Source organism: Perca flavescens, chromosome 2 (assembly GCF_004354835.1).
Source record: "Perca flavescens isolate YP-PL-M2 chromosome 2, PFLA_1.0, whole genome shotgun sequence".
In the NCBI taxonomy this organism is placed as follows: Eukaryota; Metazoa; Chordata; class Actinopteri; order Perciformes; family Percidae; genus Perca; species Perca flavescens.
The window spans coordinates 23,051,788-23,195,155 of NC_041332.1; the positions used below are offsets into that span (position 1 = coordinate 23,051,788).

A 143,368-nucleotide genomic window follows, 5' to 3' on the forward strand; every position below is an offset into this window, starting at 1 on the left:
TGTTTTTGGACTGGAGGCAGTGGGAGGCATTTTGATGTTAATTATTCATTATGGCCTTATAACTCTGTTTCCCGTCAGAAAGAGGGACAGAGGAGGGCGTGGTTGGTGATCAATGGACTTCTCAGAAGCTAAGCTCAAACACCTTGATGTAAATATGCTCTGTCTTGTCAGCTCCTTCTTAAGCTTCCTCATCTCCTTCTCTCCCGACTGCCTCCCACTATGTTTGAGTTGAGTAAGTGAAGGTTTTCTCGCAGGATAACACATCAAAGCTTTTCATTGACTTGATGAGAATAGCATGGCTCAGAGTACTGCACACAGACAGAGACACACACACACACACACACACACACACACACACACACACACACACACACACACACACACAAAGCACACAAAATGAAATGTTTATACTTCAACTCACTTCTGTTTTATTTAGTCTGAATCATTCTCTCTCTCTCTCTCTCTCTCTCTCTCTCTCTCTCTCTCTCTCTCTCTCTCTCTCTCTCTGTCTGACAGCATCACTCAGCATTCCCAATATGAAATCTGTTTCTGTCTCAATGCCCTTTGTCATCTTACGTGGGATGAGATCAGGTGTCAGATGGAAATACATTCTGCCAACATTTTAGCAATGCTAGCACATGAACAGTGGGTGCAAATGAGGGCTGTGGTTCTCTGTGATGGGGTCTGGAGATGAAGAATAGTCAGATTTTAAGATAAGTTATACACAAATGGACAATTGCTTTTGTTCACAGTATCTGATTTTTTGGCCATTCAATTTTGTCTCATAGCCAGAGTCAATGTGCTAAGTCAATTTGGTGTCTTTTGGCAAGAAATCTATAGTTTTATTTTATCTGCTCCTGTGATCCAATACATTACAGGCTTCTTTGCACACTTCATACAATCTGGAGTCCTTAACACCTAGATACCAGGATATTGATATTACATAGTATTGATAGCATCTCCAGTGGGATGGCCTGTAAAGGCCTCTCTCTCATCTGATTAAAAGCAAACTGACGTCATGTGTTCCCAAGGGACTTGGGCAGCACTTCAAAGAGGAAAAAATGGAAAGCCGTAAATTAGTATGACGGCCATTTCCAAGGCAGTGGGTATCACACTAACCCTCCTGTTTTACAGAGAAGCACTGGATATTGGTTATAGTTGCAGGCATTGCATTTCACTGACACAGCTTTTAGCTATAACACCTCATAAACCTGCCGTCAGTTGCGGGAAGGGAATAATGGATTTCCGGGCGTGATCAGTTGCTTATTCTGCATTTCTAGATTCTTCTAGAGTCCTCATAGTCTTCTTTGAAAAAAAAGATGTTGAAGGCTGTGGTCTAATGTAGCAAAACACAATCAGTTAATGTGGCACTACTGTCTGCCTGTATGGCTGCTGCCTGTCTGTCTGTCTGTGGAAGTGGGGAGGGAGGGTTGTTAGTATAGTAGAAACACTGAAAGCTGATTGGAGCAAGTCATGTTACTGGTAAATCAGCAAAGTCACAAATCAGATGTTTCCATTTGTGTGTTTGTTGGTGTGTAGATGTGGTACTGCTTCAGTTACAACAGGGTGTGGTCATCTTGACTTACTCCCTCCTGTCGTCTTACTCTCTGGGCGTATTATGTACGCCCCCCCACACACACACACACACACACACACACACACACACACACACACACACATGTCTCAGTCAGTCTCCTGTTTTTACTCACTATATTTGGGTGTGGTCTGATCTGGATTCTTAACCACCTGCTTTGTCCACTTGATATTAGATTTGACTCTGTGTAATGTGATTTTGTTTTGTGAAAAACGTAGAGAGAGAGAGAGAGAGAGAAAGAGTGCATGCGTGTTGTGTACTTTCTGCCTCTGATCTTTAGCAGTAAAAGAGACAAAATTACTTGACATTTAAATCATATCTGTAAGCCGATCCGTTACACTCTGCTCTGTATTTTGTTCACTCTTTACAAACAAGGCAGACTATAGACTACCAATTTAGACATTACCAAATTTCACACTTGCCTACCTAGACATTAGCACTGTCAAACGTTTGAGTGCAAAATCAGTTGTTGTTTTTTAAGAAGCAAATGAAAGCATTTATTCTTCTTGATACCGTTTTTGAAATCAGGCATGTAGTAAAACTGCAGTGCTGATTTTCTCATGTTACAGTCATGTGATGCAGGGTCAGCTGCAGTTTAGAATCAATATCCCAAAGGGAAAGGATGTGTGTGTGTGTGTGTGTGTGTGTGTGTGTGTGTGTGTGTGTGTGTGTGTGTGTGTGTGTGTGTGTGTGTGTGTGATAAGTTGGTATTGTTTCTTGTGTCTTCGGTGCAGGAGGTTTCTTGGCCAGCATCTAGTGGCTCTTAGATGAACTCATTCAGTGATGCACTTGTTTTGATAGTAATGGAAAATGTATTAAAGTGTGGAAAATAGCTGGGTCTCTCCAGTCCACTGTATCTGCCTCTAGTCCAGTGGTTGTCGATTTAGCCCTTCGGTTGTATTACTTCCAAGAAGACCTTTCAGTCACTCACTTACCAGGTTAACATAAGCCTATATGCATCACTTCAACCAAACAGATGTAAGCACTAATACAAACTAGCATTGCTCAGTGAGGAGCAGTAAAGAGGGGGTTGAAAATTGTGGTCATGAAAAATGTATGGGCTTCTAGAAGTCTAAATGAGTCATCTGTACAGAAAGATCCTCCCTGCATGAAATCTCAGATGCATTATATGCTGCCATACACTCATCACTGGCAGAACTCCACTAGTCAGCACTATAACTCTATTAGCAGGCAGACAAATCATAAGCAACAACAACATCCAAAACAACCATAGAAATAACAGCAAAAACAAATAACATAGTGGCTCCCAGGAGCACAGAGATAAGTTAAATAAACACATCAGTGTTTTTGTATGTTTTTGCTAATTTACTACTATACATTACAGCTAATTGTGTTCCAAAGCATATCATAGAATAGATGCATTTCTCCCACTTCCCAGGCAGCTACTGGTTCATTTTAGTTCATGATGAGTATGATATGAAAATAAACCTGCAGAGACAAGCAAGTTGTGAATTGGCAATCCATCACAGTGAACATTTCTTTTGCTTGATAAATGAGTTGAGAGCAAGCACTGAATACAGAAGTATTGCATTCTCAATATTTGCTGTTGGAAAACCCAAAAGACAAAGAATATACATGAACATTTTGAAACACATTACTTTGATCATATGTCACATTTAAAAAAGCTACAAGCAACTTTTTGCATATTCATACATGTAAATGTGTGTGTGTGTGTGTCTGTGCACATGATAAAGTACATGGTAACGTACACCCCAAACCTGAATACACATTGACTCACAATTGGAAGCACATGAACAGGGATGGGCAGGGATATGTGTTCTGGTTTCTGCGTCTCCCATATCTGTTTATCATAGAGCTCTAATGGGCCATATAAAAGCCTTTGGATCTATAAAATGAAAAGCAGACAATTAACCCATGCCCCCCCCCCCCCTCTCCCCCCATGTACGAGAAGATCCACTAAAACAATAGAAACAAGAGCTCACATCAGCTCTCTTTGGAGCACCCTCTCAGTGTAATCTGACTCCTAAATGGACACACACACGCACACACACACTTTAGTTTATAATGTATTCTCCTAATCCTCATTATCTTGCACGAGGGATGGAAGAGATCAATAGAGGTCATTGATCAGCCTTTGCTGATGCATATACACTGAAAAGTTAGTAGAACAGTATTTATAAAGACATCCTGTGCGCACACACACACACACACGCACACACACACAAAACTGTAACAAAATTACTGTTGTAGTACTGTCTAAGTACAATGTTTCAGGCTCAACTAACATGCTGATCAATAAGCTTATAGATTTTGTCTGTTAAAGCTGAAACTCAGTACAGCACAGTAGATGTCACTTTTTTAAGAATAGACAATGCAGAGTGTATGTTATGGGGAAGGTTTTCTATGTGTTACTTTTGATTTTCAGGACTTTTAAAAGATTAAATGAGTTATATACAAACATAGTTTATCATTTGTAGATAAAACTCAAAAGACCCCATCATCATCAAGTTATGTCAAGTACTAAATTACTGGGACATACGACTCATGGAAATAGAAAAAACTAAGTCATTTCAAGATTCTGTTGTCATTTTTTTAGCAGAGTCACACTTTGGCTTACTTTTTAAAGAGCTTTTGGAAAACAGTGCTGTTTTGCTTGGTAACAATGTGAGTTGGCCCTAATTCTATAAAACAATAGTTAGATTAATTATATGTGGAATAATATAGCCTACATACATTATGAGCACTTTTTTAAACCTTTGACAGCAAGTTAATATTGATTAAATTGATTAACAATACTGGAAAAGTAGATCTGGAGATTGTTTTTATGTTGTTTTGAATGTTAGTTTCATAGAATAATGATGCAAAGAAACGCAAAGTAGAAAGTAATTCCTTCTTCCATTTTTACAGTTATTATATCTCTTCTGGTATTTCTTCTATTTATTGTGTTAAAATCAAAGATCTGTAGCCTTATTCTCTGTTTCACCAGCAGAGAGTGCTAGAGGAGCAGAGCACATCCACAGACATGTTCAAACAGCATCATAATGGAACTGAATGAAGCTCTCGGGGTGTCTGCATCATGGTAGTGCATTTTAGACAGCATTACAGTGTGGAGTGATTCAGCAGATCTAGCAGACCAGTAGAAAGTGATGCTGCTGCTGCTGTTGTTATTGTTGTTGACTGAGCCCGTGAAAACATATCAGACAAAATGTGTGAACAGAAATAGAGGTGTGAGATTGTCCCTGGTGCTGAAATTACAAACTCCTGACATTAGCTGTATTGACAGAGGGAGACCTTGACACTTGTCTGTTGCTGGTGGACACACACACACACACACACACACACACACACACACACACACACACACACACACACACACACACACACACACACACACACACACACACACACACACACACAAAGCTGTCAAATCATATTCCATCAGACACCATTAGCCTACCGACGGTGCAGTGCAGTTGAGATTCAGACTGACCCACTTTTTCCCCATGCAGGGGGAAGTCTGTAACTTGCAAGTGACTGGGAGCTACTGTTCTATGCTCACTGCTCTCTGATCCCCCTCTGGGCCGAGTGGTGTATCTGGTCTTATCTGCTTGCTCACAGAAGGACAGCCTGTACCCAAGTTCACCCTGTCTCTTGTCTTCCCCACTCTTCTTTCTCTTCTTTACAGATGCTCTTCATTATTGTTTTAATTTATTTAATCTATCTATTTTAAGTCTTTTTTATGTCCTTCCGATGTCCCCTCATACATGTACCTCACTTTGCCCTGTGCTGTCTTCTTCTTTCTGTATAGTAGATTTAGTTGTTGTTGAAAAAACTGCTGTTGAACACAACACTATCAAATATCTTCATATATTCACCAATTCAAGGTCTGTCCTATAAACAACACTCATCACCAGATATGAGGGTTAACTAGAACCACAAGAAGACCATCAGTGTCTTTGTAGTCCCCACTTCTGTGATCATTGGTGCACAAATCCTCTAACATCTATAAAAAGATTAGCCTTTAACTTTTCCAGAGAAATGAACAGAAGAAGATAGAAAGCAATGTAAAAAAGGGAATATGTTGTATTCATGTTTATCCAAAATGGCACACATGAAAACCCTATAGTTGGGTTTAATTAATTGATTAATAATGATGGTGCTTCAATTTCAGTTGGTTGAACCTTTGTAAATGCACAACAATTTGATTTAATTTCTGCCATTCTGTCAGTCAAAGAAAAATGTTTTTAGTCCAGTTTTCTCTGTCCCTCAGATCCATGGGGGGGGGTACCTTTTCAGTTACTACCACTAGGAGGCACCAACAAATTCTACACAAAATAGCTTTAATATTCCCCTTATTTCCCCTGTTTTCTCCCACTCTCTTCCGCGCTTATCTATGACACCCTTCTCCTCATGTGTCCCCCTCTCCCTCAGGATAGAGTGCATTTTTACAGCAGTGAAAGTGGCAAGGTAGAGTAGCTGCGGCTGTCAGCTGGCTGTTGGCATGAAGCCTCACTAAACCTCTGACACAATAAATACTTTCCTGTTACGGTAGCTCACATACACACATTAACATGCATGCACATGCACACACACATACACACACACAAACATGCTTTGTAGCCACATCTGTTCACATGGAGCAGGATTTTCATGTGTGTGTGTGTGTGTGTGGGGGGTGGAAGCGGATGGGTCTCACTCACATCATTCAGCAACTCTTTACAATCATCATCTTCCTCTCATGTTTGTGCACATGACTGTGAATGGTTGATTTTCAATTGGCATATATGGGTGTTTGGACCTCTGAATATTTTGTGTGACATTGTGGAAATCCAGTAGCTGTTTCCTGGCTTGATGTGGAGGGACAAAGGCTGATTCTCCTCCTGATCTTTCAACTAAGAAGAGAAAGAAGACTGAACAGGATCCTTTTTGGAGCCAATTCATTGATTTTTCTTTTTCTGCATTTTCAGTTCAGGAGTTCAGATGAACACTAATTTGAATGTGGATTTCTTTGGAATACAGATATCAGACAGCAAAAAAACCTAATGCTTATTTCTTTTTATAAATTCATACAGTAACTCACTGTTTTTTGGCATCTGCAAAGGTTAAGAGTAGAGTAGAGTGTGGTACAATTTTGTTGAGACAGAGAGAGGTAGAAAGGTGAAGTCATGGCCCATGCTGCAGCCCACCTGAAGAAAGCACGCGAGTTTGAGGCAAATCCAGAGTACAGTGCTCTACAGAAAGCCAGGGAGAGGAGGAGACGGCATCGTGAGAAAGCCGAGCGAAAGCGGCAGGTAAAACGCACACAATCCTCTGACAAAATCATATTCACAAGTTTGTGTCATGTTTTGTGCTTCTTACCATTTTGATTTCAACAACACATGCTTTTGTGGGCTTTAGAGTAAGCGTTGGTGATAGCCGGACATGAGAGTGGGTTGTGGGGGTTGCACAGATGTGGATGTGGTTGACCGTACAGGGTTCTGTTTTTGCTGTCCCGCTATCCTCTCAGATGATTTATCTATAGTGTAAGGGAGATTGATGATGACAGATGTGAGAAAGGCTCAAGCTCAGAGGTAGGTCACATGCTGGTTGTATGGAGAGACCTTTTGGTAATATTTGAGATAAAAAAAAAAAGTTGGTTAATGGAGAATGGAAAAAAAGAAAGTAATGGACATAGTGGAGTCAAATAATTGATTTTGCTTTAAATAATCATCATTTTTTAAATCTGACTTGTCAGTTAACCCATGCATTGGTTACAGCATATCTACAAAGGAAGCATTCCAGTCGTCCTCACACGGGTCTGATGGAACAGATACACTTAAAACCATTTTTACCCTTTTTTTTACCCCCAAGTTGTACTTTCTTCCATTTTACGCACCTAACTACAGTGATTGTGTGTTGGGCTCTGAGCACTGCTAAAACGGAGGTGACCTACACTCAATACTGTGAACCTTAAGCACTCACTTAGATTGATGTTTAACTGTGTAACTGAATGGAATGAAGTTTTAGGTGTTCTGACAATTTTAACTGATGTCGGCCAGCCAAGTGTCATACTGTATATAACTAATAGCTATGATAAGAATGTCTAATCTATTCAAAATGTTTGTCAGTTAGTATTTAGATATTAAAATGACTGAAATAATCTAGATCAAGTGGCTTAGTTTATATACACACTCTTTATTTAATTTGTCCTCATTAAATTAATATTGTGTGTGTACTTGGGGTAATCATACAGGCCATGACAGTGGTAAATGAATACCATTAGTGGCCTGATGTACACATAAATGCAGTTGCTAATGAGATATTTATGATACTGTTTTGTTTTTCCTCCAATGTAAGCACAGAAATGGACACTGTCGAGTGTATAATCCAGTATCCGTCATGACATGACTGACTGCAGGTCAGAGATTACAGCTGGTTCTCAATCAATCCCATCTTTTGTGTGTGTGTGTGTGTGTGTGTGTGTGTGTGTGTGTGTGTGTGTGTGTGTGTGTGTGTGTGTGTGTCTGTCTGTCTGTCTGTATGTGATTATGTGCATTTGTGATTATAATCTGAAGCGGCATATAAACGTGTTATCCAAAGTATGAAGTAGTATCTGGTATATTCTGCAATCATGGCTGTAAAATCATGTGCTCATTGATGCACATGGGTAAAAACATGGTTTCAAGTTCTCTGAACCACGTCTAAACATCAGACATTTTCTACATTTCTACACACAAACAAAGGTGTGTGTAAGGTGATCTGAGTACTGCGTTCAGGCTCAACTTCTGTCACTCTATCACAACCTTTGGTGTTCCTGGAGAGCACCTTAGACCATGCGGTCCCCAGCCCGGCTCAAACCCAGCTGTCATGCACCCCACCCTGGGTACAAACAGCAAGGGGTTGTGGTCTTCATTGGGGAGAGGGTCTGGAAAGGTAAAAATAGCCAAGGCGGGAGAGACAGTGAGGGTTAAGGCAAAGCTAGAAGAATAGTAGGCAGGACTGGGTCTTGCTAGACTCAGTTCACAAATTAAGGCAGAGGTATCCAAGACTGAAGAGATTTTGCTGGGCGAGGGATTAAAGGGCATAGAGAGGGGAAAGAGTGATGTGATAGTGAAGGAAGTGGGAATTAAGAGGAGACATGGACGGATTTAATGGATTGTAAGATTGATTGATGCAGCCAAACATCACGGAAGTGCTTTTACATAAGGACCATAGCGCAAAGTGAGAAACTGCAAGGAATGGAGAATATAATACCATATAGTTAGTGAAGAAAGGCAACAGTTTTAAGGTATAGCTGGTAAGTTATTAACTCATTTGGATGGTAACCATGGGCCACGCAGCATCATGCAAGGCCTGTGGATCGGATACAACTTTAAAGACCACTGGGAGTGAGAACGATTTAAACCATCACACTGACTACTACGGAGCCGTTGACTCTGGATCTGAAGTTGATGATTCACTGGTAAGAGGTGGAAAGAGAAACATGGCTCATCAGCATTTACGTTTTCTGTTACATTGAGGAAGTGTTCAAGAAAGCGTTTTGTATTAATCGCTTTGCTGCTACTGTTTATGTGTGTGTAGAAGTTTGACCCTTGATCCTACAAGGGTGTGACCTCATCCCAGACATGCGATGAGGAGTTTGATTGTGCTGACCTTACAAGTTAACACCCAGTTATGTTTGATTGACAAGTTACTGTCTAAACCCACTAAAAAAATTGTTCAAATCTCGTCAACACTCTCTCAAATCAATACAGCCAGTAGTCATTTCTTTGCAAAATTAATGACATTTGAGTAGCAGAATAATAGATTCATACATTTTGTAAGTAATATCTTTGTAAATGTTCCTAATTAATTAATACTGATTAATCAACAGAAAATGAATCATTAAACATTCCCTACCTTCTTTTGTTTTACTGTATGCGATAGTGAACTGAAGTCTTTTAAGTTTTGACTGTTGTTTGGACAAAACAAACAATTTGGTGACTCAGGCTAAGGACATTTTTAGGGGCTTTTTTTTATTTATTTTTATTTTTACAATTTTATAGACAAATAATTAATTTATTGAAAAAAAGAGTCCCAACATTAACTGATAATCAAAATAATTGTTATTTGTAGCCCATTGTAATATACCAGCAGGTTTACATAATTATTGATTGATATTGAATTATTTTAATTTTATCACTATGCATATTTTTTAGCACTTTTTCTTATTTTAACTTTAATTTAAATTTGTCGTTTTGTCTTTTCTTTCTTATTTTTCAGAAGGATTTATGTGTGTGTGTGTGTGTGTGTGTGTGTGTGTGTGTGTGTGTGTGTGTGTGTGTGTGTGTGTGTGTGTGTGTGTGTGTGTGTGTTTGTGTGTGAGTGTGTGTGTGTGTGTGTGTTGCAGCTGCTTGTGCAGCCTAGATGTCTGGTGGTTAAATTTGGAATAGCCTACTCAGACAAACTATTGATACAAGCAAGAAGTTTTACTTCAATATAACCATGAAACACTTTCTGAACCCTCTATAAAATACAAGCTACTTCCATCTTTCTACAATTACTTTACAAAAACATGGGGTGAAAAAAATCACTTGTAAATAATGAAATTAAAGACTAGTCTGTATAAAAATTGGAAAACTCTAGTCTGTCAAATGTTTGAAGTTGCTATATACGGACATTAGCAGCAAACAACTATTTTCTAAATAAAGATAGTGGCGTAATGGTGTCCTGAGCAGAAAATCAAGTCACAATCCCTCTGTGTGTTGTAATCTGAGCTTGTTCTTTGTTTTGGTAGCCGGGCTGTACATGTTGAGCATGTGAATCCCTCTCTTTGAAACTGTTGGTTGTATGTAGCACCTTCAGGTCTTTTTTTGTTTTTTTGTATGTGCTGGGTAAAAGAAATATTGTTTATATACACAATTTCTTTGTGTAATAAATACAGTCTGACCTGTGTTCTGAACTAACCCTTACTGTGACCTTCAAACATATTTCACCTCTACAAGAAATACCAAAAGTAGACCTGAAACTTCATGAGCCAAAACATTGAAACATGCTTGTATTCCTGTTCCTAATATCAGCCTCCCTTCTGTCTTCATCTCTCCAGTCTGACAGTAACACCAGTTTCCTGCGGGCTGCCAGAGCGGGGAACATTGACAAAGTCCTTGACTTCCTGAAAAATGGAGTAGACATAGGCACCAGTAACCAGGTAAGGAAACATTGAAGATCTTTCTGTTTCTGCTGTCGCTTACGCTGTAGGATGTCCATTGTGCAACAGGACAATGTAAGGACACAAAGTCATGGAACGATTTAGTCTTAAGTCTTAAGCACCTTGACTTAAAGGTCCCATGACATGGTGCTCTTTGGATACTTTTATATAGGCCTTAGTGGTCCCCTAATACTGTATCTGAAGTCTCTTTCTTTGGTGCAGAATTACAGCCACTAGAGCCAGTCCCACAATGAGCTTTCCTTAGGATGTGCCATTTCTGTATCTGTAGCTGTTGAGGGAGAGAGAGGGGGGGGCAAGGTGGAGGTTGGGGGTGTGGCCTTGACCAACAGCCACTTTGTTTGTTTGAAAGCCATGATGTCTCTCTCTCTGGGTGGGCCAAATTCTCTGGGCGGGCACAGCTGAGAAAGGGGAGGTAACCTTCCAGATTGGCCCATCTGAGTTTTCATTTTCTCAAAGGCATAGCAGGATAACCAGGGCTCAGTTTATACCTATCGCCATTTCTAGCCACTGGGGGACCATAGGAAGCCTGGGGGAATCCATATTAATGTTAAAAAACCTCATAAAGTCAAATTTTCATGCCATGGGACCTTTAAGGACAAACAGTGTCAGTTGTGATTGTATTTTATTCATTGTGTTGTTGTCAGTTAAAATTCTTGTCAGCAAGGTCAGGTCAGGTGAGCAGTGCTGGGCAACGATCCTGCTGTACGTATGCCTATCATTATGCACAAAAATGCAGTCCTCCACCTCTGGTCTTGCCGGAGTTCTTGTCTCGATCCTGCCGGTAGCTAGCTCGGCGTGCTAGCTCGGCGTGCTAGCTGCCGACAACTATCCACGGAGCGCCCTGTCTGGCCATCTCCTCCGGGATGTTATAAGCCGCCTGGAAGGCTCTCGTAATGGCTGTGTTGTATCGTAGTCCTATATTGATTAGTTCAGAGTGGCTTTACTTGTTTAAATATACACCGACAGAAGAGTTAGTAGCCGCTGCACAATAGCGTGCCGCCATCTTTGTTAGTGAATGTGTATGTGTAATTTAAATACTCGATAATGTCAATTTGCACATCGTTAACACATTGACGATATTATCGTATACCATATATATCGCCTACCCCTACTTTGATGTTCAAAAAACATATTATGTTTCTCATAGTGCCCATTGCTGCTGTGCCTTCACCTGAAACACTCTTGTTTGAGCTCCTGGCCCGCCTTCCTAATTGTGATTGGGCAGCTGGCCCACTCTGTTGTGATTGGTCAACCAAATTCAAACAAGCCACTGGGCGGGCTGTGCTTGCTTAGGCAACACCTGTGGGCAGCACATGTGAAAAACTGGGCCTACTTTCTCAATCAATGACATCATTAATTGAGGAACACAAACTTGGGCAAGCCGTTTTCAGGCAGTTAAGAAAAAGATGTGGGAGAGAAAGCTCCATTTGGAGTGAAATGTGTTTTTTGTACTTTATATTTCTTGTACATACACACAAAAAAAACACACTAAAAGACGGTAAAAAAAAGCATAATAGGGGCTCTTTAATGGTTCGTTGAGCGCAGATGCTACTCACATACAGCACATGCCACTGTCACAGATGTAGGTCACAGCTATTTAATCTACCTTCTCTTGGCTGTGTCACTGGTGGCATCACATAAGTGAGCTAGGTCAGTGCATTCTTTAACCTGTTAGTCCGCCTTCACAAGATCAGAACCACCCTCACAGCTACATTACTCCCCTCCTCTTCCCTCCACCACACACATTCTTTCCTCCAATCTCAACTGTATTTGACGGGCCTACATCCCTCTGACAGCTGCTCCTACCCCATACCCACCCCCAACCACATTCCACTGAGGGGGAGGTATTTGGGAGGGTGCACAATACTTCCCCCTAGATCTCTATACACCACCTCCAACCGCCCTTTCTATGTCAGTGTGATTTACAATGATCACAAGGTAGCTTAATTTTGTACTGTCTCATTGCAATTGGCCTTTTGTATTTCTTCAGCCATTCAATAGCAACTATTTATACACTGGGCTGTAATTAGTTGGCAGACAAGAAGTGGCAACTGCCCACCCATAGCTCTACTATTTGGGCACCAATGACAACAAACACACACACACACACACACACACACACACTCCCTCCCTGCAACAGGAGAGACCTGCCCTTCATAGTATCTATCAGATGATCACATTTGAGCCCTTGTCAAGTGCCCCAAAAATGCAAGTGACATTTTCATATATATCCCAGTGATGCTTTGCTCTCATCTCAGTGTGTGTGTGTGTGCGCGCGTGTGCCTGTGTGTGTGTGTGTGTGTGTGTGTGTGCGTGTGTGTGTGCGTGTGTTTGTGTGTGTGGCCATGTAAATGTATTAGGTAGATAAATACCACTCAGCTCATGACCTTACCCTTAAGCAGGTAACTGTAGCTAATATTACTCGAATATGATGATCATACACACAAACACACACACATATGTACATTGATAAACTTAATTGAAGCATACACACTCATACATAAACACATTCTTACAAACATGCCTGCAGGAGGAATACAAGTACTGCAGTACTTGTATTCCTCCTGCAGGCATGTTTGACAGTTTGTTCGATGCATTTCTTGTGTTGATGACAGCCGAGGATTGGTTTGGCAAGTCAAACAAACCACACATTTTTATGATCATTGTGACAGTGACATTTGCCCCAGATTTGATGCCATTTTAACCTTAAATAATATTTCAAGGAGATACAAATTTCTACAACCTGTACAGTGAGGCATAGATGATGATTCAAAAGTATTATGTTACAGTACCTGTGTGATTAGCAGCGGAATTGCTCTCAAGGAAATGAGCGGATCAGAATCATGTCAATGGAAAAGCACTCCACGCAATTACAGAACCATTATCTATAATAGTACTGTCAGCATTGCAGTCAATTGAGTCAGAGCTCTGTTGATGAGAGCCAGATTAAATTATATAAATCTAAAATGTAACATTTCATTAATCTACAATGACTACAATGTTACTCAGTTGGCTATTTACAAATTTCAGCACAGTGTTATCACTTATAACCCCATTTGTTAGTAGCAGCACAGGTCATGGGGGAATATCATCCTATTGTTACAGTGTTATTTTCTGTATTGATATCAGCTAGATTCAGGACATGTGTCCTAAAATTAATAATAATAGATAGTATAGATAGTCTGAAAGACAGCAGGACAAGCTGGAACTTCACACAGGAATTTTGAGTGTTGCCCTTGGCGATGTGTTCATTGCTAACTGAAGAGTCAGATCCTAGAAAGCAGCAACAGGGTGGCGAGGTGCAGGGTCTGGCGCCATGGGCAGAGGGCTGTCCAAGTTAGTTATAGGGAGGGAGAGAAAGAGATACTGCCTGTCTGCCAAATCCACAGTCAAACTATTGCAGTGAGTAAGTGAGATAAAGAAAACACGTTCTTGACAGATAACTGTAGCTCCCAATTTTTAGGCAGCATGACTTTGCGAGCGCCCAAGCATGTATTTGTATAATACCTGTTCATTTTGGACTCATCTGTCTTTGTATGTGTGTGAGATTTTGGTCCATTTGAGTGTGTCATTTTTGTGTATGTGAGCTGTTGCATTTCCATGTCCTCACAATTAAAGGCCCCTCTAATCTACCCAAATGTTAATCCTTGGTGAGTGATATTACTCTTTAATCTGCACGCATTTACATTATTTCCTCTTTTTTCTCTTATATTTATCCCTTCTGAAACTTTGGCCTATAAAACAGCGCCAAATAATTGTGACCATTTATTTCCACGTGTGATTATAACAAAGGTTAACGGTCATAAGGCCGTGAATATTAATCTGCATTGGACGGAGCTCAACAGTGTCCCTCCTGCCAGGAAGCACTACAAACTGCCAGGGATCACTGTGTTGGGCTGAACAACCATTAGCTAAATGAAGCTTTCACTTACAGCTCAGAGGAAGAGGAGATTTAAATCAGTTTGTGTGACAGAGAGTGTGTATTTGTGAGCCCGTTGGGGCTTTTGCTTGTTTCTCTTGGAATACATAATGGTAGAAATGTGATTGAAACTCTATTATAAGATTGCATTATTCTTGCTGTATCAGTAAGTCCACCAGTTCACTTTCTGCATGTTCAAACCACTGATAGCAGAGTTGCTTCTCTCTGTTCTATTCTCGTAAATTACAATAATTGAGTTCTGAGAAATTCTCACTTTTTTCAAAGAAGGAAAATACAAGTGATATTTTTATTCCTTAGGAACTTTTTGCATAAAGACATAGATGCCTTTAGTATTTTATTCTTACACATGATGGTGGCTCTCATGTTTGCTTTTTAAAGTCATATATATGTGACTTGACCTGACATTCACTTACATACTTTGGCTTCTGAGGAATGCCCATTTTTAATTTTTGAAAGGTTGACATTTCCATGTATGTGTGTGTGTGTGTGTGTGTGTGTGTGTGTGTGTGTGTGTGTGTGTGTGTGTGTGTGTGTGTGTGTGTGTGTGTGTGTTGTTTCCTATATGCCTTCTATGACTGTGCAGAAACATGACACCCCTTTGGCTGTTTGGCATTTGGCAAATCAGAGAGAGAGAGAGTGTGTGTGTGTGTGTGTGTGTGTGTGTGTGTGTGCCTGCGTGTGTGTGTGTGTGTGTGTGTGCGCGCGTGTGTGTGCGTCTGCGTGTTTTGCGCTTGCACTAGGGAAGGAAGGAGGCAGTAGTAGAGGTGTAAACATCACAGCTACTCTTTTACATCAGTGCCAGGAGAGCCTTCAGAGCCAGGAGGCACAGTCTCTGATAGAGCCTGCAGGGGGGAGAAGAAGACAGGCGGACCCAGTTTGGATCTAACCCAGAGGAGTAGTGGAAGGAGGCAGGGGACTGTTGCTGATGGTCAGAGCTCCATCACTTCTAAATCCAGCTTAAAGCTCCATTTTAGAAGGCGAGAGGTAGAAAAGACATTTGGTTTGATAAAAGAAGCCGCAAACCCGAAGGATAAAAACGAGGTCCCGGTTTAAGATGTTCTTTTAGTTTCAGAGAGAAAGCGCAGAATGGAAGAAGAGGATGAGGTGAATCATTATTCCGTGCGTTTATACATGTCTGTCTCAGGGGAAATTTGCTTCTGCATGCGGTGTTGTATAAAAAAATGAGTTGTGCTGCGATTTCCAGTGTGTGAAACTTTTTACCATTTACACTCTACTCCCCTACTCTTGGGCTGCTCGTAACCTGTACCTCTGGTTGATGGAGCAGAGACCTTTGGTGTACTGTAATGCTCATACCAAACCTGCCTGAGGGAAAAATCAGCAATATTTTCTCTGACTGATACAGTACATCTCATGTTTGAGTCGCTTGGTGTCGATCTCCTAAAACATTTCTAGACATAAGCTTTTCTTTTTCTTTCTTTTTTTGTTGTTGACATTTTTGTAGATTACCACACTGTAAGAATCAAAATGTAATATGTATTTGAATGTTTTTTTAAGTGCATATTTTACACACAATAAAAAAATTTTTTAAATCTGTTGTTGAACAAAATGTTCCCACTGCATTTAACATTGCTCTAATGTGATATTGACATTGACACTATCATCTGTGCAATACAGAATGCATCAAGACTTCAGCAACATTACATTATACTACTCTTCATTATAGTAGTATGCATACTTGTAATGTAATTCCATGAGCACCACTCAGTTATGCAATAGTCACTTTGCCATAATTGTTTTCTTATGTCTTATGTTAATGTTTTATTTCCAGAATGGTCTGAACGCTCTACATCTGGCAGCGAAGGAGGGACACAAGGATTTAGTGGAGGAACTGTTGGAGAGAGGAGCACCTGTTGACTCTTCCACCAAGGTACATTCACATATTAATATTATTAGTTAGTTAGTTAGTTAGTTAGTTAGTTGTTAGGGTAACACTTTATATTAACCATCATTAATAAATGGTAAATTGATAGTTAATAAACTTTAGTTAATAGTTATTCTACTGTTAACAAACTTTAATTTTATTTATAATGGTTACTTATTATTAGTAATGCTATAATGTTAATTATTGTCATATGATATTAATTACCATTTCACTGTTAAAAGTAAAATAACTATTAACTAAAGTTTTGTTACCTATAATTAATTAGCGATGGTTATTGTAAAGTGTTACTTTTGTGAGTTATTATCAACTTTCCAGATACGAATATATCACAGTTTAATCTAAAGCCCTAAATGGGGGAGGATGTGGAATAAAAAGAAGGGAGGGAGGACAGTGACAGCTGGGTGACAGAAAGAGAAAGTAAGCAGTGCACATCAATGTAAGTAATAGTGGTATTACTTTTAAAGTACTACATAAATCACTGCTACTCCCCTCTTCTTTTTTGCTTCTCTCTTGAACTATGAAACTTGATTCGCAAGAGTAGCGACGGACCAGAGGGTGATTTAAGGGTGACAAAGTCTTATGAAAAGAGTTTAATTTTGTAACTATATATTCACAATAACAAGGTGTTCTCCATAAAGTCCAACATGAATGTCTCGTGCGTTTCTGGATTCTTTCTTTTGGATGGCTTTTAACATACTGTACATTGAGATTATAACAACATTTTAAATTAGTTTTGTCAAGTCTTAAGCTTTGAAAAAGATCGCAGTGCATCATGATCAGATATTCTACCTTTACTGGAAAGGACAGAGGGTTGAGAGTGAGGGTAAGATACTTGGCAAGGGGTTTGTTTTTTGACTCTGATATCTTAAGTGTCAGGTATAACAGCTAGCAACAGTAAACAGCCGGCAAATAATCTGTCACCCTGCTGCCATGTCCTTGGATTGACATAAATGTGGCCTTTGATATTACTCAATCAGTAAGTCCTGAAAATAAAAACGGATGAAGATCATAACATTATCAAATTGCATAATTTGTTTTTAAGGAGCAGATATTACTGTAATAGAGGTTTCTATGTCCATCACACCTTTTACACTTGCATCCTTTTCAAGCAGCAATAATCTTTAAGGTGTTTATACCCACACAGGATGCACACTTGGCTGGTGGCCTTAAACCTGTTTTTGTTTTGCAGAAAGGAAACACTGCCCTCCATATTGCCTCACTGGCTGGACAAAATGAAGTAGTCAGACTACTGGTGAAGAGAGGAGCAGATGTCAACTCTCAGTCACAGGTGAGAAGCTTCTCAATGATCACAAGCTACTATTGTAGATAATGTATAAAACGGTGTGTAACACCAACACCTAGAGCTGTAACAGTTCCAAATGTTACTGTACAATTAATTGTCTCAGCAATAATCGCAATTACCAATACAATTGTCTCTTTCAGTCAAATAAAAAAAAAAATTATCATGTATCTACTACTTTTTCAAAGAAATTAAAGTTTTGAATCAATCCCAGAATACATCTTTTGGTTATATATCATTGTTATTTAACCCAGATAATGTAGTAACACAGGTACACAGAAGGTACTATGAAGTAAACCACGCTTCTTTATTATCATAAAACATTGTATTTTTTGCTTAAATTAACATAAATCTCACAATTACCATAAACAATTCTTAGCTAATGTTAGCAATTAATTGCAGTTAAAAACAGAAATGGTGATTGGGTAAAAAAATTGCGATTAGACAATTATGTAATAATTGTTACAGGCCTACCAATACCAAGACTATTATTGATTGAATATAATGCATTATGCATGTGTGCATATATGGACTATATGCATTTGCCTCCACAGAATGGCTTCACTCCACTCTACATGGCAGCCCAAGAGAATCATTTGGAGGTGGTGCGATACATGTTGGAAAATGAAGGGAACCAAAGCATTGCAACAGAGGTATACAAATATCCCTGTTTTCCTCTTCATTTCTCTAAATTGATTTAATTAATTTTACTTGTTTATTGTTCTCTGCTTCTCTAGGATGGCTTCACGCCACTGGCCATCGCTCTCCAGCAGGGCCACAACGCAGTGGTCTCCCTGCTATTGGAACACGACACGAAGGGTAAGGTCCGCCTTCCAGCCCTGCACATCGCAGCCCGCAAAGACGACACAAAGTCTGCTGCACTGCTGCTCCAGAATGACCACAACGCTGACGTCCAGTCTAAGGTGAGGAAAGGCTACGGAGGAAGAAATTCAGGGAGGAGAGAGGCATAGATGGGAGTGGGGAGAATGTAATTACAAAATGGGATAGGGAAGAATGAATTGAGGGAAGCAGTAAGTGTGTGATAATGCATCTACGATACGATACAACTTTATTGTCAGCCAAGGCTGAAATTCTTTGTGCTTTCTTTCTGTTGACAGGTTTATTTATTTTATCGATTTACTGGCCCACCATTTTGGAATATGATCATATTAATAGACAGAGCCTCTCTCAGAATGCTTTGTTTGCTTCCCCGTCTTTGCTTTTTGTTTTCTATTTGTGTGACCTTGTAAACTTACCCTGTGTTATATGTCAATGTTGTGGTAAGCCCCTTTCCCTAACAACCCTACATCCTATTCCCCCTTTCTCTCTCTATGCATCCTAACCAGATGATGGTCAATAGAACTACGGAGGTATACAGACTCTACCACCTCTTCATTTAATTCCTTTTTGTCACTTTTTAACCATCTCTTTCAGCTTTTTTGTCCTGATGACTTTAAGGACAGGAATTCCTGCATGTCAGAATTATGTACCATTAGTATGAACGCATGCAGGTGACTATGCTGTGCTACACACTCCTGCATGGCTGACAGCAACAGACATTGTGTTGTATTCATAGAACCCAGAGAATTTTAGTTTATGGCATTTTAATTCAAGATTGTTTTTCATTTCTTTAAATTCTCTTTAAAATGAATTAGCGTTACAGATTTTGATACTTGACTGAAAAAATGATACCATTCCAATCAAACTTCGATTTTTTTTATTTACTGCCTTTTCTCTGCATAACCTACAGCATGTATACTTCATAGCATGTTGATAGCATTGTTTTACCTCTCTGAAACACGTTGTTGATCTTTAAGTTAACTCTGTTTCTTAATTAAATTGCACCATGTCTATCAGAATGGGAAGGTAAGGAGTAAACCCACCTACAGCTGTGTACTGTAGATATTATGGCTTATATATAAATGTCCATTTGTCCGTCCAAGCAGATACACAGTGTGTGGTTGCTTTGTTTATTTCAGTTTTGAGTTTCAGTTTATTTGATTTTTTTTCACCATTTATTTTTAGCAAGCATGGCAGAATTACAGGGGTTTTGCATGCATTATGTATTGCCTGTGCTATTTTGGGGTATGCTCATTTTTTTATGCTTCTTACACCGATGTGTCTAGTTTCTTTTTTCAGCATGCTGCCTCATCGTTGCACAGCTTCAGTAGAGTCAGGTTTCTTTCCTGTATCTGCCACGGCAAAATCTGATCTTTCTTTCTGTCATTCTTTTTTCTTTTATTCTTTCTTTAGTCTCATTTCATCTTACTTTGCTCTTCTCTTGCAACTGTTTTCCTTTTTCCTCACCTGTTGTTTCAACCAATCTTCTCTTTCTTCATTTTTTGTGTCTTCTAACCTATCTTTCCTTTCCCTCTCACTCTCTCCTTCCCTCTTTCCTTGTCTGTCTCAAACAGAGTGGGTTTACCCCTCTGCACATCGCGGCTCACTATGGTAACGTGAATGTCTCCACCCTGTTGCTGAACAGAGGAGCCGCTGTGGACTTCACAGCCAGGGTATCGCCCCATTTTCACTTAACAAATTAAGAATTTCTATTAAAACATTTGTGTTTTTAGAGTGTGTTTACTTTTTACCATATACCATAGAACTTTCCATTTTAATCTTAGTCTTTAATAACTGCATTTTCCCTTAGCCTGTTGCAAGGTTGCATTTGTTTTTGCATGTTTTCAGCTGCATTGCTTTCTTGAGATTGGTCCACGAAGTTTCAGTTTCATTAAATGCAGTTGGGTAGTTAGTGATTTAACTGTATATTATTGCCCTCAACTCAGAAGGATTTTAACCATACAAACTAAATTATTATTAAAACAGATTGTAGGACTTTCTATGTGATGTTGCATTGGAATTATGTTTTAATGTCAGCTGTGTAAATTGATTAGTGAGTATGAGTATTTGTGGTAAAGTTAACTTTCTTTTGTTTTTTTGCCTGCCTTGTCAGAATGGGATAACGCCTCTCCATGTGGCCTCCAAGAGAGGCAACACCAACATGGTGGCCCTGCTGTTGGACCGAGGGGCTCAGATAGATGCTAAAACCAGGGTGAGACTCTTATATATATATATATATATATATATATATATATATATATATATATATATATATATATATATATATATATATATATATATATATATGATTGTCACAATTCTGCAGTAATCCCCTAGCGACTGCCTAATGGTCTACCAACCAATTTTGGATTGCCTCTATTGTCGAAACAGACTGGATTAATGTCTACACTTTGTGTATATTTATGCGTTTTGTGCCTTCGTCTATGCATGTGTGATTGTCCCGCAGGATGGGCTGACCCCCCTGCACTGTGCAGCCAGGAGTGGTCATGACCCAGCACTTGAAATCCTGCTGGAGAGAGGAGCTCCCATCTTAGCCAGAACCAAGGTATTGTATGGCTGTGCCATTACCGGATCAGCATACCCCAGAGTTTTTCCTACCACTAAATTAATGTGTATTTTTGCTCCAGGACATAGTTGTGATACAATAAAAAAACATCAGGCTTTCAGTAGTATTTCAATTGAAAAGCACACAGTATACTGTACCTGTGTTTCCTCATTCTTTAGCTTCTCATTTCTGCCATCTCTTCAATGTAAATACTTTTTCTGACTTTTTGCACCTACCCATGCACCATCAGAACGGACTGTCCCCACTGCATATGTCAGCCCAGGGAGACCACATAGAGTGTGTTAAACTCCTGCTGCAGCACAAGGCGCCTGTTGATGATGTCACACTGGACTACCTCACAGCGCTGCACGTCGCAGCTCACTGCGGCCACTACAGAGTCACCAAGCTTCTGCTGGACAAGAAGGCCAATCCCAATGTCAGAGCATTGGTAGGGATTCACAGGAAATAACATCTGTACAAGCACAAAGTAGCTATCAACACATACTCACAAATACAGTATATACACATGCAGGTATACATAACCATGTTCAGACAATACAGAGTGCTTTTGAATCCTATAATGCCTGTCAAATTGAACATAGTAAAACAGCATCATTCTCTTCAGTAAGATGTGAGACCATTAATCAAGAGTGTAAAAGAAGACATATAGTCATACTTTAAATTAAGTGATAATTTACCAATATACAATTCTTTACTGCCTCATTACGTCTGTCTATTTCTGTTTTTCTCTCTCTACCAGAATGGTTTCACTCCTCTCCATATCGCTTGTAAGAAGAACAGGGTGAAGGTGATGGAACTGTTGGTCAAATATGGCGCCTCCATCCAGGCCATTACTGAGGTAAGACACTTTCTCAGAACAGCACCTGTAAATACGGAACACTTTTCTGTAAGGAACTTTGCATTTTATGCTCATATTCCTGCCTCTTTCTCTCTCTCTCTCTCTCTCTCTCTCTCTCTCTCTTTCTCTCTCTCTCTCGCTGTTTCTAGTCTGGTCTGACTCCCATCCATGTAGCTGCCTTCATGGGCCACCTCAACATCGTTTTACTTCTGCTGCAGAATGGAGCATCTCCTGACGTCCGTAACATTGTGAGTACTGACAAATAGTTTATTCAGCTCTCTATAGTCAGTAGTCAGAAATACATAAGGCAATAAAGTAAACAGTAGTTTTAGTATTTTTTCCACCATCAGTTTTTCTAATGCAACAACCTACAGAAGCAGGTATTTTTAGAAATCGTGAGTGTTTCATTCAGCACAGCATCATAACCCTCATAAATGTTCTGTCTTTGCATATCAGCGTGGTGAGACAGCTCTCCACATGGCAGCACGAGCAGGTCAGATGGAAGTGGTTCGCTGTTTGCTGAGGAATGGAGCATTGGTTGATGCTATAGCCAGGGTGAGTCATCTGTCGCATCAACAGAGTTAATCACTGTTTCCTCTGTTTATCATAAATAAGCAATATTTCATCCACACATACTCATGGGTCATGTCGCCTGCCTCAGCTCTGGCTACTGTGTGTGGATCTTTTCTAATACAATTGTTTCAAACGGTCTCTCTGCCTTTTCATCCCTCAACCACAGGAGGACCAGACTCCCCTCCACATTTCGTCCCGTTTGGGGAAAACTGATATTGTCCAGTTGCTGCTGCAGCACATGGCTCATCCAGATGCTGCCACCACCAATGGCTACACTCCCCTCCATATTTCGGCCCGGGAGGGCCAGGTAGAGACTGCTGCCGTGCTGCTGGAGGCCGGAGCCTCACACTCACTGGCCACGAAGGTGAGCAGAGGATAGAACATGATGCACACCAACACATACCTGATCAAACAAACAGATTTTTATTTAGGCTCACAAATATCCAGTTAAACAGTTTGAATATGCAGGTTTGAAACAAACTTTTCCCTTTTTTCCTCCACAGAAAGGATTCACTCCGTTACATGTAGCAGCTAAGTATGGAAGCCTCGATGTAGCAAAACTTCTCCTTCAACGTAAAGCTCTCCCTGATGATGCTGGCAAGGTGACTCGAAAATCGGGATTATTTATACACTCAAATACTATGGAACATAATAGAGAAAAGGTGTGAGGTTATTCCAGGACAATTGTGTCTCTGAAATAGCCTCATTATAGGGTAGAAAATAATTGTTGTACACAGGAAGAGAAAAACAACAAAATCATAAACGTACATTGTTCCATAACAGAAATACTAATTATTAATTAAAATGCTTCCTCTTACAGAATGGCCTGACTCCGCTACATGTGGCTGCTCATTATGACAACCAAGAAGTAGCTCTGCTGCTGCTGGATAAAGGGGCATCGCCTTATGCTACTGCAAAGGTTAGACAAAGGATTTTAAAGAAGAACAGTACTTCAGACACTTGCACAATATGTGATGCATTCTGCTTTAGCAGCTATTTTGTGATCAAGCACTGCATTTTACTTTTTAGGTGAACCGTTTTCTTCAGCTTACTGCAAGATCTTATTAATTATAGTAGTGACACCAAGAGCTGGAGAGTGATGCTAAGAAGTCCTTTGATTTTTAGGAGCTGATACCAAAACCTGAGATATTCTTGATATTTTAGATTTTTTTAACCATATGGAGTGATGTTGTTGATAGTATCAATAATATATATCATCAATATGCAACAATATGCAATATAGCATCTAACTGTTCACCTTCCTCCCTTTCCAGAATGGCTACACTCCTCTCCACATTGCAGCCAAAAAGAACCAGACGAACATCGCATTAGCACTGCTGCAGTATGGAGCAGAGACCAACGTTCTGACCAAGCAGGGAGTCAGCCCTCTACACCTGGCAGTCCAGGAAGGGCATGCTGAGATGGCCAGCCTGCTGCTGGGCAAAGGAGCTCACGTCAACACAGCCACCAAGGTCACACACAAACACAGACGCATTTTAATACTTTGGTTGACTTTGGTAATTAGACACTGCATCTATTACTAAGGATGCAGGTGGCACCATTAGATCTTATATTTTCATAGGACATAAGAATTGAATCGTATGTCCTTAATCTTGCAACCATTCAGAATATGCAAAAGGGATTGAATTACAGTTTTTTTCTGTAGTGCCCCACATACCAATAACATGTATAGTTTACAAATCATGTGTTTCACCTAAGTAGTTACACACACAGATAGACACACAACACTAAGACAACTCTGTGCTCTGTATGTTACAGACCGGACTGACGCCTCTGCATCTCGCAGCCCAAGAAGACAGACTCAATGCAGCAGAAGTAGTGGCCAAGCATGATGCCAACTTGGATCAGCAAACTAAGGTACACACTCGTGAATGTACACACAAACACACTAAAAGGCATACACAGACACAAACTAGTCACCAATGATGTGAATTTATGGAAGTGAAGACAAAGATTTGTTTTTAATTTCTATGTAGAAGTCCTACTGTAGAACATCTTGGAATTACACCCGCTGGCTAATTAATGGGAATCCCCTGGTGTATTATGTATCTTATTTTATGTGCATTCACCGCAAGAGATTGTGTTTTACTGGCTGCTTTTTAAATGTGAGGAATCTCACTACTCATGACAATCTCACTAAATCACAAATCGTAACACATACTGTACATACAAATTCAGCATATCTGCCACCTGCTGTCTTTATACAAGCATGGCAGTGTCTACATCATACATCTACATCATTCAGAGGGCTTTGATCTATGTTGCTATACACAGCTTCTTCAAAAACAAAGCAGACACAATTGGAAAAAAAATTCTCTCTGTATCACCTCCTCATTCTCTCTATGCTCCAGCTCGGATACACCCCTCTCATAGTGGCATGTCACTATGGCAATGCCAAGATGGTGAACTTCTTGTTACAGCAAGGTGCCAGCGTCAACGCCAAAACCAAGGTAGACTTCAAATTTTAAACTTAATGTGTAGAAACGCTGATCAATTTAAACTGTAAAATAAAGCACAAGCCATAATACAGTTTAAGTCTCTTTTAATTTAGATATATAAAATATGTTGTTCTACAGAATGGATACACACCCCTTCACCAGGCAGCACAACAAGGGAATACACATATTATCAATATGTTGCTACAACATGGTGCCAATCCCAATGCTACTACAGTGGTAAGAAGAAAAGAAATGATTTACTCTCTTCACATTAATAAGCAATGTTTTTTTTAAAAGAAAAGAAAGAAAGTACGTTTTTTTGTCACATTAACACTATCTCTGTCTTCCTGTTAGAATGGAAACACTGCTCTGTCTATTGCCAGACGTCTGGGTTACATCTCTGTAGTGGACACACTGAAAGTCGTCACTGAGGAGGTCATCACTACCACAACGGTAAGTTTGTGGTACCTCAAGAATCAGGATGTTTTGTCCTAAATTTTCCAGAAAACCTAATGAACTTTTCTCTAATTTGGTTGTTTGTCCATGACTGTGAATGGGGGTCACATCAGACGGTCACAGAGAAACACAAGCTCAATGTTCCTGAGACCATGACTGAGATCCTTGATGTGTCTGATGAAGAAGGTGAGTTAACAGAGAAAGCAAACAACAAAGAACTTACTGTGTACTGTACTGTCAGCGTTTTTTAGGCTACAGATACTATAACTCAAAACTGACCTTCAACAACACATGCTAGCTCTCTTTTCCGTTGTTCAGTAATATAAAGAGCTGTGTATTGTGGGTGATGTAGCTGTGGGCCTTAAAGCTGTATCTTTCATAGCTTTGAGGTTGGAAGACGAGCCATTATCTGAGATGTCTGTGGAGCTGGAAGGTACTGCAAAATGTATGCCCTGCTCTGCCAGCTTGTTGTGGACTTTATTTGTGTTCTTGTGACCAATCGGTGTGACATATTGGTAGTGTTCAGTAATGCATTTACTTTTTGCTAAAACAATGAATTTTGTCTCTAGTCTTTTACTCCAAAATCCGATCCCCAGAGAGCCTGCCTCTAGAGAGTCTTTATATGGCTGATATTTGTTGTTGTGTGGTTTATATACCAGATTTTAGATAAGAAGACCTTTCCATGATCTAACATCTCGTTGTTTATTGGTTGTAATCAGAATTGACTGGTTTTAATGCAATGGTGGAAACTAACTGTATGAAATGTGTGGGGCTGTTGATATGACCATGACAGTTATGATAATTATAGATAATTGAGGAATGAACTGACTAAGTTATGATGACATACAAAAATCTATTTTCACCAAGGTTGTCAAGTGAACCGTTTCACAAAAGCAATTTGCGAGCACTGCTCAGACGTAGATCGCAAATAGTGGCGTCGTGTTTGAGAAAAGATTGTACCTCGCAAATTGCAGATGCATTTTGTGAGTCCTACTACAGGGCTCTCATGCATGATGTAAAGTAATACGGTGTGTTCTGATGAGTGAAAACTGCAAATCCAACCAAGGAGAAAATTATCTCGCGTTCAAATCACAGCTGGTATGTTGCAAGTCCTCCCCCTCCGCCAAGACTGGAAGTTTTAAAATGGTTCAATGAGCTGAGATGGAAAATACAAGCAGCAGAACTGTGGACATGTTTGAATAAATACAGTACAGTCATAAAAGATGCAAAACGTCCTGGCCAGGTGGACAATTTTTGTTTCTCATTTCTTAGTTTCTTTCTTTCTATGCAATATATCAAATGGCAAATCTTTGTTTCTTAGGTGAGGACACTATGACAGGTGATGGAGGAGAGTATCTGAGAGCGGAGGATCTCAGAGAGCTGGGAGATGACTCTCTGCCAGGACACTACTTGGACGGCTTCAGCTACATGAGCCACAACCTGGACAGGTCACGAACAATACATACAGTACATACTCACACTTAACAAAAACGTAACAAATGACAGCACAGGTGTAAAGCAGGTGATGACACATTGCCCGTACTGTCATCCACTGCCGTTGACCGGCCTGCCATGATGCAAACACACAACCAGGCTGTAACATATAAAGACACTCCAACCTGAAATCCAACCTCCTTTTTCACAACAGGCCGCAACACATTCACCAAAGTTTCCATCAGAGAGAGGGAGTTCTCATCGAAGACATGCTTACAAGCCACCAGGTGAGGACAAAGCATACAAATAGTGTATGGTTGTCATTTTGTTGGTTTAGGCTTTTGTGACTCCAACTGGCCTGTTTGTTGGTCTATAGGTGTCAGCACTGTCTAGAGAGCACGATAAGGACTCGTTCCGTCTGAGCTGGGGTGCTGAGCACCTTGATAATGTGGTGCTATCCTCCAGTCTGCTACATTCTGGGTATACACACACACAAACACACACACACACACACACACACACACACACACACACACACACTCACACAAACATTTACACCGTTCCCTGGTGTAAAAGTGACACTAAAGATGTGCATTTATTCTTGAAATGGAGACTCCATCTTTCACATGCTTTTGTTTACTATCAGGAGTGTATGAGTCACATCTAAATCAATTTTAATTTTTCACTCCTTCACGTCCAGGTTTTCTATATTTTTATTCTTTTATCTTTGTTGCTGTGTCTTTTCTGTCTCTGGTCAGGTTTTTCTCACATTTACCTATTCTTTTTCTCTTTTTGTTCATTGCCTTGTTGCCTCTTTGTGCACTCTCTTGTGTTGGCTGTGTGTGTGTGTGTGTGTGTGTGTGTGTGTGTGTGTGTGTGTGTGTGTGTGTGTGTGTGTGTGTGTGTGTGTGGGTGTGTGTGTGTGTGTGTGTGTGTGTGTGTGTGTGTGTGTGTGTGTGTGTGTGTGTGTGTGTGTGTGTGTGTGTGTGTGTTGTATTTTGCTTCTAGCCGTTCCTCTCCGTGCCTAGACCATGACAACAGCAGGTGATACTCTTTATTCTTTGTTTTTGCTACTCTCTCGTTCTTCTCTCCTCTGTGCCCGTACTTTTTTTCTCATTCACTATTAAATGATCTTCTCATTACCATACTATCTGTCCGCATGATTTCATAATGCACGACTTTACATGTCCAGGTTTTGTTTACTAGAGATGTCGCAATCAAGTTTTTTATTCTTGATGCAGATCTGACTCCTTTAATCTTGAGCATCTGCTCAAATTCCGAAAACAGCAAATGTTACTCAAACAGGAGTACAGTTGCATTTTGACTATAGACATATTTAAGTTAATATGTGCTAACTTTTCATTTACAGAAACCTTGAGTATTACTGTAAGAACTTATTACTTGTTAATAGTTAATATCTATTTGCTCCCTGACATACAAGATTATCTAGAAATAATCTTGATCAATGCCCTCCTCTTGCTTGCCTGGCTTGCAAATTACATTTTGAGTGGAATGAAACTGGAGAAAAGGCTGGAATGAAATGAAATGAAATTATTATTATCTGCTGAGATATGCTTGTTGTTATATGAGTACTGAATGGGGTCATTAAAATGGTTCCTTCTTACTTTAATATTGTCTGCATGGAGGCTCATAGTCAACAGATTTAACATCTGTGCCAAGGTATTACATTTATTAACCACTAATCTTAAAAAACAATTTATGTGACATCTTGCCGGACCCTCTTCTTCAGCTTCCTGGTCAGCTTCATGGTAGATGCCAGGGGCGGGGCCATGCGTGGTTGCCGTCACAATGGCCTGCGAATCATTGTGCCACCAAGAAAGTGTTCTGCACCCACTCGGGTGACATGCAGGCTGGTGAAGAGACACCGTCTGGCCTCTATGCCCCCTATGGTGGAGGGTGAGGGGCTGGCTGGTCGCATCATTGAAGTGGGACCCACTGGAGCCCAGTTCCTGGGGTAAGTGTGTGCTTGAGTTTGTGTGTGTATTGTCTTGTGTGAGTGTGTTTACACTGTTGTGTGGTGTGTTCATATGTTCTTCTTCATTCCCTCTCTGTGCTGCGCATGGATCAGTAAGCTCCACCTTCCCACAGCTCCACCCCCTCTAAATGAGGGTGAGAGCCTGGTCAGTCGCATCCTGCAGCTGGGTCCTCCAGGAACCAAGTTCCTCGGGTAGGACTATGGTTGGGGGACACCCTACCATTCTGGAAGTGATCACATACTCACCCATATTTTTCCACTGTGTCCACCTGAGATTTCTTTGAGTTTTCCATAAGATATTTATGAGTAACATTTTTTTTTTTTATCTTTTATTTTGTTACTTCCTTTTTTCTTGGTACTATAAAAGTGCAAGCCTTTGTCTGAAACCACCAGACCTGTTGTCTTGTGTTGTTGTGTTATCCCCATGCTTTCCTCAGTCTGTAGTATCAATCCCCAGACTTGTTTCTTGTAGATTCTGCTCCTGATGTGGAATGGATTTTCTCTTTTTGTTGAAATATTTTTTAAATGACTTTTTCATGAATATGTTTGTTCTACTAGGCATGTAATGCAGCTGATGTTTTTACACACAAATTTGAATTTTGTGTTCCTATTTGTTTTGTTTCTTTCTTTTCATGCATAAATCAACCCCAACATCATATTACAGTATCTCTAATGAAGCCAGCTCTGTCAAACTTTTACCACAAATGCACTCTTAATTTCAATTTGTGTTTGACTTTACCTTGTCATCCTTTTAGGCCTGTGATTGTGGAGATCCCCCATTTTGCAGCCCTGCGGGGAACAGAGCGAGAGCTAGTGATCTTGAGAAGTGAGACAGGAGAGAGCTGGAGGGAACACCACTGTGACTTCACTGAAGAGGAACTGAACCAGATACTTAACGGCATGGATGAAAGTAAGGGATCCTAACTAGACTGTGATAAGCTAACCAAGGGTTGGTAATAGGTTTTGATATTTTACATCACAGCGTTTTATCATGCAAACAATGCATGAAAACCAACAGAACAGATACTTAGATCCATAATATGATCAAAGTAAGCCTTAATACAGGCCAATGTAGATTAGTGAAGCAGGCCAGACTTACCATTTAGATTACACTGATGGGATAATAATGGGAAGCAGAAACTAGGGAAAGTAATGGATAAAGGAGAAACTGAAATAATCGTACACCTGAAATGTCATTCTCCAAACTTCACACAATTCACTGCTCCTAGGGTATTTATGCTAAATATTTTTGATCTTCACAGAACTTGATTCCCCAGAGGAGCTTGAAAAGAAAAGAATATGCCGCATCATCACCCGAGACTTCCCACAGTATTTTGCGGTGGTGTCACGCATAAAGCAGGACAGTCATTTGATTGGACCAGAGGGTGGGGTACTCAGTAGCACTCTTGTGCCCCAGGTCCAGGCTGTCTTCCCTGAAGGAGCCCTCACCAAGAAGATCAGAGTTGGGCTACAGGTACGAACAGTACATTTCTTGGCCGGACATGAATCAAAGTTTTAGCAACTAATACATTTATGTTGATACATTTTGTACTTTGTCCCAGGCTCAGCCCATTGATGTTGAGGTGGTAAGAAAGGTTCTTGGTAACAAAGCCACATTCAGCTCAATTGTCACATTGGAGCCAAGAAGGAGGAAGTTCCACAAACCAATTACCATGACAATCCCTATTCCCAAGAGCTCCAATAGTGACGGGTCAAGCGGAGTGTACAGTGGGGAGACCCCCACCTTACGTTTGCTTTGCAGCATTACAGGTAAGTAATTTGAATAATCAATTATCATCAACATTAGTAAACTATAAAATAAAAATGAACACATCACAGTGCATTATCAGCTACCACTAGCTGATTGTGGTGATGTAGACTAGTCAAAATAAATACTCCATCAATGCATGCTTCGATCGCGAAATCCTGTCATAATTTTTCTTTTCTATAAATACAAAAAAAAGAGTGAACAGACATGACAGGTTGGGTAAAAAATCATGGGTCTGTGTTTCAGGTGGAACTACTCCTGCCCAATGGGAGGACATTACTGGCTCCACGCCTCTCACCTTTGTTAACCAATGTGTGTCCTTCACTACAAACGTGTCAGCGAGGTAAATTCTTCCTACATTTTTTAATGAGGAGTCAAATATACTTCACATAGGCGTTTAACACTTTAATTTACTCCTTTTCTTTATGTAAGTGATTCAACTAAATGTGCCATTTATACTCCTAGGTTCTGGCTGATAGACTGCAGACAGATCCAGGAGTCTGTTAGTTTTGGCTCTCAGCTGTACAGAGAGATCATCTGTGTTCCATACATGGCCAAGTTTGTCATTTTTGCTAAGACACTTGACCCCATTGAGGCCCGTCTGCGCTGTTTCTGCATGACGGACGACAAGATGGACAAGACCCTAGAGCAACAAGAGAACTTCACTGAAGTTGCCCGTAGCCGAGATGTTGAGGTGCAGTGTAATGATGGGGAATAAATAAGAGTATGAGAATGGGTTCATCTAAAGGGGAGTGAGCATACAAATGAGAGAAGTAATGCTGAATTAATCTGTAGCCACATTTTAGCCTTATAAATAAGGAAAGAAGAATATTATGGGAAAAGTGTAGTAAAGAGGGAAGTTGGTGGATATCTTAAGGGACACAGAAAGAGGTTAATGCAGATACCGCCTACCAACTGGTTTTTATTAATATAGTTTGTGTCCTTTAAACATTCTGAGAACACTGTTTTTTAAGATTTGAATACATAATTGTTTTTTTTTATCATGAAAACGGCTCTCATATCCACACACAGGTGCTGGAGGGAAAACCCATATTTGCTGACTGCTTTGGAAACCTGGTGCCTCTTACCAAAAGTGGACAGCACCATGTGTTCAGCTTTTTTGCCTTCAAAGAGAACAGACTGGCCCTCTTCATCAAAGTATGACTACTTCTAAAATATTTACTTATTTACTCAGAGATTTAGAAATTAAGATATGTGTATATACAAATATATGTAATCAATAGACTAAATTGTTGTTTTAATTAATGAACAGATCAGAGACACAGCACAAGAGCCATGTGGTCGCTTGTCCTTCACCAAAGAACCACGCACGTATCGTGCTCTTAACCACAATGCTATCTGCAACCTTAACATCACTCTCCCAACATACTCAAAGGTTAGTTTCAGTACATCTCAGTTTGTATTTGTTTAACAATCGGACGTTATTTTTAGGTGCAGTAACTGCATTGTTTTCCTTCTCTCTGTTTTATGATTCCCTTTAGGAGTCTGATTCAGACCAAGATGCAGATGATGAGGTGAATAAAATGTACTTGATACAGTACTGTATAGAACAATATCATAATTAGTTTGTAACTAACTATGCTTTTTTATCTTGCAGAGTGAGAGGAGTGACAAGAAATGTAAGCTGAGCTCTGTTGTTTTGTATATGCATGCATTTTAGACATTTTACAATCCATTTTCAATCGTTGGTGTTTGTAATGAGGGTGCAAATATAGTTAGTTATAGTCTATATGAATTAAGTATATATTGTATATTTATTTTCCCAGTACAACACAGTAAATTAAAGTCACTTCACTTGATTGACATAAGGTTACTGGTCATAAAGGTTGTAAAGTATTAGTTTACAAATGTGCTGAAAGATGCACTGATTGATATATGCTACTTTCCATTTGGATTAACCTCGCTCTTTTATTTTGCTCTACTAACCTGTGTATAGTTACATGTTTGTTATTGGCAGCTATGCTATGGCTGATATACTCTGCCTTCCCCTCACTCCAAACCCCACTGACTTTCTCCCACCCATTACCCTTTCTGGTAAAACTTTATAATAACCATCAGGAATAAATGGTAAATTGATTGTAAAACAAATTTAAGTTCACAGTTATTTTACTGTTAACAAACAAAGAAATGATAATTAATAATGTTAGCAAATTAATAGTAATGCAATAATTTAGTAACATAACTATTATTTAAAGTTTAACTAACTATTAATTAACCATTTATTAATGATGGTTATTACAAAGTTTTACCCATTTTCTCTGAGCTTTTTTTATTAATCATAAATGAAGGTCAAAATAATACTTTTTATTCAAATCCACTCACAATTGCATTGATTTCCAAGGTATTTGTGTTAGAATATCATCTTATCTTGAGAATTATGTTTTGTGGTAATAATATAAAGTATAAAAAGAATTCATTTTGACCGATTCTTTGATCTTTTGACAAACAACATAATTAGTTTGTTCTTTGTTAAATTGTGTAGATTTATTGCTGGTTTATTTTTTATAATTGTCACTCATTTTGTATGAATCTCTCTTTTTACTTTGACTTTCAGTACTTTCATTTACCAACCTTTCTGAGTTGCTTTCATTCATTCATTATAAATCAAAATCCCCATTCATCTTTTTACATAATTATTTTATGTCACTACTTTGTTGCTGTATTTCAACTAATAGTCCTATAAGGTCACAAAACAGAATACATTTCTGTATAATATAATTTACAAATTTTAACCTGTAATGATATGTGACACCACAAGAAATTCAAATTTTTTCATACATTTTGAAAATGTATTTTACTATACAATATTATGCCATTTTTCAAAGTTAAGTGAATAAATTCATTACTTTACATTGCTTATAAATTCTTAGTATTGTAAAACTTTAAATTAGACCCAAAAGGGTTAGGGTTAGGGTTTTTTAATTGGCATTCATTACTTACTTCACACCTCTTCTTACTAAAAATCCTATTCATTTTTGTTTTCAAAGTTTATTATGTTGTCTATGTTTTAAAACATTAATTTGTAGGCAGACATGACTCTTCATGTCAGCAACAATCTTGAGAAGTTCTGTTGTTATCCTTCCTGTCCCTTTGTTCCATATGTAGATTTCTTTGTTCCCTTTAGTTCTTTTTTATGTTTTGTGTAAGTTTTCTGAATATGTAGTCAAACATATAAGATTGATATTATTCTCGTCCATATTCTACCTGTTTCGTTACTCCTCCTGGCTTTGCTTATGCTGCTCTTCTTCCCTTCAAACTCTTCTGGATCACTTTGTCATCTTCTTTTTGGTCTTCTTTTCAAGACTTCCTTATCCTCTGCTCTGTCATTCTTCTCCTTACTCTGTGAACAGAAGATGGATTTTTGATGGCATTGTCTTGATCACAACTTTCTGATGTCTCTCTTTCCCACTTAATTTGTCCCTTATCTTCTTTACCCTTTTTTATCAAATGTTTTTAATTGAAGATGATGAGTCTGAATCAACTGAGACATTCTCCCTGAGAACTAACCAACCTCTTGACCCAGCAACACTTGCAAGCCCGGACCTTCTCTCAGACATGTCGGATGTCAAAATGTCTGCTATTTTGAATGCTGAGCAAATGGAGCACTTAATATATGCAGAGAGAGCTGGAGTAAGAGGGTTGGAGGAAAAAGAGCCTTTGGCCAAAGACAGGCTGGAAAAGGTTGGAGGGATTCAAAGAGGTGGCATAAATGATATTAGACAGGAAGTGCAACAAGATGATGCTAAAAAAGAGATATGGGGTTCACTCTATGAAACTAAGACTGCTGAAATGAAGACTCCTCCTGTCGAAGAGCCTGTCTTACAAGAGATTTGCATTCAGGGGAAGACTTCAAGTAGATCTGCCATAGAGGTCCAAGACATGACAGGCCTGGTCTCACACCTTAGCATCAACATGGACCAATACCTGGAACAGAGACCTGTAGTGACAAGTGGTTCTCTAGAAGACCTTGTCCAAGATAGATTTGAACAGGTTATTGTAAAGCGTGATGGCAAACGGCGCCCCCCAGATATCAAGAAACCTATTAGGAAGAAACTTAGAGATAGAGAACGTTCTGGGTGTAGCAGCTCTGAGGGTGAGCTGGAAAGGATGAGCTCTGAGGAGTCGTTAGATGGAAATGTTGTTCTTAAGGAAAGTGCCCTTGTACCCTCCACAGATAAGGATCCTCCAGCTTCTCCATCAGTGGTTGAGACACCAATAGGATCTATAAAGGACAGAGTTAAAGCTTTACAGAACAAATTTGAAGAGGAGGAGGTGCAAAACAATACCCAGGAACTAATTCCTCAGTCAAAATCTTCTATCGCCACAAGGAAAAATGAGGCAGACATGCCAGAACTTCCCAGAGTTCCCAAGTCCCCTAAATCCCCCAGATCTCAGACTGAGAGATTAGAGGAGACTATGTCTGTTAAGGAACTGATGAATGCATTTCAGACTGGACAAGACCCTTCGAAGAATAAAGCTGGACTTTTTGAGCACAAAGCAGTGGCTTCTTCTTGTATCTCAACATTGATATTTGAATCAGAAGATTCTAATCAGATACACAGGACAGAACAAAGTCCTATGGAGGAGCCGAAATCACAAACTAAAACTCAGAGACTCACAACTTTCTATCAAGAGAGTGGTGTCAAGCAATGGGACAAAACAGACCCAACTGTAAACTTTATTAGTGATAACTCTGAGGAATCACAGTTAATTTCACATAGTACTTCTTTTGGAAAGACAGTAAAATTTGCCGATACAATTCGATGTGACGATGGAAGTGTAAGCCCACATCGAGAGGCATCAGAGTTGTTAGAGAATAAGACTATGTCTGTGAAGGAGCTGATGAAAACATTCCAGACTGGGCATGATCCCTCAAAAACCAAAGCAGGGCATTTTGAACACAAAGTTGTGACTTCTTGCATTTCAACACTGATATCTGAATCAAGAGATTCTGAAGAGATACAGATGACTAAACAAGATGCTACACAGGAGCCAAAATCACAAACCCAAACTCAAAATCTCACAATTTTCCACCAACAGAGTGATGTCAAGAAATGTTACACAACAGACTTAGAGGATCAACCAGTAAGCTTAATTAGAGATAACTCTGAGGAATCACAGTTTGTTTCAGATAGTGCTTCTTTTGGAAAGACAGTTACATTTGCTGATGCAGTTCAGTGTGACGATGGAAGCATTAGCCCACAGAGAGAAGCACGAGAGTTGCCCGAGAAGGAGACTATGTCTGTTAAGAAGCTGATGAAAGCATTCCAGATTGGGCATGATCCCTCAAAAACTAAAGCTGGGCTTTATGAACATAAAGCTGTGGCTTCTTGCATTTTAACATTGACATCTGAATCAAGAGATTCTGAAATACAAAGGACTGAACAAAGTCCTATTCAGGAGCCAAAATCACAAACCCAAACTCAGAGCCTCAAAACTTTCCATCAACAGAATGTTGTCAAGAAATATGACAAAACAGACTTAGAGAATCGACCATTAAGCTCAAACAGAGATTACTCTGAGGAATCAAAGTTCATTTTAGATAGTGCTTCTTTTGGAAAGACAGTCAAATTTGCAGATACAATTCAATGTGACGATGGAAGTGTTATCCCACAGACAAGAGCATCAGAGTTGTTAGATAAAGAGACTATGTCTGTTAAGGAGCTGATGAAAGCTTTCCAGACTGGGCAGGACCCTTTGAAAAGTAAAGCTGACCTGGGTGAACACAAAGCCATTGCTTCATCTTCTATTCCAACACTGATATCTACATCGGTAGATCCTGAAGAGATTCAGATGACTGAAGACAGTCCCACACAGGAGCAAAAATTACAATCCCAAATACAGAATATCACAATTTTCCATCCCCAAAGTGATGTGGACGTATGTGGAAAATTGGATTTGGAGGCACAAACAGTATGCTTAAGGAGAGATAACTCTGAGGAATTAGAGCTAATTTCAGATATTTCTTATTTTGGAGAGACAGTAGAAATTGATGATCAGTTTGATGATGGAAGGGTTAGCCCTGAGAGAGAAGAGCCAGACTTGTCAGGGAGAAGCCAGGGCAGGATGCAGTTAGGAGAACCAGTCATAAGCACTGGTAGGAGTTTATCTGAAGACACACAGATCAGTCCTGATCGCAGACATTCTGAGGACTTCAGTGCTGATATAAAGGCTGAGCTGGAAGAAAGTCCAGAGTATCAACTTTTCAAGCAGACATCAACAGCTGAAGATGTAAGTGATCAGCTGAAGGCACTTAAGGAGGAAACCTTGGCTGATTCTGATACAAATCCAGCATCCATCTCAAGTCCCTGTGTGAAAAGTTATTTTGGGGAAGGCGTTTCTTTTATTGAGAATCAAATGAAAGATGATGATCTAAGTCTTGAGAGTCCCCAGCATGAAGGTATAGCTGAATCCCCGAACACTAGTGTTGATATTAGGACCTCTTGTTCCAGCTCAGGGGAGAGCGAGAATCATGAAGGACTTGCAGTGACACATAAAATGACCAATGAAATGCTTACTTACTCCACTAAGAGTGAAGAAACATACATCATACCTTCACAGGAGAAGAGGCTTCATGGAGCAAGCAAAGATAACACAACAATTGATTGTGAAAGCAAAATATTCTTTACACAAACTGACACTGAAGTCGAAATCGATGAGCCACAACTTCAAGAATTTCATATTGAAAGGAACACATCTAGCCAGGCATCCACTGCAGTAAAAGATATGTCAGGAATGTTGTCCTTAATGAACAGTGACTTAGATCAGTGTCTAAAAGCCAGGCCTGTGGCACGTCAGCCACAAGGAGAGGATTTTGTTCAGGAGAAATTTGAACAAACTATTTTATCAAAGGACAAAGATAAAGAAATTCTTGCATTTGTCACTGATGAAAATAAAGGAGCAACAGTGGATGGCACAAAACAAGAAATATATCAAGCACCAATGGGAGAACATCCAATTATATGGGAAGGTGAAGAAGTAAAAGATACGTCAGCTATGTTGTCAGTTATGAACAAAGACTTGGATCAGTATCTAGAGGCAATGTCTGTGGCTAGTCGATCGATAGAAGAGGATGACGTGCAGGAGAAATTTGAAATGTTCACATCTTTCACTTATGAAAATAAAGGAGAGACAGTGGATGGCACAATACAAGAAACAGATTGTGATACAGTGAAACATAAGGTCACAAGGAGCGGTGAAGAAATGGCAAGGGAATTTAAAGAAACCCAAGCAACATTGACTGAAGAACTCCCAATGAAGGAAGAGTGGGTAGAGAGAAAGGCTTTATATCAGCCGTCTACAAAAGTAAAGGAGATGTCAGGGATGCTTTCACTGCTTAACAGTGACTTAGACAAGTACCTTGAGGACAGGCCAGTAAAATGTAGGCCTCCAGAAGAGGACATTATCCAGGAGAAATTTGAACAAGTTACTCTCCCCAAAATGCAAAAATCCTGGAGTGAGGAGCAAACAATTACAATATGTGATGAAATGCAAATAGCTTGTACTGGTGTGAAGGATAATATAAGTGGAGAGACACATGAACAGACTGCTGTGGTTGAACTCAAAGAACTTAAACCAAGTACTGTATTGGAGACATCATTCCAAGACGTTTGCATCAAGAGAAAGACACGCCAAGAACGGTCTACAACTGAGAGGGATATGTCAGGCATGTCGTCACTTCTCAGTAGTGACCAATATCTCGAGGAAAAACCAGTGACAATACACTGCCACCCAGAAGAAGAGGATCTAGTCCATGTGAGCTACAAACAAGTTATTTTGACAAGTAGTAATATAGATGATAAAACAGATGTAGAGGCAAATGAACACATGCAGACCAACATAGTTGGAATCACAGAATTGTCACCAAGTTCTGTATTTGAGACACCATTAGAAGAAGTTTGCATCAAAAGAAAGACACAGCAACAACAGTCTGCAACTGAGAGGGACATGACAGGCATGTTGTCACTTCTCAGTAGTAACTTGGACCAATATCTTGAGGAAAAGCCAGTGGCAATACAATGCCTCCCAGAAGACGATCTAGTCCATGAGAGCTACAAACAAATTATTCTCACAAGTAGTAATTTGGAAGATAAGATAGGTGTAGAGGCAAATGAACACATGCAGACAGACGTAGTTGGAGTTACAGAATTGTCACCAAGTTCTGTATTGGAGACACCATTCCAAGAAGTTTGCATTGAGAGAAAGACACAACAACAACATCAACAGTCTGCAACTGAGAGGGATATGTCAGGCATGTTGTCACTTCTCAGTAGGGATTTGGACCAATATCTTGAGGAAAAGCCAGTGGCAATACAATGCCACACAGAAGAGGATCTAGTCCATGAGAGCTACAAACAAGTTATTTTGACAAGCAGTAATTTGGAAGATAAGATAGGTGTAGAGGCAAATGAACACATGCAGACAGACGTAGTTGGAGTTACAGAATTGTCACCAAGTTCTGTGTCGGAGACACCATTCCAAGAAGTTTGCATTGAGAGAAAGACACAACAACATCAACAGTCTGTAACTGAGAGGGATATGTCAGGCATGTTGTCACTTCTCAGTAGTGACTTGGACCAATATCTTGAGGAAAAGCCAATGGCAATACAATGCCACCCAGAAGAGGATCTAGTCCATGAGAGCTACAAACAAGTTATTTTGACAAGCAGTAATTTGGAGGATAAGATAGGTGTAAACGCAAACGACCACATGCAGACCAACGTAGTTGGAATCACAGAATTGTCACCAAGTTCTGTATTGGAGACACCATTTCAAGAAGTTTGCATTGAGAGAAAGATGCAGCAGCAACAACAACAGTCTGCAACTGAAAGGGATATGTCAGGAATGTTGACACTGCTCAGTTCTGACTTAAGTCAATACTTAAAGGAAAAGCCAGTGGCAAAACAATGCCACCCAGAAGAGGATCTCGTCCATGAGAGCTACAAACAAGTTATTCTGACAAGTAGTAATTTGGAAGATAAGATAGGTGTAGAGGCAAATGAACACATGCAGACAGACGTAGTTGGAGTTACAGAATTGTCACCAAGTTCTGTATTGGAGACACCATTCCAAGAAGTTTGTATTGAGAGAAAGACACAACAACAACATCATCAACAGTCTGCAACTGAGAGGGATATGTCAGGTATGTTGTCACTTCTCAGTAGTGACTTGGACCAATATCTTGAGGAAAAGCCAGTGGCAATACAAGGTCACCCAGAAGAGGATCTAGTCCATGAGAGCTACAAACAAGTTATTTTGACAAGCAGTAATTTGGAGGATAAGATAGGTGTAAACGCAAACGACCACATGCAGACCGACGTAGTTGGAATCACAGAATTGTCACCAAGTTCTGTATTGGAGACACCATTCCAAGAAGTTTGCATTGAGAGAAAGATGCAGCAGCAACAACAACAGTCTACAACTGAAAGGGATATGTCAGGCATGTTGTCACTTCTCAGTAGTAACTTGGACCAATATCTTGAGGAAAAGCCAGTGGCAATACAATGCCTCCCAGAAGACGATCTAGTCCATGAGAGCTACAAACAAGTTATTCAGACAAGCAGTAATTTGGAGGATAAGATAGGTGTAGAGGCAAATGACCACATACAGATTGACGTAGTTGGAGTCACAGAATTGTCACCAAGTTCTGTATTGGAGAGACCATTCCAAGAAGTTTGCATCGAGAGAAAGACACAACAACAGTCTTCAACTGAGAGGGACATGACAGGCCTGTTGTCACTGCTCAGTACTGACTTAAATCAATATTTAAAGGAAAAGCCAGTAGTGATAAAATGCCACCCAAAAGAGGAGGTACTCAATGACAGCTACAAAGAAGTTATATTAACAAAAGACACTAAGAGAGAAACTCTTACATTCTCCCCTGAACAGAAGATGATGTTACTAGAAGATACACATTTAGACTTCGTGGACCTCAATAAAAAGGGAGATTTGGAGAGTGGATGGCAGACATGTTCCCATGAAGATGAAGGACCCAAGAGTTGCTCATCTAACGAGGGTGAGGATAAAACCTCACCATGTGCAGCCTCACATTTTATTGACTCTACTGAAGGGGTGGTGGGCATTACAAAGTCATATGTGACAGTGGATGACTGTTACAATGATCATAAAGATGTTGATGTAGTTGCTGCTCATTCAATTCTTAAGACACACACATTTTTGCTACCAAGTAGTTCTGAGACATCGCAACGACCGACCAATTTGGAGAACCTAAACACTGTGGTTTTTGACCCAGCTAAAGAGCCATGTCATCAAGACTCACTAGAGGCAAGTCCTCTCATGGAGGATAGATCTTCAAACAAATCCCCTGATTCAATTGAGCCAAGCCCTTCTGGAGAATTCCCTAGTCCAGACTCTCTTGAAGGAAGTCCGACCCAATCAAAGGACACAGAATATAACATGCCAGCCAAGACAGCTGTGTATGAGGATTATGCCTCCCAGCTAAAAGCATGTTATTCTTATGACAAACATATTTACAGGGATGAAAGTGAGCATGACGAGCAAGAAAACAACGATGAGTTCAACCAAATGGGAAGTGAGATAAAGGAGGACATACATTCCTACTCAGCAAAGACAGTAATCAATGGCAATATGTATTCTGACACCAAAATATGTGACAATGACAATCTTCACATGCTCATAAGGCAAGACTCTCTTGATGCAGATAATAGTAAAGATGATGCTACCAATAAACAATTAACTCCAGAAGAGGAGATGTTTAAAATGGCTGCAAAGATCAAAACATTTGAGGAGATGGAACAGGAGGCTAAAATGAAGAGAGACAAATCAGAGACAGGCGATCTCAGAGATGATGAACTAGATCTAAAATTTGGCCCAGTTATACAGACTTCCTCACAAGGTACACTAGAGAAGACATCTGAAAAATGTGTGATAGAAAGCACTCACACACTTAGTGAGGCAACAGATATTAGTGTGAGCATTAAGGAGGTGGAAATCAAGTCACAACACAAAACTACTCGATCAATTGATGGCTCATTGTGTTCAGAAAGTGAGGAGTCTGTGGCACTGTTGGCAGAAAGAGAAGTTGAAATACACGAAGATAAAGAAACTGTAGAAGGTGAACGAGCCTCAGTCACTGACACACATTTTTCCAGCTGTGTGAGAGATGAGCACCATTCAGATGATGACAAAGAAGTTGAGTCATCACTGACAGATGGTTCAGGTTCTGTTAGCAAACCTCAGGCTATAGTGTGCACTAAAGAACTAGAATATCTTATTCCAGGATTTGAGGGTAAAAATGATTTAGTCTTCAATGCACAGTTTGAGGCTGAAGAACAGATAAATTTTAGTCCTGCAGAGGACAGAAAAACACCTGATAAATCACCTGTTCGAACACCAGGTGATAAAAGAACCCCTGATCCATTTCAGTTTCAAGAGGGGAAACTTTTTGAAATGACCAGAGGGGGAGCTATTGATATGACAAGAAGAAGTTTTGATGAAGGGGAAGGATATGCATTTTTTCATATAGGGGAACATCCAGTTGATGAAGTTGTACCAGAGGAGACTGGGGAAGGTCAAACAAAGTCTTTAACTTTAGAGAAAAATGATTATAGTACAGATACAACCCTTCAAGAGATCCCCAAATCATATCTAACTCAGGGTGCAAATGACACAATTCCTATTCCCAAACCCAGAACAATCACCAAACCTTTAAGTGACATATCAGAGAGTGAAAAGCCACTTTCTGAAGCTGATCTTGGCAGCTCCGTAGAGGTACAGCTTGGTTCCCCCAGTGTTTTGGAGAGACTAACCAACACTCAAAGTGAGGTTGGAAACCTTGAAAGCCTTGGTCTAGGCTATCTAGATTCTACTATAGCTGACCTTCAATCAGACACATCCACAGTTGCCCATTCAGCATACTCAGAGCAGAGCCATGATTCCTCAGACTCCTCTCCTGATGATGATGATGATGATGATGAGGATGAAGATGAAGAAGACCAGTGCTCAGTTATAGAGATGTCCATTTCAGCTGCAGATGCTGGCATCCCAGCATATCATCAGGATTCACCCCCACCTTTGAATATAACCATGAAAGACTCACAGAAATCTGAGCTTGATCGGGTTCAAAGAAAAGCACAAAAAAGCTCAAATTTGGATCGTAGGACTAGATCTGAGGCCAATAGTGATAGAAGTAAAGCCTCTAATAAAGCCAGCAGGAGTTATTCTGACAGTAGTCAACCCACTGATGAATCCAAACTTTCCCCCTCCAAACTTCCTGTCATGGCGCAACAGAAACCTCCAACTCAATCAATCTCCTTCTCCTCTCCTCAAAGGAATGACATCCAACTCTCTAAGACAACTAAAACATCTGTTAGGTCTTCTTTGGATGCTGATGATATAAGCAGCGCTAGTCACAGAAGTCCAGACTCTGTTATCTTCACATATGACATCCCAGCCTCACACAGTTCTGATTCTGAAGGCAACCCGTTGCCAGCTGTGCAACCATCTTCTGGGATAGAGCATGTATTTGAATCCAGGCCTGCCTGGGATGACACGGTGGAAACTCAGATGCAGAGAATCGTCGATGAGCCAACTCCAGAATGTACGCCAGGTATGGCCAGATCCTACATGACCTTTTGCTTTCCTATCTCTTCTCCTTGGCAGCAAGACCCTTTTCCTATTCCTAAGAACATAATATCACCATTAGTCGTTTTGTGTTTGTCTTTTGTGTGTGATTTGTCTTGTCCCATCTTACATTGTGTGTGTGTGTGTGTGTGTGTGTGTGTGTGTGTGTGTGTGTGTGTGTGTGTGTGTGTGGTGTTTTGCATGTTGGTATGTTATTTTTCCATCTGTGTAAATGCAATCTCAAGATTGGATGGCCATGTTGTTAAAGAAGGAATATCTTTAACAATTTTAATGCAGACTTCCACTATTGTATTGGTATCTGTACTACTAATATACAGCTTTACTAATATTAGCATCCACATCGCTTAATCAGCACATTAATGTCATTGTTTAAACTAATGATTAAAAACATGATGTGCTAATTGTGACCAAATAATCATAGTCTGTTAACAAGTCAGCTCCTCTTCAGCGTGACGAATCCCACCTTCATGTCATCATCCATGTCAACATCACAGACCCACATTTCATTTACAGTATTACATATAATACATTAGTATTACAGAATCCTCAAGAATAAGATTTTTGATCTATACCTACAAAGTATATTTTACATGACTGGTACCTGCAATGTGAAAAAAGCTTTACTTTGATCTATCTAGGTAATGGTATTCTACACCTTGAATTGTTGACCATGATATTAAAATGTAATGTTTGGCTATGACGGCATTTTTTAGTGGATTGGCAGGATGATGCTGACAGGAAAGAGGAGACATTAGCTATCGTTGCAGATCTTCTTGGCTTCAGCTGGACTGGTAAGCTGTAAAATAATGCAATTGTTTTGCAAGTATTTTGTTTGAAATGGAACTGAACTGAACTGGGGGAATAGCTGAAAATACATCAATGTTCTAGCAGCAAACAATATATAAAAAATATGTTTTTTTACATTGTCATCCCTTGTTTTGTTACCCATCACTCTAGAACTGGCAAGAGAACTGGAGTTCAGTGAGAATGATATCCAATTAGTAAGAACAGAGAATCCCAATTCCCTCCAAGAGCAGAGCCATGCCTTGCTGCAGCGCTGGGTTGAGCGTGAAGGCAAACATGCCACAGGTACATGGTACTTGGTCTGACAGATTTCACTTGACATTTTACTAGTATTTGTCAATACAGTACTTTAAATCCTGTAAACATTGTTAATCCATTTGCACTCCAGGCAATTGCTTGAACACATATTTTAAAAGTAATTATGTGCACATCCCACCTTCTGGCAGGTGCAGGACAAATGAAAATACTTAAAATGAAAAAAATGTAATGTCCGCAACACTGCTTAAACTCCCATATTTAATACAAATGCAACGTTTCGACCCTACTGGGTCTTCTTCAGGCAAATGGTGGCAATTGCTTGAACACAGCCTGTGCAATGAATCTATTTTAACTTTGTTTTTTAATCTATCAAATAATTAGTGTATGGTAGGCCTATATTCATACTGTAGATTCAATGTAATCTTACATTTGCAATTTTTAAATAATTTCTTTGTTGTGTCAATTGAATGCTTTTTAACTGTCTTTTAATGATTGTTAAATCCTTCAACAGAGGACTGTATGATTAAGAGACTAACCAAGATCAACCGCATGGACATCGTCCATCTTATTGAAACCCAGATGAACAAGTCAGTTCAAGAGCAAACATCTAGAACTTATGCAGAGATAGAAAAGACTCTGGATCACAGTGAAGGTAGTAACACTAAAACAAACACTCAACTCAGCAACCAGTTTCAAGTATCTATCTAACTAACACCAGGCTATATTCATGCGTTTGCTAGCACTCTTATTTATCACGTCTGTGTTTTTTAGTATCTGTAGCCCTATCTTCAGTGCAAGAGGATGCAGACAGCCCCAGAGTTGTGAGAAGGGTGGAGTCAGACCGCAGACCACCCCCAGCTGTTTCTGAAGAGGACCTCTCAGTTGCTTCCCTACTGGATATTCCTTCCTGGGCAGAGCCTGTTGGACACACCCACTCAGAGAGCATGCATGGTGACCTGTTGGAGGAGCTCGAGATCCCACAGTAAATGATTTATTTCAAATGATTCCTGAATCCGCAACACACATCAGCAGCGTAGCGTAGTGCCACATCATTTGACACAGTTCAACCCATTGCACACACCGGACACGCCGTATAGGCATAAAAAGATAAAGAAGTAGTCTAGTCAAAACTGCTGTTTTTAGGGAGGGCAATATTTCCCAGCATGTCGAGGCTGAGAAATATAACAGTGTCATATCCTGATGTAAGGAGGGTGCAGGTATTTGCCCTGTGCCCATTGTTTGTGGGTGTTGCCCTTTAGTCTTGTTAAATTAGGGCTTTGACATATCTCATTCATGCAAAGTCATATTTTTGACCTAGCCTTCTTTTTGTGTTACAGTGAATTGAACCCTAACCTGTGGATCTCTGAAGATGTAATTACACAAGAACCTACAAGTTACGACAACTCAGATGAGCAAGTAAGTTTGCTTCCCACTTTAAAAGAAGCAGCACTGGGGAGCAAAGCAACTCAGGGTTATGCCCCCAGAGTGAAAGACCAGCAAGATTGCTGCAGTGTTGAAGTTCATTCTTCTAGGCCTTTCCAAGGTGGCACACAGTGCCAAGTCAAAGATGACTCCAGCCAAACCTTACCATTCAAGCAGTGTGGTGGTGAAGATGAACAAGGGAAATCACCTAAAATCCTGAGGTTACCATCATCTATATATATCAGAGACTTTGGTTTGTGCCTATCAGAGTCAGACCAAGCTGAGACTGACTTCACTGAGCTTTGTGATGAGTTTAGCTATGAACCACTGCATACAGAGCGAGCTAAAACCAGTATCAGAAGCATTTCTGACCCTAGCCTGTTAGCCTTGTCACCAAAGGACCAACAAGCAACTCTGGCCATGACAGAAGATGACTCTCAGAAGTGTACTGATAAGGTCCCAGCCCAAGTAATCTGTGGTCATGACAAGATCCCACATGTTTCATGTGTGGAGACGGGCTTAAAACCCTTTAAGTCAAGTAAAGAAGGAAATACAAAACCCCAAGTGTACAGTGATTCGTATCCAGAAAACATGCCCTTCATTGATGATTTAATTGAACCCATAATTGCAACAGCTAAGTACAGCATGGTGAAACAATTCAAAATGAAGGTACCAAAGACCAATTTGCCACAAAGTTTGACAAGTGACCCTGCTCACATGGCTTGTGACTTAACTGATATTACCCATCCTGCACTGCAGTCACCTGAGCAAGATGTGACATTACCTTTCACTTGTATAGAGTACAGCCCTTTGACCCCTGATTCTTTAACGTCTGAGAAGCAGTGTGGCTCATTTTCACCTGTTAATGAAAGGGATATATTCCCTGAAGAGGCATGGATATTAAATGACCCCATAGCTAGACTGTCGTCCCCTGAATCAGTCATGTCAATTGGTGACTATAGGGCAATGTCACCTGACTCTCCCTTTGGGGGGAAAAAAGTCTTATCTGCAGACTTTTCCAGTATATTAGATGGCAGCCAGGCACGCTCTCCTAGGTCTGATGCATTTAGTTCACCAGATGTTACAATTAATTTAACTGAAGATGAATTACACCCCAATCAATCAAACACATATAAATCTGCATCACTGTTTGGTTTGAAAGATTTTTCCACTGCTGTAATTTCACACTCATTTTGTTCTGAGTTCTTTGAATCTTGGAATAAGTATAGGCCACTGTCACCTCACTCTCAAGTACCTAAATATAGTCCACATGTAACTGATGGTGTACAGATAAAGGAAGAGTTCAGGGCAATCTCACCTGTGACATCAGATATCGAATGTCAGTGCCAACCATCCTCGCCAGAATCACAGACTTCTCAGTGCAGTTTCTCATTTCTTGAACTTATGCTCTCAGAACCTATACGTGCCCAACTTATGAATCAATATTGTGATTATTACTTACAATATTCAGGAGGAACTCCACCCTTACCACTGACGTCCGCTCCTCACACTACAGTCTGCAAAGAACTAGGTCAGGGTAGCCCTTTGACACCAGACTTGGTAGCCTCAGATCATTTGCAATATTATATAAATGCTCTATCACCGCTTGATAAATGGTGGGATGAAAAAAGCACAGATGAACCAAATCGATTGACATGGCATGTAAGAGCTGAAGAAAGGGCACCTCTGTTTACAACTGATGTTTCATCTGCAAAATATCTTACACATGATGATGTCACAAGTATCCATAGTGGAGTAGATTTATGCTGTTCAAGTCAAACAGAAAAGTCATCTGAAGCACTAAAACCACAGAAGGAAAGTAGTCAATCTTTCCTTAATTACTGGTTTTCTAAGTTGAAACCACAATCCTCTGATTACATACCATCACAAGGTCAGTCAGATGATAATTTAACAAAAATAAGACAAAAAAACTCACAACACAAAAATATGCAAGATTCCATGAATTCATATTGGGTGAAAGAATCATCCAAAAGAAACTCATGCTCAGATCACAAATATCACAAACAATCTGTAGAAACCTGTCACATGTTCACACAACTACCAACAACGAAACCAATGGTCTTTAACTTGGTGGAGAGACCCAAATACATTTTAGAGTTTCCAAGTAACATAGCTCCAACATCCAACACCGAAAATTCATTTATTAAGACTGAAAACAGAGAGTGCAATTGTACACTACTTAAAGATGGCCTCAACAAATTAAGGCCACAGTCCCATATGTCGAATACTTTTTTAGGAAAATTATATAATGATATATACCTTGAAAATACATTGGATGAAACTGGACAGGATTCTCCAAAGTCCGCATTTTTCGCACACTTTAGAGCATCCTCCCCAGCATCTGTGGCGTCAGTTGAGGAGGGTTCTTTGTCCCCTCACTTGACATTTGGCCAAATGAAGAGTCAACATTGTAACTATTATTTACAGTACTCTGAAAGTAGACCAGCATCACCTCTTTCAACTCTGTCAGAAGTTGAGTATTCAGATTTTTGTCTTGAGGAATTGTTTAGGGACAACAGACCAGATTCACCAGATTCACTTACTTTACGAGTTGATGCTAAATACACAAGCGTAACTGTAACTGCATCCCAACCATTGATCACTGCAAGACATCTTACATATGCAGATGTTGTGCGGGGCATAACACATGAAAGACAAGCAGATGCATTGTTGGTTTGCAAACCATTTGAGTTTATACCTATTTGGCCTCCGTCAGTGTCGTCAGACAAGGAGTGCACTCACTCCTTCATAGAAGACTGGGTCACCAGACCACATTCTCCAGAGTCGGTAGCATCTCAAAGTGAACATAGGCCCGTCTCTCCTGACTCACCTGTTCCTCAGTTCAGAGCTCCCTATATCAGTCATGATGTTGAATTGTCAAGACACAGGTCATTTACACCACAATCTGCTTTTTCAGACTGGGAAGGTACTGATTTGTGTCTGGAGACACTGTTTGACGAGACCAGACCAGAGTCCCCTCAGTCAGTTTTATCAGACTTTGAACTTGATAAGTTATTTAGCAGCAGGGCGTTGTCGCTGGAATCCGTGTCTTCCGATTTGGACTTTTCTCTTATGCAGGAATGGTTAGCAGACTTTAGAGCATCTTCCCCAGAATCTATGGCATCAGTTGAGCAGCATTCTTTGTCTCCTCACATGACATTTGGCCAAATGAAGTGTCAACATTGTAACTATTATTTCCAGTACTCTGAAAGTAGACCAGTATCACCTCTTTCAACACTGTCAGATGTTGAGTATTCAGATTTTTGTCTTGAGGAATTGTTTGGGGACACCAGACCAGATTCGCCAGATTCACTTACTTTACGGGTTGATGCTAAACACACAAGCGTACCTGTAACTGCATCCCAACCATTGTTTACTGCAAGACCTCTTACATATGCAGATGTTGTGCGGGGCATAACACATGAAAGACAAGCAGATACTTTGTTGGTGTGCGAACCATTTAAGTTTATACCTATTTGGACTCCGTCAATGTCGTCAAACAAGGAGTGCACTCACTCCTTCATGGAAGACTGGGTCACCAGACCACATTCTCCAGAGTCAGTGGCATCTCATAGAGAACATAGGGTCCCCTCTCCTGACTCAACTGTTCCTCAATTCAGAGCTCCCTATATCAGTCATGATGTTGAATTGTCAAGACACAGGTCATTTACACCACAATCAGCTTTTTCAGACTGGGAAGGTACTGATTTGTGTCTGGAGACACTGTTTGACGAGACTAGACCAGAGTCCCCGCAGTCAGTTTCATCAGACTTTGTACTTGATGAGTTTTTTAGCAGCAGGGCGTTGTCCCCGGAATCTGTATCTTCCAATTTTGACTTTTCTCTTCTTCAGGAATGGTTAGCAAACTTTAGAACATCCTCCCCAGAGTCAGTGGCATCTCAAAGTGAACATAGGCCCCTCTCTCCTGACTCACCTGTTCCTCAGTTCAGAGCTCCCTATATCAGTCATGATGTTGAATTGTCAAGACACAGGTCATTTACACCACAATCTGCTTTTTCAGACTGGGAAGGTACTGATTTGTGTCTGGAGACACTGTTTGACAAGACCAGACCAGAGTCCCCTCAGTCAGTTTTATCAGACTTTGAACTTGATAAGTTATTTAGGAGCAGGGCGTTGTCGCCGGAATCCGTGTCTTCCGATTTTGACTTTTCTCTTATGCAGGACTGGTTAGCAGACTTTAGAGCATCTTCCCCAGAATCTGTGGCATCAGTTGAGCAGCATTCTTTGTCTCCTCACATGACATTTGGCCAAATGAAGTGTCAACATTGTAACTATTATTTACAGTACTCTGAAAGTAGACCAGTATCACCTCTTTCAACACTGTCAGATGTTGAGTATTCAGATTTTTGTCTCGAGGAATTGTTTGGGGACACCAGACCAGATTCGCCAGATTCACTTACTTTACGGGTTGATGCTAAACACACAAGCGTACCTGTAACTGCATCCCAACCATTGTTCCCTGCAAGACCTCTTACGTATGCAGATGTTGTGCGGGGCATAACACATGAAAGACAAGCAGATACTTTGTTGGTGTGCGAACCATTTAAGTTTATACCTATTTGGACTCCGTCAGTGTCATCAGACAAGGAGTGCACTCACTCCTTCATAGAAGACTGGGTCACCAGACCACATTCTCCAGAGTCAGTGGCATCTGATAGAGAACATAGGGTCCCCTCTCCTGACTCAACTGTTCCTCAATTCAGAGCTCCCTATATCAGTCATGATGTTGAATTGTCAAGACACAGGTCATTTACACCACAATCAGCTTTTTCAGACTGGGAAGATACTGATTTGTGTCTGGAGACACTGTTTGACGAGACTAGACCAGAGTCCCCGCAGTCAGTTTCATCAGACTTTGTACTTGATAAGTTATTTAGGAGCAGGGCGTTGTCCCCGGAATCCGTGTCTTCCAATTTTGACTTTTCTCTTCTGCAGGAATGGTTAGCAAACTTTAGAACATCCTCCCCAGAGTCAGTGGCATCTCAAAGGGAACATAGGCCCCTCTCTCCTGACTCACCTGTTCCTCAGTTCAGAGCTCCCTATAACAGTCATGATGTTGAATTGTCAAGACACAGGTCATTTACACCACAATCAGCTTTTTCAGACTGGGAAGGTACTGATTTGTGTCTGGAGATACTGTTTGACGAGACCAGACCAGAGTCCCCTCAGTCAGTTTTATCAGACTTTGAACTTGATAAGTTATTTAGGAGCAGGGCGTTGTCCCCGGAATCCGTGTCTTCCGATTTTGACTTTTCTCTTATGCAGGAATGGTTAGCAGATTTTAGAGCATCTTCCCCAGAATCTGTGGCATCAGTTGAGCAGCATTCTTTGTCTCCTCACATGACATTTGGCCAAATGAAGTGTCAACATTGTAACTATTATTTACAGTACTCTGAAAGTAGACCAGTATCACCTCTTTCAACACTGTCAGATGTTGAGTATTCAGATTTTTGTCTCGAGGAATTGTTTGGGGACACCAGACCAGATTCGCCAGATTCACTTACTTTACGGGTTGATGCTAAACACACAAGCATAACTGTAACTGCATCCCAACCATTGTTCCCTGCAAGACCTCTTACGTATGCAGATGTTGTGCGGGGCATAACACATGAAAGACAAGCAGATACTTTGTTGGTGTGCGAACCATTTAAGTTTATACCTATTTGGACTCCGTCAGTGTCATCAGACAAGGAGTGCACTCACTCCTTCATAGAAGACTGGGTCACCAGACCACATTCTCCAGAGTCAGTGGCATCTGATAGAGAACATAGGGTCCCCTCTCCTGACTCAACTGTTCCTCAATTCAGAGCTCCCTATATCAGTCATGATGTTGAATTGTCAAGACACAGGTCATTTACACCACAATCAGCTTTTTCAGACTGGGAAGGTACTGATTTGTGTCTGGAGACACTGTTTGACGAGACTAGACCAGAGTCCCCGCAGTCAGTTTCATCAGACTTTGTACTTGATAGTTTTTTTTTTAGCAGCAGGGCGTTGTCCCCGAATCTGTATCTTCCAATTTTGACTTTTCTCTTCTGCAGGAATGGTTAGCAAACTTTAGAACATCCTCCCCAGAGTCAGTGGCATCTCAAAGTGAACATAGGCCCCTCTCTCCTGACTCACCTGTTCCTCAGTTCAGAGCTCCCTATAACAGTCATGATGTTGAATTGTCAAGACACAGGTCATTTACACCACAATCAGCTTTTTCAGACTGGGAAGGTACTGATTTGTGTCTGGAGACACTGTTTGACGAGACCAGACCAGAGTCCCCTCAGTCAGTTTTATCAGACTTTGAACTTCATAAGTTATTTAGCAGCAGGGCGTTGTCGCCGGAATCCGTGTCTTCCGATTTGGATTTTTCTCTTATGCAGGAATGGTTAGCAGACTTTAGAGCATCTTCCCCAGAATCTATGGCATCAGTTGAGCAGCATTCTTTGTCTCCTCACATGACATTTGGCCAAATGAAGTGTCAACATTGTAACTATTATTTACAGTACTCTGAAAGTAGACCAGTATCACCTCTATCAACACTGTCAGATGTTGAGTATTCAGATTTTTGTCTCGAGGATTTGTTTGGGGACACCAGACCAGATTCGCCAGATTCCCTTACTTTACGGGTTGATGCTAAACACACAAGCATAACTGTAACTGCATCCCAACCATTGTTTACTGCAAGACCTCTTACATATGCAGATGTTGTGCGGGGCATAACACATGAAAGACAAGCAGATACTTCGTTGGTGTGCAAACCATTTAAGTTTATACCTATTTGGACTCCGTCAGTGTCGTCAAACAAGGAGTGCACTCACTCCGTCATAGAAGACTGGGTCACCAGACCACATTCTCCAGAGTCAGTGGCATCTGATAGAGAACATAGGGTCCCCTCTCCTGACTCGACTGTTCCTCAAATCAGAGCTCCCTATATCTGTCATGATGTTGAATTGTCAAGACACAGGTCATTTACACCACAATCAGCTTTTTCAGACTGGGAAGGTACTGATTTGTGTCTGGAGACACTGTTTGACGAGACTAGACCAGAGTCCCCGCAGTCAGTTTCATCAGACTTTGTACTTGATAAGTTTTTTAGCAGCAGGGCGTGTTCCCCCGAATCTGTATCTTCCAATTTTGACTTTTCTCTTCTGCAGGAATGGTTAGCAAACTTTAGAACATCCTCCCCAGAGTCAGTGGCATCTCAAAGTGAACATAGGCCCCTCTCTCCTGACTCACCTGTTCCTCAGTTCAAAGCTCCCTATAACAGTCATGATGTTGAATTGTCAAGACACAGGTCATTTACACCACAATCAGCTTTTTCAGACTGGGAAGGTACTGATTTGTGTCTGGAGATACTGTTTGACGAGACCAGACCAGAGTCCCCTCAGTCAGTTTTATCAGACTTTGAACTTGATAAGTTATTTAGGAGCAGGGCGTTGTCCCCGGAATCCGTGTCTTCCGATTTTGACTTTTCTCTTATGCAGGAATGGTTAGCAGATTTTAGAGCATCTTCCCCAGAATCTGTGGCATCAGTTGAGCAGCATTCTTTGTCTCCTCATATGACATTTGGCCAAATGAAGTGTCAACATTGTAACTATTATTTACAGTACTCTGAAAGTAGACCAGTATCACCTCTTTCAACACTGTCAGATGTTGAGTATTCAGATTTTTGTCTCGAGGAATTGTTTGGGGACACCAGACCAGATTCCCCAGATTCACTTACTTTACGGGTTGATGCTAAACACACAAGCGTACCTGTAACTGCATCCCAACCATTGTTCCCTGCAAGACCTCTTACGTATGCAGATGTTGTGCGGGGCATAACACATGAAAGACAAGCAGATACTTCCTTGGTGTGCGAACCATTTAAGTTTATACCTATTTTGACTCCGTCAGTGTCGTCAAGCAAGGAGTGCACTCACTCCGTCATAGAAGACTGGGTCACCAGACCACATTCTCCAGAGTCAGTGGCATCTGATAGAGAACATAGGGTCCCCTCTCCTGACTCGACTGTTCCTCAAATCAGAGCTCCCTATATCTGTCATGATGTTGAATTGTCAAGACACAGGTCATTTACACCACAATCAGCTTTTTCAGACTGGGAAGGTACTGATTTGTGTCTGGAGACACTGTTTCACGAGACTAGACCAGAGTCCCCGCAGTCAGTTTCATCAGACTTTGTACTTGATAAGTTTTTTAGCAGCAGGGCGTTGTCCCCCGAATCTGTATCTTCCAATTTTGACTTTTCTCTTCTAAAGGAATGGTTAGCAAACTTTAGAACATCCTCTCCAGAGTCAGTGGCATCTCAAAGTGAACATAGGCCCCTCTCTCCTGACTCACCTGTTCCTCAGTTCAGAGCTCCCTATATCATACATGATGTTGAATTGTCAAGACACAGGTCATTTACACCACAATCAGCTTTTTCAGACTGGGAAGGTACTGATTTGTGTCTGGAGATACTGTTTGACGAGACCAGACCAGAGTCCCCTCAGTCAGTTTTATCAGACTTTGAACTTCATAAGTTATTTAGCAGCAGGGCGTTGTCGCCGGAATCCGTGTCTTCCGATTTGGACTTTTCTCTTCTGCAGGAATCGTTAGCAAACTTTAGAACATCCTCCCCGGAGTCAGTGGCATCTCAAAGTGAACATAGGCCCCTCTGTCCTGACTCACCTGTTCCTCAGTTCAGAGCTCCCTATAACAGTCATGATGTTGAATTGTCAAGACACAGGTCATTTACACCACAATCAGCTTTTTCAGACTGGGAAGGTACTGATTTGTCTCTGGAGATACTGTTTGACGAGACCAGACCAGAGTCCCCTCAGTCAGTTTTATCAGACTTTAAACTTCATAAGTTATTTAGCAGCAGGGCGTTGTCGCCGGAATCCGTGTCTTCCGATTTGGACTTTTCTCTTATGCAGGAATGGTTAGCAGACTTTAGAGCATCTTCCCCAGAATCTATGGCATCAGTTGAGCAGCATTCTTTGTCTCCTCACATGACATTTGGCCAAATGAAGTGTCAACATTGTAACTATTATTTACAGTACTCTGAAAGTAGACCAGTATCACCTCTTTCAACACTGTCAGATGTTGAGTATTCAGATTTTTGTCTCGAGGATTTGTTTGGGGACACCAGACCAGATTCGCCAGATTCCCTTACTTTACGGGTTGATACTAAACACACAAGCATAACTGTAACTGCATCCCAACCATTGTTTACTGCAAGACCTCTTACATATGCAGATGTTGTGCGGGGCATAACACATGAAAGACAAGCAGATACTTCGTTGGTGTGCGAACCCTTTAAGTTTATACCTATTTGGACTCCGTCAGTGTCGTCAAACAAGGAGTGCACTCACTCCGTCATAGAAGACTGGGTCACCAGACCACATTCTCCAGACTCAGTGGCATCTGATAGAGAACATAGGGTCCCCTCTCCTGACTCGACTGTTCCTCAAATCAGAGCTCCCTATATCTGTCATGATGTTGAATTGTCAAGACACAGGTCATTTACACCACAATCAGCTTTTTCAGACTGGGAAGGTACTGATTTGTGTCTGGAGACACTGTTTGACGAGACTAGACCAGAGTCCCCGCAGTCAGTTTCATCAGACTTTGTACTTGATAAGTTTTTTAGCAGCAGGGCGTTGTCCCCCGAATCTGTATCTTCCAATTTTGACTTTTCTCTTCTGCAGGAATGGTTAGCAAACTTTAGAACATCCTCCCCAGAGTCAGTGGCATCTCAAAGTGAACATAGGCCCCTCTCTCCTGACTCACCTGTTCCTCAGTTCAGAGCTCCCTATAACAGTCATGATGTTGAATTGTCAAGACACAGGTCATTTACACCACAATCAGCTTTTTCAGACTGGGAAGCTACTGATTTGTGTCTGGAGATACTGTTTGACGAGACCAGACCAGAGTCCCCTCAGTCAGTTTTATCAGACTTTGAACTTGATAAGTTATTTAGGAGCAGGGCGTTGTCCCCTGAATCCGTGTCTTCTGATTTTGACTTTTCTCTTATGCAGGAATGGTTAGCAGATTTTAGAGCATCTTCCCCAGAATCTGTGGCATCAGTTGAGCAGCATTCTTTGTCTCCTCATATGACATTTGGCCAAATGAAGTGTCAACATTGTAACTATTATTTACAGTACTCTGAAAGTAGACCAGTATCACCTCTTTCAACACTGTCAGATGTTGAGTATTCAGATTTTTGTCTCGAGGAATTGTTTGGGGACACCAGACCAGATTCGCCAGATTCACTTACTTTACGGGTTGATGCTAAACACACAAGCGTACCTGTAACTGCATCCCAACCATTGTTCCCTGCAAGACCTCTTACGTATGCAGATGTTGTGCGGGGCATAACACATGAAAGACAAGCAGATACTTCCTTGGTGTGCGAACCATTTAAGTTTATACCTATTTGGACTCCGTCAGTGTCGTCAAGCAAGGAGTGCACTCACTCCTTCATGGAAGACTGGGTCACCAGACCACATTCTCCAGAGTCAGTGGCATCTGAGAGAGTACATAGGGTCCCCTCTCCTGACTCAACTGTTCCTCAATTCAGAGCTCCCTATATCAGTCATGATGTTGAATTGTCAAGACACAGGTCATTTACACCACAATCAGCTTTTTCAGACTGGGAAGGTACTGATTTGTGTCTGGATACACTGTTTGACGAGACTAGACCAGAGTCCCCGCAGTCAGTTTCATCAGACTTTGTACTTGATAAGTTTTTTAGCAGCAGGGCGTTGTCCCCGGAATCTGTATCTTCCAATTTTGACTTTTCTCTTCTAAAGGAATGGTTAGCAAACTTTAGAACATCCTCCCCAGAGTCAGTGGCATCTCAAAGTGAACATAGGCCCCTCTCTCCTGACTCACCTGTTCCTCAGTTCAGAGCTCCCTATAACAGTCATGATGTTGAATTGTCAAGACACAGGTCATTTACACCACAATCTGCTTTTTCAGACTGGGAAGGTACTGATTTGTCTCTGGAGATACTGTTTGACGAGACCAGACCAGAGTCCCCTCAGTCAGTTTTATCAGACTTTAAACTTCATAAGTTATTTAGCAGCAGGGCGTTGTCGCCGGAATCCGTGTCTTCCGATTTGGACTTTTCTCTTATGCAGGAATGGTTAGCAGACTTTACAGCATCTTCCCCAGAATCTATGGCATCAGTTGAGCAGCATTCTTTGTCTCCTCACATGACATTTTGCCAAATGAAGTGTCAACATTGTAACTATTATTTACAGTACTCTGAAAGTAGACCAGTATCACCTCTTTCAACACTGTCAGATGTTGAGTATTCAGATTTTTGTCTCGAGGATTTGTTTGGGGACACCAGACCAGATTCGCCAGATTCCCTTACTTTACGGGTTGATGCTAAACACACAAGCATAACTGTAACTGCATCCCAACCATTGTTTACTGCAAGACCTCTTACATATGCAGATGTTGTGCGGGGCATAACACATGAAAGACAAGCAGATACTTCGTTGGTGTGCGAACCCTTTAAGTTTATACCTATTTGGACTCCGTCAGTGTCGTCAAACAAGGAGTGCACTCACTCCGTCATAGAAGACTGGGTCACCAGACCACATTCTCCAGAGTCAGTGGCATCTGATAGAGAACATGGTGTCCCCTCTCCTGACTCAACTGTTCCTCAATTCAGAGCTCCCTATATCTGTAATGATGTTGAATTGTCAAGACACAGGTCATTTACACCACAATCAGCTTTTTCAGACTGGGAAGGTACTGATTTGTGTCTGGAGACACTGTTTGACGAGACTAGACCAGAGTCCCCGCAGTCAGTTTCATCAGACTTTGTACTTGATAAGTTATTTAGCAGCAGGGCGTTGTCCCCGGAATCTGTGTCTTCCAATTTTGACTTTTCTCTTCTGCAGGAATGGTTAGCAACCTTTAGAACATCCTCCCCAGAGTCAGTGGCATCTCAAAGTGAACATAGGCCCCTCTCTCCTGACTCACCTGTTCCTCAGTTCAGAGCTCCCTATATCAGTCATGATGTTGAATTGTCAAGACACAGGTCATTTACACCACAATCAGCTTTTTCAGACTGGGAAGATACTGATTTGTGTCTGGAGATACTGTTTGACGAGACGAGACCAGAGTCCCTTCAGTCAGTTTTATCAGACTTTGAACTTGATAAGTTATTTAGCAGCAGGGCGTTGTCGCTGGAATCCGTGTCTTCCGATTTGGACTTTTCTCTTATGCACGAATGGTTAGCAGACTTTAGAGCATCCTCCCCAGAATCTGTGGCATCAGTTGAGCAGCATTCTTTGTTTCCTTACATGACATTTGGCCAAATGAAGTGTCAACATTGTAACTATTATTTACAGTATTCTGAAAGTAGACCAGTATCACCTCTTTCAACACTGTCAGATGTTGAGTATTCAGATTTTTGTCTCAAGGAATTGTTTGGGGACACCAGACCAGATTTGCCAGATCCACCTGTTGATGCTAAACTGACCAGCATAAGTGCACCTCCATGTCATCTGCTTTCTCTTGCAATACCTCTCACATATGCAGATGCTGTGCAAAGCGTTGGATTTGAAAAACGACCACATTTTTTGAGTGATGGAAATACATCTTCCATCAACTACTTTTTTTCTGAAATCAAACCATTATCTTCTGAAACCTTTTCTTCAGTCAATGAGGGTCAGAAAAAAGTGACTAAACTCAAACTAGTCCCTACGGAATCCATATCATCAGACTCCACAATATATACTCATCAATGCAGTGTACAACACAAGCCTTTTGTTAACAACTTAATGTCACATTTGTATGATCCACTCTATAAGGGAAAATGTTCTTGTTGTGCAATAAGATTCTTTAAATCTACCCTAGAAAAATAGTGTTGCGTGGTCAGTGGTACACTTAGAAAAATAGTGTTGCATGGTCAGTGGTACACCTAGAAAAATAGTTTTGCATGGTCAGTTGTACACCTAGAAAAATAGTCTTGCATGGTCTGTGGTACACCACAAAAAAACTTGAAAGTTGTTTTTTTTCTTAGTTTTCTTAGCACATCAGATGACAAAAGAGCTGATTAGTTGTTGTCTTTAAGGGCTGTGGTCACTGATTCTGTTTCACCAGCATGTTAAAGCTATTCTGACATTGCACAGGTCTGAAACAGGTCCTTGCCAGCATGCAGTAGAAAGTTAATTTAATGAGAGTCTTTCACTTTCAGAGTATAGGCTCTTTCAGAGTATAGGCTCACCAGACATATTACATCCAGATAATCATTTAATCGTTCAACCTGCTTATTCTTTTTTTATGTTTTTTATTTCACCTTTATTTTTACTGGCAATCCATTAAGAACAGGTTCGTATTTACAATGGTGGCCTGACAAGTGGCATAGCCACTTAGGGAAAGGGAAGGAGGGCTAGATAATAAAAACATTAGAAATACATACAGTTTAGAAATTACATAGAAATTACATAAAGTACAATGTGAAATATTAAACAGAAAACGATAAACACTATAAGTGCATAGGTACATGGGTGAGTAAGAGAGGGAGAAACCATTCTTTACTGACCAGAGCCCCCCTTCTCCATAATTGTTTGTCCTATCTCGTGACAAACAAATTCCTCAGTTGGACTGTCAACCTTGTTATTACATGCATTTGTTACATGCTGTTTCACAGCCACATATTCCAGCCAAATCTTGTTATTTTTAAAGCATAATGCCAGACTCCATTACAGGAACCATTACAGTATTACTCAGTATCCCACTCAACGGTACTTGATCTTACAGTAACAGATTCAAATCCTGAAATGCTGATTCCACCAACTGGAACAGTTGAGGACCCATAGCTTCCTCCTCAAACACAAATGACCAGTCTTTTTTGTCAACCCTCCTCCCTGGACAGAAAAAACCCTAACTAGATCATGTTCGATCACACAGGATTAGCCAGTTTTGCACTGAGTTGAGTCACATGCCATCTGTAGAACAACATTTTGAATGTCATCATGCTGTCTGGCTGGAAGAGGCTTTCCATGTACAAACTCAAGCAAAGACAGAAAATTGGTGAAAGGAAGATCACTTGGCCACAAATAAATGGTCAAACCCTGAATCACAATTAAAGATGACACAAGCCCAAGATTCGTTTTCCAAGAACATGAAAAGAAAATCCTTGAGCGAGGACGAGGGCAAAAGTTCCTTGGTGTTGGTAAGACAGCACAAGCTCTTGCTCAGCAATGAATGCAGTGTTGCTTTCAAGATTAATAAATATGGCAATACATGTTGCATCAAGTGTGAATGTAGAACTCTTGCCTCAAGCTTTTACTAATAATGCCCAGAGGCTTCACTGTCTTGCTGTGGCATGTTTGCATTAAAACAGAAAAAAAGATCTTTCAGTGAAGCATAACTAATGAAAATTACAGAGTGACCCTTACTTGGTGACATGAGTTTTTGTCCTGGTATGAACAGTCTCATATGTTACATAGGTAAAGAGCTAACCAATGGACTTTGTGATTCCTTTTAACTGCCGGACCTGACTGATTTAAGCTTAATTATATTTTAGGTGCCAGACATTTCTCTATTTTTTCTAAGTTTACAATCTATTGTAGTTGCAATCAGTTGGATAGCTCTATTTAGATCTTCATAAAAATCTAAACCAACCAATGTACTTGCCACAGCTAGATGCATGTACTGTATGTTATGCACATAATATCACTGTTTAAATAACAAACATTAAGACAGATCACTGCAGCATACCACTCCATTAGCACCCCTAATGGGTGCCCTAGTGACAGCCATATCCAAAGAAACTGAATTTAGAATTAACTTCAGTTGAAAAATTAAATGTGAGAACATAATTGCATGCCAATAACTAGACATTGCCTTCCGCTACTGCCCTTCTTCCACATTCTGTCATCTAAAATGTCTAGGTAGGGGAGACAACAACTCTTTTATAATAATGTAATATACTTTTCAAAATGTTTAGTTATGTTAATGAAGCGGTCTGTTGGCTGTTGTCATTACTGTAATAACAGAATTATTTGGGAGATGGAGTAGACCTGCAGTGGAACGGACAATAGTAGCATTTGACTGACAAATACTGTAAACTGGTGGATTTAACATTGTCATCAGAAGGCCAGTGCTTCCAGCCCTATATTATGACATGGCAGCGAAAACTTACTTCAATGAGTGTAAAATGATGCATGTCCATCTTCACGTTACTCCAAATCCTGATTTTCACTCAAGTTCACTTCTGCCCTGTTTTTATTAGTGTAAAATGATATTGGGTTGTGAGTGATGTTCTCAATGTAATATCTCCAAGCATTGATATTATCAAGACTATTTTAAAAACATATCTTAATTTTGCAGCATATTAGTCATTACATGTATGTAATGCGTAAAATTGTATGTGGTCTATAAGATAAATGTTATTAACATACGATACTACTGCAGTGACCTAAACGCAAGTGGGTGTAAGTGAATTTCCTCATTTGAGACATGGCTTTTATGTATAAACCAGAGTCTGTCACTGACAAATGCATGCTTCATTTGACTATTTCTTTCATCAGCAAAAGAAATCACATCATATTTATATATTTTTCCCCACTCCATTGTATCATTTCTTGCAGGTATCAACAGCATCTTCCAGGACAAATCTTTCAGAATCTTCAAAACAAATAAGTGGTCATTTAGGACAGGGCCAGGTCTTTCCAAATGAGACACACTCCTTGGCACATGATTCAATCACACTTTCCACTGAAAAACTAGAATTACCACTTCCAGGTACCTTTGACCTAAGTAAAACACAATCTAAAATCAGACTGACCAATCAAAGTAGCTCACCACAGGAAAAATATGAAAAGCTGTCATTCCCGAAGCAAAGTGAAAATTCTGGCTTAGCTAAACCAAGCTCAGCGACCACAGACTCACTCTGTCAAATAGCTCAAGAAAGTCCAGATGACCAAATGTTCATGTCCTTAGAGTCCATTCCAACACAACCAGAGTCTGGGTCCCCTCAGCTTGAACAGCTGCTGTCAGATCTGGAGGAGATGAAACTTGCATTTAGCCCAGAGACACTTGACCCTATTTTGTCAGAATTCAATGATGAAAGCCCTGAAGTTGAACAAATTAAGTTTGAAGACATTTCACCTGAAGACCAATGCCATACAGAAGATATTGATACCCTGAGAGTCGGTGTGTTATCTATTGTACAGCTTGCAGAAGATACTAACCACACTGATGTAGCAGTCACAGAGCATACACATTTCCAGACATCCATTCAAGATGAACCTGAACTAATCTCAGACACTCCTGATTTAACAAAAACCTCTGAGACAAGTGTACCATCGAGCCTTGGTTGTCGTAAAGATAGTCCTGTATCCCCTACTGATTCAACTCCAGAATCTTCTCAGAGATTTTGTGAAGTGATGGAACCACTGAACTCAGGTCTTCCTATCGATATATTCCAGTTCAGCTCATTTTCTTTAGTGTCCTCCCCCAAAGTAGCTGCAAGGAGTCCGTCTAAGATACCTGAGGAACATGTGGCTAATCTTCGTGAGCAAGATTATACAACTGACTTTCTTAAAAGTCAAGAAGAACTTGAATCAGCTACATCAGCTACAGAAGAAATATCAACACAAAGTATCCAAGATCAACCTCTACATTTATGGGAGGCAACTTTTGTGGAAGCCATTCAGAGTGAAGATGTCTCTTCTCTTTCTGATTTGACTCCGGAGACAGTTACATCTGCAAGACATTTTAGCTTTGATGAACTGATGCCATACCCCTCCCCAGGAAACTTTGAGACATCCTCAGATGAGGATAGGCCAAGGACCAGTGGACGGAATTCAGAAGAATCTCTTATTTCAGTAGACTCTGAGGGTTTTGCTTCTCAGCCCACTCCAGTCAAACCCAAAGCAGAGGTGACTTCATCAACCTCTGTTGAGGAGTACACCATCCCACCTGGGTATTCAGAGATCTCTTCTACCACAACCATCTATACCCGCATGCCTCCAGAATACAAAGAAGTTGTGCATAGTGGTGTAGACAGCCCAACGTTTGAATACTCTGACCCAGAGCCTTACTTTGACTGCATACAGGCTGCATCAGATTTCTCAGAGACTGAGCCTGATGAACCTGAGACAAGTACCAGGTCAAACGGAGATCAGCCCCAGGATCATTTTAGCCATCCTAGAGTGCTAGAAAGGGGGAATCGAAGAGTCCTGTTGTCCTCTGGAAGTGAAGATTATGAGGATGCTCCTTTTGTCCATGAGCCTCTTTATAATGTACAAGAAGAAAATGAAGAATTATTACACTATTCAGAAGCATCGGATGAAGAATTCACCATGTGTGAGTCTTCACAACCGCCTCCTGTCTGTGACGTTGGGGCATTTGATGATACTGACCAATCTCTGACAAGGGTAAGATGAGATTTGGTAAACCACCCCGACCTGCAAGCTTTTTTCCCGGAGCTGAGCTTAACCAAATACTATATTTGCTTCAGAAAGGAATAACTGCTAACCCTCTGGTGACATGGATGGTTTGAAAAAAATCCTCATAACCCCTATTTTATTTTGATTTTAGATTTAACCACTCCTAACTCAGCATGCCATTGTGCTGCCTGTAACCGGCTTTATCACTCACAGTAATAATATAAGTCATGTGTTTTTTCATCAGCAATAAGCACATTAATGCTTTAATTAAGTGTAAGCATGGTTTTGCAAATGTTTTTTTCCAAGTAACAGACTGCCATGTTGTACTTTCCCATGTAAGATATCAAAATGAATTGTAAAATTCTCAAAATCAACAGAAGGTGCACCATATCACTCTGCTTATTGCTTGCTTTGCTGCAGACTAGCATTCCTATATTGTCATTTACTTAATCCTAATAGATTTGTGTTGCTTGGTCAGGAGATCACCGCAGAGCTCGGATCAATGTCAGAAAGTTCAGATGATGAATTTTTGACCACCAGAATAGTGCGAAGGAGAGTTGTCATTCAGGTATCTGATTTAGCATGATTAATGTTTTTTAAATGAGCATGGAGGATGTGATTTCCCGAGTGCAACTTTAACCAGGCTTGGCCTTCACTGTCAAGTTAAAATTTCGAACAACTTTTAGTCTCATCAAAATCGGTGAAAAAATGGGTGTTTGAAGATTAATTTAGGGTTTATAAAAAAAGAACTGCCACTTGATTTGCATAGATGGCTGAACCTCATGGAGGTGTATTATGCTGCTGTCAGCACTTTTTTTTTTAAAAAGCAAGTTTGTTTCCTGTATCCCACAGTTACATGTGTGTTCTGTTTTTTCTCTAACGTGTTTGCTTTTTATTTTTGAAGTGGAGAATTTAACACAGACAGTACACTGACCCAAGTTAGTATTGCTGATTATTGTTGTTTGTCTTGTTTCCCTTTATAGGCTGATGAAATGCCTGACCTCCCCACTCAGTCAGTGACGGAAGAAAAGTACAAGGATGAAAATGGACACATTGTTGTCAAAAAGGTAAAGCAAGATCCTATCTAAGCTCTCAAGCCCATATCACATGGCAGTATTTAAACAAGAAGTAACAACAGCCAGTAAAGCTTAACAAATCTAATTTGTGATTCAGAGAGAGACAACATTTGTTTCTGGAATGTTTGCAACTAATTATGTGGATGATTGCTTTTTCCTTTAAACACATACTATACTTCACCACCTTATGGTCTTTAAACGCATGATCTTCCACAGGTTACGCGTAAAATTATTCGCAAGTGCGTTTCGGTGGATGGTGTGGAGCGTGAAGAGGTGTCATTAGAAGGAGCTCCCCAGGGGTCCATCAGTATGGCAGAGGGAGATGGATACTCTAAGGTGGTGAAACGGACTGTACTGAAGAGTGAGGGAGACCACACAGAGGTGTGTGTACTGTATAATATGTGTGTGTTCATTATTATAGTCTTCAAAATCTCTTCTTAACAGAAAATGCCAGATACGTCGACATTTATATTGGTAGGCTTATATAAAAGACAGTTAATAAATAAACTAATAACCTTTTTCTTCTGATTTAGGTAACATTTGCTGAATGTGAGGGTTTCTCAGCATCAAGTCAGGAGACAGCTGAAGGTTGTAAGGTCAGTCGTGTAGAACGGACGGCAGTGGTGGAGGGTGAAAGGACAATGACTCACTGGGGTGATCCGTCTTTGGCTTCTGACCTCCCCTCAGCCCAAGACGACTTCAAACAGGTTTGTTGATAACCTCGTCACCATTATTGTGTTGAACTACAGCTAATGTGTAGAAAGTAATTCCATGTGCATTTGGAGAGGTATGAAGTCTCTGGTTTTATATTTTCATAATTAAATTATTCAATTAAGTGAATACTGTTTTTTTCCATTTCATGCCACAGGCCCTAGGTTATATAAGTGGTTTTAGCAGAACAAAGCTCCCTCATGTGGTAGAGAGAGAGACTGTCAGAGAAGATGGAACTGTGGTCAGGAGGTGTGTGAGTGCAGGAGTGCAGCTGCTAGATTGTGTGTGTGTGTGTGTGTGTGTGTATGTGTGTGTGTGTGTGTGTGTGTGTGATTACTTGCATTTTGTGAGTGTGAAGTTTGACAATGACAGCCCTGCTGTAGGTTTATTCAATTAACTAATATTGACTAAGGTTTGCAAATGTTGCTCTCATTAACCACTAAATCAAGTAACATACTGTAACATTGTTTTATTCATTATAAATCAAAGAATGATAACATACAGTGAAACATGTAAGATATATGCTTTGTGTTTACTGGGTACTGTTATGTATTATGACACCTTAAGCCTCTCAGAGAGGACAAGCCAGAGCAAGCATCCTGTAGGTGCCAGATAGCCAAGTATACCATGTAATTAAGGAGATAAACTGGAGGAAAAAGCAGCACAAAGGCAGGCTGTTAATGACAGATGTACAAACAGGTGTACACAAATAAAAGGTAAACTTTTTTTCTTTTACTCGACATTGAAAACATTAATATAGCAGTAAACTAATATTTACTATGTAAAAATATAGTGGAGGAATGGCATCCTGAGCAGAGAATGAAGTCACACTCCCTCTGTGTGTGTTGTAGATCGAGCTTCTCTGTTCTTTGTTTGATAGCTGGTCCGACTGTACATGCATATTAGTGCATGTGGTCGCCAAAAAACATGTCTGGGAACAGTCTGTGAGAGCCGTGTGAAAGCATTCCCAGCCTTTTTTTTGACTATTTCAAGTACAGCTCCTTTAATAAATAAGTGGAGAAACATAATTGTGGATTCTTCCATGTAATGCAGGGCAGAAGTCCATGAAAATTATGTAAATCATATGCCATGGCCTTCGCAGTCACCAGATCTCATCCCAATTGTAGAAGACCAGAGACATGGAGAACCTTGGCCTATGCTTACCCAACACCTTAAAAAAGGACACTTTATGTTGTTTTTCTGTTTGTTATATCTTTATTTGTTGGGGGTCAGTTTATGTGTAATTGCCATGAATGTGCCACTACACAGAATCTGGATATGATCATTAGCCTGTTTAAAGTGTTTTATAGCATAATATTTAGGTTTATGCAGTTATAAAGTAGCTATGCTGTGCATGTGATCTCCATTGAATGCTGGATTTACAAAGCATGATATTATTTGTGGGTGTTTTGTTTCTCTCCTATAATATATCTTTTAGTATAGCAAGTATAGCAACATATGTCCCTTTAATTTAATTTCTACAGAGATTTAAGGGCATTCTTTTATGATGCTCAGCTGTCTTCCTCTGTTTGTTTCCCCTCCCTTATGGCTCCCTCTCCAGGGCCCACATGCGTAAAGGTTGCACACACAGACGAACAGTGGTGAAGGAGGCTGGGCAGCGCAAACAGGTCCTTCTAGAACAAGTGGAGAACCCCAGAAAAGGGTCAAAACCACGTGACCTCCAGCAGCATCTCCAGCAACTCTTTCACCGCTACTACAAAGAAGAAAAGGAGGACGATGAGGACGAAGAAGAGGAGGAGGAAGAGTAGAATAATGTGTAAAACTCTCCCCCACTCCCTGGCTCTGCCAATGCTAAAGTCCCCCCTAATCCTATGCATTAGCCACATGCAATCCCAGTGTGCACCACAGCACCTCAAAGCTACCACCTTCTTCCTGTTTAAGTCCTGGAAGATGACCTTTCGTTCATTCTTTTGTTTTCTTTCTTGGCTGGTAAAATGTATTCATGATTTTCTTTTCATGTTCTGACGTTGTTTTGCCTTTTTGTGACCAAAGAAAGCCTTCTGTTGTTTTCCTGATTCATTTTTATTTCCCATGTCCGAATTGATGTTTTTGTCTTGATGCTGTGGTAGAGCAACAAAGAAAACAGGTAAATACTATTCACATTAACTAACTCACAAACCTCCTGATGGTAAAGAACACTTTACCTGCAAAATACTGGTACTACTCTCTTAGTAGGCACTTGGACTGAAAGACAATATCTCTCACACTGCACTGCCTCTCACAACCAGAGTTTCTCAGATATTCCTTACTTAAAAACTGTCTCACTCACTGTACTAGTCTCTCTGCTCTTTTGATTCATGTGGTCAAGATGTCACACAGAGAAAACCAGACTGTATCGACACTAAATCGAACTGCTGCTGCTGCTGTGTTTTGTGTAGGCTATGTGTAATCTGTTTTTGGAAATTATATATTATCTATAATCTAGACATTACTGACATCAGTAACCTAGGAATGAATAATCACTCATGTGACGTAGAGCAGGCATGACTAATCAACATTTGTCATCATTGTCCCAGCTTTGTCCTCTTTGTAGTTCTATGGATTGCCCTTTTGCCTCTATTTCCCTTCTGTATGTGTCTTTCTTTCCTTGTTGTTATGTTTAATTTAGTTCAGTTTTAGGGGCTTTTCTCTTACATTGTTGCTGTTGACTCATACTGTAAGAATGGTTAATGTGTGAGTGAGATGGTATAGAACTATTACAAGCTGATTTTAAACTCTGTTTTCTGAAGATGTCTTAGTTTATTTTTGATTTTGAGTTTCGTTTACTAGTAAGTGTAACTTATTGAATCTTTGTTTACCATTGCTGAATTAGATCATCACAGCTGTTTGAGAGTTACTTGTCTCATATGACATTTGTGGTAAGGTGATCAGGTGTTTCTGCTTTATTTAAAAAACAATTTAGATACATTTTTTATTAGCACCATTTATCATTCAGACATACAGAACAAATTCCACAATATGTACCAGGTAATATCAGATGGTGCACAGAACAAAGAAACACAAATTGAACAAGAACAAAAACCCTATCCCACCCCCCTACCACCACCACCACCCTACCACCCTCTGCGGTCTCGAGGAAAACAAAACAAACAAACAAATCACACCTTGCCTAGTCACTCTCCTCTAGTTCTTGTGGCGCTGAGGTCATTAGGTCTGATATTTGTGCTGCTGTGCTTTTCCATAGGTTGATAGTTGATGATTTGGCTTTGTTAATCCTTGCTGTAGAGAGCTCAAGCATAACTATGTCTAGAAAATATGCCAACCACTGTTTTATACAAAGCGAATGGGGGAGCCAGCGTTGAGCTATCATTTTGCTGATTGCAATTGAGCTGGCTAGCCAAATCTTCCTCTGTCTCTCAAGCAGGTGTGATTTAGAGTCATCATTAAAATTAAGTAACAAAACAATCGGGTCAGTAGCAATTAGACATCCTATCACATCAGATGGTATTGATGTTGTTTTATGCCAGAACTCATGCACCTGTTCACACTCCCAGACCATATGCAAGAACGTTCCAGTTTGTTCAGGTTGACAGAACGTGGATATACTGGTGATTTGGGTTCTTGGAACAGTGGAAAATGCCTCCCAATTAATTGTGTTCCCCTCAGGGCTCAGCTCTCGTTCCCATTTCTTTACTATTGGGGGGTTCTTTATTTACATTTTTAGGCTATTAGTTTATCTTTTAAATGAGTGTTGGCACTTGTGTGCTGTGTTTGTGAGTGAATGAGTCTGTGAGTGCAGTAAAAGAGTGTGCCAGTTTCTGTCAGCAAAGCAATGAAACATTTGTTTTGCACAAACCACATTCAAACTCCTGAAAGTCAGGAGGGAGAACCTCCATGCTTTTTGTGCACATGATATGAGGTACAGTATATCGTAGCCACAGAGAAAGTTTTATTTTGGTGGGGCAGATGATAAATACAAGATAATGACACACCAGGCACACATGCAATGAGGCAGGTTGAGAGCTTAAACATACCATTATTCACAGCTCTGAGCATCGCTACTGTATGTATCTACAACATGTAATGTATTTATTTCACTATCACTGTTTACTTTGTGATTAAGAAAAGTGTAAAATGCAAACTAGTGGAAGTTCACTGTGACTGGTATGCTTTTAATTTGAAGAATCAGCATCCCTTTTCTGTGATGATGACAGTTATATACACATACAATGCATATATAAATATCTATAAGGGCATGTATTACTGTATCAAATTCAAAAAGACAAAAACAAAATGGCTGCAGTGTCTATGGCTGATAGAGAATAAAAGTCTACAAATGTATAGTGTTGTATCTTGTTATATCTTGTGAATTTATACAGTTCATTTAATTTGCTCACTTGAACATACACTACAACACCGTCTACGCGACCTGGTGCTACCCCCAGCTGGGCCTCAGAGGTAGTGCAACAGTGGAGGAATCTCAGCACCAGATTCAATATGGAAATATGACAGATTTAATTATGCAATTGAGTAAGTATGGTTACGTTATGCAGTGTCATAATTTTGAAACATAAAAGACCCAACATGCCTGTGTAGCTCACCTAGTAGAGCATGCGCCCATATAAAGAGGCTTAGTCCTCAATGCAGCAGCCACGGGTTCAACTCTTTGTTGCATGTCATTCCCCCTCTCTCTTCTCCCCTAGTTTAAACTGTCCTGTGCCCAACAAATAATCTAACCCAACATATTATCAATTTAATTCCAAGCCAGCAGGATCAACTATTCCGTAAAGTTGCATGTACCACATTTATAAAGACACTCAAATCAGGTGCTTGTGACATCTCACTTAATACGAACAAAGCAGCAGCCATGTCAGTGGGGGGAAGACATAGATATATGACATTCATGCACAGGCAAGGGTGAAATCCACCATTTTGAGACTTGTAATTTTAGGATTAATCTCCTGCTCTGTTTTTTCCCCTGCAACTAACCAGCCTTTAAATACGTAATTATGTTATGCCTATGTTTACACTTTTAAAAGTAGCCCTTATTTTGACATGTAAGCAATCCACATACTCATGTACTGTACTTAAGTACAAATTTGAGGTACTTGTACTTTACTTGAGTCTGTTCTTTTCATGTCACTTTCTACTTCTACATTTTAGAAAGAAATATTGTACTTTTTACTCCACTACATTAATCTGACAGCTTTTGTTACTAGTTACTTTACAAATAATATTTTGCAAGCCCTCCAGTCTGTCCTAGATGCAGCAGTCAGGGCATACAGCAGGATGGGGTTGACCATTAACATCACCAAAACAGTGGTAATCTGCCAGTGGAGTGCTAACATCCCACCCACACCACCCATCTTCAGTGTTGCAGATGAAAAACTGTCAGCTGTTCCATCATTCAAATACTTGGGGAGCATTATTTCTGAAGACAATAGCATTGACAATGAGATCCAGAACAGAATCAAACAAGCATCAACTGCCTTTGGGAGACTCCGGCGGCGGCTTTTTCAGAACAATAACCTTCATATCAATACATACGTCTGCGTCTACCAAGCGGTTTGCATCCCCACCCTCCTCTACAGCTGTGAAGCCTGGGTTACTTACAGCCGCCACATCAAGTCCCTGGAACGCTTCCACATCTGCTGTCTCCAGCGCATCCTGGGAATCACTTGGCGTGACAGAGTGCCTCATACTGAGATTCTCAGGAGAACAGGCTGTAAGAGTATTGAGGCCACAATCACCCAGCACCAACTGCGTTGGTTGGGACATGTCATAAGGATGCCCTACAACTGTCTGCCCAGCAGAGTGCTATATGGCCAGCTACACCAAGGCCAGCTCTCTGCTGGAGGCCAGAAGAAACACTTTAAAGACCAATTGAAGACAGCGCTTAAGAGGTGCAAAATTAAACCTGGGGACCTGGAGAACATGGCTGCTGATCGCAACACCTGGCGGCAGCTATGTCTAGATGGGACCCAAGCACTGGAGGAGGACAGGACAGTCAGGAGACAACAAAGAAGGCTCCGGAGGAACACACCCACACCCATGAATGACAGTAACACCAATACTATATATACATGTCCTACCTGCAATAGAACCTGTGGATCCAGGATAGGACTGTACAGCCATCAGAAAACTCACCATTAAAAGACAGAAGTGGACGTCATCATCGGATTCGATGGACAACTACAAGCAAGCGTGTGCGTGCGTGCGTGTTCTGCAGAGTGCGGGACTGGCACACAGACCCAGAGTGTGGCTTGTATTATTTATATATATAAAATATATATATATATATATATATATATATATATATATATATATATATTGGGCTAATATAGCATGCCTGTATATCAAAAAGTGTATTAGGATAGAGCAAAGATCACAAAGAAATACATGAAATAATTAACAAGTCTAAAACAAACGTCAGCATCTTCCATCCACCTCTGCACTAGGAAAATAATGATCAACCAGCAACACAAAACAAGTTAAAACGTATTAATTATCACACCTTCTAGCTGATTTATTTATTTGTTAAACATTTTAAGCCATCCATTGCCGTGCTGGCAAAAGGTTCACACCATTTAAGGAGTGGTGCGTTGCATTGACATCATACGTTTCATCAAAAGAAATGTTTATCATATTTTCCCCTTACAAAAGAAGAGACCAACCAATTGAAAAGAGCAAATAGTAAGGATGACAAAGACACTGGCATTGTCCTGCAGTGGTAAGGAGGCCACATGCTGGTAAAAGCACTGATCGTCAAGGAAGACATCTCAATATGTATTACAGTCCAACTCTCATTTGACTCCTTACTCTTACCATCTTCTTGCCTAACTGCAACATTCTTCAATCCAATGCTTTTATGACGCTTCCAGATATATTACCCCGTCAGGTTAACACTTAAACCTGTCTAAAGATAGAGACTACAGTGCCTTTGCTTCATCTTCATCATCTCCACCTTGTCTGTGCAATTGGTTAAGTAACACACTGGAAATGACAAGAATAAAATAGCAGAAACCCTACATACAGTCATACAATACAAATACAAACATTATGAAAAATGAGTTTGTTTACTTTTCATTTTTATACAAAACGTAAGGGGTGCTTCAGCAACCAGGAGTTTATTTTTCCTCCTTAGATATGAGGTTTTGATATTTACGCTGGATGTTAACCATAACTGTGTTGTTGTTTTTACAATAGTTCCATGATACTGGAGGACAATAGAAACATTTGGGACAGGACTGATGCATAACATTAACAAACGCAAACAAACAAGTTAGTGATTCACAAATCAAACAGAAGATATTATAGTTTCATATGATCTTACTTACAATATTCCTCCATGCACTACACAATAGTCTTGAATTTTCATATATTACATATATGCTACATTCTCTTATTTCTTATTTCACTGATATAAAGGCAAACATATCTCGATGCAAAGTGTAAGCTGCTCTGCTTTTCTTCACATTTAAATTAGTAGTATAGGTTGAAATCGGACAATTCAAACAGTATGACTTAGCTCATAGCAAACATAAATGTAGCTCATAAACTGGATTTTACATAAACTCTTAATTCCTTTGATAGCAAGAATAGCAATTTCAATGTTTGTTTTTATCAACAATCACAATGTATATACATCACCAGAAACTAAAGCAAGCTCAATTTTAACATTCTAATCTTCCAAATGTTTCTGTATTGCGCACACATAAATACACATAAAAATACAGAATTAATGTTTGGGAGAGGTTACAGTAGTATATTTTTAAACATCTCTATTTTATATTTAAAATGCATACCAAAACATCTTAAAAAACAAACAAAAAAATGTCAATATGCTCGTTTCATAATGTCCAAATATGGTGTGCAGACACCCGGTGGTGATTTCAAATGATGTCCATTGATAAAATACCATAACATTAAAATATATTAATACTTGTATCCTGCGATGTCATGTCCTTATAGACGGGTCGAAGATCAGAGAGCAGTCATGGGTTGGCTAGTTGGCTGCTCTCCTAGATGTGCTGTTTATTTATTTTTTTTACCACATGTTGATATTCCATTAACTGCAATAAAAAGATAGAGAACATACATGTGAAAATATACTGACAGGTTGCACACAGCAATGACAATGTTAACCTGACCAGTTAGACCAGTGGACTTTTTCTTCACAGCTGATATTAGGAAATGTAATAGCAGGAAAGCAGGATGTATAGGTCTAATTAATAACACTAAAAGGCCCAGGCACAATAACATTGTGCATGCTGGCTCACTGGTATTACTCACTGGGAATAGTCCGTACAGACCTATTGTTGACCCACCCAGATATTATCAATTATGCCTAATTAAACCTCTTTTCAGGAATGTGTGGGTGTATAAAGACTCTTGCTTACTCTCTTGTCACTCTTGTCGCAACCGTTAAGGCGGGACAACCTACACCTTTGTAATTCATATACTGTACATGATCATTTTTGGTGGCCTCAGCATAACTCCACCAAAATGTTTTCCTGGTCAGTAGTCAAATTAGTTAATGTGATAGTTACAGCCAGTATAAGTCTTGAAAATGCTCAAAGCTCTTAAATGCTCCATCTTTGCAGCTGACTGTTGCTCAACTCCACTAAACAGCAATTGGAGAATCATAGCTTAGCAACTATAACAAGGCAGGAATGTTGATGCGCTGTGCCAACTCCGCATCTCATGAGCTTGAAGGTTGCTGTCAATTTTTCTTTTAGCCTTTCAGACTCTCATGTATGTAGCCATTAATTGCATTTTATTTATATATATATATATTTATTTATTTTTCCTTTATGTAGAACAGCTGAAGAGAGACAGTAAAATGGGGAGAGAGAGGGGGGACGACATGCAGCAAGGACTGAGCCTACATGGTTGTCTTTTTAAAAAGTCAAGTGGAAACACTAAAAACTGTTTTTGTCTTTCCAGCCAACAACCAAGTTGTATTATTATTGCTAGCATTAGTTTAGTAGCCACAAAATCTGCACATGACAAGCTAGTCAACAAAAGCTATGGAATGAGAAGCGTTCAGAAATTACAGCACATCTTGAGTGGTAAATCTGCTTCCATTATAATTGTGAACTGCATTATATGTCGTGATAGAATGGAAAGCTTAGCAACCTGTCAATTCCCTTTTGGTTAGCTACACCAGGCTGAAAAGCGCATGTAACCACGCCCAACAGTGATGTCACATATTCGCTACACAAACAATTTATTGGATTATTATCACTTACTATACCTTTAATCAAGATTTCTGTGTTTCTTACTGTCTCTTACTGTGAGGGGATGCTGGGTGAGCCCGAACGGTGGAAGTGGATGTTCTGCCACTTGCCGTCGCGGCGGTGCCACACACGGGTCTCCTCAGACTGCATGGTGCGGGGCATGCCGCTGGCATCCATGTACTGGGTCAGTCGAATATAGGCAATACACGCTGCATTTTCCCCAATTAGGTGCACATGTGGGTTCAAGAGGATGGTGTGTACTGGCTTGTTTCCTTTGGACAGGGCTGGAAGGGAGACAACATGGCTGATTACAGAAAATGTCACTTAGTAACACATTAAATAAATATAATAGATATCATCCTGTCATTTGGGTTTACGAAATTCTAAAACAACTGCATGATTGTTCAAAAACAAAACCCTGACCCCATCTTAGAAGGAATACTTACTGAAAACAAGAGTTACTGAAAGTCTCCATATGTTGATGCTGGAAAGTGGACAAGCAGGCTCGCCAAGTGATTGAGGTTTCTAGGACATATCTGGTTTATCTGAACTATTTTTACCATGACTGAGGACATTCATTATTCATTAGTGATTTTTTTGCTCCAAGGTTAGTCCATAACTGTAGTCATGCCCTTGTAGTGTACCAGCAAACATGAACTGTAAACTGATGACTAAATATTGATATACAACAAACAATTTACCCCATACCCACTAATGCACCATTGACACTCGCTTACATACAAACAACATGCTCAATACAACTTTCAGTGTGTTGGGGATCTTCCTTATTTTCAAAATATTGATATCATATTTTTTTGCATTCTATATTGTTTAAACCCTACTAATTGGAAGCAATGGAACAGATTCCTATAAAGATGGTTAGGTATTTTGTCTTTCTCTCTTTTGTCTTGCAGTGTAACTGTTTGCCAGGACATTAAATTGAGCTAACAAGTTCTATCCACTGACAATTAAACAGGAAGTTTTCCTCATGGTGCTTCAGAGCATACAACTGATGCATTAGATCAGGGGTCACCAACCTTTTTGAAACTGAGAGCTAGTTTATGGGTATTGAGTCATACGAAGGGCTACCAGTTTGATACACTCTTCTAAAATAACAAATGTGCTCATTTTGCTTTTAGTTATATATGATTATTAAAGAAGACACTGATCATGTTAATGATTTCTCACAATAATTATCAACAATGACTTAACAAGGTGGGAAACAGATAATATCAATATTAAATTTTCAATTTTAGAACAGGCCTGAGGGCTACTCATGCTGTCCTTGGGGGCTACCTGGTGCCCGTGGGACCCGTGTTGGTGACCCCTGCATTAGATCATACAACACATCATGCAAATGTAAGCAAGCATGTTTATAAATATCTCTTGTTTAAAACTCCAGCATCTAGTTTGGGTGCTGAGCCAGCTGGCTGCTTGCACCTTTTGGAGCAACCCCAGACTCCTGGCTATTACACATTTCAAATTCTCTGGACAACAGTAGCACGCGCAAACGTTGTAACAAATTCCTTCTTAACTGAACAATGTTGGTTGTCTAATTAGATATTTCATTTATCTATTTTGCAAAATGTGACAGTTCCAGGCCACATACAGCTGCCCTGATGATGCTGCAAAAAAAAAAAAGAAGTAATGATTAATGTTTACCATTCTCAAAGTAAAACCGATGGAAGTCATGTCCTTCCACCAGGTTGCCCAGGGCCTCAGGCTCAAAGGAAGTTAGACCAGGATCACAAATCTTCCTGTTACACCAAAAAAGAATACAGAATTAGCAAAGGACATCAGCAATTTAGTCATCAGCCATTTTGATCCTACTGTACAAATTCAGAGAGAAAAAAACTTACGCATAGGACTCAAAGTCTCCATTGTTGATAGACTCAATCAACTGCTCAGTGACTTTGATAATTTCCTGTTTGCGAGCTACAACACAACATCACAGAACATCATCAACTACACAAACCAATGTAAAAATGGCTAGTTGTTACTGTGTTTCAGACGAATGTCGGTCTCAGTGCAGATAAAAGAAATCTGATTTCAAATCAGCTTCAAATGGGTTCTAGTCTACGAATTAGCAGGATTTCAAAGTTATTAGAAATGGAAGGCGCTCAAAAAAATGTTTTCGTTATTTTATATCTGAGTAACAAAACAACAAGAAAGCCTCCCATGTCTAATAGTGATATCAGGCAGGAAAATGCAAGATGACATGATTCCTTTCACCAACAAAGCTCAAAATGAACAAAGACAAACCAATGCTCAGATGCAAGAAGTATTCGCTACAAAAGTAGTTTTAACTAAGTAATGCTGACAATTACCTTTATTGGTATTGGTGCAGGCTGGGGGATATTAAAACAATTACTTAATTTGTGCAACAAAAAGACATGTTAGTAGTAAAAGTAAAGACAAATATAAATCAGTATTTCACCGCCATTGCCTTCACAGCCATAAGCTACAACACTGTGTGTGTACATGATTGTGTATGTGAGTCAGCTTTTTACTGTGTGAGACTTAATGTTTGGTTAAGTCAGAACAAAAGACGTATAGAGAAGTGAGAAGAGCATCTGTGTATACAAGACACAAATATACAGCAGAAGAGCATCTTCTTACAATTCAAATACAGAAGAATAAATCGGATGGAACAAGCAGATATTTAGAGGCCAAAAACAGGTTTTATTTCACTGGAGAAAGGATAGTCAGTGCATTAAACGGACGAAAAGTCTCACACCATAAACTGTATCAGATAACACCCACTTATCTATGACGAGGAAATTATTCGTTCATCAGGAAGACAGGATTTAAGACACTTTACAAGGAGAGATCACTTTCCTTCACTAATGACTGGGTAACAGGCGGGGAACAAAACAGACCATCAATCCCCCCCCCCCGCTGAGGGACTTACTCTGAACTGAGGAGGTGGGAGTCTGTCTTGAGTCAGACATCTGTGAGGAATGGCTCTTAGAGCTCAAGATACCACTCACTAAGCTGCCCAGACGAACGGCTGTCAGCGGTTGCATGGACGGGTGTGTGATTGGGTGTCACGTGTTTGGTATGGGATAACAAAGATAGAGGGCATACATATATATTTATGTATGTATGAGCAAAGGCAGGATAAGAAAATGAATATTTTCAACAAAACATAAGAAGGGGAAGAAAAAAGTAGAAAAGAGAGACTTAGTTATACTGAAAGCATAAAAAGGTATGCAAAAAAAACCTGAAGAAGCAAATAATTTTTCCTCAGACATAAGATGGGAGAAACTTAAGAATGCGTGAGGGCAGGACAGAAAAAAAACAGGGCAGACAGCATTTTGCAAGAGGAGTTGACAGCTAAACAGCAACTGTGTTGCTAAACAGAAGAAAAAAACCTATAAAAGAATGAACAGTCTGATTTGGAAGGACCGACTGTTACCTGTTACTGTAACCTCACAGCATGGGTGAGAACTGTGAGTAGGTAAATGAGACAAAAACACAAATGTCCCTACCTTTTACATCCTCATCCTCAATGGTGGTGTTTGCACTCTCAATGGACTCCTGGAGAATGACAACCTACACAGTTTGTATATGTAATGCATGCATCGATAATGATATAGTACAATGTATGTTTGTAATATCAATGAGTGTTAAAATATTTTTTTTAAATGCTCTTACCAACTCAGATTTTGCTAAACTAAGTACTATGGGGGCATTTTGTTTATTGCAATAAAGCTGACAGGAAACAAGAGACAAGGAAGGAGGGATGACATGCAACAAAAGTCCCCAGCTGGGCTTAAATCAGATTACATGGTAAGGGGCTTAAACCACTAGGCCACCAGGATGCCCCGATGAACATTATATATTACAGTTGATTATATAACAGTACAAGACATGGGCTTTTTACAGTTGGTCGTGGGAGATGCTACTGCTATTAATTGAAATTGTAAAAATGAAAAGGCCTAAAGTACAGGAGCAAACAGCTTTGATATCATGCAACTAACAGTGAAAATGATAGTTTTATTGTAATACCTTATTTCCATCCACAGGGTTGTGGATCACAGTTGTCTGTGGTTCCTAAAGAAAACAAAAGAGAGAACTTGTGGGAAGAAATAACTATAGAAGGACAGAAAATATACTGTATGATTGCACAGAAATGTGTTTGTGTGTTTTCAGATATTGAATCTATCTATCTATCTATCTATCTATCTATCTATCTATCTATCTATCTATGTACAGTATATATATATATATATATATATATATATATATATATATTTTTTTTTTTTTCTTTCTTCATGGTTTTATCTCTTTCCGACTTAACATTTCCATTCTCTCATCAGCTGCAATGGCCTGCCTTGGAAATCACACGTCTGGGCTTTTGTGGAATCGATCCTGATGACCAGCTTAGTCCTTCTAATCACTCACCCCGATTACATTAATATCAGTAGCCTGTGTGTGTGTTTGTGTGTGTGTGTGTGTGTGTGTGTGTGTGTGTGTGTGTGTGTGTGTGTGTGTGTGTGTGTGTGTGTGTGTGTGTGTGTGTGTGTGTGTGTGTGTGTGTGTGTGTGTGTGCGTGTACATGATGATGGAGAGAGAAAGGGATTAAAGAATCATGCGTAATCATCTTGATAGCAAATGGGGGAACAGAAAGCCTTTGACATCATGCAGAGCAACAGTCATGTGGCCTGACGTAGACAGCCAGTCAGCAAACACCATGTGCAAGCCAATGAGTGACAGCCAAATCACTTGGGAATGTAGCATTATCATAAGCCTAAGGAGGCGACATCCTCACATACCAGGCATGCACAGACAAACTACTCTATATGAGCAGCAAACCCAACATAACACACCCTTGCTACTTTTACAATCAAATGCAAAACTGATAGCACTGAAGTACATGCATGGTGTAGGTGTGTAAAGAAGGAAAGAGGAGGGAGTGGGGGGTGAGGTTCCCCCTATCTACAGATTTAAAACTACACTAGTCAAAGACCAATCCAAACGTGTGTAAATGCTTATTGTTTCAGCAGCATTAACAATACACAGATCCAGCAAATCCAAACTGGCCAAGTTATGCATGCTCTGCTACTGTATATGAAGAAATGAACACATCATTCTCAATTATGATTTTTGCTGATGGTTAGCTGTCTCAAATATGCTGGAGCTGGGACATGCTTTTACACACAATTTCATTCAGGGATAGCCTAAAGTTGATCTGTTTCACTTGTTTTCTTTAGTCTTATACACCTTGTTAATAATTAAAATCTTATCAAGTAAAGGCTGAGATCAAACATTATATGCTCTGAACCCGTGTGAAAGGGTGAACCTGTTCCTCCTCCACAGTAGATGTGAGTTGGGGAGGTGTTAAAGGTTTTGCGGGTGTCGAAGAAGTTGTGTGTTTATACCAGCGCAGGGGCAGGGCCAGTGTCTTTAGGACTGGTCACTGTGTTGGCTTTGTTGTTGACCTGCAGGGGGCAGTGTAGAGGGGATATCACACACACACACACACACACACACACACACACACACACACACACACACACACTCTTTTCAGACACACGTTTGTGCACACATGTGCATACGCACACACTCTGGCTAAGGTCCATTCCAATAAGACATCTTTCCAACTCATGTGTCCCAAAGATGTGATGTTACATTGTTACCAACCAAGACCTCTTCATGAAATCTGTGTATTTTATAAAGTAGGCTACACTTAGTCAGGAAGGTAGATTTATTGAGGAAAGCTCCACTTTAGACAGAAGCAGAAGCACAAGGGGCCAGTAAGACTAGGCGGTGGTGAAGATAGGGAAACATGATTAAAAGCAGTCAAAGGGAAACTGCTTATGTTTGCAAAAAACAAATTTCTTAATTGTTAGCATGTTTTGATTGAATTGTAAACTGCTAGACTTAGGAGAATACAAAGGAAGCTGTTAGTAATAACATGGGGGAGATCAAGAGACAGGACAGCAGTTAAAATCTTTTTTCGACCACCCACCCTGTCCGATAAGATAGTATCAGGTAAGAAAATATGTATTTGATGGCTAAAATAGGAAACTAAGCCAACAGACCCACCACCAACTTTAAACTTTTTATACATATGGATGTAGATACTTGTCCAACTATCTATTGAAGGAATTGTGAGATCAAGCTAAGAAATAACAACCATTACCCACCACTGCTTGGAGTGACTGTCCCTGAATGATGATTTTGTTAAGTGCACAATGCATAACAATTATACAGAATTATCTCCTCAGACACTGAACGTTCCAGCACACTAATGCAAATAACAACGCATTTACTTTATTGTGCAAAGCAACTCACCTTAACGCCATCTGCCTTCTTGTTGAGCAAACTCTTGGCTGCTGTAGAAATGAAAGAAAGAGGCAACACTTTGGCATGAAAGTTCACAAACAGAGTCCTGAGCCTGAGGCTACACTAACATGCAGCAAGCATCAGTCAACTGTGCTTATCTTCAAACTCCAGGTGCAAAATCCAACTACAAGATCCACAATGCAATGCAACAGATGCTTAGAATGGAATCTTTGTTTATGCAATGTTGTTCTCCGACTACATACTAATTCACATGTGAAGGGCTGAAGGGTGGGTGGTTGATTGGGTGTGTATTTAGCAAGTGATGAAAGGGGTAATCTACCTATCTCCAACAGGCCCAAACAGCATTCCTAAATTAACATTTGCACACATACACATGCACTACTCCACTAGCACCCACACACACAATCCCACCACTCTTCTCTCATTGTATTTCTCATGGTATAGAAATAATCCAAACACTACTAGATTTAATTTCAAAATGCATGCTGTACCCTTGTCTAAATTTCATTCTGATTTCATATTGGCACTTTTGCAAGAGTGAGCTTCAATTTTGTTCTTTTGAATACCACTTCATCTTCATGCATGTGATTAACTATTAGAAGAGTAGAGTAAGTAGTAATTAAACTATCACAACTATTTAGTTGGGCCCAACCCTGCATATTTCCCTGTCATTCCAAAAACAATCTTACCTCAGATGGAAACCACAATCCAAACAAAAGAAGGAAAGAAATTTGAAAAAGGAAGAAATGATGAATAAAAAGAGACACAAATGCACTAACGCATTTTACTGTAAAATGAAGAGAGAAAGCAGGCTAATAAGAGCCTGAGAAAATAGAGATAGGTTAAAAAAAATACATGCAAAAAGGTATGATAGGGCGCAAAATCGAGACAAAGGGAACGAGTAACAGCTAAAGAGATGGCTCTGTTTACCAGTGGCACATTTAAGCCTGTTCTATAAAAAAGCAGACCAAAAGGCGTTCTAAATTAGGTTTACCTACTTTTTAGTGCCTCTGATCAGTTTTCCTCATGAATAAAAGATGCATTTCTCAAAGCGTACCTAACCAAACTACCAACTCTGAGAAGTATTTCAAGCCTCTTGTTTCTTTAAGATAAATGTTTTAGTGTATAAGATATGTTTGGGTAACCAGGTCTTGTACACCAGGCTGAGAGAGACATACCTGAGAAGTTTCTTGTGACCAGCAAAGTGGTCAATATGGCTCCCTGCAGTGATAAAAAGAAGGAAGGAAGGAAGGAAGGAAGGAAGGAAGGAAGGAAGGAAGGAAGGAAGGAAGGAAGGAAGGAAGGAAGGAAGAAAGAAAGAAAGGAAGGAAGGAAGGAAGGAAGGAAGGAAGGAAGGAAGGAAGGAAGGAAGGAAGGAAGGAAGAGACAGAAATAGGAAGATTGATTATAAGTTTTTAGCAAGGAAGAGGAGCACAGCAAAAGGGAAACTTGAAGGTTTTAGAGAAAAGTAAAGTCTTGACTGAGGAAGAGGGGAGAGAGAATGATGGCTTGATAGATTGTTCTACATAAATAGAAACATGAAGGATTGCCAGACGTCTCACCTTGAGTTTTCTCCTGGCGTTGAATTTCTTCAAGCACTCCACAGTCTCCTGCCTGTGCATCATGGAAGCTACAGTGGACCGTTGCTGCAGGAAGAAGATGAGAGTATTTTAGGCGGTACCTTTGTAGTTTATCATTATCAATGTGTGGGTCTTAATTGCTGTGTCTGCATCTGTAAATCTGTTTATGTGTTTTTCTGCATCGCTGTTGTTTGTGTGCCACATACGCAGATCCAGGGATGTTTGAGGGCCTCTGCGGCAGTGATGCGTTTACTGGGGTTGATTGTTAGCATCTTGTTGATCAGATCTTTGGCCTCAGGAGTTACAGTGTCCCACTCTGGGGATGGGAACTAGTCAAAAAACAAAAGAGTATCAAATGCTCATTACACAGACAAAAGTAGTCGGGACAAAGTAAAGCATTTTTAGATTTTTAACAACGGCAAGGGGACAGGAGAAAAAAAAAACTTGAATAACATCAGTGAACAGACAGAAAATGACCGTCCTCGGAAGAAAAGAGATGGACTAAATATGTGTATTTACTTTTTTATTTTAACATAATTTTCACTGAACTGATGCAGCAAGACAATCAATCCAGATCATCTATAGTATTATTCTTTAAATTATAATTAAAAAATCTACAAAAATGTTAATATATATAATAATATGTTAATTTTTTCCAATGACAGCCCAAGGTTGGACTGTATGTGTGTAAGCGCTTACATCATAGGCCCCAGCCTTGATTTGTTGGTAAAGGCGGTGCTGGTCCTCATCCCAGAAGGGAGGGTAACCCACCAGGAGGATGTATAAAATCACACCTGGAAAAAAGCGACATGATATGTTAAGCATGGTAACAGAAAATACTAATATATTTAAGTACTGTATACTGCAAAAATATATATTATTTACTACTATTAAACACTTGAAACAACATGAAGCTGCAGTGTTGGTGCAGAATACTCTTCTGCACACACCTGACCAGGTCAGACAAAGCCATAGACTAAGGTTTTATCTCCAGAGTCAAGAGAATTTGAATGTTATTTACCACAGGCCCACATGTCCACTGGCTTCCCATAGGGGTCTTTCCTCAAAACCTCCGGAGACAAGTAGCCCGGGGTGCCGGCAAAACCTGGAGGAGTGATATGGAGGGAGGAGATGTGGATGGTAGGCAGGAGTGGGCAATTTAGTGACTAGGCTGTTTCTCAATTAATTAAATGACTGATTGATAGATAGATTGACTAACTGGTTGGTTGCTTGATTGACCAACTGATTCAGGTTGAAAAATGGATGGATGAATACTCACCAAACCATGCCTGCTGGTCCCCCTGCACCTCGATAGCCAGCCCAAAGTCAGCCAACTTGACCGCCGCCCCCTTCAGCTTACTGGCCAATAGAAGGTTCTCAGGCTGGGGGGGGCGGAGTCAAACAGGTTAGAGGTGAGAGGTCACACGCTCTGGGAACAAGCCGCCCACAGACACAGATCTAAAATCAGATTAGCCAAACCAAATCCTAATCCAAACTATTAGGGGTCAACAATGCTAAACTGCTCTTAAATCAGTGTCTGAGGCAACTCCCTTTCTGCCACACAAATGACAGAGAAACGTAAATGTGCACGGGACCAAATCTCTAACAGACAAAGGACATTTTCCACGCTGGAGCTGTGGACTTGCTCCCCAAGTCTCATGGATTCTGAGCGAGTGAATTGGTAACAGACATGATGCGCTACCACCAACACCAATCCATGAGTGGGAACAAAGTGCACACTGCAGGGAGAAGGATACAGGAGGGGGCTATGGTGTAACAGAGACGTTGGTGTAAAAACAAGTGACTTAGTCAACACACCGCACACTAACACAGGTTAGCATAATCATAAATACATGCAAGCACACGTGCACACACTCAAACACACAAACACACACACACACACACACACACACACACACACACACACACACACACACACACACACACACACACGGCAGGTGCAGAAAGGTCTTTGCTAACCTAAGGCCAGTTAGACAGTGTGCTCTAATGAATAATACATTTCCTAACATTTAGAGACTCTAAACACAGATAGCCTGTGAGCAGTCAGAAAATGGCAGACATATGCCTCAACATGACTAACTGACAACTGGACAACATCTACATAATCATTTACATAATGATTGAGTGATTATGAAGCATCTGAAAACCTTAAGTTACTTCAAAAAAGGATATCTCCCCTAATAAATAATAATGTATTAATCCCGCAAATTAGCATACAAGTTACACACAGGCCTGAAATAAGCACACATACATTAATGTGTGAGAGTGAAGGGGGCTTCAGCTGTCGATGTACAGGCACCCCGAAAAATTGTGGGTTCGGTGCCTTGCTCAAGACCACATTTGCAGTGCCCAGGAGATGAACGGGCACCTCTCCAACTACCAGTCCACCACCATACTTTGGTTCGTATGAGGACTTCAACCAGCGACCCTCTGGTTCCCAACCTAACTCCCTACAGACTGAGCTACTGCCACCAATTGGAAATCTCATAAACCAACAGTTACATGTTCACATTTGAACTTACTCACTAGAGCTCTCTTGCTATATCTCCCCTTTTCCCTCCACATAAAAATGCTCTTGGGATACGAGTACAAACTATCATTAGAATATTCATGACCTTGGAACATCTTTCAAATCTCAAAATCATTTTTACATAATTATGCAAATGTTTATCATTCCTGAGGTTCTTCCTTTTGATTGCTCCTATTCCTGTCACCATGGCGCTGCACTCGAGTAATACGCAATCACTCACATACACACACACACACACACACAAAGACGCTATGCTCTCTGAAACATCAGGGGTAGAATTAGAGGAGGATCCTTATTCTTGACATTGGCAGGATGGGTATTAAGCCCAGAATATCGACTCCACAAGATTTTAATGTAACAATATACAGTAGCTGCCAAGCCTTAAGTCTCTGCCGTTGGGTAGGTTTGAATCTTATTCTGCACACCAGAATTGTAGCCAATTTCAAAGCTGAGGTCAAGTTCTAATCAGCTTTCTTAATTTTTCAAAGCTTTTAGGGTTTCTACAAGAAAGAATGGAATATTTTGACAAATCTTTATGATGGTATTTTTCCTTTTACATAAGAAGACAATTATCGGCTTCAGTTTGATCATCAAACAGATTGTAAAAATGTTTTACAAAATAAACAAAAATGCATGTGTGTGTGTGGATGCAAAGGATAAGGATTGTGAGGGGAGTCACTGGGTCTTTCTGAATGTTGCCATCAGAGTCAGGACTGAACATGGCCGCAGCCGTGGCGGTCGTACAAACCTTTAGATCCCTGTGGACGATGCCATTAACATGGCAGTGATGGACACTCTCGAGGATCTGCTGTATGCAGTGGCTGAGGGTGGCAGAGTAATGAACAAGCGCAGGATTGTGAAGGAACAAACAGATGAAGAGCCAGAAAAGGAAAAGAAGAAAGGCAGAGAAGAGAATATGAGGGAAATTAGTTGAGGGGAAGAGAAGAGGAAACCATAAAAATGTATCATATGTTACTATCATTAGGCTTATGTGTGATACTGTTTTCATGTCGGGTGACATGAAGTCACATGAAGGTAAGTCATTTTTCACAAGAGATAATGGAATACATTGTATAGACAATCCAAAGCTATACAGTATCTATGACAAGCATACACAGATACACACACAAACTACCTTTCCCTTTCGCTCTCTCTTTCTTTCTCTCTCTCTTTCTCTCTCTCTCTCTCTCTCTCTGGGGAGGAAGTATTTCAACACAGAGCTGGCAGTGTAAGGTAGGCTGTGTATGATTAATACCGCAGGCTATATGTCGTTAATCACTTTTATAAATGAATCAAAGATGCCTCAGAGACAAGGCAGCTGTATCACACCTCTGAGAAGACCATATGTGAAACACACAAATATACACACCAGGAACAGACAGAGATGCATAATGGCTGCTGTGCTCAGCACTGTTTGTGTGTGTGTGTGTGTGTGTGTGTGTGTGTGTGTGTGTGTGTGTGTGTGTGTGTGTGTGTGTGTGTTACCTGGCATCCGCCTCACTGTAGTACTCCCTGGCTACGATGTCCTCAAACAGCTCTCCTCCTGTCACCCTGTGGAGAGACAGAGAAATCATTATAGTTTGTGTGTGTGTGTGTGTGTGTGTGTGTGTGTGTGTGTGTGTGTGTGTGTGTGTGTGTGTGTGTGTGTGTGTGTGTGTGTGTGTATGGGTGTGTGTGTCTTAAGGTCAAACATAGCCTAGTTATAGCGAAGATTAATGCATTACTAAATAAAATAGGTAGCACCACACAAACTGGTTTTAATTCAGAAATTAGTTGTAACTGCCAGGTGTAACTTGTGCGTAGCTAACTAAGCTAGCTAAGTGACAATAATACTTTAGCTTGCCGTTGAAGAGCAAAAGAGGTGTTGTTAGCTAATATGAAATATGGTTCATATATCTGAACTGACACTTAATCAAAATGTTGTTTAATGATGATGTAAACCTGGAAGATTTTAAATTACATTTGACCAAAATAACATGATACAACTTAAATTACAAAGCCTTATGCTAATAATGTAAGACTAAATGACTAATGCTAACTTAGCTAAATAGCATCGGTTAGCTTAGCTGAACAGGATACAGTATATCCCATACACCCCCCGCCCCCAAAACTGTTATATTTTGGTATGTTACAGCTTGTTATGCTGCAATGACTTTCTGTTTACATAGTGGACAGAACTGCAGATGTCCTAGCAAGAGATTAAGATGAAGTCTCATAAAGTCTTTATTAAACATTCTGGTTTAGTAATTCACTGGTTAAAACAACCTAATACTTAGGAAGGACTTAACACACAAACTATATGAAAAACCTGTCCATAAGAACTAAGGATATTCCCAGAAACAGTATTAACCTTATACAAATACACAACTTAGAAGGGAAAGTAAAAATAGGAAAAAACATGAAATGGGGAGGCTATTACAATTGACAAAGAGAATGAGTGTGAGATTCTGTTACTCACAGATCAAACACCAGATAGTGGAAACCCTCTTCTGATATGCTGTCATGGAGTCGTACTGTCGAGGAGATTTAACAAAAACACAGGACAAAAAAGGAAAAGAAAAACAAAATGAAACAGTAAGCAGTCAATATTATACAAGTACTTCCCATATTGATTATTCACAATTTCCTTTGTGCTGCTGTGCCCCATAGTTAGATTGTTAGTTGTGGAGCTTATCAGAAGTAAGTGGTAATATGTAGCCTAAAGGAGCAGTGTGAAGTGTTAATCCAGTAGCAAAATGAGTTTGCAATGCATAATATAATCTACCTCCATTGTATGTGAAGATTGATTCTGTTATTAAGAGTGGATACATTCTGAAAGGATTAATTAGCACAGTTGCCATCCCCACAATCACTTTTGAAAAATAAATAAGACTGAAATGTGTCCTATAATCCAATTAATCCCACTGAGCATTGTCTTCTGATCCTGAATGACCCTACTATATATCATTTAATTTCCACACCTCCTTTTTAAAATGTAAAAGCCAAGCAGTCAGAATGTTCAATCATAGTTTTTGGTAGAAACTTTATAAGAGCAGAAGTTATCTTGGAAAACTGACTGGAATGGCAACTGTGATGCTAATCTGGAAAAATGACAGTGAATAAAAGAAAGAGCATAAGCGGATGAGTGTGAAAAGAACAAAAGAAGAGAGACAGGTTCTATCAGAGGTATAATGAGAAGGAAAGAGTGTAAAGGGTCAGTGGTTTAGAGAGAGGGCGTATGGGCCCTATGTCTTTCTGATGATTCAGCTGGGAGAGCACACAGATATATCATCATTAGATACCTTTGCGCGCACGCGCGCACACACACACACACACACACACACACACACACACACGTCTCTTCCATAACTTTGTCTATAAGATGAATAGCCATAGCAGGATTCAACAGACACCTGAACAAAATATGTGTTCTTTCGTTTGTATCATTGTTCGTTCTTGTGTATGCTTATGTTAAGATCGAGGACTCGCAGCTCACCGATGTTGGTGTGCTTCAGTAAACGACAAATCCTCGCCTCTCTCTCCAGCTTTTGATGATCTTAAAGAAAAACAGGGGAGACACAAACACAGAGAGAAACAGAGACATGTTATTTTTAATGCTCTTCATTATTCCCTGCTATGATTGGCTTTCTGAATTATCGAGCATGAGGTTGGCTGCAAATTAGTTTTGACTCACTGGAGGACACAGCGCAGTGTTTGGGCGTTGTTGTCAGCGTCAGTGTGTGTTTTTGTACTTGACATCCACACTTCTGTATGCGTGTGTGTGTGTGTGTGTGTGTGTGTGTGTGTGTGTGTGTGTGTGTGTGTGTGTGTGTGTGTGTGTGTATGTTGGTTTTGTGCCAGCTCCGTTCTTTTCCTTATCAGAACTGAAATGCTTGACAAAAATAATGTGACCTGATATGTGCTTGGTTGTGTGCCACAAACAGGCAGGCAACAGTGGACAACAGAGTGAGCAGCCACAGCTGATTCATATTGACCTCTGGTGTCAGGCTTAATATGAGCTGCTGCCTGCAGGTTTTGCTGCCCTGAGAACAAAATAAACTTGCAAAGATAAAAAGTACTTGTATCTCGTAAGGCCAAATCTAAATGTAAAGATCATTAGGGTTTTCTTGCTCATTTCTTTGTTCACTTACAGCAGACTGGGATTGGGTGATGTGATAATACACACTGAGAGACACATGCGGTATGGTTGCAAATGATGCAATGAGTTACTAAATGACAATATTGTCACAGCATTACTGGATTTTTGTATCCATCACGTCATGAAGTACCTTGATTGGTCAGTTATTTCATTCAGTTGATTAGCCAAAAACAAATCATAAAACCAGCAATAACTGATTTGTTCAGCCACTTTGAATACAACACTGACATGTCAGATTATAAAGTTGATATGTTTGGAGTTGTGTATCTGACCACCTGGTGGATGTAAGTCTAATATCCAACTCTGCTTTGGTCTCTATCAACACCTGATGGAAATATCTGGCTCTGTAGCTGCTAAATGCTCCACTATGTTCACCAGCTAGTTGCTAACTATGTCTGTTTGCAGTTGTCTGTTAAGCAGGTAGTGTAGCTTTGCCACTTAAAACAGCTGCCGGGTACCTAATTTCAGAACTGGACATTTAACTTAAATACTGTATATTCTGCTTATTTCACTTTATATTGTATGCGTGCTTGCCATCAGCAAACCACCAAATTTCAAAAGGGCAACATGTATAAAAGTTACTGTACTCCTTCCATGTGACCACAGACAGGCTGAATCTCACATATCTTTATGAAGCCAGACTGATTTTATCTGAATTTGTGAAACAAGAAGTGACTCTACTATCTCCCTGTCAGAAGACACCAAAGTCCAGTGACTCTGATTCAGAACAACTGAGTGAGAGCAGCAGTCGTTACAAGTAGTGTTGCAGCACAGCGTTGAGGCGACCCATTTCAGCTTTGCCTCGGGAGACAGAGTGCAAGAGCAAGAGAGAGATAGAGAGATAATGTGAGTGAGGGAAAGAGAAGCAGCAGGTTCAACTTTTTTTCAAATAAAATAGGACACCTATTTTTTACTCTCATCCATGTCTCCTTCCTCTGCTCTTCTTGATACTATGAAAACTGTGGACTCTGCAGCTCAGATGCAAGAGCAACAAAGAACACCAGGCAGCGTGGTACCATTATAGATACAGGTATCTCTTTGTTTGTGTCAGTGAAGTGTATCTATAGGAATCCACAGGCAGACCACAGGCAAACTTTGGGCCGCAGTATACTTAAAACGAAATGGAACTTGGCGTGCTTTCAAATGCTTGATAAAAAATACCAGTACAATACAGTATGTTTACTGTGACTAAAAAGACTGCTCATCCACACCAGAGGGTGGAGTTTATCAGTCGCAGTGAGAGAGATGAAGCCAGAATAAAATCCCAACAGTGAAATGCAACACAAATACAGGATGAGCTGTGGCTTCACTACAGTTAGAACCAAAATACAGAAGGAATTCAGGAGGAGGAGGAGTTTATTTAAAACCTGCCCTGGTACAGTTAGTTACAGGCACACAAAACAGAAAAGGAGATGGTATGTTCATTCCCTACCCCCTGGATAAAGAGGGAGGTGTGTGCCAGTCAGTTTCAAGTCAATTATATTTATATAGCCGTATATCACAAATCACAGATTTGCTTCAAGTGGCATTACAATCTGTACCGCAAATGACACAATGCTATAAACGATAAACCATCAGCTTAAGTTGTAGAGTGTCAAGGATGTTAATAAACAGGAAACTTGCACCCCAAGGCAAAAGGTAAAGCACAGTTAATCACGTGGTAGTGTAAACCAGCTTCAGGGGTGGTGAAGAAGACCTGCACACGCTGCAACAAACGGACCCATGTGCTACTCTTTTGAGTGGTTGCAAGTCCGCCACAATGCAGGTGAGAACACAACAATTTCTATTTTGTTTGAAGCATACTGCCAGCTTTACAGACAAGCACAACAGCGGAGAAGCAGACATCCTGACAGACAGAGCCAGAAACAAGGGCAGCTCAGCCATCGTTTCATGATAAGCAGGACCCTTTGAGCAAGGTCACTAATCTCTCCATCTCAGCCTCAGCCTCACCATGTTACTGAATTACACATAATCACCTCTCACTCAGTCTAAACTCTCTTTCCTTTGCAGAGTTAAACATTTGATTTTATCAGCCTCAGTTTTCTTAATCTAGCACTTTATTTTTGTCACTTTAAGATTTTTGTTTTTATCTTATATATCAATCCTTTTTTTAGTCTAACAGTGTCAAAGTGCATTTCAATATTGAAGTACATGCTTTTCTCTCTTTTTACCTTCTGCATACTATAATGTATACTAAATGTTTGAATAGATGATAATATATATAATAAATACATTATATTTTCTAAAGATACCAATAATTAGTCACAATATGTTGTTATTGTATGTACAGTAAACAATCAGATTCCCTTCCTCATTGACTTCATAGTTCATCATGACAGCGTTCTACAGCAGATAAATTACTAGAAAGCATACAGTACTCCGCTGAAGTTAGCCTGGTCCACATTTTTAGCCCCCAGCCCTTCTCCTACGTACTGTAAAATGTATCTGGCATCCCATCCCACACGGAAACATCACCAGACATTAAAATAAGATTTTTGTGTTTTCATTTTTTGTTCTTTGGTGATGTATTTGGAAGTGTGAGAAAAATAGAAAGTCTTCCAGAATGGTCCATTCGTATACAGCAGGACAATTGACTTTCCTATTTAGATGTAGTCTTATGAATGCAATGTTTTGCAGCCGACTCTCAGGTTTGAATGTCAGAGCTTCCAAATGCAGAGATCTGCCATAAAAAGAAAACAATATTTAGGGATGCAATTTAGCCTCATCTGGAAAGTAGTAACTTTGTTCATATATAACATATTATTAACATCATCAACCATTTCCTGTTATTAAATCCCTTTTATACCAACTATCAGCCACTGGCAAATTTGAAAACATTAATATATTGTGCCAGTTTGCACATTTTAAGTAAGATTATTATTAATATTTGATAACATTTTAGTATTGTAATAAATAATAATCTTTGTAATTAGGCCTACAGGAGAAACACAGAATAATGTTGATACATGACAAAGTTGTTTCTCTTTGAAGCAATTATCGTAAAACACCATGCCAGCACTGCCTTTAAAGCCAGTACATATGTGGTCATGTTGGGTCCATCATTTTTTGCTGTGTTGTAACTCACTGTAGAGTGTAAATGTCTGTCATATAACTCCCTCACTCCCTCACTCCCTCTCTCCATCATTTTCCACCTCCACTTTTCTTTCCCTCTCTCTCCACTCTCTCCCTCCTCCACAGGTAGTCCACCTCCCAGCCGGCTGGACATCTGTTGTCTAGCAACTCCTGCACCAATCAGAGCGTCAGGCCTCTCCTCTCCTCTGCAGTGGAACCAGCCTTGCATGCAAATGGCAGACATTGAGAGTTCACACACAACTATCAAACTACAGAGAGGAAAGTAACTCATTTGGTAGCATACACACTTTATAAAGGCATCTAATAATAACACATCTCCTTTGGAATATCAAACCATTTAACCTTTAGCACAAAGAGAACAGACTGTGGGCATGCATTAGCATAGAAAGTATAAAAGGGAACTTTACAAAATCCTAAATTGCAACAGTTAAGTGCCAATATGCTTATATTATAGAAGACTAAAATAAGTGCACACAGTACACTTCAATGAATATCAAAAGCCATACTATTTTTTGTCTACATTAGATGCTTTTGTTTTCATGTAAATAGTTGCATGACATTAAATTTGTACAGCAAAGATGATATTGTTGTTGAAGACAGGAGGTTGTGGAAATCTTTGCAAAACTTGGAAATGTGATACTACTGGGTTTATGCTGTAATTTTACATTGTTGAGTAAAAATACAACTATGCTGTGAAACCTATCAATTCTAGTGTCATAGCTCTGTTAGAGAGTCTACAGACGCTAGTTTAAATTAGTAAAATGGCCCAAAAGTTGTCAATAACTTTGTGAATGTTTTAATGTAATTTGGTTGAGGTCTGCTCAGGTTTTTAGCACTATTGTTGATAACAAGAAGTATGCTGGGTTTTGCCTGGTCCTTTCTATGTTGAGTTTGCAAGTTCTCTTTTCAAACTTCAAAGTATACACGTCTGGATTAGAGCACACAAAATGTGTGTATAGAGGTTTGATTGTCTGTATGTTAGCCTGTCAGAGCATTTTTATTTTCCAATGGATTAGAACATCACATCTTACACCTTCCACAACTTCTGCTGCAGTCAACTTTGAAATCTGCCTCACTCTCAAAAACGAGTTCTGACTTGCTGACAAAAATGCTAATACATTCATGTACCTGTGTGTGTTTTTGTGTATGTGTGTGTGTGTGTGTGTGTGTTTTTCATGTGTGCGTATGTGTGTGCGTGAGTGTGTATGTGTATGTGGGTGGCCTTTTGCTTACATAGTTAGAACTGACAGCAGCATTTCTGCATAATGTGAAGCAAATGTAATTGTGCAGACAAATGTAAAGCTACCCCAGTCAGCTCTTATCATTCAGGCCTGATATAAGCAGCGTGTCTGAATGTCTGTATGTATGTTAGCAGTAAATTACTATTCATGTATAAAGTAAGACCATGACAGTTGGTGATAAAGAAGTAATATACTGAGTTGCTTCCTTGTGTGAAGATATTTCCTTTTTTTCCTTCAGTCAAAGTTGTTTTCTTTCACTTTTTCAATAAAGTTAAACATGTTTGAAGTTGTTGTTTTTCTATTGCTAGTCTGCTTTTATGCCAAGAAAGATCATATCACAATATTACTTTGTGCCTTAAAACAATCCAACAGATCTGCTGTAAAATCTTACTTTAATAGAAACAGATGCAGTGCAGTATATTGCTATAGTATAGACGCAGCTCATTTAAAGGTGAATGAATTCTATAGGGCTGAGTATCGCCAATGATTTCCCGAATCAATTTGATTCTGATTCAGAAGGTCCTGATTACATTTTCCTATTCGATCAATTAGGTTAGGGAAATTTCAGTTACAATACCAATTTAGCTTGGATATATAATAGATTCTCAGAGAACTGATGTTGTAAATTGTACAAGCAAGAAGCAACCATAAAATAGTTTTGTATAATGCACCAGGTTCATGTTTACATTAAGAACTGATCCCCAAAAAGTCTTTTTAAAGTACTTTTCACTCAACAGGACTAACATGACAGTCATTGACTAACTACAGCAGTCATCAACACAATATGGTGCAACTGTAGAGCGAGTGATGTTGAAGAACATTCTTCTGAAACAACTATACAACTATACCATGGTAAGCAATGAAAAAGCTCTCTTTCTGACAAAATGTAGCTGTCCTGAGGTGACAACTGTTAAGTATAGGCACCAAATTGATTAGTTTAATTTAGAATTTTTTTTTTTTTTTGAGTAATGACTTGGTGAATGACTGTAAAACTTCAGCAGCTGACATTAAACACAGAGGCCTTAACAGGGCTTTACTTATACCAGATGAGAAAAAAGGATTAGAAAATAAGAGTATAAAAGACATAGCAGTTAATATTCATGAAATATATGAGTATTCTAATGGATATAATGTATTTATCACAGTCCCCTTAAGTAGTACTCACGGGACACGAACACCCGTTTGTGTGTCACATGGTGCCCACATCCATGGTGAAAAGGCATATATTAAAAGATTGATTTTGGGATTTTATTAATAAATATATAGATCACTCAAAAAAAGAATTAAATTAAATTGGAGAATCAATTATTTTAACCCAGACCTAATGAATTCTGAATTAACAAACTCTCATTTGAGCCTATTAAATGTGGAGTGAACAAAAGTAAGTGAAAAAAGTATGTTATTGCCCTAAGTTACCAAGTTACTACTGCCAGAAAAATATAAAGTGGAACTGCATTTCAAGTTATTCAATTAATACATTCACCACTTTACTTTGCATTGGTTCTCCTTTTTTGAGTGACACAATGTTGCTGTTGCAACGGCGATTTCTTGTTAACTAGTTTTCACGTTAACGTGTTTAAAAAAAGCTGCAGCATATGATGTGATATGTTGTAAAGTTCTGCTGTCATAAACCGCTTATCAAATAAACCCACATGTTATGATGCTGTCTGGGTTTATCAAGAAGAGAGACATACTGCGTATTTAAGTCATAATGACTGATAAAAGGCAAAAAATCCTCTTCTAAAGAACATCTGTACATTTGTTCAAGTTTGATAAAGTATGTTGTAAAACTATGAATGCTACTATGACTATTACAAATTACACTTATAAAGAATATGGAGATGGCAATGTTTTCCTGCAAGTAAGTAGTCCTTATTGCAAAATAACCCCCAAAAAAGTAATTAAGGACATATGTATGGCAAAATGGCAGGCATATATGTTACTGGTGATCCACATTCATTTCCTCTTACTTTATACATTTGTTTTTGTTATTTGCTTTGACTTGAATCATCCTTCTTTCATACAGGAGTATATGAGATTCAGGGACCCGTTTGCTTCCACTTCAGAGTATTGTGTTGAAAAGTTGCTGACACATTGTTCTTACCCTGCAAATCATTGCCATCACCAGACAAAATCCAAACCAGACCCCACCAAACTCTCCCAATAGTTCCCTCTTTGTCTCTCTCCACTGCTGCTTGTTTCTCATTCAGTCAGTTTCTGATGTGTTGTGTCTGCAACCGCACTGCAGCAGAGTGTACTGCTCTGTGTGTATGTGTGTGTTTTCTTTGCCTTTTGTAGTTTAGCATCCTGTAAATCTAATAACACCAGATTTAGGGACAGACAGAGAAGACACAGGCAGGTATAGAAAGTGAGAGGGAAAAGAAGCAAGAGACGGGGACAGAAATAGAGACAGAACAAACACCTGACAGACAAAGGCAGTCAAATACACAAAAAAAGAAGAGACAGACAAGCCAGCATGTGTGGCTCTGGAGGGACGTTCACTTTAAACATCCTGTCCTCGGTTTGTATCTTCACTCTAATTGACAAAGTTATGGTGGTCATCTGATTTCTGGCCTCTTGTATCAATCATAACCTACATAATACTGTCAAGCACTTAACTTAAAATTTACTCACACACACTAAGAATAATATGTTTATTTGGTTCCATACTGATATCAACTGTTTGCAATTTCTATTTCTGATAACTAATATAACTATTGGTTCAAATGTATAGATAAATATATCATTGGGATTAAGTAACTTGACTACCTTTTCCTGACATGACATGTAGACCAACAGTAAATGTCTTTACCGTCAACTTTGCTCCTAAATTGTAGGTAAATTAAGTGGCTAGTAATGGCAATGTGACCTGTATGCTATACTTTACACAACTTAGCTACATTTAGCTAAGCAGGAAACAAATATGTTGCTTTTGCGGTTTTGAGAAATGTAAAGTCATTTTTATTTTTCTGTATCAGATACAAACTGGAAAGGGGAAATATAAATTAAAGAGGAACTACACATTGAATTATTTTTTGTGCTGTGAAAAAATCACATTGATTTTTGTTGGAGTATTATGTTATACAGATACTGTTGCCAACAATACACATATTGTGTGCAACAAACACTGAAAACCAGCTTGTGTGTCTCCTTAACGTTGAAAGGTGGTTTAGGCAAAATTATGTGGCCCCTCCTCGACCGAAGTTTTAATGAACACAATGCCAACCGGATTATGTTTTCTGTCGACAGGAAACAATGTTAATTAACCCTATCTGGGAAGTTGCAAACATGTTGATACAGAATGTTTCAGTAAACAGTGCTGGGAGGGTTACTTTTAAAACATATTCCACTACAGATTACTGAATGCATGCCCTAAAATGTAATTTGTTTGAAAACATCCTCTGGGAATTTATGATGGGCACAATTAATCCATTTAAACAATCAATAATTTATTCGATAATGGAAAAAAACTTCATTTTCGTCAAAGTCTTAACCCTAATGCACACACACAAATTGACCCACCACACACACCACAACAGTGTGCTGTAAATGCTTTGTGCCAGTTTAATTAAGAGGTTTAATTAAAAAGATGGGGGCGAACGTAACATCCTCTGCGGACAGCGGCTAAGTAGTCCTCATCCATACGGTACCATTCTACCCCCTGCAGAACTCAAGGGGTTGGTTTCCCAATAGAGGAAGAATTATGAGACTGATAACTCCCTTGTTTTGTCTTGTGAGTAAAAACAAAAGGTGGCTGGTGTCAGAGATAAAACTGCCCCCGGAGTATTGCCGGGAGCTCTTAACATAGAGTTAATGGCTGCCTTTATCTTATCCGGCGTAATACAGCTCGCGCACATTATACTAATATGTAAAAGTGGTTTAATCTGAGGGTGGTGGTCTGGACACATCCTGACAAGGAGAGACACAAATTCACATTTATAATCTTATACATTGATACAAAAAGCTCCAGATTTAAATGCAGCAATGAAACCCTGCTGTACACTGACTTCTTACATTATGATAATAGATACAACATCACTCATTTAAGAAGGATGTGGTGCTGCTAAGGAACATTGGAAGCATTTGGATATCTGTACCCATAATTACATGTAAAATGATTTTTCATGGGGAAATAATTTCTGCTATTTAAACGACAATAAAATATAGTGGTAAAAGCAAAGGTGTTGCCTGAAAATGTCCCTTTACTGAATAAAGAAGAAAAAGGGACAGATCACTAACTATGTAGCTCCGTGGTTACCACAAGAGCTGGCATAGCAAGGTGCAAAGCTATCTAAGTAAGATTACTTATGTAACTTTCCATGAAAACTTTGAAACAATTTAAACATACAAGCCAACACTCAAGAACACACAATTTTTGCTCTTAATACTCAAAGGAAAATTCCACATTTCATACATCTACCAGAGCAAAATTCTGGCTGCATTTATTCACAATGCCTTCCAACAGAACATGCTTAAACTTTCCATCAAACGTTTTCTTTACATAAATGTGGTGGAAAGCAATAGCGTTAATCTAATGAAAGCAAGGTGTTTTGCAGCTACACTGCATTCCACTCCTACTACTGCTTGTCAAAAAGATTGGTATGTCTGCCTCTTCTGCTTTGGACTTTGGTCTGCAAGATTTTGAGACATCAGTGCAAAATGGGTCTTGTAGAGTAGTACTGACAATTATATTTACAGTTAATGTTTTAGAAATGGAAAATGTTTCTGCAACTATGCATCTCCATCTGTTTGAATCATAAATAAAACAGAAATACAAGGTACATTGTTAATGACTGTTTTAATGTGGATTTCACTTTCATGCCTCCCTGAGTGCTCATACTTTAGTCTTGATATGGCTCTGCTGGAAAAAATAATAATGATGTCATCATGATCTGTGGCCTTTGTTTATCGTTGGTTTGAAGCACTTGAGGAGGGAGACCAGACCAAAGCAATACACAGTCAGTGAATGTGTGAGGAAGTAAGAAGAGGAGGGAGGACAGAGAGGAGACAATCGTTAGGGGGGAAAGGGTAAATCAAACAGATAAAAAACAAAGGTTGAAGAGGACAGAGGCAGAGAGAGAGAGAAAGGAAAAGACAGAAGGAGATGCAGTACTCTGTAATTAAGAATGTCCTTGCCTATTATCCATTACCCTTGTTAGTCATACTGTAGGATCAATTGTTTTTATCAAAATCCTCACATTTTAAAAATATAAGAGCTGAAATTTTGCTTATAGCTTACATTATTAACAATTATTTAAGATGTGAACATTTTATCTGTTGACTGTTGAGTTTGGCAGGTAAAGCAGTCACCAGAATTGTAAAAATATCATAACTCAAGGTTCACTTACTAGAGTTATTTTAGAGGTTTCATGCCATTCCAATGGTCTTTACCAGTGGATGTCGATTGCTCAGTAGTCATGCGTCTTAAGCACTTGGCAACTTAGAGTGCAAACGCTATCTGCTAATGAAGGCCATGATATGTGGCTAAAAGCTCCAAGAAATCTAGTAAGATGAACACCTTGATTTAGGATTTGTTTTGACGTACTTTAACAATGTCAGGCGAAATGTAATATGTTACTAAATGTGAGCTAATTTCCCCCCAAGTGGCCAAAACCTCAGTCATTGCAGGTTTAGTGCCAGACCTATCTCCACAGCGCTGTGTCAGTGCTGGAGTATAGTATGGCTGCACAAGTTTACATTCTGGTATTAAAGGAAAAAACACTCTGGGTTGTTTGTATATTTTTGGGGGGCACTAAGCCCCTGATGCAGCTACAGTGCTGCTGCAAAATAGCTAATGGAGATAGCAGAAGAGCATGCCGGATGTCAGGCTTTATACCAGCACTTTACATCCGGTAAGCCAGACTATTGCAGGGTTTACTCAGACAAATTGCAACAAGACAGATTCCCCACCTTCTTTACACCAAAATATACACACTCATACAATCATACACAAACACCCATGCTACAGTTTCAGGCTCAGTCTTTCAGTCTGGTTGGCTAGACAGGTGAACATTAACTGAAACCAAAAAACTAGCTCCTTCCGAAAGATGGAATATTTTAACAGTGTGTGTGTGTGTGTGTGTGTGTGTGTGTGTGTGTGTGTGTGTGTGTGTGTGTGTGTGTGTGTGTGTGTGTGTGTGTGTGTGTGTGTGTGTGTGTGTGAGAGAGAGAGATCGAGACACCGAGAGTGAGAGAATGACCAACATTTATTTTTAGCACCCAGTGAGTCATGTGATCCCCCCCTTCTTCCCACTGATCCCTCCCTCCTATTTCTCTGTCTCTACCCCTATCTTTCGCTCTACCACAATCACATCCACTCTCTCCTCCTTCCCATCACCATATATATATATATATATATATATATATATATATATATATATATATATATATATATATACAGACTGGCTTACACCTCTGCAACAGTTATCATCTCTGTTACCATGACATCCCCAGATAAGAAAAATCAATGGCACACCCCTATTACCACAGAAACTGTCCACTATGAAGGAGGGACAGTTACGGGATAGCGAGAAACAGCAATAAAGCAGTCTTTGCAGAAGTCATGGCATTTACCAACAGCCTATATTTCCAATTAATTAAGAACAAGAATTCAAATCAGAAAAAAATGGGAGAATTAACGATGTATCAAAACTCATATTACTAAATCGTTTGATTCCTCACTCAGTACCACAATGCAATGCAATATTTACACAGCAAGACAAGCAGGCCTTTTTTTTTATTCAAAACATCTTTATTGCAATGGATTAAAACCTACCCAACTGTTAAGACAAGCTGAAAGGGTCACACAGTAGGCAATGCGGCTAGTGCACAGATACAGAAACAAGAGCAATCATGTGCATGAACACACACACATACACAGGCAGATGAAGGATTACAACCACACAAACAAGCACACTTGCACACACACACACACACACAGCACATCACAAGCAAATACAAAGTGACAAAAGATAGCAGACAGAGTCATAGTGACAGGACACCGACGCATGCATGAAGGGAGAGGACAAATATTCAACTGCTGTGAGGGATACAGTGTGCACAAAAACACAGTCACACACACACACACACACACACACAAACACACACACACACTTAAATGTTGACTTTCCGTTCTTTCTATCTATGATTAGCCATCTCTCTCCCTCTGCTTCCTATCCCTTTCTTCCCTCTCTTTCTCTTTACTGCTTCCACTCAATTACTGGCTCATCTGCTGCTCTTAATGAAACACTGCATAATCAGGATTGCAGACTGCAGGACTGTGACTGGTCCTATAGGCCCACCACATATGTGCATGCATAACCAGGAACACACACACACACACACACACACACACACACACACACACACACACACACACACACACACACACACACACACACACACACACACACACACACACACACACAAACAAACACTGCCTTGATCTGCCCGCTTTCCAGCCACCAATCCTACACTAAACCCTTTTCAATTTCATATACTCACACATGCACATGCACTTGCATAGGCAAACACACACACACACTCAGTAGTGGAGTGGGGTTGGAGGGAGGTCATGATCCTGCCAGAGAGAAGCGAATCAGAGTTGCAATTCTAGGGCTTATCGCAGAATAAGGGTAAGACCATATCTGACACGCCAGCACGACCGGTATGTAAACCTCTACAGAGAAACACGCACACAGAGAAAAAAGTGAGGGAGATAGAGGAAGAGGCCACGGATCCTCATGCATATAAGGTGATATAACCCTTTGCAGTATTTTTGGAAAATCTGTTCCAGCATGGCAGTGGTGAGACACTGATCTGTTTGCCAAGGTTTCTATTACCAACACTGCACCCAGCAAGCGGCAGGGTCAACAAGGGCAGAAGAAAGACAGAAAGAGGGAGAGAGTGAAGGATCGGTGCAGGAAGAGAGAGGAAAGCAGAAAGAAAACAGACGTCGCATGAAGGGACCAAAGAAAAGGATAGATAAGAAACAAAGCGACGGAAGGTGTGAAGGCAGGGATAGATGGTAGTAGAGGAGAAAATGTGCAGGAAGGAGTCGGTGGGTAGAAGTACCTGGTGAGAAACATGACTGCATCTTGTAAATAAAAAAAAGAGAGAAGAGATATATAAAAGAAAGAAGAAAAAGAAAATGCTAAATAGGGAAGAAGATGTAAAAGAGAAGAGAACGTGGAGAGAGAGGATGCTGAAGAGGAAGGAGCTGCAGGAAATAAATGCAAGGTAAAATACTGCAAAGAGGGGGAAGGAGATGCTTGTGAATACACACAAAATAAACTATTAAAACATAAATTTGTATGAAACTATAGGCAGTGGCATTACAAGTGCACAACAACAGCCAAGGTCATTTCCAGTAAATTACTACAAATTACATTTTAGTTGGATGTTTCAGCTCACATCTACAGAAGCCTGACTGGCTGTGTGGTATGACAGCAGTCATTGGTTAGCACAGGCAAGCAAGCTGTGACAAAACACACAATTGGCTAAAGAGAAGGAGGAACCGCAAAAGTGAAACACACCATTGGTTAGTAATCACGAATATGCTGTTAGCGGTTACTGGGTCACGTGTGTGTTTGCGCATGCAAGTTATGTGTGTGTGTATGTGTGTGTGTGTGTGTGTGTGTGTGTGTGTGTGTGTGTGTGTGTTGCCCGAGGCAACCAGGCCAGTGGCTACAATTACAGTGACGGATGTGAAAGAACTGGGTCGGCTTCGTAAGAGATGTGCCCCTGGGACGACAAGACTAGCCAGAGCCCTGAATCAATACAGAACACATGCACACGCATGCATAAGCACACACACACACACACACACACACACACACACACACACACACACACACACACAAGGTTGTATGTGACAAACATTTACATAGAAACCAAAGGACAGATATGAATAACACAAAAAGGAAGGAGGACATGTTCCACACAGCACAAAAAGTGCAAGTGGGAAAACAGCTACAGCATTTACTTGTTACATTTACTGTTTTCTTCTGCGCAAACACAAAAAATGTAACCAACCAATTGACTTTCCCTCTCTTCTCTCTTACACACACACACACACACACACACACACACCCCAAAGTATGGTGGCTGACGGGCAAATGGCACTGGAACTTAATGAAACAAACACAAATAGACAAAAAAAAAGCAAATTAAGAAAACATCTTTATTAATTTGACAACACATGTGCAGCATTTAGCAAACGCACTGCAAATACACACACCACAACCAAATACACAAACACGCTGCAAATACAGAAACGATGCAAAAAGAAAAGCACACAAACTCCGAAAACAGAAACGATACAAAAAGAAAAGCACACAATCCCCTAAAACAAATGCAACAAAAAAACGTTGTGATACGGTGTGCAACTGCTTTGAGATCATAGACTGTAAATATTAAGTCTATGTTTGAGATATGTTTTCTCTCGTTTGGTGGGTGTGTCTCTAGTTTAGTGGCTCAGGTCACAGGTGATACTCAATCAGCAGAGACGTGTCTGTAAACTTGTGGTAATAAAAAGCAGAGTGCTCTCTTCCCGTGGGGTTGAAAATCAAGCTGTTCCACTTAGCGCTCCCCCTAGAGGCCTGGAGAACTTCCTTTGTGTAATATGCGGCGTTTTTTTTTTGTTGCATTTGTTTTTGGGTATTGTGTGCTTTTCTTTTGCATTGTTTCTGTTTTTTGGGTTGTGTGCTTTTCTTTTTGCATCATTTGTGTATTTGCAGCGCGTTTGTGTATTTCGTTGTGTGTATTTGCAGTGCGTTTGCTAAATGCTGCGCATGTGTTGTCAAATTTATGAAGATGTTTTCTTAATTTGCTTGTGTTTTGTCTATTTGCGTGTGTTTCATTAAGTTGCAGTGCGTTTGCCCGTTGGCCACCGTACAAAAGTCTGTTTCGGGGGCAGCAATGTTCAGAGCTCAATCACATGTAACTCAGTGACACTTTTTGGCATGTTTTTTTGTGTGTGTTTCTGTATGAGTATGTTGTGTGTTTCTGTACATGTTTGTGTTCCCTACCTCTGGCGGAAAGCTTCTTAGTGTTGATGATTTTCGCAGCAAATTCCTGTCCAGAGGAGATCTTCACACACCTCCTAACCACAGAGAATGCGCCCCTGAAATAAACACACACACACACAGAAATACTTAAGGATGTGTTCAAAAAAAGGTCTGAGTAACATTATAAGGTGTGATCTATACCAGCCCATTTACAATCAGAGTGGTGTTTGGATAGAATTGCCGGGATTAGTGTGATAAACCTGGCTTGAGTAAGCCAGTAAACCAGATACTTCAGATTGATTTGAAGAAAAAACTGTTTTAGTTTAAGCTTGCCAGGAATCAAGCTAGTCTGGAGGGATATATTTCCATGGTAACTTAAATCAAACTTGTTGCAAACTGCAGGATTTGTTTAAAATAAGCAAACTTGACTGAAATAAATTTTGCTGATTTAAATCCAGCTCTGTGTCATGGCAGTGTGGGCAGCGCAGCGTGTGCAGATGAACGAGTGTGGCTTCCAAGCAGCCGAGGTCTGCCGTGATGCGCTAGATGACGCAAGACGGCTGGTTTGTCAGCGGATCTCAGCAGACCTCAGCTGCTCCAAGCTCCGTGCATTGGCACCATGTATGGAAGCCACACAACGTTCATCTAAACACACTGCCCACACAAATCTGACACAGAAATGGATTGAAATCGTCAAAATATCCCTTTAACTGATCGTTTTACTTTATGAAACAGCACTCAGATGTTTTAATAATAAACAGCTAAATGAAGTTGTACAATCACATTTCAACATTAAATTGCACAAAAGCATGGATGTAGTATCTTTGCAGCTACTCACACAAACACACTCACATCCCAATACCTACAGTACACACTGTCCTCATCGCTACACAAGACCAAAAGCACCAACAAATGTGCCTACCAGCCTTTGTTTAAGTTTTGCTTAAGCAATGTGTTCCAACACATTCTCACTCCCATCTCGTAAAATACGGACACTTGGTAAGGTGCCTTTTTCATTGTTATTGACACTAAAAGTCTCCTTTAGCGTCATATAACGCGCTTTAACTAAACGCACTAGGTCGGGACTATTGGCATCCCTTTTGACGCAGTTGGGTTAAGGAAAAGCTCGTGGCTTATGCTTCCGTGACTCGCAGGAACGGGACGGTTGAGTTTAGGAAAAGGTCGTGGGGGGGCTTACGCTTCCGTGACTCGCGGGAATAACGGGCCGGTTAATGAAGAAAGCGGCTTCTGTGACACGCGGCAATAACAGGACAGTTAAAAACACGCGGGACACGAACCCCGGTCTCCTGGGTGAAAGTCCTGTGTTTTCCACCTTACATACTACTTGCTAAACCCCGTGTAGATGCTGCTCTCCCCGGTACATTCTACAAACACACTGAAGGGCACTTTTTTCATTGCTTCAGACACTGACAGCCACTGTCCACACGTCCGTAATTTACGGGTTGGTTGTTCTGGTGTTCCAGGCACATGTATTAAGATCAAAAACTAGGTCAGCTATATTTGAGGGACGAGAAGAGCAGAGTGCTACATCTCTCATCTCTAAATGCAGCCATGGAGACGTCCACCTCAGCTCTGCTCAGCTCTGCAGCCATGCAAGCCGTTTTGCTATTCAACCTCCATCTCTGTCTGTGCACTTTCTTTCAAATAATATCTGTTCTCATCCTGTCTAGCTCCAGACAACATCACATTAGACGCACTGAGATGCAGACACTAGAGAGACAAAGCACAGAATACTCATTACCTCAAATGAACCCTGTTCTTTCACTTACTGTACTTCTAATGGCTGACAACTGTAGTGTGATGTTTCTGTACAATGTTATATAACAGTATTTGGTTAAATCAGTGTTGCGATATGAGAAATATCTAAAACTTTGTGCATATGTAATCACTGCTGAGTATAAAGCATGTGTACCATAAACATGTTATCTAACATACTCTGGAGTGAGCAGCTTGTCACTAAATCTTACCTCTAATTTATAGAGGATTTGATAAAGGAAATAATCACATAACATGTTATATAAGAATGGTTATGTTTTTTGAATTTTAATGAATTATTACTTTAATTTAACTGAAAATCACTGGAAATCCAATTCATTTCCGTACAGTATTAAAAACCTATTAGTTACAAAGTCAGTTACAACTTCCATACAGTGCTGTCTCTTTGAATCATTCTGCAATTATACTACAAAAAAACTCAACAATAATGTAACGCTGACAGAAACTTTATGCAGATTTGATCTTCACTGTGATGGATCAACTTCAGCAAGTTTCAAGGGTCTCCTGTTGGATTTTTATACAGAACGGACTGTTAGGAAATATACATCCAAAATTCCAAAACTGAATACCGTTTATTTGAAAATAAGCTAAAAAGTTAACATATACATGATTTATTGATGTAGTTAAGGGGTTAAAACTTGCAAACACACTGGCACAGTTCAAGCTAGATCTTTAAATTACAATTTTCTGGATGTATCGGTATCTTATTTAGTTTACTAACATTCCCAACATTGTGTACAGCACCATGAAAATATCTGCTGAAATCATCTCTGGAGAATTGAAACAATAATCCTGGTAGGCTTTGCTCAAAAACAGTGTGGTATTTTCATTTCATCACTACCAGCTACTCTACTGTATGTCAGTGTGCTCCTCACATTAAATGGTTCAGGTGAGTTAAAAGGTACTATAAAAGCAATATGGCTGCATTATTAATGACAGATGGTGTGGGATGAACACATCACAGGATCATAAACGCTGAGGGCTGAGGCTGTAGATGAGAGTTCTTCTTCAACACAGGCTTCCATCAGGAGGGTGATGAGAGGGTTACACTACATTTTCTTAATCTCTCTACTTAGGCTGCACACATCTGGGGCTGTGTAGGCTACACTGACCACGGGGTTCTGGGCAGATTTCAGGTCTTGACCACACAGGTAGCCTACAAATACACGTCCATGAGTACGCGTGCACACACACGTACGTGGATCTTTCTGTCTCCCTTTCTCAGGGGTGAGGAATTCCCTGCATGTGTCTGATAATTGACCGCAGCTCGGTGCTTGGCTGGGGAATGTGTCATCGCCAACTACGGTCTGCTGTCGCATCACCGAGTGTGTATTTCTGTCACGCGGGAGGAGGTGGAGAAGGATTTGGGGAGATTGAGGTAGAGAGAGGCAGGGGATGGATTACCAAATCTCACCATTTCACACACCCCGATGCATTTCACCCCGGTTCAGTTTACAACACTGGAGCTCCTTGCTCTCCTGTGGCAACCCAAAGGTCGAAATGCACAGGATGGAGGCAAATGACGACATGATCGATTCGACATCTTCTTTCGTAAACACAAAACGTAAGCAGGGCTTCAAATGAGGGACTAAAACAAATAGGATGCCATATGATCAGGCCTGTATGATAGCCTCCATATGATAGTGTATTACACTCCCTCGCATCACAGGTTCCATACACTATCAGCAGCTCGCACACTCACACCTACAAAACCGCACAGAACCCGGAATCCGCGTCCCTAAGCCAAGCGGCCTATTACATAACCGGCTGACATTTCATACACAGATGATGCCAGATGATAAAAAAAAGACATGATTCCTTACTTCCCCAGCTCCTCGAACAGCTGATATTCGTCGGTAAATCTCGTGCAGATCGTTAACGCCATCCTGAAGGAGGTGACAAGGGGTTAGCGGAGACGCGGATAAGGGGCACTCACAAACAATCGTTAACACAACCCGGTTTTCTCCTGGACCTGCAAGCCAAACTGAGGGATTCATGCACAGCTGAAGCGCATCGGCGGGAGCACTGGTGGGATGGTTTCTGCGGCACTTGAGCCTGCCTGCTTGAGTACTTCAATATGGACGAGAGAGCTTCCGGCGTAGTCGTTTGCTGTTTCTTTATTTTCTTCACATGCAAAGGCTTGTCACAGCTCGTAGACGCAGCATTTTGTGTGCATTCCGAAATCTGGTGTGTGTCTGTCCAGCGCTGTGAGCGTCGTCTCTCTGCGCGCATCAGACGCTGCACTACCGCACCTACCCCCGGCTGTGGGTTCAGTCCCGCCCCTTTGCCTGCATCCTCACACATGCCAATAATAAACAAATAATAGGCCTAATAATAATAATAATAATAATAGGCTAGTAATCAATCATAATTGTATTGTATTATTGTCAATATTAACAACAGTGCCGTAGGCCTACATGTTTTTAATGTAGGCTATATGTAGCTACCATTCTGGAGAAAAAACGACCAAACCCTTTTTTTTATGACATTTACAAGGAACGTACTAGGCTCTAGAGCTGGGGGCTGAACAAGGTGATTATTTAAGCATCTATAAAGTTATTTCTAACACAAACTGTATAGGCCTACATGATCCGTTTATTTCGTGTTTTCTTAGAATTGTAGTTGTGTACAAATATTTTCTTATCATGTGAAAGAAAAGTTGGTAGTAGTTATCATGCACAAGCCTTGATAAGGCACGTGGATGGAGAAAAAAAAAGTGCTTTAACTGGAAATTTGTTGCGCAAGTAGCTGTAAACATTATTATGTCCTCCTATTCCTTTAAAGAGCCACACCACCAGCCTAATGTCTTCTGTGGCTCTGGAGACATCTTGGTCAACCCTGATGATGTAATCTGAGTTATTCCAGCTTGGGCTCATAGACTAAGGTCATGCAAGCTCATACAAAGGTTGCATTACAAACTGGGGTATTGGAGTAGAGCTGAAACTAGGGCTGTCAAAATTAACGGGATAATAATGAGTTAACGCAAATTCCTTTTACAGTAATGGCCCTCATTTTTTGACTCGTGATTAAAGCATGTGAGAATTTACTGAGTGTTAGGTCCCTCACACCAATTTGATTTAAGGAACATCAAGCTGTCATTTTAAATAATATTTCACAAAGAAACCATTGTCTTTGCTGTTGCAGCATCATCATAGTGATATCTGCAGGGATTGGAAGGTTGACACAAATGCAATAACAAGTGCAGTCTAAGTTTACTGACTTGTAGACTGGGTTTATTGTTGCAGTTAAAAAGTTCAACTATTTAAACCATGTCAGATAGCGTTTCCTTGCACAACCCCATACAATTCGCTTTAGTTATCCATCTGATGATAAAATCAGGGTTAGGCACCGTGGGAGGACAGTGAAGCAGCATCTGTGGTGAACTCTGTGATGTTGAGTTCAAGCACTTTTTCATGTGTTTCAAAATAACATTATATTAGTAGCTAGGTTATTAAACAGTATTTAACATAGCATATGTAAAAACTTCTTACAGTATGAGACTCTTAAAATAGCATTGAGTAAAGTCTCCTTCAATTTGTCATGCTAACATTGTTTTGTACTGACTGCATATTATTGGTAATTTCTAATTCATTTAAGGAACATTCTAAAATAAGATATATCAGTTACTAGAGGTTAAAATCATCTCATGTCTACATCCCTGCAAGGGACATACAACAGGAAAGACAAATTAATAATATGTAAAAAAGAACAACCAAAGAAATTCCATTCCATTTCAAGTAAACTTTTTTAATTAATAAATAGGTTGTCAGCACAGCTACACAACTAAATCCCGATACATTTAAATTCCATAAATACATCAATAAATATGTTGAACTCATTAGTTTTAGACAAGATAACAATAAAGCAGCCAAATGACATCAGAGAGTAATTGGCTACAACACACACAAGTGACATTACAAATAAACACATACTTGTTAATAAATAACACGTTTGATACAAACATAACCTTAATGGGTAAATTGTCATTTTCAACATTTTGAAAATCAGGACATTAGGCAATCTTCTGGTATTAAAATGAGATCAGTGTGATGAGAACAAATCTTTCTGGTACTTTTCATTTGTTTTTAAAAGGCTCGGACTCATGAAGCACATCTCTCCTGGTCTGTTCAGCGTCTTCTGCTGCAAAGAAAAGAAACACAAAAGAAGAATTATATTGTGCATCAAAAGTGAACACTGTTCTTTTCTGTATCACTATCCAGTTACATAATGAAAGTTGACGACTGAGTGTCTTTGTACTGTATCATTGATCTGTACTTACTTGGACAGGATCTTATTAATCACTCTCTTCACCCAGGGAGCTTCAGGGTCCAGGCAAACCTCTTTGCCTGTCTTTTTCAGAGTGGCACTGCAACACCAAACAAGAAACAGAGATGCAATCAGAAAAAGTTGGTGAAGCTCAGCGTAACTTCTTTCAGGAAGACTTTGATAACGCTTTCACATTTCTCCTAAGTAATCAGCTGTTTCTAGGCATTCACTTTTCAGTTAAACCACTCAGATTCAGCCATGTATTTCACAAGCCAATCACAGCATGACATCCCTGCTTTAAATCTGTTCTCTCCTCTGCGGTTGTCAGTGTCATTCCAGGAATAGAGGGCGACCCACCTCCTCCGCTTCTACCGCCGGTCTTCTCACCCATGATACCCCGGGTCTTTGTCCAGCTGACCGCCCCTTTGGCACTTTCTATTTGGTCCCTTGTGCTCCTTCATCACCACCACCAGTGTCTAGGCTCCATCGGGGATATGTCTGGGTTTCTCTACCCCTTTTAAACATATTCAATACGATGGAGTCTAATCTCCAAAGACTTTGTACATTTCCTATTTTGCTTATGTAACTTACAAATACATATTTTCATATCTGATTTGAAATGACTGTGACAAAATCTCAAAGTATCAACATCGGGGTGAAGGCTTGGAAATGAGGTCTTACATGATCTCAGTCTCTTCGCAATGGGAGTTGGCAGGAATCAATTCCACCTTCTCGATGTGGCGGCCGATGGGTTGGCTCTCTGTCTGGATGCAGCGGCAGTGTAGCTCCACTCCCGGGCTTCTCAGACTCATCGCTGTTAGGACACAGGAGTCACATATGGTCACAAAGTGCAATAGTTTGTGTTGATAGCTCTGATGCATTGAGGAAAAGAGGACAGCAGAATATGCACAGCAGTGACAGTTCAAATGCAAAACTGAATATAGTAACTTGATCAACAGCATAGCTCAATATTGTTACATTCAATTATTGATTTACAAAAACATTCTTACCTTCACTGACAGCCAGGAAGGCCAGAAGCACCACAATAGAGGCGACAAGGACTCTGCTGATCATCATTTTTGCCTTTTACAAAATTCTGCAACAATTAACACTAAAGATTGTCTTTCAGAAAGCCATCTGATGAAGTCTAAAGGGAAAAGTAAAAGAGCTTTCAGGCCTACTGAATTCTTCTACTCAGTTACTTCTTTCCTTTACTTTTCCTTTTCTTGGTTCCACTGCCTTGCTTTTATAGCCGTCTTCTGGAAGTGAGTCAGACAGGTTGCACAACCTGGCAGGTGAGTGGGAATTTTTCACTGACTGTGTGTTGCACCACTGCTCACATCAGGATTATACTGACCTGCCAACAAGTGATTCACAGATGGCATGTAATAAAATGAATAACTTCATGCAATCTGTGAATGAGTGGCTGACGAATGTCACACTCAGGTTTTGTCATATACAATTTCCCCTTCAGGAATTGGAATTTGATGTACCAAGAGTCCATTTATGACTGTTGTGTGTGTAGTGCGTACTCAGACATACTTGTGAAGCTGTCAAAAGCTGAACAGCTACTAAAACACATTAACAAGAATATCCAAATATTGAGCTGCATGCGCAGCTATGTTCATTGATGTTGAAGTTCAATAACAAACGTTTCAGAACTTGTTAAAGCATTTTTTTATTTAGAAAGAGATAGAAAGAAACATGGTGTCTGATTTCTAAACCCCTTACAAACAAGGGTACAATCTTTACACTCATCAAAACGGTCATATCGCTGGCTCATGCATCTGACATTTCTCACGCCAAAAACCTTAATGGGACTGAAGAGGCTGACACAACTTCAACAGGCTCAAACCTATTTTATACAGTCTATGGCTCAACCATTTCTGCACGTACGTCACTGTAGCCAATCTCGAAAAGCAGATGGATGTGTGAAGTAACTTCTGAACTGAGGGGCTAGCAATAACAATAACAGGGAGTCTAACAATATACATTTATTTTAATTATTTCTTTATTGAACAGGAACTAAAATAAATCTCAGACAGGCAGGGAAGCAGTGGTGGAAGAAGTAGGCCATTCAGATCCTTTACTTAAGTAATAATACCACATGTCCACTACAAGTAAAGGTCCCGCATTCAAAACCTTACTTAATTAAGAATATGCAAGTATTATTAGCAAAATGTACTTAAAGTATGACAATTTAAAGGTGCAATATGTAATATTGTGTGTAATACCGGCAGCTAGCGGTTAAAATAGTTACTGCACTACCAATTCAAAATACTGGAGAGTCGTCTCCCCCGCCCCCTCCTGCCCAGACTCGAAGTTCACGGGGGTTGCCAGGCTGAGACCGCAGCATTCACAACAATGTAGCTGGACGCTTTTCTCACATAGCCAGACGTTACTCCACAGCACAGCGGAGTAGCTAACGTTAGATGCTAGTCTCACATAGCCAGACATTACTCCACAGCACAGCCGAGTAGCTAACGTTAGATGCTGGCTATATTGACAGTCATAAAAGCCCGTGCTCACGCAGAGCTCTGTAACCAACTAACAGACACACTTTTTCGGCTTAAAATTACAGTATGAACCGCTAAAAACACAACAACCTCACTGTTCTCTCCAGACGCCAGTCAGGCACACTTCCTCGGCTTAGAATTACAATACGAAACGCTAAAAATACCACTACCTTGCCGACGGAACACACTTCATTGGCTTAGAATTACGGCAACAATCGCTAAACACACTGCAAACTCAGTCTCCTCTTTCCAATTTACAGCCCCCCTCTCGTGGCTTAAAATAACTCACCGTTGTCGGCTCCAGCCGCTGAACTACACATTGTAAACAGCCATGGGCTGCTTGCCTGGTCCTCCCGGTAACGTTAACAGTTAGCAGGGTTAGCATGGCGGCGTTAGCCAGGACCAGTCGGGATCACTTTACTGGCTATGTCTCAATTGTTTTTGCGAGTAACCAACTCGGTTACTCTAGTTATATAATTCAATGTGAGTACACAAATGTTGAAATGACAAAAAATGCCCATCCCTAGTAGCTGTGATAAATTAGCGTGGAGCTAATGCTTACCTGTTCAGGAGAAAATAAGCCAACTCTGCGTCCTTTTGGGCTCTAAGCTGTCTCCATCTTTCAAATACATCTCCAATATTTACCAGGGGGTTGTTACGTCTCTGGTCACGCAACTGTTAGAAACATGCTGTTTTCATCTCATGTAGAACTATCTCCGTTGATCCTGTTCGTTTGTTTGCTGCTTTCATGGCTGTACTAACGTTACAGCTGTAGCGTGCTGGGTTTACGTTTTTACAGGTATATCTGGCAACCCGGCCTGCCTGTCAAACTGGGCCGTTGATAACAACACACAGATCAAAACATAAACATAAATTCCGTCACGGAATGTAAATTTCAAAAAGAAAAAATACTGAAATTAGCATTGTTGTCAGAAAAGATAGTATTTCAGTTTAACATGTTTCCTTAATATCTGATGAGGCATTGGTGTCATTTTTGGATTTATTACAGTACAAATATTACATATTGGACCTTTAAAGTATTCGTTGTACAGCAAAGTGTTCCCTGTCAGTGTTTTACCATTAGATATGATATTTTTGGATTCATATTACTCACGCATTAATGTGTCTGTTGCATTTTACTGGTGTAGATGTTTAAGGTTGTGCTAATTTGAACTCCTTTCTATACTGTTAGGTAATTTAAAGCTATAGTGTGTAGTTTCTGTCTTCCCCATCAGGAATTCTAAGTAATGACAACAAACAAAACTGTTGGCACATCCACATGATACAAGCCTTAGGTGAATGCCCACCTCCCCCACCCATCCTCCACCCAGTGGACACGGACAATTAAAAAACCATGATAGACCTTTCAGAAGAGATAATTATCTTCGCTAGATTTTCTGCGCACGAAAGTTGCTGGATGACACAATTTTCAGAATATAGCCATACTGAGAAATACAGAGAGAGTTTTGTGGAGATGATAGGCTTAATTAGCTTTGTATCAACTTATTTGGCAATGGCTTGAATATAACGGATCATCATTAATATCAAAACGTTACGCACTAAAGCTTTGATCTAGTGTTTGTCAAATGGGGGTCCGTGTACCCCTATGGGTAATTTGGAGTACTGCAAAAATAATTTGGAGTATATTTTTTTAATGTTAATTTAAAAAATATCAGTCGTGCATAATTCCCCCCAAAAATTATAGCCTATAATAATGAATTGATCTAGTGATTCTAAACATTTGAAATTCATCATTTAAGTGTTTTTCAGTTACAACAGTTCAAATTGTTGTTTAGTAAATCAGACACTGATGGTGGAGCGCTATATTATGCTTCTTTATATCACAGTCTATGCTTAATATAGCTTTTTTTCTACCAAAAATGTTTTGTGCTGCAGGGGGTACTTGGATGAAAACATATTTAGGGGGTGGCAGTAGCTCAGTCCGTAGGGACTTGGAGGGTCGCTGGTTCAAGTCCCAGTATGGACTAAAGTACAGAGTGTGGATTGGTAGCAGGAGAGATGCCCGTTCACCTCCTGAGCACTGCCTGCTCTTGAGCAAGGCACAGTACCCCCCAACCGCTCAGGGTGCTGGTCCAGCACTGGCAGCCCACTCACTCTGACATCTCTCCATTTGTGCATGAATAGGTCCTGAGCATGTGTGTATTTCAGGCCTGTGTGTGTGATTTCTAACCAGTGTTGCCACAGTTACTTTGAAAAAGTAACTTAGTTACTTTACAGATTACTTGATTTTAAAAGTAGATTAGTTACTTTACAGATTACTTGATTTTAAAAGTAACGAAGTTAGATTACAAGTTACTTTATTAGTTACATGCAGCAGCTGCCGACAACACCCCTACAGCGTCAACATAAAAATGACAACCGGTTTACTGTGAGGCAGCTCAGCGTTGCCAGTAGTAGGGATCTGGTTTATTATGGCACGAAAGAGAGCGAGTCAACCGTGTTTAAGGGCAGCATTTCCGCTACAACATAGGCCTACTGCCCGACCAACTTCTTCAACTGTCCCCCACTTACTGGTTTTGCACCGAAGTCCAGCTTTTGTTGTTTGGGTGGTGGGGGACCTCCTCTCTGCTTCGCACCACCTGCTGGGACTTGCTCTGTAAATTTGACTGCAGTGCTGCGACTCCAAATGTTTCTTCAAATTTGACGTAGTCGCCACCAGTACAGAGTGTACAACGAACCTTAATATTGCCGTCTTTAGCTGACACAAACTCTAAATAGTGACTGTATTTCCAGCTAGAAAACGCGCATCTCTCTCCTCCCTCCATTGTTGTTTACGTTTGTGTCGCTGCGTGGTACACGTGAACTGTATGCTGAAAACGTGACTTGTTGCATACGTGACTTCAGTCCCGAGACGCAAGAAGAAAGCAAAAATATATATTTTTACTAAGAAAAATGACAAATAGTAACGCACAGTGACTTGGATAAATAACTTTAATCTGATTAGTGGTTTGGAAATTGTAACACGTTAGATTACTCGTTACTGAAAAAAGTGCTCAGATTAGAGTAACGCCTTACGTGGCATCACTGTTTCTAACAGAGTGTAAATTGTAATTTCAATAAATAAAAATAAACAATATTTCAAAGGGGGTACATTAAATTCTTAAAGCTACATTGTGTAAGAATTTCTCCCATCAAGTGGTGGAATTGTATATGACAACCAACTGAATATTATTTTCTAGCCCCTCCCATTCCGATCGCGTTTTAACTGCTACTGTGGCTACAGTTTAACTGCTACTATGTCCCTCTTTGGCTAATGTATTTTAAAGATGGAGGCGCAACATGGCCGTCATTCGAGCGACTCGCTCGCATTGATCTGAATGATTCTAAATGGCAGATTCTACACTTACACTTACTTTGATTAGTTGGTGGAAGTAATTACACATGAATGAGCACATATTTGTGAACGAACAAAGGGGTTTTTGCTAAGAATCAACAAAATAAATTACACAATGTAGGTTTAAAACAAAGTTGGGAAACCACTGGTTTAATCTATGGCATTACATCATAGTCTATGAGATTATGATAGTTGTAGCGTCACTGTCGCACATACTGCCCCATCAAAGCTGTCATTGGCGACAGTTATAGTTTATTATAGGATCGCCATTAGCTGTGGACCTTAAGCACATACTCTTCCTGGGGTCCTGCTATCCATCGAAAACATGGTGAAAACTGCCAACGCTGACATTTATGGCAGCAGAATTATTTAGTTTCTGTTGGTATCAGTCGGTGTTTGCTCTCGGCAGCTTAGGTTTTCCGCCGTCCATATTGTCCCTGCTGCAGCTACAGCCTCCCTCGGCCTCTCTCTGTTTCAATACAGCTGAATATCCGAGTCACTCAAAACACTGTAAAATGTACAGTGTTTTGAGTAACATCCTCTCACTGATGGAAACTTACACTAGTTTGCAATACAGGAGAAGAGAACAGGGAAGGTTGTGAACAGCAGGGTTAGGACATGGGGTAGAGTGGATCCTCCGACTCAGGAACAATGGATGGAGATAATAGAGGAAATCTATGTAATGGAAAAATTGACACATCACTTAAGATTGCAAGAAACACAGATGAAGGACAAATGGCTGAAATGGACATTTCTCCGGACCTTGAACAGCGACAAAGACTATTGAAAGAACATTAGATACAGAGGACAAAACAGAGAGAACTAATGAATGAACAAGAAGGAATGCAACTCCCAACAGGACTGTATTTTGTTTTGTTTTCTAGTGTGGCTTTGTTTGTTTTTTGTATTGCCGGATGTGGGGTGTACGTGTAAAAATGTGAAAAATCAATAAAAACCATGCAAGGAACATACAACAAGAAAGACAAATTGATAATATGTGATATCGGGTGATGATTCAGAAATGATGTTGGGAGACCTCAAAGATGACAACCAGTCTGATGATTACAAATCAAGTGCAGCTTTATTCAAACAGTGAAAAAACTTTCATGACACTGGAACAACCATGAGCATGCAGACACGTCCGCCCAAAGATGAACCACATGTACATCATAGTGAATACCTTTTAAACACTTTTTGTGCTTACACAGCATGAGGCATCTGTTTCAGTTGGAACAGTTTACTCTTAAACTACACCTTTTATGGCACGTGCTCCTAATAGATTCTCACATTCCTGGCTCCAATTCCTCTGTGTGAAAGTTGTACCCAAACTCATAACAGATTCTACACATTCCTGTGGGTGAAGGTTGTCCCCAGACTAGCCTTCTTGTGTAGTACACTACATACAACATATAAAATACACTTGAAACATGTAGGCTGAAATATCCAACCTATCAATCCTCCCTTTTTTTTATCCTAGTTGAGGTACAGTACTACAATGTGATGTGCAACAATATGAACCCCTGGAATGCATTTTGAATGAGGATTATCCCAATACATCACTTACATGAAACATTAACAATGCTAATCATGGCAGAGGCGAAAACCTGGTGGCTGTTTCTTTACCAGGACAAAACTCCTCTGCGATCCCCTCATCAAATTGCTGCCAGCCGAATCGTTGGGGCGATCACAATATGTAAGAAAGAAAAACCAAAGAAATTCCATGTTCAATTTCAAGTAAACTTTTTTAATTCAGAAATAGGTTGTCACACACATTTACATTCCATAAATACATCTTGTTAACTTGTCTAAATATTAGACAAGATAGCAATAGAGCAGCCAAGTGACGTCAGAGAGTAATTGGCTACAACACACACAAGTAACATTACAAATAAACACATACTTGTTAATAAATAACACGTCGGATACAAACATAACCTTAATGGGTAAATTATCATTTTTGAAAATCAGGACATTAGGCAATCTTCTGGTATTAAAATGAGATGAGTGGGATGAGAACAAATACTTTCTGGTACTTTTCATTTGTTTTCAAAAGGCTCAGACTCATGAAGCACATCTCTCCTGGTCTGTTCAGCGTCTTCTGCTGCAGAGAAAAGAAACACAAAAGAAGAATTATATTGTGCATCAAAAGTGAACACTGTTCTTTTCTGTATCACTATCCAGTTACATCATGAAAGTTGACGACTGAGTGTCTTTGTACTGTATGATTGATCTGTACTTACTTGGACAGGATCTTATCAATCACTCTCTTCACCCAGGGAGCTTCAGGGTCCAGGCAAACCTCTTTGCCTGTCTTTTTCAGAGTGGCACTGCAACACCAAAAAAGAAACAGAGATGCAATCAGAAAAAGTTGGTGAAGCCAGCAAATGACTGTGACAAAATCTCAAAGTATTATCGGGATGAAGGCTTGGAAATGAGGTCTTACATGATCTCAGTCTCGTCGCAATGGGAGTTGGCAATAATCAATTCCACCTTCTCGATGTGGCGGCCGATGGGTTGGCTCTCTTTCTGGATGCAGCGGCAGTGCAGCTCCACTCCCGGGCTTCTCAGACTCATCGCTGTTAGGACACAGGAGTCACATATGGTCACAAAGTGCAATAGTTTGTGTTGATAGCTCTGATGCATTAAGGAAAAGAGGACAGCAGAATGTGCACAGCAGTGACAGTTCAAATGCTAAACTGAATATAGTAACTTGATCAACAGCATAGCTCAATATTGTTACATTCAATTATTGATTTACAAAAACATTCTTACCTTCACTGACGGCCAGGAAGGCCAGGAGCACCACAATAGAGGCGACAAGGACTCTGCTGATCATCATTTTTGCCTTTTACAAAATTGTGCAACAATTAACACTAAAGATTGTCTTTCAGAAAGCCATCTGATGAAGTCTGAATTGAAAAGAGCTTTTTCTAGTACTGAATTCTTCTACTCAGTTCCTTCTTTCCTTTACTTTTCCTTTTCTTGGTTCAGCTGCCTTCTCACTCTGCTGTTTGAATCTAGCGCTGAAGAGTAGAATCTCTCCTTTTATAGCCGTCTTCTGGAAATGAGTCAGACAGTTTGCGCAAGCTCGGACTGTTGGCAGCTGAGTGGGAATTTTTTTATTAAGAAGGTTCATCATGGGTCAACATTTGTCACTAATGCAGAGTTATCATTTGAAAAAAAACAGCAACTAAAAGTCTGTAATAAATCGGTTGATGTGATAAGAGTGCTCAAGATAAATTCTTTGTAAATTTGAACAGCTCTTAACAGTGTGTTGCACCACTCCTGCTGTCAAAAGCTGGACAGTTAGTAAAACACAACAAGAATAATAAAACACTGAGCTGCATGCACAGCCATGTTCAGTGCTGTTGAAGTTCAATAACGTGAAACGCTTGTTACAGCATGTTATTTGTTTTTTTAGAAAGAGACAGAGAGAAAAGTTGCTTCTGATTTTAAAGTTTTCTTTTCAAACAAGGGTACAATCTAGTTGTTGAATAATGCAGTTATAATAACTGAACACTAAATGTAATCACAAAGAGAAACTCTAAACATATGTACACCATGTTCATGCATCCTATAGATTAAAAACAACAGGGCCATTATTACACATATCAAAACAGTCATATCGCCGGCTCACGCGTTTAATATTACTAAAGAAATGACAGGCGATGTACTAAAAATATTAATGGGACTAAAGAGCCTGACGCAACTTCAACAGGCTTGAACACATCCGCCCATACGTCACTGCGTCCACTTTCACAAAGCAGAAGGAAGTATGAAGAAACTTCTTAACAGGTAGGGCTAATCTTGCCGTTTTGAAACAGTGATTCTTAAACAATATGTGCTGATTAAAATGTTGAGGAAGGGAGATTAAGTTATGTCTGTTGAAAGTGTAACATTTTTATTTGTATTATTTCTTTATTGAACAGAAACTAAAATAAATCTCAGAAAGGCAGGAAAGCAGTGGTGGAAGAAGTCATTTAGCCTATTTAAATCCTTTACTTATGTTATAATACCACACTGTCCACTACAAGTAAAGGTCCTGCATTCAAAACCTTACTTAAGTAAAAATATGCAAGAAATATCTGCAAAATGCACTTAAAGTATGAAAAGTAAATGTATTAATTTTGCAGTAAAGTGGTTCCTCTCAGTGTTTAACTATTACATGTGATGTTTTTGGATTAATATTACTCACGCATTAATCTGTGTCTTGCATTTTATTGCTTTAGATGTAGAAAAACAGCTTTTTTTTTAGTTTTCTGACAATGCATTTTCAAGCTTTAAGGCTTTGGAGGTTTTTAAACAGTTTTTTTTGGCTTAAGAAGAAGAGGAATTTTCTTAACCCATAAAGGAACACTTCATCCTTCAGTTTATCACAAACATTCACATTCAAAATCACCAAATGTGGAGATACATAGTTTCCTTGGACAGGAAGGGGATGATAAATTTTATTCTGTAATCTAACTAAAGCTATCAGATAAATGTAGTGGAGTAAAAAATACAATATTTGCCTCTGAGACGTAGTGGAGTAAAGGTAAAAAGCTGTATAAAATAGAAATAATAAGTAAAGTACAAGTACCTCTAGTTTGGTACAGAACATTACAAAAAGGTTATGACCTGATCAAGATCTCATCTGGAACTATTCATGTCTTTTTGTGGTCATTTCTGTTTGGCTTGTAGCAAAATAAAACCAGATGTGACTTCCACACTTGGTAAACATGTGATGAATTTCACTGGAAAGTTTCTGATTTACAGCTGTGCCTGTTTTAGTTAAAGACGGGTGAGTATGAGTATGAGGAAGAGAACGTGATCACCAGACCAACTTATGTTTGGACACATATGACCACTTTCTATCTATTGGTCTCCCCCTAAATGTTCCCTGTGGTGCTGGGGGCAGAGTGCTAATATCAGATGATTTTTGTACATATGAAACCAAAAGAAGAAACAAGGTCTGTAACTTTATGGTATTACAGAGGATGTATGATGCCTTTTCATTTCACCGCATGATACATAGTTTGGATTTTCCAAAACTTCCCCTTGACCTCAGCTAAAACTTCCATTGTCTTCTTCAGCACTGGGAAAACTTGGCAAACATTCCATAGTGCATTAAGGTATTGCATACAAGAGTATAGTGTTGGTAGAGTATAATACTGCACATTTAGAGAGAGGTTGTTCTGTCTTGAATAGCATTGACTATCAGTATCAGCGCCTTATTATAGTATGGTTTAGAAAGTAAATAGGCACATGCCCACTACACACTACATGTTGATACTCAATACAAAGGACTGAGTTAACATGGCTGTTAAAAGCAGCTGGGAAAAATCAGGAATGAATCATGAACTTGTTGTAGGCCTATCTTCCTTTTTGTTTTTCTCTGTGTCTGTGAGAAAGCTGATAGGTGTGCTAGAGCGATACCGTGCTGCTTTAGTTTAAGCATGCTCCATTGTAATTAGTTAACAATAGCAAACAATTAGTTTCAGCTACTGTGCAATGGCTTTCAACCTTATTTTTGCATGTACAGTATATATTATTATTACAGTATATTCTTCAGTTTTATTTTTACACAGCACATATTTACATTAAAAGTAATAATAAGTCCCAAACTGTTATTTGATAGGTTAGAAAATAATTGTGTATTTCTGCATACTTTAATGATTTGTTTAACGTAAAGCAGAGGTGAAGTTGCTCAGTGATGTTGCAAGGCTTTTTGAGAAGATGCCAAAATACAACAGGACAGTGGGATAAGATTAACATTGTTAATTTGGTCTGGGGCAGGGATCCAAATTCCAGATAAGTCAGCAGTGGCCTCAGCTGCAACAATACAGTGCACGTTTTCACAGGAAAAATATTTTAGCAGGATTTCTGTAAAAAGCAGGGGGATCCAAGGGATAACATGTAAAAGCGAGAAACACTTTTTTCCAACATGGCCCCTGATGTAAGAGAACAGGACATACAACACATGCAAACACATACAGTCCTACGATTAAAACAATAAACAATAAAACTACACTTCAAAAAACCAGCTAAAACACCATGACCTACCAAACAATAAATTTCCCTGTCCCCAATCTAGATTTTATTTCCCCCTAATTATCTATTTTATTTTCGTTACTGCCATTTTGATATGAAGTGGAAGACTATTCCATAAAATAATTCCTGTATAAAAAAGGATTTTCTGGCTTCGCTATTCACACATGGCACCTTACATGAACGGACACTGGCCCTAGTCTCATGGGCATTGTTGAGTATGTACCATTCAAATCTGAAATCCCAAATACTTTGGGGCTACACCATTAATAATACTGTACATATGATTGAGTTTAAGTTGTTCAACTCTAAGCTTAACAGGCAGGAACTCAACCCTCTTAAACTCATTTCTTCCCAAATGATACCTAGAAGGTTTAGGCAGTATAAAACAGATCATATTATTTTGCATAATCTGCATCTTGTTTTTCATTTTCATCGTTAGGCCACTATACCATGCTAAGCATGCATAGTCAAAATGGCATTGAATGAGTGCTGAGACGAGGAGTTTTTTTATTTTTGAGTCAAACTGTCTTGTATTACGGTATGTTTTATTCAGTAATTTCTCTGCAATGGAATATCCTGACAATGTTTGGTCCAATATAATACCTAGATAAATAACAGAATTCTTTGCTTCAATTTAATTTTCGTTACATATAACTTTTAATGCAGATGCCTTTTGTAACTTACGTTTGGTGCCAAATAGGATGCACTCAGATTTCCCTAAGTGCAATGACAGTCTGTTGTCGATCAGCCACTCTCTCTCTTTGGTTAGGTGCAGTTGGGTTTGTTGACACATATATTCAGATTTCAGATTCCTGCTAAGTGACCTCTGCTTCAGCAAAAGTGAGACAATTTTCCTCAGAAAAATCTTTCTTTTTTTTTTTTTTTTAAAGACATATCACCAGTTCCTCCTAGCTTGCTAACTGGAGTAGTGCAGTGAGTTCTTCCTTATAATCACTGAAGGAGGGAGTCAATGATGAAAGAGTAGAAAAGGGTTTACAGAGAAGACTTGCATCACAACTGCAGAGGGAACCGCAGAGCTTTCTACAGATGTTTGCAGTCTACTGACTAACACTTTTCTCTTTAAATCTATCTTCAGCTTCAGAGCAGATATGTCTATCATCACTATTGTGGCGCTCCTGGTGTTCCTAATGATCCCTCAGGGTGAGTCTAATCCATAATTATTTTAGTAAAATGTAGTCTTGGAAAAATGCCTTCACTCTGTTTGTTTCCAGCATTCATGCACTCTGTGATTTGAGTGACTGTTTGTGATCTGTATTTAGCAATTGGCAGTGTGCTTTACTTTGATTCTGTCCAGAAATTGACATTTTTTCTCTAACCTCTCATAACCTCAGGTTTTCTGGGGGATCATGGAGTGAACCAGCGATGTCGATGCATCAACAAGGAGAAAAAACCCATTGGACGTTACATAGGAAAGGTGGAGGTGCACCTTGCCAGCTCCCACTGCAAAGATATTGAAATTATGTAAGCACTGGGGCCAAAGTTCAACAGTTTTTCTCTTAATTTATACTCACAAAACAAACCTATTTGAGGTAATGATCTGTGTCTTAATGGGTCTGGTGTGATATTACAAAGTCGTGCAGGAAATATTGCTGTGACTGATGTCTTTGTCTTTGATCCTGCAGTGCCACTCTTAAAAAGGATGGGCAAAAGATTTGTCTGGACCCTGATGCTCCTTGGATCCAAAAAGTGCTTCTGAGGAAACAGGCTCAGTAAGTTCATCTTCACTGTATTTTTGTGAATATGTGAACAGATAAGCATGAGAACAGACCTCGTATGAACAAAAGAAATTTAATTCTTCGTGTTCAGGGTAAAGAGTTGAAAGCAAGGATTGCACACACTGAGGCACATCTTTCTAGGATTTGATGACCTTAAGGTCGACTTAAAGGCAACTCTGGCTTCAATTCAGTTAGTTATTCATTGTTTTTAGTCACAGATCAGGGAAAGATGAGGTTGTTTGCAGAAGAGGATTTTAGTTATCACTTCTGCTTGTGTATAACTTTTCAGGAAGCTGGTTAACCATTAGTCATTTACTGGCTTAGTGAGGTTTGTTGAAAACATGTGACGGCAGCTACATTCCAGAAACTAATAAAGCAGTAGTCCCAGTCTAATTCCTAAACTAAATTGGAAAATAAAAACAAATTTGAAATGATAGTTAAAACATATCACATTCCAATTCAAGTCATGATATTACATTTCATAATTTGAATTAATTTTATTGTGATCATGTATAGTGAGCAGAATAAACATCTGCCGCCAAATCCATATTAAGTATATATGTAAGTAGAGTGGAATTGCCTCTAAAACATATGTCCTTTTTTTCATAGAAGACCAACACCTTGAACTACAAACCTTCACAGAATTAGCTCGGATGGAAACAAGGACCTTTTAGAGTCACCACTGAAGTTCAAAGTGGAAGCATGGATTGCAGTGATGGAGCACAAAGATCACATTTTTCTTGATGGGAAAGATTAAGCTGTGACGCTCAATAGGTTTCCTGTGTGCCAACGAGAAATATATGGCAATATACACGTGTGTGTATATATATATAAAAAAAGTTTATATATATATATATATATATATATATATATATATATATATATATATATATATATATATATATATATATAAATATTTTTTTTTTTTTACTTTAGAAGATCTATTTTCTGTAAGCAATTATAACACTTGCATTTAAAATGTAAAGCGAAATAAATAATTGTAAAAAAAAAATTAAAAAGTAAACGCACAATATTTATATGGCACAATAAATTGGTATATTTGCAGGCTGCTGGACAGAATGAAACTCAAGTGGTGTGTCTGCTTACAATCTTGTGTTTTCAGTTTTGCTGTTGTTTCATGTATGCTTTGTATATTTTTTACAGGGAAATTATATACAGAAGATATGCCTATGTCTTCAAAAACATATATCAATTTACATCTAAAATATTAGATGATTGTGAACAAATTGTGGCATGACTTACATACTAGAACGCTGTTAATGTCTCTGTCTCTCTAATTTCTCGTGTGTAATGACATGTGGGAGGAGGATGAAGCAACAAAAGTCATGGTTTGAATCCATGATTTTATCAGAAGTTGATTTATTGTGTCTTTGTTGACCATCTAGCTATACAACTGTTGAAAGACACCAAATAGACAGTATTTTAAAATGTTGGCTAGTGTCACATTCTTTTAACTTTGAATGTAATATGCTACACATAACAATTTTTTTTTCTTAAAGATCTGTCTTGAAGAGCACTGTCCCTAAACACAGAGACATAACAATTGTGTGATTGTTTACCACTCTCTTGTGCTAAACATCCTCTGTTTTTAGGGAGGTCTTTTTGCTGTTTGTGATGGAGAAAACACAATAAAATGTCCTGAAAATACAATTGCAGCAATCAGTGTTTCTTGGTTTGTGTCATGTAAAGTATATCATGTAGGACAGCGTGCCTGTAGCATCAGATTAAATTCAGTGGAAGGACATCGCCACCTCTTGGACAAAAGGTGCACACTATCAGGACTATAATAATTTTCAAGTGGCTGTAAAGTGCACTCCTCCATTAGCAGCTGACATTGTATAATTTTAGTGCAACATTACCCAAAGTTAAACTTTTCTCTTTTTCCATTGTATCATTTACAAGAAAAACATCTGGCTACAGCTGTACCTAATCACAAAAAGTGAGCCAACAACACACAATGGCCCTCATTTATGAAACGTGCGTACGACTTAAAACAGGCGTACGACGGGCGTACGCCGATTCCCACGCAAAGCTCGGCATTTATCAATTTGGACGTGAGCGTAGGCTGCGATCAAATCTCACGTCTGGTCTGAACTCGTGTACGTAAGTTTTCACGTCATTGTGGACTTGCGGTGCAGCATCAGTTTAACAGGAGAAGGAGAAGTCATCAGTTGATCACGTATCAGTAATGGCAGATCTGGCTCTTTTAGAAGACCTCTATGCGCCGGTCTGCAACATTGTTTTAGCCTGTGGGGTTCTGCACAACATCGCACAGGAAGACACGGTGCCATAAATGTAGCGATGGAGCCAGATGACCCGATGCCCAGAGAGCAGTGTCCAGAACAGACACCAACTGAGGGCTATATGAAGGAGACAGGATATTATTCCTCACTTTTAAAAGGTAGCCTATAGTGTTATGTTTGGCAATGATATTCAATACAGGAAACATGACGATGCACAACATTTTTATTTATTCTTCAGGTTTTTGTTTCTCTTTCAAGTGAATGATTTATTTCTGCCATTGACCAAGTTATTTCAGCTTGTTTTTCCAGCCCCTCTGCTGTCAGGAGACAGGGTCCAGCACGGGGGGGCGGAGGACACGCGCTCTCCCTCAGCTGTTGCCTCGTTCCGACGAACACGAGTAAAATAAAAGACACTGCATAAACTCCGCTACCGTGTGTTTATTTAATTATAGGTACACCTATATGTAGGCCTAATAGATTGCAATAGAAGCCTGATTATTACTATTAGGACTATAGAAAATGTGTCACTGTCAAGGATGTATAAATTAAATAGGCTAAACTTCAGCTGGAGTCCGATTTACTACGGCAACACTGTTGACCGCATCAGTGATCTCTTTTCATCCCGCATTCTTTCTACAGCCTTTAATACCAGTTTTCAGGCTGCCAAATAGTACACACGTTAGTGCAAATGAACCAGAGATATCAGGGTTTCAATCTCCACCTCTGAAAAGTTCCGCTTCTCAGCCGGATTACGTCTCGCCTTGTCGTAAATTATATATTAGAATATATTGGGGCGTGATATTTAAATGACGATCCATTTCCAGCTGCCGCATTTATCAATGTACGACCATTCTTACGCTCGGATTGGTGTGATACGAACTCTTTATGAATCCCACGTGAAGCCTGTCGTAAGATGATGGTTTCTACGTTAGGTTGATAAATGAGGGCCAATATGTCTGTTCATGAGCTAGCTATTAGCCTAAGTCCATATCAGTGCTAGAGTGTTAAACTGAGAAAAATTACTTTAAAGTTTCTGTTTTGTCCAGACAAAAGTATTATAGGTAGGACTCCCAAAATTTGACAACTAGTTGCTATAATGAAGAAATGTTTGTATGCAAAAAAATCTTGAGCTCAAAATTGACCTTTGACCCTTGTTTGGCAGTTACTGTACTCTGCCTTTGTATCGTGTGCCAAAAAGGAGTCATGCAAAGGCAAAAGGCAGTAACTGATATATAACCAGTATTTGCTTGCTGTTCACCATACTTACATCCATTATGAGAACACCTAACCAAGGTCTAGTCATCATGGTATTTGTTTTAAATTATATAGAAGACCTTTGGTTGTTCCTATTTAGTGCTATAATGATTATTGATTATATTGATATATATATGATTATTTTTTTACCTTATGGATATATTTGCATGTTATTTTTTGCAACTGCTTGTTAATGAGTGTGGTGGAAGATTTCTGTCAGACTGGGCATTGTTAAGAAATATCTAAAAGACGTGTTCGTTCTGATTTCTGGAGGAAGGAGGAGAGGCTGGGGTCGAATTGAAAGTTAAGTAAAAGGTTTAATAAAACAACATGAAAACGACAGTCAAAACACAAATGTTACACTGCAGCTGACAGCGGACTGATCTCATGCTTCTCCTTTTGGAGTCACAGAAGAACAGTCCTGAGACATTCCCCGGATCATACATTTATTCCCCTACATCTGGGTGGTTTCTCAAATGAAATCTTCCCCTATTGGTCAGATGTCTCTCAAAAGAAAAGTTGTATGTTCCTGAGGCTACACCCGGTCACAGGATCTTACTGAGACGGTGTCAATTGTTTCCAAACTACAGCAATACTCGTTCTTTGTCTTAATCACATCTGGCTCAACTGGCAATGGCTCTCAAAGTTGTTTAAACAATAAGTCTTTCTAGTGCTTTTACATTTATGCTAAATCAGCAATGACCTAATCAATTCTTTAGAAGCTTGAGAAGGTGTGAGCCAGACAAATGCTGATTAGTGTGGTGTGATGCAATCGGTTGATTCCGTGCTTCCTCCAGCTACAGTGTTCATTCAACTAAAAGTACATTTTTATCAGACATCGCCAATGTTTTAACTTTTTTTAAACCTAACACTGGGCAATAAAGAAGTTTCAAACAGAGACAAGTTGTTCCATGATAGTTTGTTCAAATTTATTATTGCTTGCAAGCAAGGAGATCGAGTTACACAGCACACCTGAGTACAGTGAAAGAGATCTCAAAAGTAGCACTCAAAAAGAGATATATATATTTTTTTTTTTTTTTTTCCTCTGGGAGTCACTTTTCTTATGCAGTAATGTTTCATCGATGGCCGCAACATAACCTTTTCTGACTAGTCTGAAAAATCCCCTTATAGTCAACTCAACATGACCTTTCGGTCTGAACTAAAACATCCCATTACACTCCACCCTTTTGATTACATTTAAATCACACAATGAAATGTAGAATCAGATTAGAGAATATTACAAAAAAAAAAACATTTGAGATATTATATACAATCTCTGGTCAATAGCAAGCAACAATAGTAATCATAATAGTAAATACAAAAATCATAGGAGGAGTGAGCAGGTAATCTAACGCTGCCTGATGTGGGATTAGAGTAGTGCGCATGGCTTTCACAGTTGGAGTTAACACAGAAAAACCAAGTTAAATTTGTCAATTCTTAAGGTCCACAGCCAATTGGTCAATTTGATGTGCGTTATTAACTGTTCGCACCAGGGCAGAAACCCTGAGAGGAACTTCTCCCCTGCAGAAATTCGCACAGTTTGTTGTTCAGATTGAATGGTATTTCTCTTTTCTTTGCAGGGATAATACAGAGGATAATGATGAGTTACATGTACTATCTGATCATAAATCTGTGCTGCAGGGTGTAACAGTGTTAAAGAACAGGAACCACACCAGGTGGGTGAAAGAGACTGGTATACCTGATGGCCACAAACCCAAACATGGTGTTGAAGGGAGCCAGCACCTGTATCAGATGGCCATAGAATTGTTTTATTGAGAGATGAAAACAGTAAGGCATTATTTTGTACTGGCCTGGTAACAGGCAAGTGGAGACATTTGCTTTTGGTGGTGGGCCTCAAGTGCTGTTCGTCATAATGTAGCAATTAGCAGTAACCCCTAAGAATAGAGAGTTGCAGAAACACAGCCTTTGGAAACAACATGAGGACTAAAGTCTGGGTTTGTTTATTTGTTTATTAATTGAGGATCCCATTAGCTGAAAGTCTATGCAATCAGCTAGTCTCCCAGGGGTCCATTCTAAAAAAAATTACAATACAACAACAATATACACATTTCAATCATAACAAAATCGCATATACACATTTCATATCTATACATACATACACAAACAAATACATATATACAATCTAGTTTCCATTCATAGTAGGACTAAATATTAATACAATATTAATATAATTACTTTAATAAAAACATAAAAACCTACATCAACACAAAACATCTAAGATTTCTTTTAAATGACTGCTTATTACAAAGCTGACGCACTTCAATAGGAATGTTATTCCAGATGACAATAGCTCTATACAGGACAGTTTTCATGGGTGATGGTTAAGGTTGAACACAAAAACAGATTTTTATGCATCGGTATTCGCAGTTCTCAGAGACATACCATCATGTGCTCTAATGGGGAAACTAGTGTAATTAGGAAAACCTGCTGAAACAATTTGTGTTGGGACAACAGACATTTTGCTGGACAAAGCTAACACGCCGCTGCTGTTTCATTTCCAGTTAGGGGCTGTGGATACATGGGCACAGCATTGGATAAGACAGATGGAGACATAGAGCACATGTAGCAGGAGGAATTGATGCCTGCTCTTCTGGTGTACAGCATCAAGGATCGATATCAAAGATAACCTGAATGGTAATAAATATACAGGTGTAAACTGGAACGTAAAAGTACTATATGCATAATGATAAGTGTAAAATATATATGTACAAATCGCTGCCTGGTGTAGCCTATATTATGGTCGTGTTGTGCTAGGGAATATAGCAAAAGTTTACCTATTGACCTTTTACACACTTACCTAGTCAGAAGAAGTCCAGCAAAGTCAGACATTTGGGCTACAGCACAAGTAAAAAACCTACTTTGAAGCTGGGTCCAGTCACTTTGCTTTAAAACCGGCCACCAGCCGGTCTCCTGCATCCTTCAGAGCCTTGCCAAAGTCCTTAACAGAAAATTGATAGCCCTTGTTTTGTCCATGAAACAAGGGCTTTCTCTACAATTATTCTCAGAGGATGTATCTAACATATTTTGCATGCTATTGACTTATAAAAAATCCTCTTACAGTAGGAAATAAATGTAGGCTACAAGTTGCACATTTGCAAAAGGTACATGTTGACAACATTTTTGTTATGTGGGCAGCTGTTCTCTCCCCTTGTTTTGTCCCCACTGTCTCTGTGGTGTCTGTATGTGTGTTTGTCCCCACTGTGTCTGGAGTGTCTGCATGGGTGTTTGGCAGACTCTCCCAAAAGTAGGTCAAGATCTACCTCTCTGTACAGCTGCTGGCAATTCGCTGATTCTTACCTGCACAGCTGCCTCTAATTCTACGCTCCTACCTGGCAGTATTTATAGACCTTTTTCATGGCAGACATGTTGACATGTCATAGTAGGAAAAGCACAGCTGTATTCAAACCCATTAATGATGACTGCATTCCACTTAGGAGAGGCCCTGGTATTGTGCATGCTGACTCACTGAAATAGCTTACTGGGACACTTGATGGAATTGAGCCATTGTTAAGGTTATCAATTTCAGCTGTGCTTTTCCTACTATGACAAGACAAAATGTCTGCTGTGAAAAAGGTCCATTCCTGGGCATGGCTCTCCACTGCCGCCAGATCGTTGCACCTACCAGTGTGGTAACTAGGCTCCCAAGTTATATTAGTTTGTGGTTTTTGTCTTCGAGTTTTTGTTCCTCGTGCTGTTGCTAACGTCTTGTTCTTTTCTGCTCAGACCTACACTTCAAGACCTGCTGCCGTGGCTTGCTGTGTCGCCAGCTCGTCACTCTCCTGTTTTTTTTCTACCCTCTCATTTGGATTTATGCTAGAGAGTTTGGACATTCCTCTGCCTGCCCGACTCAGCCCCTTTCCAGCCCGGAGCCGACCTACTTTGCATCAGCATTCCTTGGTTGCTTTAAAGAACTGAATTTTTGAAGTTTTGTTATATCGTTATGAGTCTGTGTTTGTTTCTCTGTGTGCTGGTTCAGTACCAAAGCCTAATAATTTTTGTACATATTTAGAAGTAGCCTATACATTTTACTCTAATTAAATAATAGGCTACTATAAAAGAAATGAGATCTCTGACGTCTAAACTGACAACCAGCAATACACTTAACACAAACGCAATGACAGCACTTTAACAATATTGTAACCTGCTAGGCTAGGCTACTATTACGCCTTCTCAATCTGGGGTGTTTTTGGGCACAAAGGTGGAAGTTGTTAATGAGTTTAAATACTTGGGTGTGATTATAGACTCCAAACTCTCCTTCAAAAATCATGTTAAAATGATTTCCAAAAGAATTAAATTCAATCTTTTTAATTTTAAGCAAATTAGAGGATCTCTGTTAGATGCTGCTGCCAGAGCTGTATAGTAACTAAGTAGAACTACTTCACTAGCCTACTGTACTTAAGTACTAAAAAGCTGTATCTGTACTCTACTGGAGTATTATTTTTTTTCTCCTACTTCCACTTTTACTTGAGTACATATTTTCGATGAGTTTAATACTTTTACTCCGATACATGTTTTATGTTCTGCATAGTTACTCGTTACTGTTGTGAATTCCTCACACTGCGGAGACTGGGTAGGTTACACTGTGTGTATTTAGGGCTACGTTAGTTAATTTATGTAAGAAATCCCTGGGATCGCGTCGTGTTTCATTTTATTAGGAATTACTGCATCACTAGCTGGTCTATGTTGGGTTCTACTATCCTAAAACCAGTTGAGCTTTTGTACAAATGGGCACTCAAAACTCTAAATAAGAAAAACTTTTTCTTATCATCATTGCAAAATCTTAGAGAAATACAACTTTTTAGACCAACATGTTTGAGTATTGTGAAAGGATTTATATCTTTACCTGGGTATGTCGGGTAAGGCTGGAGGCAGAGATGTGAGAGGCAACAGGGGGTTGGATTTAGAGCGCCACCCGCTCTGTAGCATCAGCATCGTATCGCATAGGACTGAAGTGGTTAACAACGACGTTGACAGGTTAACTGCATGGTTAACAGCAGTCTACTTCCAAAAGGTTACGCCCACTTTTGGGAAGCGGAAGATGGACTTGTTTGTTTCGTGGTCTCTTGCCGTAAACTGCAAGCAATCGTCTGAACTCCATTTCGATAGCACATCTGCAGTCATCATGGATTGTTATGAACTCTGGAAGCCGTGATGAAGGACGTGCAACGCTAGAAAGATAGCTGCAACAGACATGTGTTGATTCATCTAACGTTAACTATGGCAAATTGGTAAACAAAAAAAAAAGGTAACGTTAAAGGCTTTAATTTTTGACGGATACGATGCTTGTTGATGTTATAGCTAACGTCAGTTACGCAAGGAAATAAAGCGTTAATGTTAAGTTTCCTCGCTAGCTAACCGTCATTATCATTGATCGTAGCAAACTTTAAACATAATATCTCGGTCGGGCCTACATGAAGATATTAGTCACGTAAATTCAAAATAACGTTACAGAATTCACGCTTTTCCTTTCCGTCTAGTTTGCTGCGTGCGGTTTTCCTTCTAAAATAACACCGTTCGACTACTTTAGGCCTACATCAACTTAATAGCGCGCCACTGTAGCATTGCATATTTATCTGTGTGATCATATGCTCATTTGTTTATTATTGTTGTTTAACGTTGGCGCTATATAGCGGTTTGCTGTTGCCTTAACTGCGCGTGCGTGTGACTGTTTTCTAGGCCCCCCTCCCGTCACGGTGCTCCCCAGTCGGTGTCTCTGCTGCCATGGTGGTGGGCAGCCTCCCAGTGGAGCTGTGGAGGGTTATCTTGGCTTACCTTCCGCTCCCCGACCTGGGCCGCTGCTGCCAGGTGTGCCGTGCCTGGCGGGAACTCATCCTCTCACTAGACAACACCCGCTGGAGACAGTTGTGCTTAGGCTGCCCTGAGTGCCGACATCCCAACTGGCCCAGTCAGCCCCATCAGGAACCCCCATCCTGGAGAGAGGCCTTGAAGCAGCACGCTCTGTCCACTCGCACATGGACTCAAAATGGCCCAGAGCTCCAGTCCTCCGCCTGCCTCCTCTTTTTCCGTCGTCGGAAAGACCGCAGGGTTTGGCATGTGGGGCCTGGATGCGAGTTTGAGACCCTACGCGGGGCCCTCGGGGTGGTTGGGCCATATGACCGCGTAGTTCTCCATCCAGGGGTGTATGAGGACCAGGCTGAAGTGGCGCTGAAGGTGCCTGTGGAGCTGGTTGGGCTGGGCCGATTGGGCGAGGTGGCCCTCCTGGTGTGTATGGAGCAGCAGTGCCCTACTGCCCGGCTGTGTAATCTGGTGTTCATGCCACCCTGGTTCTCCACTGTGGTCTACAAGGTGAAGTAACAGCGTGCCATAACGGTTTCTTGATACAGCAATGTCTTATCATGTGTTCAGAATAAGTCTGGGTCTCGGGTCCAATTGTTTTGTTTCTTTCTTGCTAAATCTGTCTTACTCCAGTCACCTTTCTCTCCTTGTTTGAATCTAGACGTCATGGGGTCACGTCCAACTTGATAACTGCAACTTTGAGGGGGCTCAGTTGCAAATCCGCGGCCCGGGAACCTGCCAGGCTCGTTTCTGCTCCTTCTCACAAGGCAGCTCTGCCCACTTGCTGGGCGTTGTCCTCAGTCTGTTGGACAGCTGTGACTTCTCGGGAAGTGACACAGCTTCTGTGACTGTTGAAGGTCCTCCGGTGTCAGAAAGGAACTGGGCTTGTAAACACTTGGCTGCCTTGGCCAGGACGTTCCCATCATGTGGCGCATCTGGGAACAATAGCCCTCCCAGAGGCCCTCTGGCTGGCTCTACTGGTGGGCATCAACCTCCGGCTGGTAATGTTAAAAAGGAGCCTGTGAGCATAGACGACTGGCAGAGGAGGACTGGGGTCGATGCAGTGTGTCAGGGCACAGTGATTGAAGATGGCTGGAGTGATGGCGACCGCAGCGATGGAGAGGAGGAGAACCGAGATGGCGGAGGAACTAACAAAAACCCACTTCTATTGGATTACAAAATCCCTTGTGACCATCATGGCCTATCCCATTTGCTCAAGCCCCAGCCAGATGGCTCTCTGCCACTGGCCTCCTCCCCAGATCCACCATCTTTGACCCCCGAAACCCTCACCCTTCAGCAGGAACTAGACAGAGACCCAGAGGCTCTGATGTTCGCTGCCTCAACCCTCGGCTGTATCCTCAGACGTTGCCTCTTCAGGGAAGGGAAGGGTGGCGTGCATTTGTCTAATTACGGACAAGCTCGGCTGGAGGACAATGTTTTCCGTGGGCTGAACTATGCTGTCCGCTGCATCCAGAACTCCACAGTAAATATGATCGTAATAACGGTCTTCAGACTAATTCAGTGTCTCTTGACAACGTTTACATTTCATTTGATCACTGGCTTTTACAGGCTGCGTACCTTTTTGTGTCATGTATTAAGTTAGGGAAGTAGCTCAGATCATGAGTAATTCAGCAGCAGTTTCCTTTTCTAAGTGTTACTTGAGCTCCCTCTCTTTCTCTCTTACCTCCTTCAGATAGTGATGCTGAGAAACGAGGTGCGTGAGTGCCGTGCATCAGGTGTGTTCCTGCGCCTCTCTGCTCAGGGCCTCATCGCAGAAAACAACATCCACTCCAATGGGGAGGCAGGGCTGGACATCCGAAAAGGGGCTAACCCCATCATTGTAGTAATTGCTGCTCCACTTTCTATTATGTCAAGGAAGAAACAAATAATACCCACATTTGACAAAATAATCTTAACGCACGGCCACACGGTAATCTTAACACACACTTATTACGTCGTCCCAGAGCTTTCAACAGCACCTCACAGTCAGTCGTCATGGAAACGATTATTTTGTCAAACCACCATATCAAACTTGGTTCTACCGGCTCTGGTTAGATTGAGATTCTTTTGAGGTCCCGATGCCACATTGCGCCCTTTACATCTTATCAGTAACTTCAGAGCTTGTACACGGTCAAATAACTCACATAGTGACATGAAGAAGCTGAGAGGTGTCCATAATAAAAGACATTGATAAAACACTATAAAAGTGATCTATAGAAGCTCACATTTGATACATTTGTCAGTATCAATCAGTAGGTACATTTCCAAACAGCACTTAGTTTTCTCTACTCCATTTTTTATTCTCTCATTCTGTCTTTCATCCCACAGTGTAACAAGATACATAGTGGTTTGCGTTCAGGGGTTGTTGTCCTTGGCAATGGAAAAGGTTCAATTCGGAGCAACCAGATCTATAACAACAAGGAAGCGGGCGTGTATATTCTCTTCAGCGGGAATCCTGTGGTCAGGTAGGTGGGACTCCACAAACATTTAACTTGCACAGGAATGTGTAGTCTCTGCTTTCCCTATCATCAGGATGGGTTTATACTACCTCTTCCTTCAATGTAAAACTTGCAGTGTTGTATGGCTTGATAATTTCACTCAAGCAACTTCACAATCACTTTGACTGCTGCAGTGCAGTGGTATATGTTTTGCTGCTATACATAACCTAGCATTTTACAGTGAAAGCAAGCAGATGTGACGCCAGGGGTGCATTCGCTGACATAAACAAGTGCGCCTAGCCTAGTGTTTCTGCATAGACTACTACATAAAGTCTGAACTTGTTTCATATTTGCTCCTGTTCCACTCATTCTCTCCTCACTCTCTCTCTCTTAGTGGGAATCACATCTTCCAGGGCCAGGCAGCAGGGATTGCTATAAACGAGAATGGCAGAGGGATGATAACAGGTGCTAAATGTGTTCTTCATTTTCCCCCACTGATGTGGCACTTACAGAAAGAAAAAGCGCTATTTGTGGTTATGAACCTTTTTATTCTTTACATATAATATATTCCAGAGAATGTAATCAAAGAGAACCAGTGGGGAGGTGTGGACATCCGCAGAGGAGGTGACCCCATTCTGAGGAACAACTACATCTGTTATGGCTACTCAGACGGTGTCGTGGTGGGAGAGAGAGGCCGCGGACTCATTGAGGGAAATCATGTCTACTGTATGTAATTTCAGGCTGTTAATGGCAGCATCATACGTTCATCAAAGTCAAATTTATTTCATCCATAAAAATGTAAATGACAGTGCTCATACCCGCCCAATACAATATAAAATACAATACATAAATACAATACAGAATTTATAAAAATTTACGTTAATTTTACGTTTAAAGTGCTTGTTTTGCTGACCATCATTTTCACATAACAGCTTACCTTTGATATCATCTTTACCAACCATGGCACATTTCTCCTCTTCCTCTTGTTTCTTCAGGTAACAAAGGCTGTGGTGTGTGGGTTATGTCGTCCAGCCTCCCGCAGCTCCTGGGAAACTACATCACCCATAACTGTATGTATGGGCTGGCAGTGTTCTGCAGGAAAGACCCAGAGAACATCGAGGCCCGGGAGGGGAACTGGCCAGGGCAGGACGGGATTGGTGGAGAAGCAGGCAGCAGGGAAAGGAGGGGGGTAGAAGGAGAAGGGAGAGAAGGGCAGGAGAACTTGAATGAAGAGGGGGAACTGTTTGCATGGGAGAGTGATCTGGACAGTGAGGATGAGCGCCACTCTGCCCATCGTTCCATCAGCGTGGCCCTGGTGGAGAGCAACTGCATGAGCTACAATGGAGGTAATCTAGATCTGTTTGAGTGTTACATAGGGTAAGGGCCACAAAGTCTCTCGCTTCCTGTCTCTAATCTCTCTCGCTCTCTCTCTCGCTCTCTCTCTCGCTCTCTCTCTCTAGCAGTTGGTCTGTACGTGAAGAGCAGTGAGCCCCTGAATGTCTTTGCTAATCTTGTGAACAGTAACCGTGGCACCGGCATAGCTGTGCTGCAGAGCAGTCAGCTGACCCGACTGGTTACAAACTGCATTCTTGAAAATGGTCGAGGTGGTGTTGCGGTGGAGAAAGACTGCAGAGTGGAGCTTCGTGGTAACGGCATCTATAAAAACAGCGGCCATGGTGTCGGTTTCAGTGGTAACGGGCAGATTTTGGAGAATGATTTCGTTGGAAACCGTGGATATGGGATCCAGGTCTCTGGCAGCGCTGACATCAAGGTGAGGTGGACTGAGGCTTGAAAATGTTTTAAGTAGTTTTCCAGCACTGTACATAGATCCTTAATGACATTTTAACACTTGTGTACATTTTTTATGGTTTTCTCATTTTTCTCTTTAGGTAATGCGCAACCGCGTCCAACCGGTACAGGGCTTTGGCGTTGCCGTGCTAGGGCCAGTAAAAGGTGTTGTCCATGACAATCTCTTGTTCCAGGGCCACCCTGGAAACAAAAAGGCTCTGCTACACATCGATCCTGGCAATGAGAGCTGTGTGTTGCGCAACAACAATGTTCTAAGACATAACAGGTAACTAGGCAACTGACAGCCACTGATCGTCTGAATCTCTGGCACTTCCTATCTGTGCTCTTTCTTCCTTTTCTTTCTTCCATAGATGGTATTTTTATCAGTCCCTGCAGCTCTCCTCAGCTTTACAACGAATTTCTGCACGGCTTTCCTGGTTTAGTTCACTCGTCTAAATTAACAACTGTTTAACATGTTCACCAGATTATTTTAAAAGGTGATATGTCAATGTTGTGTTCACCACTTGTTGCCACTGCCCACAAGTAACCAAAAAAAACAGTTATTGCAGGTGTAACATCTGCACTGCTCCTGAATTTTGTATGAATTTTCTGTCTGAAAAAAAAAATCTTATTTACCTCTTTGCATTTTGTAGCTGTACATCTGCTCCTCCCTGGGTTTTGGAAAACCCTCCACCTCGTCCGCTGGCCAGCTCCCCTTCTGGCCTCTCCTCATCCCAATATCCTTCCAGACTTGCGATTTCCATGACGAACAGGATCAGCGCTACTGTAGAAAGTGGTTGCCACAGTGGCAGCATGTTCTGCTCCATCCTGTGAATGCTGACAAGCACTCCGATACCAATATGAATGACTTTCGAAAGAGGTCAGCATCTGGTTGCTTTTGAACTGGTGTATATCGAAGATTTGAGCACTCTGAATTTTGACAATGATGCCCTCTTGTTGAGGTCTAGTAACTGTCCAAGAAGAGGCTGCTCCGTGTATGACCACTAAAGGGGCCATCCACCTTCCAGTACATTAGGGTGGCACAACATGTTGTAAATCTGAAATCAGACTTTTGTAATTTTATGATCAAATGCCAGTGTACGTATCGACTGTGGACTCATGAAGTGAAGCTGGAGTACAACACATTCAAGCATTGTCATCCTACATCTTAAACAACCATTTCCATACTAAAGCTTTAACTTAATCATGTTCTTTTACATCCAGATTTCATATTGATGTTCAGACCTGCTGTAGACGTTGTTGGTGTCATCCGTTTGCTTCTGAGACTTGCTGGTTGGGACGTGCACATTTAAAAAAAATCCTAGCAGGAGTTAAAGGCTTTAGAGATGCCAACCTCATCCATGCGACAAAGTAAAGCTGTGCCTTGTTGGACTTTTTATTCAGTCAATGATTGTAGCTTGGGAAGGAGTTGTCCTAGTGTGATGTGTATATGCAAAAAAGCAGAAAAAAAAAAACAAAGCCAATTAAGCTTCTGCCGCTTTCACAGAGCCATTTCCTGGTGAGTCTGTTTTTGTATCATGTCCTCCGTGTTCTTCAAATGTGATGCACCTAAGATTTCTTTGACGTAATGAAATTCAGTGAGGGAGTTATCATTCCAGGTCCTATCATCACACTGCACAGTGACACACAACCGCACAGATTCACTTGGTAATAGCCAGTTATAGAAGGAAAACCGAGGTTCAGTGTGCAGTATGTGCCGTTTACAAATGTGCCTATATGTTTTTACTGTCTACGCTAGATGTTTTCTGTCATCTAGAAGTTGTTTACAGCTCATTCCACCGCTTTTTTTGTATCTTGCACAGTAAGCAATAAGTAAAGATATCATGTTCAACTCAAAGTTCACCACTTTTATTTGCAAAAAAAAACATTAATTAAAACTATTCTTGTATGTGGCAATTGTTATCTTGATGATCTTCAGTGCATTTTCTTGCGTTTCCGTCTCTCCATGAACTGATCATATTTGACCAGAGGTAGAACAAGAGAGGCGTGCCTGTTTGTGTCTCGCAGCTCAGCCTCGTAGGCCTTTGCCCGTGCCTGTTTAATTAGAGTCAGTCCCATTGACTTTGCTACTTCAATCATCCTGTAGGAAGACACAAAACATCAGTTACTGTATACTTAGAGTTCTTTTAATGCACCTCATTGACAGTGTGTGTTGTACATAAAAAAAAAAAAAAAAAAAAAAAAAGCAATACAGATACTAAAGTTTCCATATACAAATGTGGCCTTTTGCTCTTACCTGGCCTCTGTGATTCCCAGGTCACGGTGCAGTAATGTGAGGTCACCAGTCATGTGATTCATATGCAGGAGCAGGGCCAGGGCGTAAGCTGCTAATTTGGAACGCATTGATGCTGACAATATGTTCTGGACCCTAAAAGAATGAGGTAAGGAGAAAAAGTGAAATTAAGAGAAGATGTATTTTTCGATAAAATCAGTGCAACAACTATGCGAGTAAGACCTATGTGTTATGATATAACACTGTTTCTTCAAGGATTTTTTTTTTTTTTCCAGCAGTGGGGTTAAGGTGTGGGTAAACTCGCGCTCGACACAGCGCACGGGCCGCCACAGATGGCATGCGCCCTACGAGCACGCAAGGAGATTTTTATGCTCAACGCATTGTTCGTTGCAGTGCTCGTGTCCCACATGTGGCGTTTCCTTAAAGCCAACCCCGTTATTCTTTTCCTAAACTCAACTGTAGCTTTCTTCTCGTGATAACACAGCAAAACGGCGACAACACGCCGAGTGGCTTGTATGTTTACGCCCGCTGTATACAGCGTAGACATACATGCGGATAGCTCAAAATGCATACAGATAACACGCCACAAGTCGGCGTGTGTTTCCCTGCAGATATTTTACAGAACGATATATGTGCAAAAGTTCCATCATACCTGCCATTGTTGAAAGTCTCCACAGTGAATGTTCTGAGCAGTTTGTTCTGAATGATGCGAGGACAGCCTTCCTCCTGCCCAACTGTATGTAAACATAAATCACAATTAGTTTGTGCTCCAGAGATGTGTGTAGAAACACTTTTGACATGCATTCGATGAAGGCAAACAACATTACTCACACTTGCGGGTGATGCTCTTCTGCCGTGCCAGCTTGAGGAGCATAGAGAGGTAAAAGGCACAGCGTGCCGCCTTATCTCTGGCTTCACCCACAGTTGGCATGTTCTCCAGGTGCTTCACAACACACAAGCACCTTTAATAAAAAGTACAAAACAATTAAAATGCAATGCAGGAAACAAAATGTAGATTAATCTTTTATTAAGCAAGCGTGACCTCTCTGTCACCCTACCCTGCGTCATCTCTCATCTTCTTCAGCTCCTCAGGTGTAAGTACTGCCATCTTGGAACCAGCCTGCTCCAAAGCCCCAAACTCTACTGGACTCAGGACTGTGGATATCAGGTAAGGATGGAGACCCAAACAAACAAGCTCAGCTGCAGCTTTCACCTCCAACAGTTATAGTCAATCTCTATCCAATTCCACACTCTCTATCCAATTCTTATGTTGATCTTCAGGCACAGAGACACACACAAACACAAACACAGAAGGATACGATCATCAAATAGGTAGACATTCTCAGGTTTGTCAGCGCCTGCATTGCAAGGGGGCAGGTGGAGAGCCAGGTCTCCCTGGATCTCTGTCTCAGCTACTTCCTGTTGTAGAGCTGAGGAAAGAAAGAAAAAAAGATGAACATTTTATATTAGGGCTGGGCGATATGGAGAAAATCATATATTCTTGTCCTAATACTTCGATGTCGATATTGTGGCGATATTATAGGGTTGACAATCGGTGCTTTAACAAAATATCTTCACAATGAGATTTTAGATAAATAATCTTCAGTAATGTAGATATAATAACTAAGTGGGTAAAGGTAAAAAAGAGCTAGAACAGTCTGATAACAGAAAATGACATCACTTTACTGTAATGCAGACTTTAAAACCAGGAAAAGACAACACTTACCATATTAGGATATCCAAAATCTAAGACGATATCTAGTCTTGTATCACGATATCAATATAATATCGATATATTGCCTAGCCCTATTTTATATTAACAAATTGACACCAGAACAGAAGACTATGTGGAGAGAAAAATTAAAACTCAAGCAGACAGTTATTTAACATAACCCAACCTCTCCTCAGATGACTAGTTGATGTTTTTTAGACTACTGACTTCCATATCCATGACTCCGTGTAGCTTACCTTCCAGACCCTTCTGGTCAATCACAGTGTTGGCAGCCTTAGCCACTGCTTGGTGCAGGGTATCACCGCCCACTTGATTCAGCCTGCGGGTGCTCAGAGCTCTCTTCTGTTTGTTGGTGCCAAACGCCTCAATCAAAGAGTCAACCTAAAGACAAAATGTTTATCATAAGATTAAGACATTAATACCGAGTTCATTCTTATTGGAGACCGGTCTTCTCTTATTCTAAGAAAAACAGCACAAAACGTCGCACCTTGTCTCTGTACGTCTGAGTAGCATCCTGGGGTTTTGCGGTCTCTGTCGCGTCTCCCGGTATAACAGGTTGCATGTTAAAGAGCTGAGCACTGTGCACCTCCATTTGCATGGTCTGCCTGTTCAACACTCCAACATAATATCTAAACAGAAACGTCACACGTATTACTGTAGGTAGTTAGTTTCACAATGATACATCTCAAAATATGCTACATACTTGCAAAGGTTGTTGCATTTCAAGGACCCCGCCCCAAAATTATTTCCAACATAGCACAGTCTTTCTGATTCAGCAGCCTAGACAGAGGAAAGCATAAGCAACACAGTCATGAAAGTATGGCTATAGAGGCTGGGCGATATGGAGAAAATCAAATATCACAATATTTTTGACCAAATATCTTGATATCGATACCGCAACGATATTGTAGTGGTGACTATTGGTGCTTTCAAAAAATATTTACACAATGAGATTTTTGATAAATAACAATCAGTAATGTGGATATAATGACTGGGTAAAGGCAAATAATAGAACATTTACAACAGTACTGGTAAGTTCAGAAAATGACATCACTTTACTGTAATGCAGCCTTTAAAACCAGGAAAAGACAACACTTATGCAATATTACGATATCCAAAATCTAAGACGATATTTAGTCTCATATCACGATATCGATATATAATATCGATATATTGCCCAGCTCTAATCGCTAGTACGGTAACGTTAGAGTGCAAATTTATAGTACTGAGGATGAAGGCAGTCCTTCATCTTTCTCACCATTATCCGCCTGCTCTTTTTCCTGGGGTTACTCTCATCTGCGTTCTTGTACATCGTGAAATCCAGTTTGTCTGCATTTTTGACGCTGCCATTTGAAAAGCGGACTGTGAGAAGGAGAAACATAACGAGGACCTTGTCAATGCCTGGTTTCATACCACCATAAACACATTTCGCTAGATATGCACGTTAACTTTAATTAATGCAAGCAGCCACTAACAAGATACAACAAATCCAAGAAAACGTGTTTCTCCCTGTGCTTACTACTGTGAAATGTAACTTCCTACACATGAGAATAATAACCTCAAACTTCACTTTGGCAAGCACAACACTGAACAACTAGCCCTGTTGCTAGCACCCACGTGTGCAATACAAACGGGTGTTTAAAATAGAGAACACAAGCACGACCCGAGATTTACTAACACAATTACAATTAGAATATTCTTCTAATATGCTCGACAACCAACAAATGTGAGACAGTCACCAATAACAGCTTTTTCAGAGTCGCTCTCCTCTCCACAACACACCAGCGAGCAGGAGGCAGCCATATTTGTTGTCATGAGTTTGATGCCTTGATGCAGAGTGAGGTTTCACTCCTTTGTACTTCCGTTTTCGCCAAGATTGTTTTTGTTCTTAAACCACTTTGTGAAATTCGTTTCAGTAGCTGCAATTCTTAAGCTTTTATAATACCCCATTACATTATTATTAATACTTTTTATGAATGCTAGTATTCATATTAGAAAGCCGTTTTTTTTATTTAAATATATCAACAAACATAATTCAACAGCTAGATCAGTGCATTAGGTTTACACAAACTTAATTCCAAAATATAAAATATCTAAAAAGGTCCTAGAAAAAAGTATATAATAATAATTGTAAACAAATATCTACCCAATAAACAGTAAGTCGAAAAAGAAAGAAAAAAAACAGTAGTAATAAATAAGTAACAATTATTCAGCGGAATCATCATACAACTTAAAATACAAAAACACTAATAACACAATTATATACAATGTATTCTACTCTTTGATAGTTTTTGTCTGCAATAATCTACATATCATACACTATGAAAGCCATTTAGGGGAAGACTTAAGAAGTGTATTTTTTGTGGGCCTATTTAAAATGTAAAATGGTTTACAAAAGCTTGCACATCCAGACAATAAATACTAGGTGCTGGACAGAAAACCAGGTAAAAGACAGAAAAATAGAGTCCACACAATAGATAATACTCCCATGAACATATATTATATTGACCTCCAAATATACAGTATCATGTTCATGTGAAATGTATCCATTAAAATATTGAGATAAAGAGTTATTGTTACATAGCCTACAAGTTTTGATATAGTTCTATTGAAAATAAATCCATGTATATCAGTCCAAAACTGATAACGGGCAATCATAAAATACAAATTTACACTTAAGAAGACAGTAGCAGAATGTTTTTCCACAGGGTAAACAACTTGCTTGTGCAATAACCCTGTAACACCACACATCCACTTTGTTTTTAAGTCCTTGTTTTTAGTAGTAGTA

The 143,368-nt window shown here is 40.1% G+C and overlaps 7 protein-coding genes across 12 annotated transcripts; 3 read left to right on the forward strand and 4 right to left on the reverse strand.

Annotated features, from left to right (window-relative positions):
• Positions 1-6,741: 6,741 nt before the first annotated feature.
• ank2a (ankyrin 2a, neuronal) lies at positions 6,742-68,271 on the forward strand. Its single transcript, XM_028589181.1, is given in 46 exon segments — positions 6,742-6,867; positions 10,641-10,742; positions 16,493-16,591; positions 17,796-17,894; positions 18,461-18,559; positions 18,644-18,829; positions 20,321-20,419; positions 20,860-20,958; positions 21,214-21,312; positions 21,563-21,760; positions 22,073-22,171; positions 22,321-22,419; positions 22,628-22,726; positions 22,911-23,108; positions 23,248-23,346; positions 23,565-23,663; positions 24,019-24,216; positions 24,524-24,622; positions 25,117-25,215; positions 25,342-25,440; positions 25,558-25,656; positions 25,773-25,845; positions 26,981-27,140; positions 27,320-27,380; positions 27,470-27,573; positions 28,844-29,068; positions 29,845-29,999; positions 30,352-30,563; positions 30,652-30,859; positions 31,104-31,200; positions 31,323-31,551; positions 31,890-32,015; positions 32,131-32,253; positions 42,853-42,874; positions 44,216-44,293; positions 44,460-44,591; positions 45,076-45,216; positions 45,345-45,546; positions 45,902-45,980; positions 61,622-63,412; positions 63,903-63,992; positions 64,408-64,491; positions 64,717-64,881; positions 65,034-65,207; positions 65,369-65,460; positions 66,773-68,271. Coding segments are annotated over 46 exon segments (7,524 nt in total). The 3' UTR covers positions 66,981-68,271.
• Positions 68,272-71,673: 3,402 nt separating this feature from the next.
• camk2d2 (calcium/calmodulin-dependent protein kinase (CaM kinase) II delta 2) lies at positions 71,674-107,337 on the reverse strand. The gene is made up of 20 exons (XM_028564400.1): positions 106,954-107,337; positions 103,355-103,449; positions 88,330-88,389; positions 87,313-87,367; positions 86,340-86,405; positions 85,603-85,675; positions 83,583-83,685; positions 83,325-83,408; positions 83,003-83,097; positions 82,510-82,632; positions 82,286-82,369; positions 81,902-81,944; positions 80,712-80,752; positions 79,796-79,855; positions 78,423-78,467; positions 77,903-77,951; positions 76,271-76,346; positions 76,074-76,168; positions 74,457-74,695; positions 71,674-73,244 (listed from the first exon to the last, which is right to left on the reverse strand). The coding sequence occupies exons 1-19, from the start codon at positions 107,013-107,015 to the stop codon at positions 74,463-74,465; spliced, it is 1,542 nt and encodes a 513-aa protein (XP_028420201.1). The 5' UTR covers positions 107,016-107,337; the 3' UTR covers positions 71,674-73,244; positions 74,457-74,462.
• A 1,577-nt stretch (positions 107,338-108,914) lies between these two features.
• Positions 108,915-114,484, reverse strand: LOC114545850 (permeability factor 2). 2 transcript variants are annotated; one of them, XM_028564417.1, is made up of 5 exons: positions 114,445-114,484; positions 110,407-110,543; positions 110,078-110,210; positions 109,410-109,496; positions 108,915-109,270 (listed from the first exon to the last, which is right to left on the reverse strand). In XM_028564417.1, exons 2-5 carry the CDS (start codon positions 110,471-110,473, stop codon positions 109,258-109,260), a joined length of 300 nt encoding a protein of 99 aa, XP_028420218.1. In that variant the 5' UTR covers positions 110,474-110,543; positions 114,445-114,484; the 3' UTR covers positions 108,915-109,257. The 2 variants fall into 2 exon arrangements, with proteins under 2 accessions (XP_028420218.1, XP_028420212.1); XM_028564411.1 differs by lacking the exon at positions 114,445-114,484 and having other exon boundaries at positions 110,078-110,466.
• Positions 114,485-116,661: 2,177 nt separating this feature from the next.
• Positions 116,662-118,295, reverse strand: LOC114568216 (permeability factor 2). Of its 2 annotated transcripts, XR_003694254.1 has the most exons (5): positions 118,040-118,295; positions 117,711-117,843; positions 117,508-117,594; positions 117,301-117,368; positions 116,662-116,927 (listed from the first exon to the last, which is right to left on the reverse strand). XR_003694254.1 is itself a non-coding variant. In XM_028597675.1 (4 exons), exons 1-4 carry the CDS (start codon positions 118,104-118,106, stop codon positions 117,356-117,358), a joined length of 300 nt encoding a protein of 99 aa, XP_028453476.1. In that variant the 5' UTR covers positions 118,107-118,295; the 3' UTR covers positions 116,991-117,355. The 2 variants fall into 2 exon arrangements, 1 of the variants encoding a protein (XP_028453476.1); XM_028597675.1 differs by lacking the exon at positions 116,662-116,927 and having other exon boundaries at positions 116,991-117,368.
• A 3,951-nt stretch (positions 118,296-122,246) lies between these two features.
• LOC114570874 (interleukin-8) lies at positions 122,247-123,870 on the forward strand. The gene is made up of 4 exons (XM_028601476.1): positions 122,247-122,458; positions 122,650-122,779; positions 122,941-123,027; positions 123,643-123,870. Exons 1-4 carry the CDS (start codon positions 122,407-122,409, stop codon positions 123,656-123,658), a joined length of 285 nt encoding a protein of 94 aa, XP_028457277.1. The 5' UTR covers positions 122,247-122,406; the 3' UTR covers positions 123,659-123,870.
• Positions 123,871-130,083: 6,213 nt separating this feature from the next.
• Positions 130,084-138,517, forward strand: fbxo10 (F-box protein 10). 4 transcript variants are annotated; one of them, XM_028596562.1, is made up of 12 exons: positions 130,084-130,201; positions 130,296-130,469; positions 132,249-132,878; positions 133,030-133,851; positions 134,062-134,211; positions 134,697-134,833; positions 135,201-135,271; positions 135,380-135,532; positions 135,802-136,152; positions 136,267-136,577; positions 136,696-136,880; positions 137,248-138,517. In XM_028596562.1, the coding sequence occupies exons 1-12, from the start codon at positions 130,115-130,117 to the stop codon at positions 137,426-137,428; spliced, it is 3,252 nt and encodes a 1,083-aa protein (XP_028452363.1). In that variant the 5' UTR covers positions 130,084-130,114; the 3' UTR covers positions 137,429-138,517. The 4 variants fall into 4 exon arrangements, with proteins under 4 accessions (XP_028452363.1, XP_028452371.1, XP_028452381.1 ...); XM_028596570.1 differs by having other exon boundaries at positions 136,270-136,577; XM_028596580.1 differs by lacking the exons at positions 130,084-130,201; positions 130,296-130,469 and adding an exon at positions 131,418-131,817.
• polr1e (RNA polymerase I subunit E) lies at positions 138,442-142,429 on the reverse strand. The gene is made up of 11 exons (XM_028596597.1): positions 142,320-142,429; positions 141,839-141,942; positions 141,284-141,360; positions 141,068-141,209; positions 140,817-140,961; positions 140,168-140,278; positions 139,907-140,003; positions 139,680-139,810; positions 139,501-139,582; positions 138,852-138,983; positions 138,442-138,695 (listed from the first exon to the last, which is right to left on the reverse strand). The coding sequence occupies exons 1-11, from the start codon at positions 142,393-142,395 to the stop codon at positions 138,530-138,532; spliced, it is 1,263 nt and encodes a 420-aa protein (XP_028452398.1). The 5' UTR covers positions 142,396-142,429; the 3' UTR covers positions 138,442-138,529.
• Between the last annotated feature and the right edge of the window lie 939 nt (positions 142,430-143,368).

Bases quoted from the DNA above. Each gene is read 5' to 3' on its own strand.
- camk2d2 (XM_028564400.1), bottom strand. From the start codon at position 107,015: ATGGCGTTAACGATCTGCACGAGATTTACCGACGAATATCAGCTGTTC. The intron at 80,753-81,901 runs GTATGTCTCTCT...TCATTTCTACAG, and splicing joins GGTCACAAGAAACTTCTCAG to CAGCCAAGAGTTTGCTCAAC. The intron at 79,856-80,711 runs GTGAGTTGCTTT...TGCCCCCTGCAG, and splicing joins AGAAGGCAGATGGCGTTAAG to GTCAACAACAAAGCCAACAC.
- LOC114545850 (XM_028564411.1), bottom strand. From the start codon at position 110,358: ATGCTGTTGATCAAGTTACTATATTCAGTTTTGCATTTGAACTGTCAC. The intron at 109,497-110,077 runs GTAAGACCTCAT...TTGGTGTTGCAG, and splicing joins TGCGAAGAGACTGAGATCAT to TGCCACTCTGAAAAAGACAG.
- LOC114568216 (XM_028597675.1), bottom strand. From the start codon at position 118,106: ATGATGATCAGCAGAGTCCTTGTCGCCTCTATTGTGGTGCTCCTGGCC. The intron at 117,844-118,039 runs GTAAGAATGTTT...GTGTCCTAACAG, and splicing joins CTTCCTGGCCGTCAGTGAAG to CGATGAGTCTGAGAAGCCCG. The intron at 117,595-117,710 runs GTAAGACCTCAT...TTGGTGTTGCAG, and splicing joins TGCGACGAGACTGAGATCAT to TGCCACTCTGAAAAAGACAG.
- LOC114570874 (XM_028601476.1), top strand. From the start codon at position 122,407: ATGTCTATCATCACTATTGTGGCGCTCCTGGTGTTCCTAATGATCCCT. The intron at 122,459-122,649 runs GTGAGTCTAATC...TCATAACCTCAG, and splicing joins GTTCCTAATGATCCCTCAGG to GTTTTCTGGGGGATCATGGA. The intron at 122,780-122,940 runs GTAAGCACTGGG...TTGATCCTGCAG, and splicing joins TGCAAAGATATTGAAATTAT to TGCCACTCTTAAAAAGGATG.
- fbxo10 (XM_028596562.1), top strand. From the start codon at position 130,115: ATGACAAGACAAAATGTCTGCTGTGAAAAAGGTCCATTCCTGGGCATG. The intron at 132,879-133,029 runs GTGAAGTAACAG...GTTTGAATCTAG, and splicing joins TCTCCACTGTGGTCTACAAG to ACGTCATGGGGTCACGTCCA. The intron at 136,153-136,266 runs GTAATCTAGATC...CTCTCTCTCTAG, and splicing joins CTGCATGAGCTACAATGGAG to CAGTTGGTCTGTACGTGAAG.
- polr1e (XM_028596597.1), bottom strand. From the start codon at position 142,395: ATGACAACAAATATGGCTGCCTCCTGCTCGCTGGTGTGTTGTGGAGAG. The intron at 141,943-142,319 runs GTGACTGTCTCA...TCCTTCTCACAG, and splicing joins CTCTGAAAAAGCTGTTATTG to TCCGCTTTTCAAATGGCAGC. The intron at 140,962-141,067 runs GTGCGACGTTTT...TTTTGTCTTTAG, and splicing joins CTCAGACGTACAGAGACAAG to GTTGACTCTTTGATTGAGGC.